General features: G+C 42.9%; 3 protein-coding genes across 9 annotated transcripts; 1 reads left to right on the forward strand and 2 right to left on the reverse strand.

Moving 5' to 3' along the window:
* Positions 1–5,058: 5,058 nt before the first annotated feature.
* SBNO1 (strawberry notch homolog 1) lies at positions 5,059–72,852 on the reverse strand. Of its 4 annotated transcripts, none has more exons than XM_072600652.1 (32): positions 72,580–72,693; positions 35,477–35,608; positions 34,690–34,794; positions 33,336–33,648; positions 29,004–29,104; positions 27,222–27,318; positions 26,295–26,455; positions 25,966–26,099; positions 25,718–25,808; positions 24,107–24,268; positions 23,399–23,534; positions 23,203–23,308; positions 22,938–23,091; positions 22,238–22,420; positions 21,814–21,911; positions 20,747–20,898; positions 19,085–19,282; positions 18,621–18,785; positions 18,348–18,520; positions 17,884–18,015; positions 16,556–16,691; positions 16,013–16,125; positions 15,835–15,906; positions 15,262–15,361; positions 12,552–12,626; positions 11,889–12,035; positions 11,709–11,803; positions 11,465–11,557; positions 9,261–9,402; positions 8,868–8,940; positions 7,115–7,308; positions 5,059–6,561 (listed from the first exon to the last, which is right to left on the reverse strand). In XM_072600652.1, exons 2-32 carry the CDS (start codon positions 35,606–35,608, stop codon positions 6,419–6,421), a joined length of 4,176 nt encoding a protein of 1,391 aa, XP_072456753.1. In that variant the 5' UTR covers positions 72,580–72,693; the 3' UTR covers positions 5,059–6,418. The 4 variants fall into 4 exon arrangements, with proteins under 4 accessions (XP_072456753.1, XP_072456752.1, XP_072456755.1 ...); XM_072600651.1 differs by lacking the exon at positions 72,580–72,693 and adding an exon at positions 45,326–45,460; XM_072600654.1 differs by lacking the exon at positions 34,690–34,794 and having other exon boundaries at positions 72,580–72,852.
* A 110-nt stretch (positions 72,853–72,962) lies between these two features.
* On the forward strand, positions 72,963–98,064 carry KMT5A (lysine methyltransferase 5A). 4 transcript variants are annotated; one of them, XM_072600655.1, is made up of 8 exons: positions 72,963–73,220; positions 79,119–79,243; positions 81,349–81,505; positions 85,967–86,186; positions 89,341–89,428; positions 91,901–91,960; positions 95,575–95,765; positions 96,265–98,064. In XM_072600655.1, exons 1-8 carry the CDS (start codon positions 73,211–73,213, stop codon positions 96,473–96,475), a joined length of 1,062 nt encoding a protein of 353 aa, XP_072456756.1. In that variant the 5' UTR covers positions 72,963–73,210; the 3' UTR covers positions 96,476–98,064. The 4 variants fall into 4 exon arrangements, with proteins under 4 accessions (XP_072456756.1, XP_072456758.1, XP_072456760.1 ...); XM_072600657.1 differs by lacking the exon at positions 72,963–73,220 and adding an exon at positions 78,442–78,653; XM_072600659.1 differs by lacking the exons at positions 72,963–73,220; positions 79,119–79,243 and adding an exon at positions 79,448–79,723.
* Positions 98,065–105,522: 7,458 nt separating this feature from the next.
* On the reverse strand, positions 105,523–120,119 carry RILPL2 (Rab interacting lysosomal protein like 2). Its single transcript, XM_072600660.1, has 4 exons — positions 119,328–120,119; positions 114,004–114,155; positions 108,573–108,686; positions 105,523–106,777 (listed from the first exon to the last, which is right to left on the reverse strand). Exons 1-4 carry the CDS (start codon positions 119,691–119,693, stop codon positions 106,747–106,749), a joined length of 663 nt encoding a protein of 220 aa, XP_072456761.1. The 5' UTR covers positions 119,694–120,119; the 3' UTR covers positions 105,523–106,746.
* Between the last annotated feature and the right edge of the window lie 8,332 nt (positions 120,120–128,451).

The raw sequence follows: 128,451 nt of genomic DNA on the forward strand, positions 1-128,451 counted from the left end.
TTAGCCAGTTTAATTTAATAATTTTACAAAAAAAACCCCAAAACAAAAAAAGCCCCCAACAAAAAACTAAATACAGATTTCCATAATGTCCCACTGTTGATCTTTTTCACTTTTACAAGTATAAACCCTGCTAAATGCATCCAGTACATTTTTTTTTTTATTGCATGAGATTCCAATTTTGTCAAGTTAAAAATCAAAATGGTGCAAACAGCATATTCTGGACACTCAGAGAACTGTTTCACCATGAGAAAGTTGTATGGAGCAGTGCAGCATCACCAAGACAGTGAGAATCTTTACATGACAGATTCCAAAAACAGAGTAGAAATATAAAAAGGGTGATTAAAAAAAAAAAAACAACCCAGTAACAACAAACCACCAAAACAAGTCAGCAAAATTCACAATCTGCCTTGGTCGGAAAGTCGTCTTTGGAATCCATTCCGCCATCTCAAGATGCACCATTTCAGAATCATAAGGAGGCTTTGTGTCTACATGAAAAGGATCCTTTGCTTGGAGGTAGAACCACAGCAAGTCTTATTGCAGAGATACAATGTACCTCTTCCCACTTCTCGTGGCTGATGGTAGATACAAGTGGTTACGAAGAAGTATCAGTAGTTTAGCCATTTCATTACAAACCAATAAGATGGATGGCTTTTCTCACAACAGACTGTGACGTACCTCATGAAAAGTTCTCTCAGCCCAGAAAAGCCAAGGTCAAAAAGATTAAATTATGGATAGTTCAAGCTTCTATCTTGTACAGTGCCAGAATACTATCAAAAGAAGTGCTGCCCCACCACTGCCCGAGGTGCATTTGGCTAGAAAGGCAAGCAAGCACTTCACACAGGCCCCAGAAGTCCGAGGTAGCAGAGACCCCTGAACTTGTGAGGACCACCAGGAGTCTGATTTCCTGCCCTTACCATGCTTCTCTATGACAACGCAAATGATGTCGCCTTTTCTCACTCTACAAGTCTCCTTGCTTGATCCTGCAATTAAGGTAGAGAGTGTGCTATAGGTTGTGGTGTCAGACGCTGCCACAAATGTGATTTATGATGCTACAAACACAAGATTTCAGCTTCATTGTGGGTGGTGGAAGGGAGTCAGGGAACAGGAAGATGGGTTCCAACAAGGTCAGGCACTGGAGGTATTTGTAAAAGCATTTTATCAAATAAAAGGAGTAGCCCAAACTTGTTACAAACAGATAGCTTTCCTAAATACCCCAAGAGTCAGGAGGAACTTGTGATATTTAGGAAAGCTACCCGTGACTCAATGCTGTGCTTCAGATCCAGCCATGAATGAAAGCCCTGGCTTAGCTACATGTTAACAACAGCTAAACTGATTTTCTTTCCAGGAAAAAATGTCATGTAGGTAACTGGGCTTGTTTTGCTTCCAAGATGGTGATTTCTTTACATCTCCTTCCTCCTAATTCCCCCAGCACAAGACCTAGATTAGTAGCTACACCAAGAGGGTTTCCTAGCTCACACTGCCTGAACCCACCCCTGTTCAGTGGTAGCTTTTGCTATGGAAGACCAAACAACAATACATTGCTTCTCTCTCTCTCGTGTGTGTGTGTGTGTGTGTGTGTGTGTGTGTGTATACAAGCACATGTACACACATGGAAAAACTCTTAAGGATTCCAAATTATCAAAAAACACCCAATTTTAGACTTTTTTTTGGTTGGTGATGCGAAATGCCTCCATTTCATTCTAAATGAAGTTATATATTTGTTCCTTGGTCCATTAGGTGAAATGCCTAAAAGCCTCAAACGGCTTACTAACCCATTCATTACACCAATCCACTTAAAATCATGAATTTAAGGCTTATCTCTAGTATGTACAGCTGTACAGCACAATAATATGCTACCACATACAACAGGACATGGCCCTTGGCCTCTCAAAAAACTCAAACTTTGTCAGCTCAACTCTTTAAAAAAATTAACAATTATGTCTACATACACAAGCAGATAAAAGGTGACCACAAATTTCTGCCCACTACTCACAGGGTTTAAAGTGTTGATTGTGGAGGCTGCCTAAAGAAATAACAGACGGTAATGACAAAGGGACCATGCATGGTTTTAAAATCAGCAATCTTTTCTTTCAATTACTGCATACTGGGGATATAAAAACTGAATCAAGAGTCTTTAAGTGGAAGGTTTGGAGGAATAAGCCTAATCTGTTTAGGAGTGAAGTCTGAACACTCCAAAAAATGTACCAAAGAAGGTAGAGGAGCTTAAAAGGAAGTCTGTGATAGAGTGAATCAAAGCTCATAATGGCATCAAAAGATCAACGTAAAGGAGCATCAACAGTCACACGATGACAGTATCAGAAATTGCACGAGTCCACCCCCACCCCCAATGCATTGCACAGTATAAATTTTGGAACAAAAATGCAAAACAGGCATGTTTAAAAATATTAAGACACAAAAACACCTGAAGTTCTATTGTAAGGATGCAGAACAGAAATCTTAAAAGTATATGGAGAAATTCAGCTAAGACTATCTCACATTTTTCTAGATTAAAAAAATTCCCATGCCCTGTAGTATAGCAAGTGAATAAATAGGACAAGGGGGGGGAGGGGAAGAGGGAGATCAAAACCAGGAGGGAAAAATGTCTCCATTTACAAAAAATATTTACATTCCTCAACTCAGTAACTTTCAACATGTCTATATACAGAGTTCTGTACATGTCTAGAAGAGGGTAGGATTGAAGGGTGGGGACTCAGGAAAGGCATTGCTAACTTGAGCTGCATGTTTATAGATACAAGTTTCCTTCATTTATGTGCCCTTAAAAAACACTGTATTGTGACCAGAGGACTGGTAGCTTTTTCAAGTTTTAGCTATTATAGCATTTGGCCCTGAGGGCCTCAGGTGACCAGAGGGTAGAGGATCAAGGTAGATATTTAACACTCCAGTGGCATAATAGTAATTGCTTTTCTACTATGGGAACATAAAATACCTTAAATTCACAGAATCTCCAACTTTTTACTCATATTTATACAATCTTCATCTTCCTAGCAAAGAAGACACAAGACAAGCAGAAATGAAGTACTTATCTGCAAGGTTCTTGGGGTTCTGGGCTCTCCCCTTCCCAAGCTCTTTGCCTGTACCTTTCACCTCCATAAGGATGGGCTCTCTGCTCCTTACTAGGGTGGCAGCTCTCCAGCTGCCCAAAGATCAAAATATCAAGGCTGGAGAACACTTGTCCTCTCACTGCCCCCGAACCCATCTGGATACATGTTCTGCTTGCTCTTCATCTGACCGGAAGATGGTTGTGGGGATGGAAAGCCTGTTTCTGTCTACTGGCAACTGCGCTCCATCACCTCCAATTGTACAATCGAAAGGTAGTGACTTATTTTGTCCCAAAGTTACTAGCCTCTAACAGAAGCTGGGAAGTGATGCTGAGTCTTGAGAGCTTATCCCTGGAGCTGGATAACTAGAAATTATTTGGAAAACTAAACAATTTATGATGGCTAAGGTTGTAAAGGGGAAAACGAAGTTGTGTTTTGGTTAGAGATGTTTTGCTAATAACCTTATAAATATAAATCATTGGTTGGCATATTTTGATATTCTAACTACTAAATTACAAAAACCTCTCTGGCAATGAGGAAATTTACGGAAAAGCCTTTAAAAAATATTTTTGCACAGGGCTATGGTCTGGAATTCAAAAATGTGGATCAGTGACTTTCCAACACACCCTGAACCACAATTCTTTTTTCTTTCTTAAAAAAAAAAAAAAAAAACCTAACAAAAAAACCCAAAAATCCAAAACCAAAAACACCAAACACAAACACTTCAAAGCTCAGTAACATACTGGTAAAAAGGTCAATCAGATTAAAAATCAAGTCTTTAGTTAAAAAATGTGAGACTAAAATGACTGACCCTCGGCTGAGCTTCTTTGGTTAAGGCCTCAAATACATTAACTTCATGGGTTTGGAAATCAAATCTTCTTAGCAAGGGGACTTTTAAACTCTAGGATTCTACCTCTTCACCTCTTGTAAGTTGACTTCCCTGAAAAGCTTACCATTACAGTATAATATAAAGGTTATCAGGTGTCCAAACCAAGGTTTTCTGTTTTGCATGCTTCCACACTGAGAACAGGTCCAATAAAGAACCTCCAGCATCACTCAGTGATAGGACATCTTAGACCTACTACCTCTGACATTTTCAGGGACAATTTTGGTCATTTAAAATATGTGTGTATACACACATAAAGACACTATAAATACATATACACACATGTATATGTATATGCACACGCCCCATTCTACAGAGAAATCAAAACACCGTCACAAATCATGTCCCCTTTCAGCAACTAACTACTCCAAGAGTAAACCAGAAGACATCAACGATAGTGTCATTAACTGCATACTGAAGGACTATCCTAGTGCTTCTTTAAAGTAAAACATGATCCGCTTACAAACCACCATCAAAAATCAAGTCTGGGAATTGGGCCAGAATCCAACAGAGACCTATTTTCTCACAATGTCTTTCCACTGGAAGGGTTGTTTTATTTCAGAATCTCTATCTCCGATCATCCTGTGGCCCACCGTATGCCCTGTATGGCGATCTTGCTCTCTGCTGTCTAACCAGAGGCAGAAGCAAGTTCCTTGTACTCTAAGAGGAGATCACTTGAGTACAAAGACTCCTTCAACCAGATAAGTGAACAAAAAGGAGAGGACAGATTCTTCTTCTCAATTTAATACCATTAGGAGGCATATTAAGTAAACTCAGATGAAATGTCCAAGTTACCAAGTATGTGCTTAAAGAAAATATACCAGGCACCATGAGAGATGGCTGCACTCAGTTTCCACCAGGAAGCATCTAACTGTAATGAGACAGAATTATTCACCTCCAGGTCAATGCCAGAAGACTAAAAAGAAACTGTGGAAACTGACCTTGTCCAAGTATGGGTCAGTGCCACCACCTATCACTGTCTTATGACAGGAAGAGCTTACTTACACTGGAATAGAAAGCTACACGGAGTGCTGAGGCAACACGCATTTCTGGAGGAAGCCCAGAGTGAAACTGTTGCTAAAGAGGATGACTGCCTAAGCAAGAGTCCACTTCTTGTTAGTACAATAACTTTTATTTGACATCTACAAGATTTTGGTGTCTTGCAGCTTTCTGGACAGGTTTATACAATCTCAAAAGTTTTCAATAGTGCAACCTGTGCAAGCAAAAAAAAAAAAAAAAAAAAAAAAAAGACAAACATTGTCCCTCACTTGTTATAAACATTTACTATTATAGGCAAAACAAAACTTACCCATATTATAGATAAGTGACTATTCACATTTGTACATTACCATTTTAAACAGCTCCAGATAAACTCTACAAATGTCTTACAACATATTAAACAGTATTCAAGTTACTGGGTAACAAAGAGCACATACAGCAGAAGCCTCAAGTGTTTTCCCCATTGTCTAGTTTACAGCTCAAGTAAGGTTTCATCTTACAAGTGACAAATTAAATTACATTAATGAAGTAAAAAATAAGAGGATTGTTTTGCAAGATAGAGGTCAATTTGCACTTAGTTTCCATAACCATCTCCAATTAAGGAAAAATGCCATCTTAAGAAAAACAGGCTTTGAGCTGTTTTTTTGCAGCACGTTAGGAATATTATTAATACATTAAAATGAACTAATTTTTAATTTAAGAATTTTATCACAAAGAAGGGCATACGTGTGGTGGACTCACTGCCTCAGAGAAGGAGGGGAGAAAAGCAACACTTGGGTATAAACCCTATAAAAACGCACTGAGCAGAGCTATCTGTACAGTTGTGTTCCTCTCCGCCCCCTGACTTTGGTGGGATCTTACTCACGGCGTGCTTTCAAAGACATGCACTGTCAGAACAAAAACTGGGAAAGAACCCGAATGCATGATATGCAACCATTTCCATTTCATGCTTAGTTCTAAACCTGTTTTACATATTGAAAAGAAAAATCAATATAGATTTTCTCTTATTTATAGACTCAAAGACATGCATCCTGGGAGGTCTTGCCCAGCCATGGCATGGATGTCCTGCGTAAACCCTGAGTGCTGAAGGGCAAAATTAAGGTAAAGCCAGTTTGGGAAATTCCACACATTTTTGCACAAATTATGGTCTCAGTTAAGAAATAAAAACAAACAAAACAAAAAAGCCCATGAATTAAAAAAAAAAAAAAAAGACACCCCTGCTTGCCCAAAGTCAAAGCAAATGGGAAGTTAAGTACTACAGGAAAAGCCTATGTAGGGAAGGACATTTGCACCACCATCAGCTTTGCTGAGTCTCAGTTTGGCCATCTTTTCCAGGTACCTCCTCATTCCCAAAATATTACCAGAGAGAGCGCAACTGAAAAAATTCTTTGGAATCTGTCCCTGATTTTTATGCAAATGATATGCTTGGATAGCTTTTCCAGAAACACCCATGTCAAAACCTGCAGTCTGTCTTTTACAAGTTGTTCAAATTGGTGATGCTCTGTGGGTGATGCTGCTGCCATATCTGCTTCTGCTGGACAGCCAGCTGCTGGGACTGGTCAGATGTCGACAGAAGATTTACAAGGGGAGAGACACAATTTGCAGGAATGATCAAACCTGTAATTAGAAAGAAACCAGAGATTGGTTTTGAAAAATTCTTAGGGTTTGTCTAGTCATGGGAAAAGCAAAAGCCATACTTCAGAACTGAGACAAGTTAGTGACTGAGGTCACATTTGAACTCAGGATTTTGTGATTTCAAGTCCATTGTTTCACCACCTAGTTGGAAATAAAAGTACATTTTGGGGGCCTTTTTTATAGTGGCTTGGACTACATCACCGTGGGAAATTGCAACAGGGAATTCCTTCCCCAACTTCTAGCAGTGAGTAGGGGAGTGGGGAGGGAGAATATGGTGAGGGGCGAGAGGCAGAGAGAGGTCAGGTGTCTTGCCCAGGGTCTTTGCTCAGTCAATGTGTGTTAGAGGTGAGAAATGAAACATCTTTCTGATTCAGAGTCAAGTGCTCTCTCCAGTACCCCATGCTGCCTCTAGAGCATAGAATTTATCTTAAAAAAACAAAAAAACCAAAACCAGAAACAAAAGCTAGAAAGCAATGGGTTCTCTCTACACCTTATAGACTAGCACTGGTGACTAAGCAATATGAACAAAACTTACCCACAATCCGCTGTCCATCCTCTGTTCGTAGCCGAACTATCTGCATCTTCACATTTGTGCCACTGACAGATGCTAGAACTCCCTCAACTTTTGTCCAAACACTCAGTACCGAACCACATAAAACATAATAGGTACGGCATCGAAGACCTATTTCACAAACTAATCCCAAGCTTGCTTTTTTGCAATTGCCTCTCCTGGTGGGAGGGGAGGAAGAAAGAGGGAAACGGATTAACAGACAGAACTTTCTGATTCTTCAATGTCAAAGACTCATTCACAATCTCTACCTACCCCACACTCAGTTGGCTCTATTCTCCCTTCCTTACACTTCACATGTATAACTTTATCCTGGGATCAGTAAATCTTTTTCTCATTAATTCTGTCATTTTAGATTCTCTATCCAAACTTAGTAAATAACCACTATTTTGTCTTGGTTCCTTGAAAAGGAGCTAACAAGTTTTTAGTTAACTACTTTAGTTATCTACTCATTTTAATTTTACATTACTCCAAATGTTAACTCTGCCAAACAAATGCTACTTTCCAATTTCAACTATTACTATAATAAGCCAGTGCTATACTATTTAAAACATTAGTTATTGACAAGACTAAAGCAGAAAGGAACAAGACAACTGCAGTCTCCAGTGAAAGATGATGTATATTTCATCAAATTATCAAAGACAAAAAGTTATCTACTAGTGCAGCAACAAGTTTAGAACTGAATGCTTCTATGGCAAAACACTAGTGTGTCTTCAGAGGATATCGAGACGCTAGGACTGAGAGATTAATAACACGTGATAAGCTTACTGGTAGAAAGGGTGTCTAGTGTTCTAAATAGCATTTTAATGGCAAATAGTAGATTAAAAGAGTAGGCTGGTTCAAAGACTAGGATCTTCTAGCCCAATGCACAAGAAATCAGAAAATGCTGGTTTTTATATCCACAATGAAAAAATTTCAGATCCCTAAAATGCACTAAAGTCAAACTAGATATAGCATTGTTTATTCACAAATGCAGAAGTTATTACCAGAAGGCTTATTTAATGTAAAATCTGGAGGCTTTTCATAACACTCAATACAGTACCATTTCCCCCAAAAAATGTATTGCTTACTGCAAGTCAACGTTACTTATCTGCCCAATAATGGGTATATAAAAAATTAAGCTTATTTTTTTCTATCACTTTTCACAAAATGGGCCACATTGTATCAAGTAGGCAAGTAATTTTAGGGCATACAAAACGCCTAGATAGAAAAGATATGCTAAGACAACCGGAATATTAGAAGACACATCTTATGTAGTAGCCTAGGAGTTACTAGGAGGAACTAGTAGTTCCTCACCTCCATTACAAAATGCAATTCAATTAGCAAAATATAGTTCAATATATAATAGCTTATAAACTTCTGATGCTTTATTCCTATTTAATTCAATTTGCTTACTCAAGCACTAAATAATAAAATTCAGTTCTGTGAGGGCTGTATCTGAGAAGTTTTGGTTTAAAGCCTAAGAGTGCGCTAAACAAAAGGGAAATCTGGAAAATGAGGATGCATTTACTCTCTGTGACCAGTGAGCATAGGGTACAAAAATCTATGAGAAACAGAGGGAATGTACAAACAGAAAGAAGTAAAAAATCTGCCTTTGTAAAAATCACTAATACTTCAAACTATTTAACAAAGACAACAGTATTTTTTTAAAAAAAGTAAATGGAGTCATGTTATTAAATCTTCATTACATTGTCAAATATTCTGAAAATCAAATACTAACCAATATGCATGAGTACATGTATCCGCAGATGAAGTATACTGATCTAGCCAGTGAGCCAGGGCATCATCGGAAGCTACCTGTAAAAGTAAGGCAAAATTCAAGTTACGAAACAGTAATAGCAACTACAATCTATTTTCCTTGAAAACAGCTCAAATGCTACTTTCTACTTGAAGCCTTCCCTAATTTCCCCATGTATTAGTGCCTTTTTCTCTCCCACTCAAAAATGAACATCCCTGGAGGGACTGAGTTGTCCCTTTCTAACTCTAAAATCTCCAACACTGTGATAATCATCTTATGCATTTTTAATAAAATCAATTACCATCTAAAAAATAAATTACATAAGGAAATTTCACAAAGTCCATAAACAAATGGACATACACATAAGAAAAGTACCTACCTTCTTATACTTCTTTTTCAGATCAGCCAAAGTCTCTAATTTAAGCTGTTTCCCAGTATTTGGTCTGTAAACTAAGAAAAGCTTCTTTTTGGGATTCACTTCTTTCACCAAGATGGCAGTTTTCTTATTATTTCTTATCTAAAAAAAGGTCAAGTGACATCATTCTAATAAAATATTTTAAAGAGATAACAGAACGACTTGGTCTACCATAGATCTTTGAAGGCAGCTTAAGCGTATGTAGCCAAATTTGAAGAGCCATTATATTTAAACTTCACTGATATAAAACGTGCACCTACACCTAACTTTCACACACAAGAAAGTTACTTCTGCCTTTAGTTTCTTACACTTCAATCACCCTCAATTACTTAGCTACTCCCACACTCTGATTAGGGAAATCAGTACAAAACCAACTACGCCAGGTGGCACATGGGACCTGGGTCTGCTCTCCACCTGCTTTCCTTTCGAGGACCAGAACTGTTGCTGTCATTAATCTAGGACAGGAAGCATCTCAGTATTGGTTGTGTTTATGCGCATCCCAGGCAACCAACAGTAGACTACAGTCACAAAACGTCCCTACATTTATGTTCTTCTCAAGAGTCGCTAGGTCACACGCAACAATTATCTTCCTGCACATCATCAGAATAGCACAAGGGGGTGACCTAATGGCCCATTTGATAATATTTCTTGAAGCTTTTGGACATACAATGAATCTAGCTCCTTTCTTTGCTTCTCCAAAGGGAACCTGTGAATCACCTTCCACACAACTACAACTTCCCTCCTTCTTCTGGTTTCACATCTATCAAGAATTACAAGGTTAATAGGATTTAGCTCCTCTAGCATTATGGCCACCTGCTAGTCACTGGACAAAGCTCTTACATGTAGAGAATCAAAAGCCAAAGGAAACTTTGGCAGCCTGAAAGGGATTCTGAACATTTGTTGCTCCTATCCTGCCACTGTGACTACAAAGTAAGTAGGTACCGACTAAGGACCATTTCTTCTACTTATTTCAGGGGTTACCCTGGCCCAGGTTTCATCACCAGGTAGCCAGGCTCCTGGTGACAACAAGCTCATGTTATCTAACCTCAGTTTGTAAAGAACACCATATAGAACGTGTACATAAACTTCTACTCTTTACATGTTTGTTGAGAACCTAAGAAGAGAGCCTTTTGAAAGTAGGGTCTGTTTTTGCCCTTTTTTATATTTCAGGTGCTTAGCACAACTGTCACATAAACCTTTTAATAAATTCTGACTGACTTGGTAAGAGCTATAAGCAAAATTAAAAGCAATTATCAACTTGACTCCTAACTTTCACCACCATTTGCCAGTTTATTATAAGTCTGATTCTTTCTAGGAGGCCACCTGACACTTTCATGAAATTGTATCCATTGACCTGAACTCACTTCTAACACTAAGTGGATGTCACTGTAGAGGGTACAGTTGGCAGGTATTCATCAATTCTGGAAAGAGTCAAGACTGGATCCTTCCCAGGCCCTCATCTCCTCCCTGGGGGGAATGTGGGAGAGGAAGGAGAAGGAGGAGGAGGTCTCATAGGTGTAATTAGCCAGCCAGTTAGAACAATGAGCTCCCTTCTTAGCCTAGGGACAATGGCCCCTCTCTTCTGTTCTTTCAGAAGAGAAGCCCCAACTAATCAGCTTCCAGGTCCTGTCACTTTAGTGTCATTTTTATGCCCCTTCAGCTTCTACAGAATAGAATCTTTTCACTAAGTTACTTTTAAGATAAAAGAGAAAAAAACAGAAGCACCTACAAAATGATGGAATCTTGTTTTCCATTTTAACATTTCATGTGGTTAAGAATACAGTGGTCTTCGCTTTGGGGCCTCAATGCTGTCTGTGCCCCACCTGTCCTCTTACACTGCCCTCTTCTCCCACTGATGAGGCAGACCCTCTAGAGGACTATTTAGAGGAGCCCAGGGCCGCCAGGACCCCCCCACCTGTAGAGACTCATGTCTTATATTTATATCCCTAGTACTCACTCAGTAAAGTGCTTGACACACAGTGATCACTTAATAAATATTTTGCCTTGCCACAGAATGCTAAATAAAGAAGGTAAAAGTTTCATAAAAGCATCTTACAATGCGTTTTTAAAAACCTTAAAGAAACCAATAAAAACTATACTGCTGGAAAATAAACTGGCCCTATCTCAAATCTCCAAGTCATTCACACTTAGCAGAGGTTCCTACTTGCAACGATAGATAAAAGCCATCATCTGGTCCTGTCTGTTCAGCCCAAATCTTGGTCGCTTCTTCCCAAGACATTCCTCTCTCTACGCTGATCTGTAAGAGAAATGGGGTAAAAACCAGTGAAGGCACCATGGTGAGACACCTGACTTGAGGTTTTAAATAAATTAAAAATAAACGAAATCTTCAATGGTATTCATCTAAGTTATCATATCTGACCTTAGATAAACATACACATTAAACTTACTGTGTACAGCTCAACGTGGCCTGAGGTTGAATATCCTGGTGTTAGAAATTTCTTAGCATCTGTTTTCCTCACCTTCTCATCTCCAGAACCAAGATCTTTAAAGAATGACAAAGTTAATGTAAGAAAAAATTAATAATAAATGACTATATTTAATTATTTCATTTTGAATTTATTACTTACCTAAAATACCCATATCATATCTACCATTCTTTTTGGCATTTTGTATGACTGCATTAAGTGTATCTGAAAAATACTGAAACAAGGCATTCTGCTGGTGGACCTCCATACCCAAAATACGATTTAGGAATTTTCCTATGTTATTGTAATCTGAAAGGGAAATCACAATAAATCCCCAATTAATTTAAGTGACAATGAACAAAAATATACATTTAATCATCATCTTTCAAGGACCATCAGAAGGCTTGCTCCTTTCTCATATATAGTTCTCTGACTTATACAATCCTTTTCTCATGTAAGATTGCCCATATGAAAAGGACCATACAATTCAACACTTCAACATTTTTCTGCTACTATTTCATATATACGTATGCATTGTCTTCTTATGTTCCAATATGTATTATCAATTACTAAATGCAAGTTTTGTTCGCTGCCCTGGAGGACACAAAGACAATGAATAATATGATCCCCATATATGAGAAAACTGTAATTTTAACTAGGGATATAAAGACACCCCTAAGTGTATAGAGAATACAAAGAGTTCGTTTTTGGTTTCTCCCATAGCCTTTGTGAAATGCACATTTTTTTATGTCCAGAGATACTCATTAACTTAAAATACTGAATTCTAATTTACAAATTAAATATAAATGAAGTCAGGAGGAATACCTTTATCAAGTGTCAGAATCCCAGAGCGGTCTTCCACGTTTATAAGGCCCACACCTATCAATCCTTGTCGGACATCTACAAGAAAATATATAAATGTCTCTGGAGCTGCCACCTCCTTGATAAGTCATTACCTAACCACCATGGCCATCCATATACTACTGCTCTAAAATCCCAGAGAAAAGGGAGCTCTATTGTGTGTTTCAATTTCACACAATGGACAAAGTGGTGGTGGGAGAAACAGGGGTGAGGGTGAAGGGCTGGCTTAATAACATCTGCTAATAAAGGCTAGATGCCAAATAGAAAAATGATCACAAAGTTTACAAAGGTCTGTTCTTCTGTACTCTGATAGCTCTAGGGTAAAATCTGGACACAGAATGTCGTCCACATAGCACCCTGTTTAAATATGTTAATATTTTGGTTTGAAAACATAACCTTAAATGAAGCCACTGAAAACAAGTATACATGCCAAAATCTTTACAGCAGTACCCACTGTTTGTAATAGCAAAGAACTGGAAACAAAGCAGATGCTCACTGAATAGGAAACGGCTAAAGAACTTGTGGTACAAGAATGCAATGGAATATTAATTACTGTTCTGTAAGTAATAATGAATACAGAACCATGGAAAGGGCTACATGAAATGATGTAGAACTAAGAAAATATACACAGTGACTACATTGGAAAGATAACAGAACATTCACAGACATTAATGCTGAAAAATTCTGATCATGTGCACTCCACATCTGTTCAGTTTTGGTGACTTTTTTGGCCTTTTTGTATTTAAAAATACTTTTTGTAACATGAGAATAAAACATGGCTATATATGGGAGGGAAAGAAAGGAGAAAATTTAAATATTAACAAAAGTCTTCGACAAAAAAAATTATCTGAAAGTACACTTAACATTTGTGTTTTAAAATTGTCATTAATACTTCCTCAACATAATCTTCTATTCTCCACCTACTTGTTTGGATGATATGTTTGAGCTAAAATAGTACGATTTTCAATTAAGAAATATAATCACATTAGCCCCATATTTGGCCTTCTGCAACTTGGGTTTTAATGTTGGTTCTCCAATGTGGCACACACCCAATAATTCAGGAGTCTTTCCATGGGTTTCTTCATTTACAAACCAAGGGATAGACTAGAACTGCATTTACTTTGGAGATTAAAACGTGCCCATGTACTTAAGGAGAGGCAGTTCAATGGGTATAGAGAATGGATGACTGAAAAAGAGGGTGGCATGAAACTAAGCCAATTATTGTGCTCTAAGAAAAGATTAATATGAAGAATTTAATGAAACTCACAAAGCTGAGTCTAAGTGATGCAGAATAAGCATAGACAAGAGTTCAGCTTACATGAAGACCACAATAATGTAATGGCGACTGAAAGACTTATTGTGGCCAATGCAGTGACCAGTGGTGGTGACTTCAGATGGCAGTGAAGTATGTTTTTTATCTCTCAGGAAAAAAGGATTTTGTGCAAAATGAGAATGATTTGCAGACATAGCAAATGTGCTGGTTTATTTTGACTGTCCACTGGGACATGAGTGAAGTGAGGAAAAAACTGTAGCAATGGATCCAAAAAAGTTTATTTAGGGAATTTCAAAACAGTAAAATGAACTGAGAAGTGTTACAATTTTATTCAATTCATAACTGTACTATTTCAGTAAAAACAATCACTGTTACATGTTTAAGTTTCATAGTTATGTCAAAATAAAATAATTTAGGCAACGTTCAACTAGTACTAACATTTGACAACTGCTAGGTGTTCTTTAAAATACCTAGAACCATAAATAAACCTATTTAGAGAGGAGGTAATTCAGAAAAGATTCTTTTATAGAAAATACAAAATGTTACTAGAGTTGACTTTCCACAAATACTGTTTATAGTACTGCTGTCTAGCTTAAAATATGAGGCTACGGATGGAGGCAGGAAGAAGTCCAAGGGCAGGTTTCAAAATGAAGAGAAAGGGGAAGGAAGAAAATTTCTCCATCAGGTTTGATATGAGTGGATACAATGAAGGAACATTAACAACAGACACATGGTGATTCGAAAGAGAAAAAAGATGCAAGAAAAAAGTGAATAACAAAATCTATGGTCTCACATAACCATGCTTTCTACTTCTGCACACGAGAAATAACCAAGATGCTAATGAAATGGAGGTAAATTTGACCTCACAGAGATCACTCAAAATTCATGACATGAGACCTAATGACTGAAATTTTAAACATACACATACATACACACGGACATAGATAGACAGATACAGATGCACATAGAAACATACAGAAAAACACACATGAGCAACACTAGATTAAGCAGATTATGCATGTGTGGAAATTTAGGAATCGGGGGAGGTAGCTGTGTGGGTAAAGACAGGTCAAACTATATGAGAATGGATTAACTAGGGGAAATTTTTTGTTTTAATTTATTTTTTTATCTAAATATTTTCTTTCTTTCTTTGCGGGGGAGGCAATTGGGGTTAAGTGACTTGTCCAGGGTCACACAGCTAGCAAGTGTCTAAGGTTTGATCTGAACTACTTTTCTTCATTTTAAGGTAGGGGAAAGTTTTTTATTTAAGTATAGTTTGAACGACCTACCATCAGAGAGCCTTCAAACCTGCAATTTCTGTGCTGGTACTTTAAAGAAGTTTTATTCATTTGAACTTGAATAGTTCTATTTCTGTATCTATATTTTGCTCTAAAATTTTACCTTTGAAGAATTCTCCTGGATAGTCAGGAGGTGGTGAGACCATTGGAGAATCTAGATTCACAATGGATTTCATAACAATTTCCAAAGCATTTCTACCATACTGGAAAGAGATGAAAAAAAAACAACCTTTAAGTATAACATCCCGTATCAAGTCAGTACCTGGCTGTCGGATACTGAATCTCTCAGTCAGATATATAGCATGGTACAACTGATTAATTTCCAAGTGATTTTGAAAGCAATGTTATTCTGGGCTCTCAATCAGAAATGTTTGAGAATTTCATATGGCATACATAAAGAAGAATTTTAATACTATATTTAGACTCTTACACTACCCAAAGGACAAAGAATTCAAAGAACTGAATGAACACAAAATTCTTACCACTTATCCTAGTTTGAATGGCATGTTTATCAATGTGTTCTCTTGGCATACTTATTTTAATTAAATATTCTTCTCACACTAAACAGGCTTCACTAATTTTCTGTGAGAGAAACCTTTTGGGATTCATGACAATACTATTTCAAAATGGAGACAAAAATCTTTAAATACTGAGACTACAGGCAAAACATACACACCTTGTTATCAAAATTGAACCTGCTCAAATCTCGAGATTCTGTGGCTCTTCGGTCACCATGTGTGAGCGCCCCCTACCAAAAACACAATTTCAAAATCAGAGCATAGTAGCTCTTATTACTGGAAGACAGCCACAGAAACACTATAATTACACCAGAAACGGACTTTCCAGCAGCTTACCAAACTCTCCAGTCTTTTAGCAACTATAGATGCAAATCTCTGCTCTCCAGCCAATTCAGATATTAGAAATACATATTCTGGAGCAGTAACTTGGTTCGATCTATGAGTTCTTCCTGCATCAAAAGAAAAAAAAAAGTGATCTTGTTCTTAGCTTCCAGGGGAGTTGGTCTTCAGCAGGAAGTTTCAGCACTTGTTTCTGACCTAATCAACCCAGGGATTGGGAGGGGGGGGGGGGGGTGTGTGTGACCCGGAGTGGGATGCTGGTGCACATGCTCACAGTGCAGCACAGGAAGAGTACCACTCTGTCACTGGGAACAAATTATTCAAATAAATAAAAATGCAGCCTCTGCTTGCATCCCCTTTCTCACTGGGAATCTAAAATGAGCTGAAGTGGTAGGATAGTGGTGGCAATCAGCTGAGAGAGTGAGGGTAAAATGAGGCTCTATTATCAATCTATCAAGGAACCGTAAACCAAGATGTGGCTAACACTACATTCTTTCAAAATTAAGGGTATCAAGTTAATCGTGCTACAGTCTAACTCACCAAACTGCTGAATTGCTCTATCAGCACTCCAAGGCAATTCCAAAGTCATATGCACTCGCCGCCTCTGATTTTTAGCTCGACGATCTGCTTGTAATGAAATACCTGAGCTGGCAGCTTCTGAGATAATGGCAATATTCTAGATCAAATGAACACAAAATATAAATGACCTCTGTAAACAAAAGGAGGATGGTAGCAGTCCAAATTCCTAATGAGGAAATATCATGCTCAAAATCTCCAAAAGAATTTTGGCTGTATTTATGAAACTTTTGCTTGAAATTACATTTGGCAACATACATAAGACCCATGTTCAGGAAAAAAAATATTAAAGGTAACTGCCACAGTTACTTTAAAATAAAAATAAAAATAAAAATTTAGTTTTAAAAGTAATAGAAAAGCAGTTATTTTCTCTTATCTAAATTACACAAGAATTAACAAATACCCCCCCACACCCCAAAAAGCCACGAAATTTTCACCATCTTTGTCCATATCATACTTGTTATGTAAGTTTCTCCAATTTAGTGTGAGAAGCAGGAACTTTGGCACTTTGGAACTTTCTTGTAAGCAATCGTGTCTAACTATTAGAGTAACAATCAGTTAGAAAAGAAATCTATTCTTAACTACCTTAAATTTTTAAAAAAAAGTTGCCATGATTTAAGATCTCCCCATGCATAGTCTAGTAGCCATCTAAATGTATAAGGTGGCCTTATCGCTCAGTTATAACATTGTAGAAATCACTTCATAGCAAATGGTATTTGGATATAATATACTGATGTAAATAAAATAAGTCAAAAAACACAGTGCTTTAAGGTTTGCAAAGCACTCTACCTTTATTATGCCAATTGACCCAAACAAAGTCCAATTGCAAATCTTCACTTTATACATAAGGAAACTGATGTTCAGAGTTAAAGAGTCTTGCTTAGGATCACAAGAGTTATTTAGCACATTATCTGAAGCAGGATCCAAACCCAGGTCCTTCTGACATGGTCTGTATTTTAAGTGGCAAAGGTGAACAGCCAACCTGCTTTTAGGTGGCTTGGGAGAAATCAGCCCTGGATTCTATCTGGCTTAAAAGGGAAGGAACAGTTCCAAGATTTCCTGTAACGCCCCATGAAAATATGTCAAAGGGCATAAAAAGTACTAAAACAAAATGATTTTAAGGGATTTTATGAAAAATGTTCCATTACAGTATTATCTGAAAAATGTATAACTATCAAGGTTATATTTATGTAACTACCAAGCCAGAGTTAAAACATCAAAGTTTGTCCAGTTGAGATTTAAGTAATGTGCCTTGTGCACATCAAGTACTTTAAACGTTCTTTACAACTTGCCTTATTCCCATCCATGAATCTCTGTTTTTCTGTGATGTTTAGAATTTCCACAGGCACATCAGCTTCAGACCTGGACTCATAAGATATGCTTCCGTCATCATTGCTTACTACTCTCCCCTTTCGGCCAGTCATCTGGAGAAGTACAAAGCGGTTACTTCTCAATCGAGGCATTAGAGCACAATGTAAAAGTTTCTTAAACACGGGGAACAATACTTTTAATGATCAACTTAGAGGGAGCTCATGGTGCATTTATGATATGACCAAGAGATGAAGAGATAAGATGGAAAGGCGATGGGGGTCCTCAGAGATAGAAATCACCACTCATCCCACATCACAGAAGCAGGAATCCCATCCACTTCACTCTAGACCCAGTGCTCTTCCTACTACTAAAGCCCCAAGACTTTCAAAGCACAAATCACAATACACAAAATAACAAAGCCTTCATTTGAGAGCTGTTTAGTTACCTCAGCCACGTTTTCTGGGCCACCCAGCTCATCAATAAGTTCATCCAGTGTATTAGGAGGAAGATCTTCAGCTAATTTTTCCAATTTGTCTAACAGATCTTTCTTCATCTGCTGGGCTCGTTCAACAGCGTCCTGACTTGTTACAAGGCTGCTGCTGTTACTATTACTATTAGCTTTATGAGAAAGTCAATAAATAAAACCAGTATTAAGCTTTTAAAAAAGTATCCTTAAAATACTATATATACTTCCTCTGTAAAGAAATCATAATCTTACCTTGTGTATTATTAGGAGTAGTGACAAGAGATGTAGAAGAAAAACTTGGTCGTTTTGATCCCAGACCTGACGCTAATAAGGCACTTTGAATAGAATCTGGATCAATACTTTTTTTCTTTTTTTTCTCTTTGCTTTTCTTGTGGTCTTTTCTGATTAACCAAGGATCTGAATATAAGAGAAGAAATCAATTCAACATGAAATGAAATTAAATTTGTCCCCATCATGTAAGTTTGTGGTTATGCTAGATGGTGAAGGGGTTACTTACACATTGCCACAGGTAAAAACTCTATTTTTGAAACACTTGGGTCAAACAGTACTTTAGGGTCAACTTTTACTCCCAATTTCATTACTACTCTAGGAATACTACTTCCTAGTATAAAGGAAATTACATTTTAAAAAAAGTTCCAACAACATGACAATATTATTTTTAAATGTATTAAGGAATTAAGAAAATGTAAACTTGCCATCTTCATCATCTTCACTAGATTCATCTCGAAATGGGTTGAAATCATCATCATCTCCAGAACTCATGTTTTTTGAGCTTTCATAGTCAGTTTCTTCATTATCAGAGGCATCAGATTCACTTCCACTATCATCAGAACTGCTTCCAGCAAGGCCACCAACTTTCCGTGCTTTTTTGGCTTCTCTGCTAATTTCTTCCCCTATATACATCATAAACCAAAATGAGTTGGCAAGAATATTTTTTAAATTTCCAAATACCAGATTTGGCATTTAATCCTAAGAAACTGTTATTTTAAAAAATTTTTCCATAACAAATAAAACTTTGGGAGGTTTTCCCCAAATCAAGTCAGAATACAATAATCCACATGTACTTACTACATATTATATACCTAGCATGACCCTAGCTCTGTGTCAGGGATACAAATACTCAAGCATAACAGCTTGTACGCTAACACCACTCCTATGTGTGCTGGTACAGAAATGGAAATCTTGATAATTTCCTTGCTGAAATATTTTTAAAGAGGCCTCTAATGGCAGCTACATTAAATGCACTTAAGAAGTCAAACACTTATTCATCTTAAGGCTAGGAACAGTAAATTCTAAATTAATGACCAACAAGTCATTTTGAGAAGAACCAACAACATCATTATCAATTGTCCAACAAACTAGATTAGTTTAAAATGACAAAAATTTGGAACTATATTTTTAACAAAAGCAAGTTCTATAAAAATAAAGACATTTTCATTTCCCAATGAACATGCAGAAGAATACTTTTGCTAGTCCAGGTGGCAATAAGATTTTTAGAGAAAATCTCCTATTTATCTCCTGAGATCAATCAAAGGTACCTGTTGATGCAGGTAGCTCCCCTTGGGTGAGGGAAGTATGGGAATGATGAGATGTGTCACTTTGAGTTTACCCTCAAGAGATGGAGATGACATTATCTACAACCTAAAAAGTTGCTGGAAGCAGCTAGAGGTTGTGATTTGTGCAAAATCCCACAAGCCAGTATCTAGCAGAAGGAAAACTTGAACCCATATGTTCATGAGTGCAAAGCTAACACTCAGCTGTCACTACTGCCATGTATTAGTATGTGACACTCAGAAATCGAGCACTTTGGGAGGACCTTCCATTGCTTTAGTGCTTGGTGAAGTTTGCTTCCTGTCTGGTGACTGGACTATCAGGATCTATCAAACACTACAGAAGCCCTGCCAAGAGTGATGCAATACAAGACAACAGAAGATAGCTGGACACATGATTTCATTTTTTCCCCATACTCTTCAGCTAGTTTGATCGTCTAAGTTCTGAAGGTTCCACCAGGCCAGGCCCTTTACATTGTAGAGCTCCCACCAGTTTCTCTACCAAACAAGTTCGGAGGTAAGGTCGGTCTCCTGGAATCCTGGAAAATGTTCTTGATATCAACGTACTAAAAATCAGTAAATAAATCTGAATTTTTACTGGCAGGTGCCTGACACTGGTTCAGGTCAACTTTTTAGCCAAATTTTAGAAAGCTGTAGTTAGTATATGATTAAAAGGTTTAGGACTGACATCTGTGAAGGATGCTTTAGGAACAGTTCCAATTTTAAGGACTACCTTGTTCTACAGTCTATTTATTACTTCCCAATGCTCAAATTACTATCAACATTTAGAGGAGAGCACAATCTTACCTTTCCGTTTCTTTATTTTATTCTCCTTGCAAGGACTATCTCTGGGTGAGCTGTTGTTACTCTGAGCAGTCAAATCAATTCCAAGCAAACTAAAGAGTTTCTTTCTGTCTGGAGCTGGAAAGTGTTTTTCAATGAGTGACTGTAATACCCCTCTGTTTAAGGAATAGAAAAAAAAATTTAAAAGCTGGCACTCTACCTATACTTCGTATGTTACTTACCACGTGGAAAAAAACATGTATTTAGGATTTTCTTAAAAATTAATTCAATTATTCTGATCCTTTATATTCAAATAGTTTAAATGAAGCTACAGGGAAATATATCATGATAATCACTGAAAATATGTAAAAATATACCAGGGAAATCATATTCTCTTCCCAAGCGATATTAATTGTTATCAAGCAATGTTCTCCCTTAAAAGCACACCAGTTCTAATAAATAAAATTAGTATCACTAAAAGTACTTCTACAACATTCATCCAAGGTAAGAGAGGCTATGTAGGGAAGCCTGAAAAGACGATTTCATTAATTTTGATACTGGAGTCGTCCCCAGGAGAAATGAGAGTTGTGGTCACTAAGTTTTTTTGTTCTGTTTTTAAGGAAAAAAAAAAGGCTTTCAAGAGAAACAACAAGCGGAGACTCAGTGTTCACGCAGCATTCCGATGGATATCTGTGCATGATCTCGGGGGGCTTTGTAGGCTATGCACCTGCCCAGGCGGGGAGGGAGCACCTCTGCCCCACAAACCTTTCAGCATCCACACAGACTCTAGTCATAGGCAGCTGCCCTGCAGCTCCAAAATCATTAGGCTGTGAGCACTGCTGGTACCAAAAATAATCTCAGACTGCAGGATAACTAAGCAACCTCTTTAAGTCTCCAAAATGTAGAAGTCTAACATACTAAGTCACAAAATAATACTAATACCCTGAGTTATGATTTCACAGCGAAGTCAGATTTAAACATGAGTTTTCTAACATGCTAAATTGAAAAAATTTTAATTACTGAAAAATTCCTGCATTTTAGAGTAAATATACTAGTGTAGATAAAAAGTTCAAAAATTAAAAAAACATTACTTGGCTGTTGACACAAAGTCATTTAATTCTCCTCCACCCTCTTCCAAGGCTTCTAAAGTTCGAGCTTCTCCTGTTGACTGCAGACCAATGACAACACACTAGAGAGAGGAGGAAACAGATTAAGCAAAATATAAAAGGCTAAAAAAACTAGGAAATTTATGGTTAAACTTTGGATATAGAGACATCTTTTCTTATAAAAACTATTATACAATAACAAGAAACTTATCTACATTTTTAAAGAAAATTCCCAGAACACAAATGAATCAAGCCCTACAACACCACCCAGAATCTTAAGAAATGAGAGGAATCCTTCCAGACTGTTTAGTCCTGGGTCTTCATTTTATAGATGATGACAATGAAGCTTCTCCACAAACTCTGCCATACAAATCAAGGTCTTTTAGTTCAAAGTCTTTCAATTACTCACTTTTCCATTCTTGATTTCTTCTCGCGCTAACTGCACAACTCGCTTGACTTTGGATGCTATACACAGGTATTTGAAAAACCTCTGATGAGCGGACCAGAATTGCCCCCACATAGATTTCTTCATTCGTTGCTCTGCATCTATAAGATCAGCAGCTTGCTGAAATCTCTCTCTAGCATTTACCCACTAAATAAGAGGAAATATCAACAGTTTACACACTGCACAGTTACACAGAAATTGTTCTTCAAATAAAGATCCTCGAAGATTTCCCAGTTACATCTGAATGCATGACCAAGGAATCAATGACAAAGTAGAGTCAACTTTTCCTCTATGTTCCTCTAGTATCTTGCTTACATAGAGTTAATACATTTAATTTTGTAAAACACTATTACATGTGTGTATTTTTACTGGGAAAAGTACTCTAAGCTGTGGACAATTATAAGGCTGAAGGGTGTGAACAGGCTTTAAAATGTTAACTGAGTAAGTGAAAATTTAAAAGCTTCTAAAAAAAAAACCAAACCAGAAAAGGTACAGGTTCAGTAACTAGTTATCCAATAAGTACTTTTCTTTATTTCACGTTTGGGAAAAAAAAATTTACTTAATTTTAGTGATCATGTGGGTGGACAGACTTTTACCACACTAAGCAGAATGACCGAAACAGCCAACATGAATTTTAAAAAATACGAGGAAAAGCCAAGCTCACCAGTTTTACTGCTTTATTATACATTCTAACGTAGCTCTGGGAGAGAAGAACTTCTTCAATCTTGAAGGTCACACCAGTAAAGCTCAACTGCCTGGCAATGTACATGCCCCTCAGCTTCATATCCATAGCAACTATTTCCATGGCACCGACACCTCTGAAAAACACCAATACAGAGTAACCCAGTAACATCATTAAAAGAGTAAAAACTTAATAGAAAATGGTTTTTATTTTGCAAAGTGACAAAGTAGAATCTCTACACATCTACCTTCGTTCTACAGCTTGGATGAAATCGCTGAATTCTCTAAATGGGGTTCCTTCACCCCATATTCCAAGCCGGTTCATATAAGCCATGTTCCTTGGTTCAGAAGCACCTTTAGGAAAGAGAAAAATACGAATGTCCAACCATTAGGTGTAGGGAAAAAGAGAAAAAGCATACTGGGGGTAAATCGATGCACCCATACCTGTGGCACTGGCATAAACCACTCTGGCTCGTGGTAGCTTGTTCTGCAGTTCTAGTACAGCTAAGCCTGTCTTGGTTGGCTTGGAAGAACCAACAGGACATAAATTCTTAGCTTTGTGGCATTCATCAAATACTATCTATAAGAAATGAGTCAAGAAGTGAACCTTATGAACATGGATCAGATCTCCAGGCTTAGGGGAAGGGGAGAGCTCTATTTTCCAAACCTCTGAAACCTCCACATCCTTGCCTAGGGAAGGAATACAAAGGCTGGGGTGGGCACTGAAATGAAGGTTTCTCTACCTGCCTCGGGGCCTAAGCAAAAATGAAAATAGGGGATTATGCCTGTAGATGTCTTGGAGACATACCAATTAACTTTTCAAAATCTCAATAGGACTAAAAGTACAAGGTGAAGATCTCTGAAATACAGCTTAGCAAATCTCATTTTACTTGGAGAATACACCTGGGAGTCAAATTAACTACTTTTCTTTAGATGATCAGGTTGCCCTAAAGATATGATCATCTTCATATTTACAGAAAGCATATTTTTATTTTCAGAGAAAAATATACCATTTCTTCACTTCTACAACCAATGAAATTTCTCCTTACATATCATTTTACTTGAGAATACCATTTTTAAGGTTTCTCCTCACATAAATAACCTCTCTGTTTACACCCCACCCCAGCTCTTTTTCCCACATGGAAAGGATACCACTCCATCAAAGTCATCACTGCACCAATGCAGAAGCTGCTTTAATCTTGTCTTGTATTTGCCACCAGATTGACTTTCACCAATGAGAGAAGAATAGGTGGCAAAAATAACTCCCTTTTTTACACTCCCATTATGTTTGGAAGAAATTTTTCCATATTTAAACTAGAAAAGAAAGGATAATTATTCACAATTAGCTTTACAAATCAAAAAATATTTTAACATCCAGCATCTCATTGGATCCTCACAGCCAACTCAGAGATGAAGACAGTGTTGATATTAAGCACATTTTACACATCTTGCCTAAAGCCATACCAAGTGACCAGGGTGAAACTAGAACAGGGGCCTTCTGACTTTCAGTGTAGTTCACTTTAGCACACTGAACCAGCACAGTCACTACTTTGTCTAAGTGGGCTATTTTCTTTCAACTTTATGTAAGTTCTGCAGGGTATTAGAGAACAAGAACTACAAACAGGATTTTCTTTTCCAATTATAGGGGTTCTGTAGTCAAACAATACTTTTAGACAACAGCCACCCATTTGGTGCTTGTAAAAGTAATTCGTCTTTAAAGCTTCTGTTGACACTCCCAGACCCATTCAATATACCAAATTATCTAAAAGTATATGAAAATGCTTAAGTAAACATTGCCAGAACTAGATGATGAAGATAAAAAGGGGTTATACAGTTAAAGGTCAATCACAACCAAATTTGCAAGACATCCCAATTGTTCATTATGGGAATTTCAGTATACTAGGGCTGATACTACAAAGTCAAGCCTTGATAGTAAGAAAGTAAAACAATTTTAGTATAATCTAATAGTGGAGCAAATGAGAGACAGAACACATATTACAGCCCCAAGCGCTGGCATTTGACACTGGGCAAGGTATTTAACCTTAATGTGCCACAGGTTTCCTCATCTCTAAAACACCTGTTTACTGGGTGTGCAAGGTTAAAAGTTTTATGTATAAGTCAGTGTTTCTTCCCTCAAAGCAGCAGGATATTTGTGCTGCTGTTTGGTCTGGGCTATGGATAAGGAGCATTTTCTTGTGGTGACAGGGTTGTCAGAATAAGCCTTAAAAGAGCTCCCTTCATCCAATGCAGTTTTCATTGGCCACCTGTTAACCACAGCCTCAGCACAGACAGACTTCTAGATACTTTTATCAGAGTAACAGTTACAGAATAGAGCAACAAGCAGCATCTATTGCTAAGATGAAGAATTCATACTAATCAGTAGCTTGGGGCAAGGTACTACGTATCAAGACATGAAAACTCTTCTGCTATATGCAATATACAGCACACTTCTTTCTGTATTAGTCACTATCACGAGATTAGACATATAAGTAAAAGCTACACATATGCCACATCATTCAGTGGATATTGAAAGTACACACACAAAATTTCTATCATGACAAATCTAAGCTTTGAGGAAAACAGTATTCAAAATTACTCAAGTACTCTACCTACAGCAGTTAATCTGCTTGAAATTTAAAGTATTTTACAATAACTGATACTTGGTCAATAACAACACAAACACATACAGCATGCATTTTAGTCTCCTCACACAAGCATACCTAAAGTTTTGCCTCAATCGTACATAGTAAAAAGTTTCCACACCTTGTTTAATGAATGAACTGAAATGTTTTTTGCTCCAATGTCCCTCAAATCTCTTTCAGCATCATATTTTAAATCATTTGAGACACTAAACCTGTCAAAGGGAAAGGAAAACACCAAGTTAAATAGAGATCACATTATTCTAAAAGATTTCTGAATGAAATAGCACATTGTCTTAAACTCCCCAACTCAAACAAAGTCCACAGCTCAAACATTTCCTCATCACACACTGGGACTATCATTAAACTTACCATAATGCTCTTTTTCTACTCAACAGATAATTCTCATAAATTATTCCAGCTATAGTTCTCCCTTTTCCTACACCTGCACCATCACCTATCAAGAATCCAGCTCGATCTCCATTAGGTAGAAATGTTTCATGTTGCTGAAAGAGAATAGGCATTTAATGAATCATTTCATTATCTAAAATGAATCAAAAGTGAATATATCTTAAGACAATGTGAGATCCGCAACAATTTCCCTAAAAAGTATCAATTATTTTTAGTTCAAAAAAAAAACCACATTGTATAAAAAGTCTTACAAAAACAAGCCTTTAGATATTACTAGTACTACATCATACCTGGGCTGCATATGTGATAGCTTCAAGTTGCAATGCTGATAACCAGCCATTATCAATACTTTCTTCTGATATAGATGTTTTATACCAAACATCAGGGGGTGTGACACTGGATAAAGAGCTCGTTTCCACTACGGCATCAGGATGCCTGAGGCCAATTTTTACTGTGAAAAAATAATTAGTATTAATTTTAAATACAACTGTGACCAATTTTATCAAAGGACATTTCAGTTTGTTAGCTGTTAATAAACATCTTCAGAAACACAGAGCATAATCCATAAATGTTTGCTGCTTCTACTGTGAAGTGACATTTAAATAGGACAAACCCCCTAAAATGAATGCAATAATGGAAAATGGGTGGAAAAGCATCTTAGGGGGATAAAATGACCACAATCTGCTAACCTGCTACGATGACGTGGACCAATGACAAACAACAAGCTATGTTACTCTTTCTGTTATAAACTAGCTTAAGAAAGCTCTGGAAGATAAAGACCAGAATACTGTTTGCTCTACAATGTTCTATTAGCCACATAACTATCAGTTCCATGGCAAAACAAGACAATGTTATCATTCAAAATGTCTTAGCCTTAATTTTTAAAAGCTCTAAGAGACAAGCTTTAAAAACACTTACAATACACTTATGGTCAATGTAAAGTCTGACATAGTAAATGTATATCTAGATACACAGGAATAACCTAAAACTCTATGATACTTTATGGACTCATGATTTCATCAACGTATGCATAACTTTCATAGATGCATAACAAAAAACTAAAAAACAAAACAAAACACAACAGCCCCCCAAAACCAAAAAATATCAAGTGGCCAAGTTAAAATCTGAGAGTTGATCACTAATGAAAAATTCAAACTAATTCTAATTCATTTGGCAAAAACCCCCCCACAATTCTGTGGCAAGCCAGTAAGACATACACTTTATTGGCATGTACTCTGCATAGGTTTCCGCATGGCCCATTTCTTCTTCATCTTCTTCCTCTGGTTCTTCTTCATCTTTAACCACTGGTACTTTCTATAACACAAAAAGTTTGTTAATCAAAGAGTAGCTTTCATTTCCTGAACTACTAATAATATTTAAGAATATAGGTTCTCATTCATGGAAACATCAAGTCCCAACTACACCACCACCAGAATCTTTGCCAGCATGATGAAACTTCTCCCAAATCCTGTACATTCTCCTCTTTCTCTCCAACAATCTAAATTCAAATCCTCAAACCTCATATAGTATATGGAGACTCCCTGGCTGGATGATTCCAGGTGTTCCTTATCCCCTTCCCATCCATTCCAGGAGTTAGAGCCTGAAGAGACCATTACCAATCACTTAACCTATTTAGTCCAGCAGGTTGAGTGATGTGCCAAAAGGTAGCAGAGAGAGGAGTTCTCCACAATATCCAGCTGCCTCTCCTCTGCAATGGATGGCTTTTGTCTGAGATCTCGACTATATTCCAGGTCCTTCACCCTCACTCCCAAGAGCAGGCCCAGGGTTGGCAAGGTAGGAAGGGCAGTAGGGCTAAGCCCATTCTTCCTCTGCTTGAACCAGTTCACAGGCAATTCCTTCTATCCCACAGAGATGAATGTTACTGCTATTCCTCATAAAAGCATTGTCATATGAAGTGATAAAATGATATTATACTTCAGATACATCCTGAATTGAAATTCACAATAGGTTTTTTCCTAGGATTTTGATCATTTACCTGTTTTGAGAAGAAATCACTTTACAAATTCTCAATCATTAATTTACAAAATCAAATAGCTCCCTTTAAAAGATGAGACTGCTTTTGATTAACTAAAGAAGGGCAGCTGGGTGGCACCGTACATAGAATACTAGGGCTGGAGTCAAGAAGACCTGAGTTCAAATCCAGCCTCAGACACTTTCTAGCTGTGTGACCCTAGGCAAGTCACTTAACCTTGTTTCACTTTCCTCCTGTAAAATGAACTGGAGAAAGAATTGGTAAAGCATTCCAGCATCATGACCCCAGTAGGGTAACAAGGAGTAGGACACGACTGAAATGACTCAACAACAAAATGAAAGAAGTCCTTTCAATTCTTATTTTTTTCCCTAATGTTTCCTTCCACATCATTGTCCAAACTCTAGTTCTGGCCCATTACACATTTTGTCTACATTACAGCAATAGCCAAACCTCATCCCTGTTTTTGTCCACTAGTCTTTTCCCCCTCCAAACTCCCAGTTTTATTTCACTAAAACACCCACAGTGGAGCTCTTTTGTTTGTTTCTGATCAAGAGACAGCAGTGTAGTGAACAAAGCTCAGGCTTTAGCTAACAAATGTACTGGCTCTGTAAGAACTAGGCAAGTCACTGCTCCTTTTAGTCCCCCTCGGGGGCATTCTGTGACTAAGACTTGTAAAAGTGCTGCTCTGCATTGGGAGGAGGAGATTCCTTATACTGGGAGCCATGAAATAAATCACAGGTCTGGCCAAAAACAGAAACTCCAATCACATTCTCTTGCCAAGGTTCTCTACTCACAGCATCAAGTCCAAGTCGCCCCTCAGTCTGCCAATCAAGGTGCTGGAACAAACCTCTCACTTCCCTTTTCTCAATATTTGTCTATTCTAGCAAACCTTACCTCCGTCTATTCAATGGCTGAACAGCTCAAAACAACGGATTCTATTACATTTTTGAAGTTTGCTGGGAACAAATCATTACTGAATATATTTTCTTATTCCCTGAAAACTCACCATAGTGGGCGAAAAACTTCTCATTTTGATGTCATTGATCCATATTCGTGCAACCTCTTTATTAGAAGCTTCTTTCTTGACTGCTCCATTGCTGACATCAGCTTTAGAAAAAGAAAAGCCACTGCGTGTTTTAAAGAGTGATTTTCAATACCTGTCTCCTCCTCCACGGTTTTACTATAACATTTACCCACCCCCAACAAAGGTTTGCACAACTACCAGTTTCTCAATCTTTTATATTTTACAGAAATTACGCCCTAGAATTTTAATACTATGATTTATTGAACCAAAAAATACTTTAATGACAATCTGAACCTCAATTAAGCAATGTCTCGCTAGAAAAACGTGGACACGAGTTTATGAACCAAGGGTCAAAACAAAACAAAACTACAAAAAAACCCTGAATTTAATATACATATAAAAGGAGAGTTTTTATTTTGAGATACCTAAGTGGTTGAATAGAAACCCACAAACCCAGTGTTATCACCAAAGTGGAATTATTCTTACCTGAGCTGATGGTACTTATTACCTTTGGAGGCAAAACAATTATTTCTGGAAGAAAAAAATCAATTTGGGAACTTTTTTCTCCTTCTCCCCTTCCCAGAGGTAAGACTCAAAAACAATTCGGTGTCTGATGCTAAAGGGTACTCTTGCTGCCTTTTCACTCTATATTAAGAATACCCTTACATAAATAGATGAGATGCAGAAATCATGTACTAATGATCATGAGGCTAAGGCAGCATGGACAGGGAGGCGGGCCTCGAAGCCAGGAAAACACACACACCTTGACCCTGGGCAAGTCATTCAACTTGTCAGTGTTCTACTCCAGTAGTATCAAAGTCGAAATAGAAACAGGGACCATACAGAGTATGTAGAAGGAACCCTGTGGACTAAATGCTGACAGTTTTAAAATGTAGTGTTATCTATGTTTCACCGTATTTTTAAAACTTTGTTATATATTTTCCAATTACATTTTAATCTGATCTGAGTCAGTAAGGTGCTTTGCAAACCTTGTGTGAAAGCACAATGTAAGTGATGGCTGTTGCTCTTATTATTTCTATAACAATGAAACCACAGGTCTAACTTCCTGTGTGTGTTCGTCCTTCAATTGCTGAAGAAGACCATGCCATCAGAGAAATAATGACATGACTTGCACTTGACCTTGCTCCTATCATAAGGCCAAACGACATGTTAAGTTAGAAGTAATGACGATCAGGAGGATTGTTTCTCTACCCTTTCTCTTACAATTCCCCATGGAAACATCAGGGACCCCATGAGACTCAGAGAGTTTGGCAGCAGGAAAGTCTTATTTCTCTTTTGTACCAGAGGCAAATCATAGAAACAGTGCAAAGTTCAATACCACTTAACAACACGTAAAAGGGTTAAATGCTCCGAATGTCCAAGTCTACAGGTCACACTTCATAGAGTTTCTTTTACTAACCCCAGGATCTTGAAATCAGGAGACTCATCAAAGGGCAGTGTGGTTGTTTAGCTACTGTTTAGTCATGCCTGATTCTTCCTGACCCCATTTGGGGTTTTCTTGGCAATTTCTTTCTCCAGCTTATGTTACAGATGAGAAAACCGAGGCAAACAGTTAAGTGACTTGCCTAGGGTCACAGAGGTATTAACTGTCTGAGGTCAGATTTAAACTCAGAAAGATAAGTCTCCTGACTTCATGCTGGGTAAACTATCCACTTTGCCATCTATCTGTCCTACCAAAGGACGGTGCAGTGACTTGCTTAACTGCTAAGAAAAAAAGGCAAAATGCTGAAATACCCCAAAGGTACATATATTAATGCTGCTTGGGGTGTTTGATTGGGCTGCTACTTAACATTCTGGTCATCTGCAAAGTAGGTAAAAAATGAAGGGATGCATTGTGTAGGGATGTTTTACTCAGAGTTAGGATTTATACTGGCTCTATTGGAAAGTTTGGAGCTCATAACAACTCATCAAAAGGATTACTTTATCTCTAATCTGATGTCAAAGTACATTATTTACCAATTAATCTAAACCAACAATGACGGCAACATTCTACTCCTACTTTTGATTCCTACTACGCTAAGCACTTAGTGTTGGGAAGTGGGTATGTAAACACAGCTTCTGCCCCATAGAGGCTTGCTACTTTGAGGACAAAAGAGACAAGGAGGAAATGATTATAAGAAAACTTATGATGTCTTACATGATGTGATGGTAAGTATTGGAAGGCAGATTCATCCATGGTGGCTGATATATCTATGGAAGGAGAAGGTGATAACTGAACTATGTCCTGAAGAACAGGCAGAATGTAAACAGATGAAAAGGAAAGAAGGGTACAGGGCATTCCTGGCAGAAAGAACAACATACACAAATAAAAATGGCCTGTTTAGAAGACAAATAGTGGGCAGAACACCCTGACTGAAACTGAGGGTTTATGTCATAAAGTAGTGACAGAGGCTGACATCTGAATTCTGTTACTTCCAAATTGTGTAACCTACGACAAGTGCAGGAGTCACCCTGGAACCTGCTTCATCATCTGTAAAACAAGGAGATTGGACTGGATGGCCTCAAAATTCTCTATCTATGATCCTATGAACAAGCCTCGCTGAATGACAAAATATATATGGAATTGGGTAAGGGGCAAAGTCAAACATAACACCTAAGTGACTGAATGGTAGTATCTTAACAGAAAATGAGAATGTGGAAGCCTTAAGCTAGTTCTGTACATACTGACCTTGAGATGGTATACATATAAATGGAGATGTCCTACTAGAAACTGACAGTATGGCCAGCATAGAAAAGACAGCTGAAGTCATAAAACAGAAAAGCAATTCACTGAAAGAATATAATGAGAGAAAAAGAGGGGAAAAGAAAAGAATCTCAGAGAATGCCCAGTTAGGAGGCAAGAGGAGTCGGCAGAATCATTGCTTTGTTCAGTTTTCAACTTGTGATTCAGAGTTTTCCCACTTTAGTAAAAATGAGAAGAGCTCCTGGTACTTATGTGATCACACCACTCTGACAGGCTTCTCAGGCCTATTCCTTACCCTTCTCTTTTCTTCCAAAACTGCTTCAGTGACTCTCAGCTTTCCAAACTCAATGCTTTCAGATCTATGCTCTGCGCTTCTCAGCACAGTCCAACAAGTAGAAAGTCTCTACTCTCGTAAAATGAAAAAGTCTGAACACAGATCCACTCCCCCCAACAAGGTCCCCACAAAACCAAAGAACAGTTACAATCAATGCCGATTATCCACAAGTGGGGTCATAACATATACACCCGAGGAATCATTCTCTTGTCCTGCCTCCTCTGCTCTGTGTCCTAAATCAGTCAGGCCCATGACCCTACCTTCATGGAAGGGAAGTTTATTACGTATTCAGTGGGAAGCACACCTAAAGACTGTCCAATTGGCACTCAGCAACCATTACAATGGCCCCTAATTAACGGCTGTAATTCTAAAAGGCAAATATCCCTTAAGCATAGAACAGCTTCATAGTGAGTTTCTGTAGCGCTTTTAAGATGGAATTCAAGATCAGTGGTATTCAAATAGAGAATGAAAGTCTTTGGAAGGTAACAAGTTCCTTGTCACGATATGTCTTCAAGAAAAGGTGTTATAGTAACCACTTGCTCTCAAGGGATTGGATTTAAGTTTGGGTACAAGTTAGACTAAATTATCTCATGGTCCCTTTCAACTAAGTTCTAGAAAACACTATTTTCCTCATGAAAAACAACTACTTACACTAACACAGGAAACCATGTTGGATGGGTATTCCAAGTATTATTAACTCCATTTGGCAGTTAAAGAAACCGAGGTCCAAAAAGGTCAAAGGAGTTGTCACAAAGCTGGTCAGCTGCAGAGCTGGTATTAGAACATGGGCTCTTTGACTCCAAATCTGTACTCTCCTTCTGTCCCCATGCTGCTCCTCAAATGAAAGGTTTCCCAATTTTCCCAGGCATGAGTACTCTCTCCCTGTGAATGGTACTTTGTAGCTTTCTTACTGTATGATCATATTATACCTTTCATCACAGTTAAACATGTACCTCTCTCCCCACTAAACAGGAAGCTCCATGAGGACAGAGACCAGGTTGTTGGGCTGTGGGTTTGTTGTTAAATTTCTCAAAGTAAGTGTGCACAGGGCCTCAATGAAAGGTTGCTGATATTTTAAAGCTTTAAATCTTTCAATCATATATCCTGTATACAACATACCAATTCACGTAGATAATACTTTCCCCAAATACAATTCTGTTAATATTTGGTCATATAATACAACCCCCCCCCCCCCCCCCCCCCCACGGCAGACATTCTTAATTTCTCTTTCTCCTGAAGACATCAGAACAGTATCAGTGAACATGAGAAAACTTACTGGCTGCTGTTGCCACTGGCTGCGCAATGTTAGCAGGCGGCTTCAGTTTCATGAGTTCATTAAGACTGTTATTTTTCAGCAGATCTTTCAGCTGGATCTGGTCCTTCGAAGGTGTGGTGGTCAAGGCATTACGGACTGCTGGTGCCGAAACCGAAGGCCTTGTGTTTGTGCTAGTCTGGATAATTTTTGTTAAAGTTATGGTTTGTCTTGTAGTTGTTACTGGTGTGGTTTTAGTCATAACAATTGTGGTTCCCAAAGTTGGAAGCTGATTTATCTGATTCAGCACAAAAGTTGTAGTAGATGGCGGTTGTGGCTATGAAGAAACAATACCAATGACAACATCAGGGACCATGGACAGCAGAGCTCGGTTTAATGTGTCTCTAAGATAAATATCAAACGATCTGAAATTCTGCAGACTGTTTGAACTGCCAGGTCCCTGACAACTTTTGGTTCATTTTCCTTAATTTCTGCAACCCTCACTTTGCCTCAAAGTCAACTGGGACTGTACAACTTCCTACACTAACTACCCCCCTTCCCCAGGCACCATCAGGGTCTCTCCAAGTCTACAATTCTATTTTAACACTGAATTTGATTCTATATATAACTGCTTAGTGTGCAGAACCTGGGAAATTGAAAAGAAAACCACACATCCCAAGAATATGAATTATTCTGGCAAATAAAAGCATCTCATGAACAAATTACTACTACATCTGAGTTTATCATGAAACCACGTGGTCATGGAGTTTGGAGAAGAGAGGAAACAATGAGTGTAGATAAAGAGTTAAGAGTTTACAACCTGACTATCTCTCAAGTTGATGGGATTCAATAGGCACTTTCATGCAAATAATAATAGCAACAACTTTTTGTCTGTTACCATCTCTTTTACAACAAAATGACAGGAAGGTTCTCCAATGATTTACCATGACAAATGAAAATTTAGTATTTTCATTTATCAGAACACATCTATAACTTCACCCCCCCTCCAACAAAGTATACCTCATCTTTGGTTAATGCACACTCCAAGAATTTTTAGGGTGTCAGAATAAGTTTAAAGCAAACTCTTAAGTACTTCAAGTTTAAATAATGCAGGCAGTTTCTCTTCTTGCATTGTCTTAATGTGGTAACTGCCCCAAGAAATGAGATTTCTGAGTGGAACCACAGGTATGACATACACTGATAAGCATAGCTTTGGGGACCTAACTGAGGTTTTAGACAAAAGCTGTGTTTCTGTGAGGGAATACGACACTTGAAAAATGAGAGGGATTCCAATCGAACTGAATTTAACACCAGGACCCCTTTCTTTCTGGAACTCTACACCCTAGTATTACCATACACAATTCTAAATCATTCTTACCCTAACATTTAATAGTGCTGGAGTAGATACAGTCTCTGGTTCTTGCTTAACAGGAACTGTTGCCTCAGTGTCCAAGCCTAGTTCTAATGCACTAAGTGGCACTGACTGGAGAGAGAGACAGAGAGAGAGAAGAGAGAAGAAAATGTGTGTGCAGTGGACAAAAGATACAGAAAGAATGAGAGCAAGCAAGTTTTGGTATTTTTGAGGTTGCTTATAAAATTTCAAAATTAAAATATCTTATATTTAAACTGAAAACAAAGTCCTTTAATATAAAGACATCACAAAGGAAATATAAATTCACTACCTTACAATAAAACCCTTTATTTTAATGCAAATGGGATCTTCAATGAAATCCTAGATCAGCATGTAAAACATAATAAACTAAAGGTATAATCTTTCTAATTAGCTCCTTTGAATATCAATTTTGTAGTCTAGTTTTGCTTAGAGAAGATGCACACATGAATCTAATAAATCTAATTTCCTAAAAATGTACATATGCAAAGATGTTATAGGGACCAACTTTATCCATTAAATAGATATTATTAAGGTCTAAACAATTTCTTATTCTTCAGTGTGTAGAAACATATGCAATAAAATAACCAACAGAAACATTAGAAGAGTTCTAGAAAAAATGAAGATACTTAGAAATAAATTCATATGCAGCTTAAAACTTGGAAGTTCTACATCTATGCATTCCTTCTGTCCATAAATCTCCAAAATCATGTCTTAAAGTAAGGAAAGGAAGCATTAACAAGAAAATTCAAGAGATTCTGGAGAATGTTCTTACCTGCTGAACAGGTGGAGTGGTTGTTGGACTTGCAAGGCCTGGGTCTCCACTATCAATGTCAAAAAGATCATTTGGACTAATTCCACTCTCACTTAAAGCAGCAAGCAACAGATCTTGTCCCGGCTCCACCATCTTTAGGATGAAACAGTGAACATCATTAACACGTCACTTTGATGTTACATTACACTTCACTATTCTCTTTACCAAAACAGACTTTTGTGAAGATGTATTTCTACAGGAATCCTCAAAGTTGATGACCTTTACAGTGTACTACCGAATATCGCACATGCTGGGGAAACAAGAAGAAATAGATCTGTCTGTGGGACTGAGTAGTCAGATAAGGATGTCTGTCGGCTCGGGAGGGAGAAAAGACAAATAGGTCCAAGGGTTCCCTCTCATTAACCAACAGTGATAACGGTTCCTAAAAATATAAACAAACAAACAACAACAACCACAAAAATCACACACAACTTGAGGGAGAGGATAAGAGAAGCCAAGTGTCAGGACCTCACTGCACAAATTTTATTGAGAACCATCACAACTCAATGTTCTCAGTCCCTCTTTCTGCCCTCTCAGACCCAGGAGTACCCATTGGGCTTCTTGATCTACATACCCCACTGGTAGGCCCAGAACCACCCAGTCATATTGGCACAGGTAATCATACTGAAATACCTGTCAGGAAGAAGAATTAGACTTGATCTGCTTGGCAGCAACAGGCAAAACCACGAACAATTAGGCTAACTATAAGGAAAATTTCCAAACAATTAGAGCTATTTAAACAAGTAGAGTTTCCCTCTCAGCAGAGGTTTTCAGGCCAACACTACATGACCCAATGGTCAGTTATGTCAATCACATAAGCCTTTTTGCTAATCTTCACTGGATATCCCACCCCATCTTCCCTACCTTTGTATAGGCAGTCCTCCATGCCTAGGACAGGTTGCAATTTATAGTTCTGAAGCATGCAATGTAACAGTAGTAACAGGAAAATCATAAAAGGCTTATTGTGTGAAGGCCAAGGATTATGCAGTTTAGTGGCAGGCATTTTCCTTAGGACACAGAGACTCAGAAACGGCTAAAGCATTAAAGAAGATGGGTGAATATAATTACCTGGGTCTCAAAGGTTGAGCTATGCACTGGCCTCTAAAGAAAAGAAGTAGGAAGGAGTCAACAAAACACTACAGATAAACAGGAGGGAAAAAGAATGCATTCTACCTCTGAGAATCCTTGGACTCCTTCAAAGCTCAAGGCAATCAGCTATAGGAGGGAGGCCTTTCCTGATCATACCCAGCTGTTTGTGTCTTCCCTGCTCCCCCAATCTTATATTTATTCTACATATCTACGTAAATACACTGCCTCCCCTGGTAATACTAGAAGCAAGATTTGGTGCCTCTAGAGCCCAGCACAATGCCTGACACATAAAAATCTCCTATGAAATCACTGTCATGGCACAAGGGGGCTTTGTGTTCAGATGCACATTGGCTGGATCAAGAATCTTAAACTGGGGCATATATACATCTTTCACTAACCTATAACTGAAATTTACTATTTCCTAAAGTAATTTCCTTTAGTATTTTCCTTTCTAGGCTTCTAGCCTTTGGTCTTCCTTAAAGTTTACATCTAGGGAGCTCACCCAACGTTCAAGGAAGGTAGAAGGACAGCTCTCCTTTCTCCAAAACTTGCTTTCCAACATGTAACCAGCCTATGTCTCCTACCAGTCACGAGTTTCTTGAAAGTCATTGTTGGTAATAAGCTTCATCCTGCTTATATCTTCTTTTCCACTACTTAAAAACTGCCTAAATTCATGGGGGCAGCTAGGTGGCACAGGGAGTAAAATGCAGGCCTGCACTCAAGAAGACTCATCTTTCCTGAGTTCAAACGTGGCCTCTGACACTTACCCAGCTAGGAAACCCTGGGTAAGTCAACACTGTTGGCCTCAATTTCCTCATCTCCAAAAATGAGCTAGCAGAAGGAAATGGCAAACCACTCCAGTATCTTTGGCAAAAAATCCTTAACGGGGTCACAAAGAGTCCAACACAAGTTAAAAACAACTGAAGACTAACAACAAAATCTAAATTCATTACCTAACTTTTACCTAATAATATTGTCCTGGAGACAATGGTATTCAGATTTGTAGCCAATAGAGTGTGACCAAAAGAATACAGGTCTGAAAAACCCATTGTCCCTTTCAACTCTCAGATGTAAACCCATCAGCCAAGAAAAAAACCCTTTGCCTCGACCCTCTTTTACCATTGTAGACTTGTTTTCATCCCACAAATCTATTTCATTGCAACATCTCTTCTCCTTGCCAGTGTCCACATGGAACACAAGCTTTCACTTAGGTCATCCCCACTTTGAATCTTTTCTTCATCCTCTATCAACCTATGCCATTATTTTAAGAAATAGCTTAATTTACTATTCCTTCAAGAAGTATTTTTCTGATTTAAGATCATTTTTTTGGTCTACATTCTCTTAGTTATTTTGTTTCCAACTTATTATAGGCTGTGGGTAGGTCATAAAGGTTAAAGGCTCACAACTTATGCCGAAGGGAGTTTAGAGACTTAGTCTAATCATCTGATTTACAAAAGAGGAAACTGGTCCAGAGAGGGTGACTTGCCCAAGGCTACGCAGATGATAAGTGACAGCACCAGGTCTTCTGAATCAAGTGCTCTTTCCACTACATCAGAATGACCCTCAGCAAACACGTACTGAGTGAAAGGAGATGGCAACTCATGCAGAGAGAGGCAGCTTACTGTGTGTCCTGAACTTGTAGTCTGAGTGGATCTGGCTCTGAACCCTGCTTCTGACAATGACTAGTTCTTTGTCCCCGTGCTAATATCTAAACCTCAGTTTACTCATCTGTAAAACAGAAAAGGTAGCTATAGTACTTACCTCAGAGAGCTATTTTGGGAGACTAAATAGGCACTACTGTGACAAGGTAGTCCAAGGTATTTAGTAGTGTTTCTTGTAAAAATGTTTTCTGTCTTAACCAGTTTGTTTTTTCCAACCAAAAATGTTACCTACCATTCCTAATTAGATCACATATTGACTGATGGAGGTGCTCTGTAAAATGTTCAAATCTGGGAAATACTTCACTGTCAAAATGAGGAAGGAGTGAAGTGACAGTTAGGCAAAAGAGTGTCAATTTGACCAAGGAAAGGCAAGGACATAGTGGTGTATCTAGAATTCCAAGAGGATCGGAACAATTTCAAAGAATATTTCTCATACATCATTTTCTTGATCAAGGACAGAGCACACAAGTTGTCTACTCGTCTTTTCAACTACAACAACATATTTTAATTCAAAGGCAGGGTGTATGATGTGTGAATCTACCTACCTATGTTTTAATATGTTGAACATGCAAATATGCACCACTCTTTTGGACCACACAACATCTTAACACTTCTACAAACATGGAGAAATAATCTGCAAAGTCTCCATTTATAATTTCCCTTTGAGACAGAAGTGGCAGCTTTCTTTGCCAAATACAGGTCTGAGGGTGGGAGTGAAAAGATATGAATAAAGAATGGTCATACCTTATCAGAAGTGTAGGTGACTCACATGAAAAAGATTGGAAAAAAGGGGCTAGGTGGGAAATGCCAGCAGCCTGCTAACTATTCACTCTGGAATGGATGGAAAAATCTGTATAGGAAGATCTCATGTCTTAATTAAAACTGTCATGCAAAAATATTAACTGCTACAGAACTGAAAATGTGACAGGTACATTATGTATGGCTTAATGAAATTTGTGTATGTAATCCAAAGGAACACATTTGTTTGTGTTATACTGTACCTCACAGAATCACTGTCTGAATTGGCACCAAAGAGATCACCTAATTCAGAGGCTCTTATCCTTTTTTGTGTCAGGGACATCCCTTCTTTCTGCCTCTTCTCCTGCCTCACTTTCCTCTTTGGCAGTCTTATGAAACTTATGGCCCACTTCCTCCTCAGAATGTTTGTTTTAAAAATCATAACTAAAGGTGGAAAGGAAGAAAATCAGAGTCTGTCCATGGGAAGTTAGAAACCTTTTTAGATGGTTTCACTGGACTGATGAGAAAATACAAAAATGAAGGGAGTGGTAAGGATATAGTATGCTACAGGAAGAGACCATCTATTCTGAATTTTTTAAAATGCGGGAGAAAAATATGATGGTTGTTGTAAAGCACAGCCAAGATTCATCCAAGTTCCTTTATTTCCCTCCAGTATAAAGAAAATTTTATCTTAACGGGCAGATCCCCACATTCAGGTTTTGTGGAGATTTAAGCCAGAGGTAGCTCAAAGAACCTGTCCAATATACAAACTACTTCATCAATGCCAAGGACCACCATAGACCATCAACTACTCATTATGCTACCCCCCCATCCCAAAAACCTCACTATAATTAACAAATACACATTGATGGCATTATAGTTGTTTTTATTAGGTATTAGAAATTAGAAATTTGGCAAACACAAAAGCAGGGACATTGTACCTTATACTTACTACTATACTAAGAGACAGGCCGGCAAGGATGGGGTTACAAGTATCACTGCAGGAGTACCCACATTAATTAGATCCTAGATCATCCATTCATCTGAGTAAGAAGAGCTCAAAAACTACAGATGGTTTTCAGCCCCTACTCTCTGACAGCCACTGAGTTCATTCAGATCCTCAAATGTTAAGAATTATTATGCGAATTCTTCATTACATATACACGATGAAATCCAGGCATTCTTTCCCTTCTAAAAATTCTTTTCAACTGTACTTTTTGCTAAAGTTTTCTGTTCATACACTTGTTAACAAATAATCAAGGTGAAAAAAGGTACAAACAACCTGTATGATATACATTATGCTAAGTGCATAAGAATACAGACTGTTAGGTCAGATGAAGCAGGAACCCTCAGTCCAGATCCTTGGCGGGAAGCTGCAGGCACCAAGCCATCAAATTAATTCTTGACACTAAACTGACAGAAATACATTCCTACCTATTCAGAAACCATTTCAAAATCTATGGTCCAAAGGGGACCTTACAGATGTAATCCCAATACTTTAAAGATGCAGCAAGTAAGGGTTTCCCAAGATGACGATGATATTTAATGAAGCAGCAAAATTTGTTTCTTGTTTATTCAAAGGTCCAGTCTTTTTACAGTTATTACTTCTTATTCTTTTACAAGTAAACTTATCAGAATAGGATACAGTTAAGAGGAGGCTGGTGAAAAAAAGGCTAGCAATTAATCTACAACTTAAATACCAGCCATTCACCTCTCCCTACTTGAATAAAGTAAAACAGGTATAACCTTAGAATCTATTTCTTCCAGATTGCAAATAAAAAAAGTTTATGAACAGAAGCCACACAACACATCATTCAACATAATCGTAATATATATCCTAAATAATGCCAACTGAAAGAGAACTGTCCCAGTGTGCAAGCAAAGGGATATGTAGATTTTCATATTTCATGATTATGAGTACTCTATAAAAAGATGACCAAGATGGTTCAGCTTTTAGTGCGACTGCCAGCTCCTAACCCCAACCTCTAAAAAGTTACATTATTACCATGAACGTCTTCTGTCTTTAGAACTAATTATATAATCTTATATATAGCAACCCAATACAATAAACTCAAGTCCTTTAAGATCCTGATTATTGATATTCTTGAAAGGCTATCTGTCAAATTCACCAAGAATGATCATCAAAATAACAAGAATTTTTAGAAGACAATTTGTCTGAATTTCACAGGTCCCTATTATTTTGCTATGAAATGTAGTATTTATAAATTCTGGGTCTCACTAAGATTCAGGCAGGGATATTTGACAATGGGAAAGAGGAAAAATGATGTTATTTTCAGCAAAGGCAATAGGCCTTTTTGAACACCATGTTTTTACTTGCTTCTCACACATCAAGGAACCTGGCAAAAAAAATAAAACCCATTAGCATAAAAATTCCCCAAACTTATCATTTTACAACTACTGTACACTAAAGCATTTGTTCCAAAATAATTTTTGAAACATCTCTTTACATTGATGTGGTAAGTTTAAACAATTCAACTGAATGAATTTTGATGCCCTGAAGTCTGTTTTAACTACAAAAGAATATTTTTTATTTACAAAGTTATTATTGCTTTGTTCACCAAGAGATATACCAAAACAGGAAACTTAAACACATATAAGTGGTCTTAGCCTACAAGCAAAACACCAAATACCTGAGATACAAGAAAAGTTTTTAAATAATTTGAGGATTATTGACCAAATTTGATCAACTAACCAATTAAGGACCAATTTTCAATTACCTATGGTTAATAGGGCAACGCAATGATTCTCCATCCACAAGGAATACAACAACCTCACTCATTTTAGTCACTAATTGCAGTCTCTCCCCATGAACATCTATTACCAAAATGAACAAGTAGATAAAACTGAGCAATTTTTAGTTTTGCCTCTCCCTACTATCTTTATTTCCTTCAGTAAAGATGTTATAAAGCAGTAAAAGGAAACTTAAAAAAAGAAAAAAAAGGAATAAAAGAAATAGAGGACAGTGATGGCCCACCACCTGATTAAGAGTCCCTCAGTATTGAAGAGTTGGGTACACTAAGCACTAAAGTCTTTCATTAGAAACAAACTAACAATGCTGCTCTAAAACAGCACAGAAGCAGAGAAAAAAAGGAAGAAAGAAAAAGATGAAGAAAAAGAGAAAATAGAAAAACTTAAGAATCACCCTCTGTAACTGAAAATGGAAAATCATTATTATACAAGAAGCTGAACAACATCATTCCTATTCTTAAAAAATGAGAAAATATAGGTAAAGTGCTTTGAAAACCTTTAAGTCACATAAATATTAGCTATTTATTATCATCTACACTGAAATGTGTTCAAAGAACAAGGTTATGGTTCTCTTTGCAGTGATCCACCATATCTTTATATTTTTGGATAGGCACAGTAGTGTCTATTGTGCTGCAAGCTTATGTAGCCTGTTATCTGCCTTGTGACACAAAAATTATAATCATAAAAATTATGATTTTTAATCTTCTCCCTTCCATATTACTGATAAAAATTTAATTTTGCAGACTACAAATTGTAATGTGTACCATCTGCTGGTAACCCAGAATAAACTTTAATCTACATTCTATACAATGTACCCATTCACTTAATGTCTAAAATGATGAATCAAGTGAGTTTCAATGAAGTATCCAATTTGTCATTAATCATTAGGGTCCAAGGAAAATTGATGCAGAAATCCTTAAATATGCAGGAATCTTATCCTTAATCAAGCACCCAAGCAAAAAACTTCCCTAACCAACAATACCATACACTAAAAAACTTTAAAAAAGCAAGCATGTTTTGCTCTTGCACAGACACAGGAAAATATATCAGCGTGGTTAAGAATCCTATGAAGGACTCATCATGGTATCATTTTATATGCTTATAATTCAGTTAATTTACCAAGTTATTAAACACTTACTGTGTGCCAGGCAGCTCACAGAGGCAGAAGAAAGTAAATAAAAGTATTTATCTGTTCTTTTCCTAAAATGGCACCCTAAGCAATTCTCTGTTAGTTTCTCAATTTTTAACTATCTAAAAAGTATAGATATATACTTATAAATCGTTCTCACACGTGAAGTGTGTGTCTTTGGCAAAATTTATATAAAAAAGTGAATCCATGTATGTGCAGTTCCAGAATTTTAAGTACTATAATCACTAATTTAAAAAAATTTACCAACAGCTCAAACACCAATTACTCTAAAACAGGTAACAGGAATTAAACAAGGTTTAAAATATACTCAAAAGTTGGAACCTACGACACCGATCTTTCTCGATCGCACATTCAAACTTCATTGGCTCACTAACCAAGAAATTATACTGAAAAAGAACTTTAAATCTGACACGCAAAAATGTAATAAGTATTCACAATGTAGTGTTACCTCCCCACCCCACTTGTTTCTTCCTATATGAAAACCTGTATCCAAAAATACACTCCTGGAACCAAATTAGCAGGGGTGTTTAGAACATTTTAAATGTACTCAAACACCATCCAAATAAAGGCTTTAAGGGTTCTAGTTTAAGGTGCAATATGACGATTACTTTTTAAGCTGTTTTAAGTATAAGTAGTAGCAAAGAAATCAAATTTAAAAAGTGTGTAAGTAGTAACAAAGCAACTTCCCCTGAAACATCTGCGCTCATTTAGGGGAAGGAGAACACTTTCCCCCAAATGTGAATCCAGGAGTCACGCTAGTCTTTTTAATTATGTCCTTTTTTCGCACAGAACTACCAACTGAAGCAGTCATTTCTGTACTCTTAGCAAGAACATCACAATGGAACGACAGAGCGGTTAAGAGAACGGGCCTCCCCCAGCTGCGTCCGCTTGCCAGGAGTCCTTCAGCGGGCACGGCCCCTGTGTCGAAGCCCCTCGGACTCGGTCCGTTCTGCCTTTCCAGCGTCTTCCACTCCAGTGACCCCGGCCTCCTCCCGGTCCTTCTCCACTCCAGGCGTGGTCGCTGGCCCTGGACCCCGGCTTCCTCGATCCCCCTCGGTTCCAGGGACCTACACCTCGTCCGTGCACGGCCTGCCCGGTGAGAGGACGAGCCCCCGGGGGTCAGGGCCCGGGGCTCCACGCGGCCGACCTCTCCCGACCCCACGCTTCGGTAACTCTCCTTCCGTGCTCTGCTCCAGCGGAGCTGTGGGGAAGCGCGGGGCGAGGAGACGTTTTCTCCCAGGGCTACGGGGCAGAAAACTACGACCGCGGAGCGACACCTCCCCAAGAAAACACACCCCCAGCAGAGCCTCGGGGCGACGCGGGGACGGCCTCACCTTCGGCCACTGCGGAGAAGCCTCCCGGCCCGCTCGGCCCGCGCCCTCCAGGCCCCCTCGGGCCGGGCCGAACCCGCTCCGGCCCGGCCCGGCCCGTTGGAAACGCCGGGGGCTAAGCAACTTTAAAGGTCAGAGGGGCTGCTCCCACCTCCCCCACAACACGTGTTCAGCACAAACTTCCGGGTGCAGTTACAATTGGCTGCGGAACTCAACGGCCAAAGCCCGGGCTTCCTCTGACCCCGTTTTCTTTCCCTTTCATTCTGCCGAGTTTTGTGTTTTGTAACAAGCGCGCCCCAAAACAGCCGGGGCAGGCGGCGACCGGAGGGGCCCGGCGGGCGCCCGCGGACCGGCCGAGGGCAGCACGAAGCAGGGCCGGGGCAGGAGCCGCACGCCGGGCTCCCCAGAGAGACAGTCGGGCTCCAGACCCCGGAGCCCGGGCCGTGCAGCCCGGCCACTCCCCCCGGCCCAGGAGCCAGTCCATTTGGGGAAGTTTCGGGGCCGACGGCCCCCGCGGCTGTTCCCCACCCCTGGGGGAGGGGGTAAGAAAGAAGGGGTGCCCCTGAGCTCGCCAAGCCCCCCGGGCGTAAGAGAGCCCCCCACGTGCCGAGGCTCCCCCCCGTCTGACAGTCATCCCGGAGAGGCAGAAAGGAATCTCCGGCCCCGGAAAGCGAGCCCTCCGAGCCTTCCCCGAGGCAGGGGGTGTCTCCGACGACGCCCCTCCACCCTTCCCCCGGGCCCGAGCGGGGACAAGACCGCAAACGCGGGGTCAGGGGGAGGTCAAGCCCACACCCTCCTGCCAGCGCTGGGCCTGGGCTCCCCCGGCTGTGCCTCAGTTTCCTCTCGTGCACGGCCGCTCCCTCAAGCCGGAGACCCGGCACCTCGCGGCGGGGCCGGCCGGGGCCCCGGAGGGAGGAGGGACGGGCGGCCGAGGCCGAGGCGGGGGCTCGCCGCTCGGGTCCCGGCGTCAGGCCGGGGGCCCCTCAAGAACCGCAGCCGCCGTCGAGGGCTGGGGGAGGGGAAGGCGGCGGAGGCTGCCCGGGCAGGAGGCCGGGGCCTGGAGCGCACTCACCTTCTCCTCGGGATCCGGCGAGCCGGCGGCGTCGCGGAGGCTGCGAGGGCTCGAGGGCGGCGAGGCTGCAGGAGCGGAGGCGGCGGCGGCGGCTGCGTCCGGGTCTGCCTACCTCCCCGCCGCCATCTTGACGCCCCTCCTCCTCCTCCTCCCCCTCCCCCTAGCACCACTGCCCCCCCTTCCCGTCCCGCCCGCCCCGCGAGGGGTGGGGAGGGGCAGGAAGGGGGCGCTCGCGCCGACGCCATTCCACGTGACTTCCGACCGGGCCTCCGCCCACCCTCCTCGCCCCGCCTTTCACCGCTAGGAAAGGGGAAGGTGCCCCCCCCCATCTCCGAGAAGCCCCCCCCCCCTCCCCCGCAGTCCCCCAAATCCCACCGGCCTGGAACCAGTGGCTGGATCCGAGCGAACTCCAGAACCAGATGGGTCCATCTCTTCGGCTTAAAGATGGGCGAACGGTAAGGGGGGGGCGCGTTTTCGAGAAGGGGGAGGGGGGCAAGCGAAGGCCGTCTCGGATAGTCACGTGGCTACCGCTTCCTACGACGCAGCAGCAGATCTCGCGAGGATCCCCTACACCCTCCTCCCCTTCCCAGCTTCACCACGCTCTTACCATGCACTGGCTCCCCCCACCCCCGAAAGTGTTGCCGGGAAGAAGGTCTCGAACACCTCGCGGCGCCATGAGGAGGTCTGCCTGCGCGCAGGCGCACTCCGGCCTCAAGCTCCCAAATCAGCTGTTCCAGATCTGTTACACTTCAAAAGCCTGAGGAGCGAGTCGTTCTGTTCCCACGCTTCCCAGGCCTACTGGCGGGAACTTGTGCCCCGCTGGGAGCGCACCCTGCTGTGACCACGCCGGGCTGTGCGGCACACTGGGCAGTTTATTTGGGGAGAGGGGGGAAGACGACACGTCTCCCCACCCCCACCTCTCCTAGGCAGAAGAGACCCGGGTGAGGGGGTCGGATCCCACCTCGAGCCGCGGGCCAGAATGAATGGAAGCTTCCCAAGGGCTGTGCCGGTCCAGCCTTCGTGCCCATCTAGTGTATCAAAAGTGGCGCCCTAAGCAGGGGTTGGAAGACCTGCGTGTGAATTCAGACTTTGAAACCCCTTCAGAGTTTCAGTTTCTTTATTCCAAAAAAAACCAAGAACGAAACCAGCCTAGAATCTAAGTTGTTAGGGACCTAGTACAACTAATGCCTAAAGGAAAATTTCCTCTACAACACAATCCATGGACTTTAAATATATCATGCAATTTACAGTAATCCACTATCATCGATTTCCTTTGTCATCCTATGTATTTTATGCATTTAAAAACATTCTGAGAAAAGGTCCCTGGCTTCCCGTGCAAGACATTATACAAATTCTAGCTTGCTGGGATTACAGCAGATACTACTTGGAAACATTGTAGCTTGGAGTGACTAGTGCGAGGGAAGGAGAGGGGCACCCCAGCCTATATGGCTGGGAGACTTCTGAACAGCTGTGATTGTGGATAGAGCCCCTTTATCTAGAGGTAAGTATTACAGGTTTTTGAAGAGCAGTGATAAAATTGGGTCCCAGAGGTAGACCATCCAGTTTGAATAACATGGGAAAGAGCAGAAGCTGAGAGGTGAGGGCAACCGGGACAGTTCTGTGCTAAGGAGATGAAAATGGAGGGGTATTGTGCTGAAGGAAAAAAGGCAAAGGACAAAGTCTCAATTCTATAGGCCTGTAGGTGTAACCAACATTTGGGAAAAATTCTACTACATTATCGGATGGATGCTTTGTGATTATATAAAGAAACAATGACCACTAAGAGCTGCATGATTTCCCCAAGTCATTACGGATTACCTTATTTGTTTTTGATGGGATTAGTGGCAGATCCGTGGAATGCTATCAAAATATCAATCTTTTCCTGAAATCCAAATATTATTTTTGAGGATAAGATGGAGAGCTATGAGGTAGAGTAAGTTTAGGTGAATTCAAAACTAGTTTAACAATAGGACCCAAAAAGCCATAGTTAATGGAATAACATCAGTGCCGATGGCCTTTGGTTGACAGCATCAATGGTCTGAATATTTTTTGGTCTTATGATGTATCTTGGATGAAGACACAAGGAATGCTAAGCAAATGTACAAAAGAAACAAAACGGGCAGGGGTGAGAGACAGTAAAGATCCTAAGAGAGGGCAGTATGGGGAATATAAAGACCCAGCCTAGTTGGATTAACTATAATAGAAATAACCATAAGCTAGAAAGCAGTTTATGTGAAAAAGCTCTGGGGGGCTTTAGTGTCCTGCAAGCTGAATGAGGCAATATTGTGGCATACTAGTCAAAACCTAAACTGCTGTAAATCTTAGGTTGTCTTAAGTCAAACAGTTTACAGCACAAGAGAGTCAGTCACTGGTTTCATTACACTCTACCCTCGGTCAGATATCTGGAGTATTGTGTATTTAGTTCTGGGTGCTCCATGTTGGTAAAGACATAGACAACAACCAGCATTCAGAAGGGAGCTGGAGGTTTACAGATAAGGATTAGTTGGAAGAAATGGGGGTATTCAGCCTGGGGAAGGAAAGACTTGGGGGCAGGGGACATAGATAGCTTCTAGTCTTGAAGGTTCATAAGTTTGGCATTACTCTCTACTATTATTGAGAGCTGGTGAAACAGTGGAGAGAGGGCTGAGACCTGGAGTCAGGAAGACCTGAGTTCATATTTGGCCTTGGACATTTACTAGCTGTGTGACCTTGGGCAAGTCTGCCTCAGTTTTTTCATCTGTAAAATGGAGTTCATAACAGCATCTTACCTCCCAGAGCTGTGAGGATCAAATGAGATATTTGTAAAGAGCTTAGCACATAATAGGTGCTACACAAAATGTGTATTCCCTTCCCCCCCTCACTGTTCCTCACTTCATATTTCCAAATCAACTGCCAGAGCTTGGCATTTCTACCTCCATGACATCTCTCCCATCCCCAATCCCTTTGTCACTCTCCATGTAGGCCCCTCCTCTCTCTCCAGGACCTTTCCTGTGGCCTCCTGATCTGTCTCTACACTTCTCTCATCTACTGTCCACATGGCGGCTCAAGATCTTCCTTAAGTACAAACTTCTGTGGCTTTCCATTTCCCATATAGAAGGAATATATAAACTCTTTTGTTAGGCATTTTAAACCCTTCACAACCATCCCCTCAATCTACCTCGTAAGATGAAGCCAGTTAAACTCTGCTTACAGCCCCCCCTCCTCACACCCAGTACTTGGGCTACACTGGCTTCTTGTCTTTCTCACCCACCCATGGAGATGCTCTGTCTTTCACGGAATGCACTCCTTCTCCCCTCTGCCTTACAGCATCCCTCTCTTCCTTCAAGACTCAGCTGAAGCACCATCTTCTACATAAAGCCTTCTACTGCTAGTGTCCCTGTCTCCTACCTGGGACCTAGCATATAGAAGGCATTTAACAAATGCTTGTTAAAACTTTGAAAGACTTAAGAATACCCATCAACAGAATGATCAGCCCACAATTTCTGAAGACTCATGATGAAACATGCTCCCCACTCCTGATAAAGAGAGAGAAGACTGAGACATTTTTTGGACATGGCCAAAGTGGAAATTTGTTTGCTTGACTCTACAAATTTGTAATAGGACTGGGTTTTTTCCCTCTCTTAGTGGAGGGTGGAGGGAGGCAGAGGGTTACCATTTGGGAGGGTGAGAGAAGGCAGATCATCATGAAAATAAAATTTAATTTTAACAAATAGCTCTCTTAGGCTTGTTCTATGTGGTATGAGGGCAAAACTAGGAACAATGAGAAGTTTACGAAAAAAACAAACAAATCCAGGCTTGATGTCAGGAAAAGACTTCTGATAGTTGAAGCCATCCAAACAAACATGGGAACGGATTGTCCCTGGTGGTAACACATTACCTTCGCTAGGGTTCAAGTAGAGGGAGGTGAAACCACCATTAGTCTGGCACATTAAAAGACATAATTCCTGCTCAGCTTGAGTTTGGACTGCATGGTATTGAGGTCCCTTCCACCTTGGAATCTACAATAATAAACCAAATTTTACAATGTCATAGTTCATAAACACTTATTAAGCACCTACTTCATTCCAGGCACCGTGCTAAGCATTAGAGATACAAAAAGGAAAGAAAAAAGACAGTTCTTGCCCTCCAGGAGCTTCCAATAGAATTGGAGAAGCATAAAAGAAAGGTAAAAGAAGGAGGGGGAAGGCCCACGTTATGAAGAAGCCAGGTAGGAAATGAGACGTCTGTTCTGCCCCTCATCCTTAAAATGAAGTTGAGAAATTCTACTCCACCAGTTAGTTGGAGAGGAAGAGGGCACTGATGAGTTGTGATTACCAAGGCTGAATAAATCTTTCAAGCTGACAAGCTTTCCCAATGATGGGTTTACTGAGAGGCAGTAGAGAAAGACGTCAAAGAAGACCAAAATGGGTGGAAAAGAAGATTTCCTATTGTCATATAAATTCACCTCTCCAGTTGACTTCTGACCACAGCCCAAGATCCTGGCCTATTCCTGCCTCCCTCCTATTGCTGGGAAAGGGAAGGGTCCATCCCCCGCTCCTTGCACACTACACCCAAATCTCACTGGCCTAGAACCAGTGCTAAGGAGGAATTCCCATTTACTTAGCCTCTTCAAGGCACTTTCCTTACTGGATTTGGACCTCTTTGCTCCTCATCATTAATTGTGTGCTTTCAGTTTACACAGCAAAGCTTGATACTCCCCCAAAGGTGCAGAGTCTTCTTTGTCTTTGCTTGAGAGGCATATTTAGATAGACTCAATAGCTTGCTCCCAGAGAATGCCAAGTTTCCAAAGTTATGAGTAAACCAATGGTATGTAATATAGGTGTGTGTAAATATATTTTACCAAAAAGTTTGTTCCTGGGATTCTAAGCATAGATGGCTTGCATTGTTGACCTTCAATCAGGCTTCACATGAAGCCCAGCTGAGTGTTGCCATTGGCTAGACGTTCCACTGTCACCATCACTGAAGCTTCTCCTTCGGTTACCTTTCTCTATATTTCCCTTTCGCTTTCCACCATTTGGCCGACAGTGAATTCAGAGTTCCCTGAGCTCAGCGTGGCTTTCCACAGAAAGTCAGGACAATAGAGAATTCAGAATCACATAACACCAAGCCTAAGAGCTCCAAGAGCATCTGCAGAGACAGCAGTAGCACACAATGAGACAGCCAGAGGAATGAGCTTTCACTTAGGCTTACCCTAAGGCTCCTTTAACCTTTGGTAAGGATGACTGAGAAACAAGGGCATAAATTATAAAAAGAAACCCACAGTGATCATGGGAAGTAGGGCATAGCCTTGGCACATTTATCTAGTCTACCTCTGTGGTCTCTCCATTAGGCTGTGAGCTCCTTGAGGGCAGGGACCATACATTTGCTTTTTGTTGTATCCCCAGCACACAGTATCTGGCACACAGTAGGCACTTAATAAATGCTTGCTGACTTGATGAGTCTGTCCTATTCCCCCCCCCAACCCTCAAATTTTTCTGCAGTGAGATCTGCACGTTACAAGAGATGGCAACAGCAGGGTCTGAGTCACATTTCTGTGCAAAGCTTATCATGAATGAATGCCTTCAGTGTTCACAAACCAGCAAACGAATTTCCCCCTCCATGTTTGCTTAAATTTTATGTCTACCTTTTAACCAATCAAGTTCAATTATGTTTCTGATTCCATGAGATTTTATTAAATACCCTCTAGTTGTAGGTTCCCAAAGTGGGCACGATAGGGACGGTGGTAGTGGTAGTAATTTGAAATGACAAAAATTACGAAAATAAAACCCAAACCATTAAAAGGTTAAAGAAAGTAGATTTCCAGGGGGATGCTGAATAATTTTTTTTTAAAAGGGCACTGTAGGCCAAGTAAGATTGGGAATCTCTGTTAGAAGCTTCCCTTCACATGATAATTATGGCACAAAAAATCTTAAAGTAGCCCATGGTGGTCTTTCACATAAGACTTAAAAATGGTGAATTATTTTTCCTGAATGCTAATAGTCATAATAAGAATGGCTAACATTTGAAGTTAGCAAAATGCTTTACATATGCTGTCTCATTTGATACTGATAACAACCAAGTGGAATAGGTGCTGTTATCATTCCTACTTTACAGATGAGTAAACTGAGGCTGTTAAGCAACTTGCCCGTACTGATATGAAGTCTACCTGAGTTCAGACTTTCTGTGAGGCCAGGCAAGAAAAATCACCTTACCTCCCACCCTGTGGAGAAGGGCTGGGACCCTGAGTCTAAGAATCCTAAGAATAACAGTGAACCCCCAGCTGCTATTCCTGGCTTCCAACCTGGCCCCGGGAGTTAGCGTCCAAGGAAACAACTCTGGTGGAGATGTTACCTGGCAACCCTGCTGAGCTCCAGGAAAAGAAAGTTTTCAAAGTCCTCAGTACTGGCAAATGGTTCAACATCATCAGTAACGAAGATATTGTTATTAATGGAAATTATGGTCAAAAGGATGCATTACCATCTGCCTTGCCACTGCCTCCTCAAGACTATGGGGCTCATCCATTGAGCTTGGGCCTTGAACAGCCCATATGTGCTGTCCTTCCTAGTTAGCATGGGAGCTCCCTGAGAGCCCTGGCTGCCTTAGCTTCTCTGTTCCCAGGACTCTGCAGAGTAAATACTTAACGCTCCTCCTTTCTTCTACCCATCCTTTCCTTCTATCCATCCATCCTTCGTTCTTTCCTTTCAAACCAGCACTTAGTCCACTAGTCCAAGCTGCCTCTCTTAACTGGTGCTCCAAGATTATACATATGATGACTTAAGTTTTTGGCACAACCTGTCACTTCTTGATAGCCCTCTGTCTTCTTCCATCACCCCCAGAGAGTGCTGGCCATTCATATTATTTATTCATTCATCCATCCATCTAATAAACATGTATTTTGTGCCTACTATGTGCCAGGCACTGTGCTGAGTGCTGCGGATACAAAAAGAGGCAAGAGGGCGTGCTCATTCTGATCACATTCAACTACTTTTCTCTTGGGCTTTATGAGTATTTTACTATTGCTAACCAACCCTTCCTTATGTCCCACAAAGCTGGGTCAGTGGTCTCCATTTAAAAAAATCAAGCTGCTGCACTCAACATTTTCCACCAGATATAATACTTGGTTTGGATTTTACGCAAACACCACTTTTCTTTTTTTTTTTTTTTTTTTACAATACTACAACAAAATAAAATTATTATACAGGTGTTTGTGGAGGAAATGATGCTGATTGTTGGTGGAGTTGTGAACTAATTCAACCATTCTGGAGAGCAATTTGGAACTATGCCCAAAGGGCTATAAAACTGTGCATACCCTTTGACTCAGCAATACCACTTCTAGGTCTGTGTCCCAAAGAGATCATAAAAATGGGAAAAGGACCCACATGTACAAATATGTTTATAGCAACTCTTTTTGTGTGGCAAAGAATTGGAAATTGAGGGGATATCCGTCAATTGGGGAATGTTGTGGTATATGAATGTAATGGAATACTGTTGTTTCTTCTTTCTCATGGTTCCTCACATTACTTCTAATTACTTTTTACATTACAACTAATGTGAAAATATGCTTAATGTGAATGTGTAAGTAGAGCTCTTATCAGATTGCACACCATCTTGGGGAAGGGGAGAAGAAGAAGGGGGAGAAAATTTAAAGCTTAAAATCTTAGGGAAATGAATGTTGAAAGTTAAAACTTAATTATAAAAAAGAATAGAAAAAAAGAGAAAATAATGCTGAACAATTTCAGCGTAAGCCTGTTTTAAACAAAGGTTACGAACAGAAATAAAACTCACATTCCCCAGAGAGCTCTTGTCCCAAGCCCAAGATTTCAAATGCTTGTTTTGATGTAATGTCACTAGACAAAATCTATTAAACTAATCTTGTTCCAATTAAGCAAGAGCAAACAGACCACCTGTCTGGTTCCACATCCACTCATATTTTAGAAGTAGCTGGGCCTTTAAAATAAAAGCTTTAACTTAGTCTTAGGTGCTTAATAACAAGCTCTTGCGTAAGGCAAGTGTCTTTTTAAATTGGAAAATACTAAGTGGAAGACTTTAAATTAAGAGCAATCAGATTTCCAAAATTATCCAATAAAAAGGCAAGTTTCAGGAGGAAGTGTATTATAAATGAATTTACTTCACCTTTATTATTCATGAAAGGCAACATTGAATGAGAGAGAGCTGATCTTCAAGCCAAAAAGCCTGGGTCCCAGAACCATCTCTCTCTCTCTCTCTCTCTCTCTCTCTCTCTCTCTCTCTCTCTCTCACACACACACACACACACACACACACACACACACACACACACACACACTCTCACATATACATACATTCACACACACACTAGTTGTGATGACAGTTGAATACGTCACTTCTCAAAGCTCTAGGCAACTCTAAGACTACATCACAGAGAGGATGCTGCTCTTAATTTCTAGGAGTTGTCCATATCACAGAACTCAGTCCCTAGTCATTGTTATCCATTCTGGTTTTGGGTTCAAACACCTTTTCTTACGTATTTTAGCATGAGAAGCTCAGCATCTTTCAAAATAATATGGATGTGCTTTATTGTTGTTCAGTCATGCTGCTCTATCTGAAACATCATGGCCCCCTAGACCACAGCACACCAGTGCAGTCCATGGAGGTTTTCTTGGCAAAGACACTGGAGTGGTTTTGCCATTTCCTTCGCTAGTGGATTAAGGCAAACAGAGATCACACAGCTAGTGAGCATCTGAGGATGGGTTTGATGGAATCTTCCTGACTCCAGGCCTACTGCCACCTAACTTCGTTTTAGGATGTGCTTTATAATCAGCTCCTACAACAAACCATTTTTGCAAAGAGCCTTCTTTTTGATGCACTGATGTTACTTAAGCTGACTCTTGTAATGATTTGGAAACACTCTACAGCTCCTCCCATATTGTCTGATGTGAGGAATTGATGGTCTGTGAAACACTTCTGTGTCCAAACTGTAAAAGGGGCCACCTTTTTAACTAGTACTTGAGGACCAGTATTTCATTATGAAACCACATTTCCCTCTGTCAGTTCAGAGTACAACACATCTCTCCCACACTATCACTTTCTGTTAATTTGTCAGTTATGTGACTGTGAGTATCTTTAATTGTATCTGTGTTTTCATCTACTTGTAACATAAATACTCAGAGATCTTGGATCTTCTCTAGTTGCACCAATGTTAATCCTATCAAATGAGATTAAAAAAATACTTCACAATTCTGGAAAGCAAGCTTGTAAAAGAAGCAATACATTTGATATCAGAGACTTGGATTTTTTTTTTTTTGAAGAATTTTGGTTTTGTTTATTGAAATCATCTAATATTCTCTAGAAACTTCTGTCTTGCCAACATATTCTACCTTTATGCTTTCAAGGCATTTCCAGGTAACCCATTCAAATGCACTGAGTAGTGCTGTGGCCAACCACCTGTGCCATGAGCCCAGGGTGATCGATGGTGGTGGCAGCTGGGAATCACCATGGGCCAACGTAGGTTGCTTCCAATTTGATCTTTCACATGGACTGTGTTAAACAATCTCTGGGCTGCATTTGCTGTCAAGTAGAACAAACTTGTGTTAGGCTCCTTTCTATTGAATTTAATTTGAAACTTTTCATTTGAAAAGAATAGATGTATGTATAGGAGTTGTACTCAAAAATAGCCAATAACTGACCATTGCTCTGTGCTCTGCATCCTTCTCCAATACCCCTCTCCCCTCACTTCCAGTTGGGCGAGTCCCAGTTTGGAAAACAGTAAACAAGATCAATGAGTTTAGTTGTTGGCAGGTGTTCATGGTTAAAACTGCTAACTTTATCAGTGTTGAAGGACAGATAGAAAGCTACTACTCTCCCAATCCTCAAGATCTGGGATCCAAGGTCATCTACTCTTAACCTTTCTTATGTCCTGGATCCCTTGGGCAGCCTGATGAATCCTATGGATTCCTTTTCAGAATTGTCTTAAAATGCATAAAATAAAATACATAGTATTACAAAGGAAACCAATTATACTGAAAGACAACCAAAAATATTTTTATAAATATTTTTATAGCAAGTTTTTCTGATAAAGGTCTCATTTCTCAAATATATAGGGAACTGAGCCAAATTTATAAAAATAAGAGCCATTCCCCAATTGGTAAATTGTTATGAAGGTTATGAACAGGCAGTATTCAGAAGAAATGAAAGCTTTCAATAGTCATATGAAAAAATGCTCAAAATCAGTGATAATGAGAGAAATGCAAATGAAAATAACTCTGAGGTATCACCACATATCCATCAAATTGGCTAAGATGACAGAAAAGTCATAAATGACAAATGCTGGAAGGCATGTGGAAATATAGGTACACTAATGCACTGCTGGTAGATTTATGAACTGGTGCAATCCATTCTGGAGAAAGTTTGGAATTATGCATATCCTTTGAACTAGCAATAACACTACTAGGTTTGTATCCCAAAGAGATCAAGAAAAAAGGAAAGGATCCACATATATATAAAGTGTGTGTGTGTGTGTGTGTGTGTGTGTGTGTGTGTGTGTGTGTGTGTGTGTGTGTGTGTGGAGAGAGAGAGAGACACAGACAGAGGGCACAGGGTGAGCTTAATGTGAAGGGAGAATACTTAAGAAAAATAAAATTTACTGTTCAATGGAATGTATTAGGAGTAAGAGAAAGGGAGAGGTAGAATAAAGAAGGATGAAAGGGCTTTTACAATGCGGGGGAAGAAGGGAGAGATGAAAAGAAATAAGTGAGCCTTACTCTCATGGGATTTGGCTTAAGGAGGAATAACACACTCAGCTGGATATGGAAATCTGTTTTATCCTGCAGGAAGACAAGAGGGAAGGGAATTGGAGAGGGAAGATGATAGAAGGGACAGCAAACTGGGGAAAGGGATAACCAGAAGCAAACACTATTGTGGGAGGACAGGTCAAGGGAGAGAATGGAATAAATGGAGGGCAGGATAGGACAGAGGGAAATGTGGTTAGTCTTTTACAACATAACTATTATGGAGGTGCTTTGCATTGTTACACATGTATGACCTATATTGAATTGCTTGTTTTCTCAATGAGGGTGGGGAGGGAGGGAGAGAATATGGAACTTAAAGCTTTAAAAATAAATGTTAAAAATTGTTTTAGCATGCAACTGGAAATTAAGATGTGCAGGCAATGTAGTATAGAAATCTATTTTGCTCTACAGGAAAATAGAGGGGAAGGGGGGGTAATAGAAGGGAGGATAGACTGGAAGAAGGGGTGGATGGGGTGCATGCTGTACTGGGGTGCAGGGGGAGAGATGGGGAGAAAATGCTGAATTCAAATTCTTGTGGAAGTGAATGTTGAGAACTGAAAAATAAATAAATTCTATATTTAAAAAAAAACTTTCATTGGGAGTATTTACTCCTCAGAGATCAGTGAATGCTACAAATTAAGGCTTCATATTATTGTTTTGTGGATTGTCTACACTAGACTTTAGAAAGCAATGGGAAAAATGCTAAACTTAAAAGTGGAGGAAAATACTTTTTCTAAACTAAGTTCTGGATGCCAGGTTAAGGATCTCTGTTCATCCAACCTGGTCTTTGCACATTTTTGCATCTGTACAGATAAGGAAACAGTTTGTCTAGATGACAAAAGCAGCCCTTTGGCCAGATGAACAAACCTTTCCTCATTCTGTCCCTACGGCTCCTCACTTCCAGATCTCAGCTTTTGATTGGGTTTGTTTTCACCTGAGGAAGAGCCAGTGCTGGCTTCTGTTGTTTACGTGATCAGCCTGATGGGGTGTCTTGGCCCTCTCGAATGGACGAAGAATGATAGAGGCTGTTTTATAGAAAAGCAGTGCCACAACATGATGCAAGGATGAGCTGGACTGTGGGCAGTTTTATAGTTTGAATACATATCTGGGATGGCAAAGGGATTATTTTATTATTAGAAGCTGCAAATTGATAGCCCTGGACTTGAAATCGCCCCAGGGTTCAAATCCAGCCTCAGACACTTATTGGCTATGTGACCCTGGGCCAGTCACTTAACCTCTCTCAGGCTCAGGTTCCAAATATATAAAATGTGGATTGATAAATAAGCTCCAACTACATGCCAGGTACCTTACTAAGCTCTAAAGACACAAAAACAAAAAACAGTCTCTGCTCATATATTCTTTTGAGTCTACATTCTTTGGGAAGAGATGGTATGGGGAAGAAGGACACAACCCATAAATAAGTCTCAGTAGACAAGTTACAAATAAATATTACGTCATTTGGGAGATAAAAGTGCCTGTAACACATACTTCAAAGGCAGGTGAGGTCAAGCCCATATGAGAAAATGTATGCGAAGTAGGTGTCAGTTACAATAAGAATGCCTGTTTTATTATTCTGGCCTCCCAAAGCATTACAGATCTCACCTCTAGACTAGAGACAAGAAGCATTGCTTGAAAATTGGTATGGGGAGCAAACAATTCAAAGTTAGTGATTTACTTAGCTTGCCTCAGTTTCCTCAACTGTAAATTAGGGAGAATAATATCACTTATCTCTCAGCGTTGTTGTGAGGATCAAATGAGAGGATTTTTTGAAAAGCATTTATTTAACACACATCCTGGCACACAGTAGGTATTTAATAAAGGCTTGTTCCCCTTGCTTCTTCCCCAACAAGAAATTACCATACCATCATAGCTCTAGGGCTGGAAGAGACTGCATAGTAGTCATCTAGTTCTAGGCCATACAAGTAGTAACTGATGGAGGCAAGATATGAACTCTGCTTTTTCTGTTGTACCACAATAGCTCCCTACTTGAGCATGGAGTAGTAAGGAAAACAGGATAACCTATGACTACTGATGTTAAGTCAATCAAGGAGAACCAGGTCATTAACTCACTGACCACAATAATTTAGGAAAGGAAAACACCTTTGCAAGACTTACACACTCTGAAACAAAGTGACCATTTGGAACTCTGGGAGAACTGGGATGAATCCCACACACTTCCTAAGCCAAGAACAGAGGGTTTGACAATGCCGAATCAGACTGGACAACTAGGGGAATTGTTCTGCTTGGCTAAACTTGTTGGTTACATGGGAGGGCATGCTCATGGGCAATGAAAGTAATGTTTTTAAAAAAGGAAACAGAAAAAGAAGAAACATCCACAAAGAAAAAGAAGAAATGTCAACCTGTTACAAAGAAACATCAAATATAAAAAAAAAAAAAGTTCAGCATGGATACAAGTTGGACATTTTTGTTCCTACTTTGCTAAACTTAAAATATAGGTTAAAAAACTAACAAGTTCACAGTCTCATAAAATTCTTTTCTGTTCTTATATGTATATTCCTTTGGGGGATGCTTAAAAAAGTTATTATAAATGTAACTTCTCATTATAAAGAATATCCACTGAACACATATTTAAATTAAAACCTAGCTTAACATAAAAATAACACCTTTTCATTTTCTTCCTCTGTATTACCTTCTCATCTCCTTGACCAGTCACATGTCTAAATGTATTTCTAATAGTCTTAGTCCATGTCAGTTAGATTTCTAGTTTTTCTTTCCTTGCTTTCCATTATTTCACATGACTTCCCATATTTCCCTGTAATTGTCACATTTGTCACTTTTAAGGACAGCATGGTATTGCATTGCATTGCATTGACGCGATAGTTTGTTTAACTGGTCCCTAACCGTTGGACATTCAAGTGGTTAGATATATAGATATTACAGATATCATCCTGGGCCATCTCCAGTCATCCTGATGAATACCTGGTCACTGGATCCAGATGGCTCAGGAAGAGAAAGAGAGGCTGGTGACCTTGCACAGCCCTCCCTCACTCAAAACAAAGTCTAGTGCAAGTCATGTCATCATTTCTCTGATGTCACGATCTTCTTCAAAAACAAAGGATGAATGAACACACACACACACACACGGATATAGATCTAAAGCTAGACTAGAGGCCCCAAGGGGAAACTGATACCCACAGAAGTTAAGTGACTTGCCCAAGATTATACAGCTAGTATAAGTGGCAGGGCTGGGCACTGAACTCCAGATATATCACATCATATGGAAATGTCAGATGTCTTGCTAAGGTTTAAGTTCTGATAAAAAAATAAAATTAAAAATGATAATTTAGGATACAGCAGGAACACAGCACTGTGCTCCTTGAAGTCCGTTTCCAAAGGAAGCATTCCCTAAATGCCCGAGGATGATAAAGAAGAAACTAAAAGCTCATGTTAACCCCAGTCATTTAGAAGTGATCCAGACACAAATCCCTGCCTGCCAGTTGCTTTTTGGATGGTCTGTGTTCTCTAGAGAAGGAACAGCAGCACCCAAAGAGGACTAGCCCAAGGCTTTGGGCTGGAATGCCAACTTGGATGCTTGTTACCACTGTGACCTTGACCACTCGTTCATTCCATGAGTACTCCAGTGTCTAATGTGTGAGATACTAGGAAGTCAGAGAAAAAAAGGCAACAGTGCCTTGCCCTCAAAGAGATTACATTGTATAGAGAAAAACAGTATGTTTCCATTTAATGCAAAATATACAAGATAAACACAAAACAATGGGGGGAGAGGCCTATCAAACATGAGGATGGGTCTCATTTGGTATTAAGCTGAGCTTTGAAGAAAGCAGATTTTCAGGAGTGGAGACTGAGGAGTACCTTATGGGTATGGGCATCAGACTACGTGAAGTCATGGAGATAGAAGATCTCATGGATGGGAAGTGAGGAGTGAATGGAATGCAAGAGTGATGAAATAAAGTCACATGGAGAGGTAAGACCAAAGATGTGGATTGGAAAGTACGACAACACTCGACAAAGGAACCTGTCTTTTATCCACCTGGAGGAAAGAGGGTGCCATTTCAACAAGTGAGTCAGATCTGATGCTGGAGGAAGATTCCGTTGGAAGCCACAGAGAGGATGAAGCGAAGAGGGGAGAGAAAGACTATAGGCATGACCAGGGGATGACTAATTAAGAGAACCCCAAATGAGGATGGTCACTGAATGAGTGGAAAGGGACAATTGCAAGAGTAAATGTAGAAGCAATTTTACCAGGACTTGGCAACTACCTGGTTTTAGTCAAGGGAGAGAAGAGAAGCCAGACCTGTGTGACTGGAAAGATGGTGGTGCCCTGGCCAGAAACAGTGAAGTTCAAAAGCAAGGTGGGTTCAGTGGACAGATGACAATTCTGCTTTGGATGTGATGAGTTTGAAATGTCTGAAACACAAGTGAAAGTGTTCGACAGGAGCTGCAGGAGAAAAGACTAAATATATAGATCTTGTTATCAGCTGGATAAAAGTAATAGCCAAACCTGAGAGAAAAGACGAGAGCCCTGTAGGACCAAGCCTTAGAACTTGTCTTTGGACCTCCCCAGGCCTTGGCTTTCTTCATCTGGAAAATGAGAGGGTCCCCTAGTCCCTTTTAGCTCTAGAGTTAGGGTCAAAGATGCTAGGCATATCAATGAAGCTGTAGCTCCCTCAGTTAGTAAGTACATGAGATCTTTCTGTGTACTCAGCACCTTGCAAGGTGCAGGGGCTGGGGGGTGGGGGAGAATAAGGAAAACAAAAGCGATACAGAGCCTCTACTTGCAAGCTGCTTATGTCTGTCAACCAATAAGCATTTATTAAATTTCTACAATGTGCCAGACACTGTGATAAGTGCTATGCTAAGTTTAGTTGGGAAGATAGAAGTATCACACTTCGAAGTATTAAGTAATCGACTATGAATTCAGTATTTCACTACCACACTCCCCCCCCTTTTTAAGGCTATACATGTATGGTCATATTAAACATATTTCCATGTTGGTCATGTTGTGAAAGGAGAATCAGAACAAAAGGGAAAAACCATGAGAAAGAAAAAAATAAAAAACAACAAAAGAGAGAAAATGGTCTGCTTCGATCTGCATTCAGACTCCATAGGTGTTCTCTGGGGGTGGATGGCATCTTCCATCATGAGTCCTTTAGCACTGTCTTACATCACTGCACAGCTCAGAAGAGCTAAGTCTAACATGTCGGCCATCCGATAACGTTGCTGGTGCTCGTACTCCCTTTTCTAAGACTGTCAAAAATAGGGATGGGTCCTTAAACTGAGAAGTGGAGAATGACAAAAACTTGGAGAATCAGAAGAATCACTGACTTAGAGCTGGGGTGAATTGTTAAGAGGTCACCAGTCATTTTACAGATGAGGAAACTACAGTACAAAAAACATTAAGATTTGCCAGTAATGTCCAAAGTTGAATTCAATCAGTCAACATTTATTAAGCACCTGTGGGGGCTAAGCTATATGCTAAGTGATGTATCTGCAAAAAGAGATCAGTCCCTGCCCTCAAGGAGCTTACAACATGCAAACAGATCTATAGGAAGCAAGCTATATACAAGAAAAAGAGGAAATAATTAAAAGAGGGAAGAACTAGAATCACAGGTGTCAATCTCATCACCCTTTGCGCCTATAAAACTCCCAAGTACTGAGGAACCAGATTAAAATGTAATTGGGGAAAGTTTTACAAAAGAAATATATACAATGTAGATAACTGGAGAATAAGGTGTAAGAAGCCTGGAAAGGTAAGAGGGGACTGGATTATGAAGGGCTTTGAATGCCAGATGGAGCATTTTGTATTTGATCCTGGAGGTGATAGGGAGCCACTGGAGTTTACTGAGTAGGCGACTGCATGATTAGCCCTGTAGGTCATCTGGTCTTGTAGTACTAATCATAAGTACTATCAAAAGACCATGAAAATAATCCTGGCTTATGCAGCCACTTTGGTTGCTGAGGGCAGTGGCAGAGAAACTACTCTAAGAACTTAATAAATCTCGCCCCCACTTCTAACCCCTGGCTCAAATATCATTCTACACTCTAATACTTAGTGACTTCAATCCAGAGGTGGGAAAAGTGATGATGGGGAGAAACATATGAGACAACAGAGTTTAGGAGAAAGAGATGAAGGAGACCAAAGACCTGGAGATTACAGAAAATTCTCATACCTCCATATGTTAAACACTTTCCTCCAAAGAAGACTTGGTAGGTGCTGCACACAGCAAACACCCAATCAGACCATCCACATTGTAATGTAGGAAAAGAATTACTATAGATATGAGCTGTTCCCAAGTCAGCTGTCTGTGCACGACCTGTCAGCTTGTTGGAGTTCAGATTACAATTTATGACAAACAAGAAAAAACAGTTAACGGGAAAAAAAGATGGTGTGCATTTAAGATTTGTCAGAAATGGTAAATGGACAACTGAAGTGACATCTATACCAACCATAATAATTTCAGCCAGAAGTCGAACCAACACAGATTAATTGCTACAAGGAAACCAAAAGGGGCCAGATAGCACCTTAGTCAATAAATATCTGCCTTAACTTGCTGAAAGCATGCTACATCACACTGTCCAGCAGTCACCTGACCTTGGGAGACTAAGAGAACTGCTCCTGGAAGATCAGCTCCCGACAGCCAGTTGGGCCCTTCCTGCTCCTCAGCCAACAGGTGCCCAAGGCAACACTGGGTTAAACTATAAACTACTCTGTAAATCTCACAAAGGATGAATTATGAGCAATATGGGCTCAAAACACAGAGAAGAACTGGAGGGTAAAACTAGTCGAAAGAAAGCTTTACAAGATCTCTAAGCAAAGTCACCCTAAGGTCATTCAAAGATGAAATCAGAAAAAACACCCCAAAAGAAGAAAAATGGAAAGATTTGCAAAAGCTATTATCACAAATTATTTTTTTCCATCAAGTATGGTAGACCCCTAACATCACAGCTTCTGGGATGCTTCTAGAAGAAGTAGAAATGCCATTGAAGAAAATAAAGCTGGGAAAAGCAGCCAACCTGGAGAGAGTGTCTATAGAGGAGACCTGGGGGAGGCAATACAAATACAAGTGAGAAGGCATGAAGAGAATAAATTACAAGGCGTGTGAGGAAAGGGAAGCCCCCAAAGGGCAGAAAATAGTGTAAACCTTGATTAAAAAAAAAGGCAACCATGCAAATAGTGATAACCACCTATAATCCCTCACTCTCTTCTGGACTGTTCCACAAACAGACACTCCATCTCCCAACATTTTCTCTGGCCATCTACCATGCTAGAATGCTCTCCCTCTGCTTGGACTACTGACAGCTCTAACTTCCTTTAAGTCCCAGCTAAAATCCCACCCTCTACAGGAAGCTTTGCCCAGTCTCTCTTAATTCTAGAGCTTTCCTTCTGTTAATTATCTCCACTTCATCCAGCTTCTAGTTTGCTTTGATCTGATACTTTAGATTGTGAACTCCTTGAGGGCAGGTACTGTCTTTGACATTTTTTAGTATCCCCAGAGCTTAGCACAGTGCCTGGCACATAGCAGATGCATAATGAATATTGATTAACTAGTAACAATTGTTTAGGATTAGCTACACACACAGATTGAGGGCTTGTTCACTGAGGGTATTAGCAGGAAACAAGCAGGTTTTTCCAGATGATACACAATGGACCATATCTTTACCATCTCACGACTACCTAAAAGATGTAGAGAAGAGGCTCCCACTGTGCTGTTTATTGATGTGATTTGGTTGTTTTTTACAACCAGGTATCTCCTGTCCATATTTCACATTCCTTCAAGATTTCTTAGAAGGTCTAACTACTAAAAACAACTATATCCAATGACCCTCTGATAACAGTCGGGGAAGGCACACAACAGAGAAATGAATGGTCACCAGGTGTTGGCCTCTGGGACAGTCCAAGTTGAGGAGAGATCCCCTGAGGATGGGGAAATCCTTCAGATGTTCTGTCCCTCCTAGAAAGGCGCCATAAGCATTCAAAGGATGAGGGCAAATTCAAGTAGAAAGAGATGCCTGGGGCACATGTTGCTTTATGTTATCTACATGTGCGTAATTCTTTTGTAAAACTTTTCCCAATTACATTTTAATCTGGTTCCTCAGTACTTGGGAGTTTTACAGCCACAACGAGTGATGAGATTGACACCTCTGATTCTAAGGAAAGCCCAAAAGGACTTCACCCTGATCTGCAGGTACCCCCACAGAGACTGGCCAATAGCATGTCCATCCAGTATAGATTATATGAATGGATCTAGAGTTGAAAAGTAAGAGCAGGGCAGGATGAATGGCTTTGGGGAAATTTTAAAGCACTTTTACCAACACTGAAGTTCCTAAAACAGCAAAAAATCATCTTTTAACTCCCAACATTTTGTGGGCATAACTGTATAACAGCAAGATCTGGAACAATAGGACCTCTAAAGAACTAAAGATGGGGGTGCATGGTGGGCATAAAGGATGTCATTAAAGAAAGAAAAAGAAGATGAGCTGGGCATGGGACAAGAGCCTGGGTGCTACCCTGGTGTCCCAGGTAGGGGGAGTTTGGAGATTCACTGGGAAGACCTCTGGAGAAGATGGGCAGGCTGGGCTTGATGCCTCTCTGAGGGGAGCTGAGAGTTCTGCCCCAGCTTTGCTGGAGGCCATGAGCAGTACTGGGCAAACCAATGTGTGGGCATGCTGGGATCTGCCAGTGCCTGGCTTACCTTTGCTTGGCATCCATTCCCAGCACTTGGCACAAGAAAGTACTTGATAAATCCTAACTGATGAACCCTTTGTGCCACTTGTTGTAACCTGTGGTACTGACCAGTTAAGGATGTGCCCAGGGTCACACTTCCAGTCACACGGTTCAGGAAAAGAAGTCGACCCCTGCCATACGCGCAGCACATTAGTGTTATACATATAGCACTTTACAGGGGTTTTATTGTTTTTCACTTGAAGGGATAAAAATACTTGTAGGACTTCATTTTGTAGAGTTATAGGTGAAATATGACTTGTTCAGGGTCACTCACCTAGTATCAGGGGTGGAATTAGAACCCCACTCTTCCTGAGTCCAAGATGAAAACTCCATTGGACCAAGCCGCCACTCGGCATTCAGGAGAGGGGACAGAGTTTGTACGTAACCAATCTAGTAAAGAATAAGTAAGATATCCATTGTCTGTGCCTTGGGCCACAGTGCTTGATAAATATTTGGTGAACTGAATCCTTTGTAAGGGATAAGGAGGCTGCATGAGAGAGTAGACAGAATGCAGGCTGGGAGCTTTCATGAAGACCTGGATTTAAGTCATACTTCTAACACTAGCAGTGTGACTGTGGGTAAGTCTCTTGATCCCTCTGGGCTTCAGACAACTCCTGACTATGGGCTGTGAGGAGTAAGTTTAGCCAAAAAACAGAGATTGATGAAAGGGTAAACTGAACCCAGGCAGCTTTTACATTCATCTTTCCTTACTGTGAGGGTGGCCAAGTAAAATCCATGCAACTCTCTCCCCTAGAGTTATCCTTAGCCTACACACCTAGCTAAGGCTGTAGAAACCTCCATTATTTTGCTTTTGGTAGAACAGCTGAAATCAAGTATCAAGCTTCCTGCTGGCTCAGGGACAGGGCCACCTGGCTTTGGGGGCAGCTCTCCTGACAGCTGCCTTGGTAGAAAGGTGCTCCTGTTAGCTCTAAGGTTGAGTGACCTTCCTTTGCAGCTCAGTATGATATAGACAGAAAAGGACTGGACTTGGCTCAGAAAGCCCTGGGTTCAAATCCAATCTTGAAGCAAGTTCCTTCACCCAGAAGTTCCTCGGTTAACTTACCTGTAAAATGGGGACCACAATATGCATGGTACTCATGGCATAGGGTTGTTGTGAGGCTCAGATGAAATCTAGGATCACAGATCTAGAGTCAAAAGGGATCTAGAGGACAACACTTTCATTTTATAAATGAGGAAACTGAGGCTGAGGGATGTGAAGTGACTTGGTCCTGGTCACATGGAGTGTCCAGTGAAATTTGAACCCAGGGCCTCTGACTCCATAGCTCTCTCTGTTGCGCCCAGGTTCTTCCAAAACTCTTAGTGTACTTATGAGCCTTTAGTTGGCACTAATGTTGTTATAAAAGGACCTAAATGAATGTAGTTTTTCCTAGGAGGCCACACAGTGCCAAGCAGAGTCAGAGATCTGGTTTAGACCAGATGACACTGCCATGTATTTTTGTAATGACAGTTTGCTTTTTACAGAGGGTTTAAGGCTTGCAAAGGGTTTTACGTTATTTGATTCTTAAAAAAAAATCCTAGGAAGTGGGTGCTATTATGATCCTCATTTTACAGATAAACAAATCAAGGCAGCCAGAGATAAAGTGACTTGCCCAGGGTCCCACAGCTAGCAGGTGTTGTGGGTGGATCTGAGTTTTGGGCAGCCACAGGTGACCTGCCCCAGGAAACCTGGCTTAGGGAAAGCTGACCTGAGAATTCCTTTAAGTGTCCCCCTACCACTGCTGGCCAAATTTCCTCTCTTCAGTCCTCCTGGCCAACAGGCTCCCTACCTTGTCTAATCTTCCAGTGGGACCCTAACTTACCATGCACTCCATTTGCTAAAGCTCTAGAAATACTAGCTTGGGCAGTGAGAAAAAGAAAACTGAAGGAATGAGTGAGGGCAGAGAGAAGGAAGAAATGGTTGCTTTCTGCAGAGGTGATCATCTACTTCAAGAATTCCAGAGAGTCAACTAAAAAACGAATTCAAAAAACCGGTAACTTCTGCAGAATTAATTCCAGAATATAAAATAAATCTACCCCAATCTCCAGCACGACCTTGTATGACTGTGACAACGTCCAGTAGGAGAACAGAAAGGGAGGGGAGAAGGGGGGTCCTTTGCCTTCCAGCTTACCTGTGACTCCAGACTGTAATTCAAACAGAATTCCTCAAGAGAAATGGAGTAGTTTATTTGTAACCAACAAGTAAGAAAATGTTCTCATTTTGGGGCTGGGGTGGGGTTCAACTTCTAATATCATTGGTTTGGAGAGTTCCCAGGGAGGAAGCTCCTGGAGGCAAAAAATATCAGCAGCTTTTCATCTTAGCCAAGAGAGGTATGGAGAGGTTGGGTCTCTTTCCCAGGGTCCCAGAGCCAAGGTGGAGCAGAGGCAAGTAGGAGAAAGGAACCATAGGAAAAATGACTGCGAATATGCACAGTGCTGAACTGACCACTGCTCCCAGAGTTAGGGGAAGGGCAGGATCAAGCAGTCATTAAGCTCCTGCTGTATGCCAGGCACTACTAAGCGATTTATAAATATGACCTCATTGGACGATGTTAGGGTGAGAGGCAGGAGAGTGGATGGAGCACAGGAAGGCAATAAGAATCCTGCCTCAGACACTTTTCATCTATGTGAATCTGGGTGAGTCATTGAATCTGCTTCCTCATCTAGAAAATGGGCATAATAACTACCACCTACCTGCCTATGGAAAGCCCAGTGCAAACCTTAAAGCGCCTTAGAAATGCCAGCTACTACTGTTAGCATTACAGTCACCGTGGTTAGGTGGGCAGCAGCTCTAGGAAGCAGAGGTGTGGTGGGCCCCAGGTGAATGCTCTTCCATCAGACCTTGGCCCCAACCCCAGAAGGAGGTGGAAGCTGCGGAGCTGGCCTTCAGGGCTCCATCCCCCAAGGCCTCAGCTGGCATTTCAAGGCCCTCTGGCCCTGTCCAGCTTGACCTTTGCACCCTTATCTCAAATGAATTCCCTTTATGCACTCCGTGTTCTAATCCAACCCAACTACTGGCCCGGCTCCCAAACTGGCCGTTCCATTCTTCATCTCAGCACATGCTATCTCCCCCTCAGATCTCAATGTTCTCCCTCCTCACCTCACTCCAGAGACTCTTAGTGTCCCAGCTTCTTTCCAGGGCCTCCCCCTCCTATTTCAAGTATTCCAAAGGACTTCTTCCCCTTCTTCTAGACATGTCTTTCTTTTCTTTCCCCCAAATTCTCCTTTCATTTGTGCATCATTCCATCTCCCCTGAGGGCAGAGAAGGTTTTCATTTTAGGGCACACAGTAGGAGGTGTGCAGAATCTTTTCCCAGCTCTTTAACATTAGGAAAACATTTTCACACTGATCCTTTTTAGGTTACTTCAAAGTTAAGCTCAAATACTACTACCTACAAGAGGACTTTCTGCCACCGCTAGTGCTGGACTTTAACTACCAAGCCATGTGGCTTCTCCCAAGTGATTTCAAAATTAGAATCCATTTTAAAGAACAAACAATTTCCAATCATCAACCGTCTGATTTGTTCCCTGAAATGGTAAACAATGGCAGTCTTCTCAGAACTTGTCTGTACCCTGAGATGTAGCAACAGCAACCAAAAACCCCCTCTCTAGGTTTCAGTGTTTAGAAGAAGGATGCAGGACTGTTTTTCAACTCAAACCAAACCAGACTGAGCCAGGTGGTTCCTTAAAAGAGCAGTCTTCATCATAAAAGAGTTTGCAATAAGAATTTTCTAAGAAGTAACACTTCTATGGACAGAATCATCTTGGAGGAAAGAAAGTTTTTCCCATGGAGGTGCCTTCTTCTCAGGTCACCTGGGTAGTTTATCTGGTCCTTCCAAAATTCTTACTACTTTAGACTCTAAAGTGATTAACTGTCCTCTGACTCTAGGGCTGGGGCATCAAGGTCAGAGATCCTGAATACTCTGCATTCACTTTTCTGCTGTCACTGAAATAAATGGATGGATCGAGCTCTCTGCAAGTCTCAAGCACTACATCCAACTCTGGAATACTACCTGTGCGACCTAAAGTAATTTACACCCTCCCTGGGCCTCAGTTTCCTCACCTGTCAAATTCAGGAGTTATGTCGAATGACCTCCAAGGTCCCTTCCAGCTCCAGAGCTAAGACTGTGACACAAGAGGCCTTGCTAGATTTCCTCTAGCCTTTAATGCCTGTCTGTCTCTGTCACACACACACACACACACACACACACACACACACACACACACAGCAGCTAGGTGGTGCAGTGGATAGAGCATCAAAGCAGGAGTCAGGAGGACCTGAGTTCAAATCTCAACTCATACACTTGACACTCACAAGCTGTGTGACCTTGAGCAAGTCACTCAACCCCAATTGCCTCATCCTGGGTCATCTCCAGTCATCCTGATGAATATCTGGTCACTGGATTCAGATGGCTCTGGAGGAGAAGTGAGGCTGGTGACCTGCACAGCCCTCCCTCACTCAAAACAAAGTCAAGTGCAAGTCATGTCATTATTTCTCTGATGGCATGGTCTTCTTCGGCAGTGAAGGACGAACACACACACACACACACACACACACACACACACACACACACACTCTCTCTCTCTCTCTCTCTCTCTCTCTCTCTCTCATTCTCTCCCACACCCATAGCAGTAATGGCCCTTGGGTCTGACATAAGAAATGACTTGCCCAGGGTCACATTGGTTGATAATGGTCTGAGGTCAATAGGAACCTAGCTGTGCTTCATTCATTCCACCAAGTTGTAGCCTTATTTATTTATGTATCCCAAGGGCCTGACACATAGTGGGTTCAAAACTCAGGCCAGATGATCCAGGCCAGCAAGTCCTAGGGGACAGTGTCTTCCCGCCAGGGAATGCCAGCCCAGACATCATTCTGGTGAGGTATCTCAGATCTTTTCCTTCTGTGCTGCCTCCTCTGAGGGCACCAAAGAGAGAAAGGGAAAGGAATAAGCCATTCTTGATTCCAGCCCTAAGTGTTATGTTCTGTTTCTGTTAAGACTGTCATTTGTCTCCAGTGGAGAACTTGGAGATATGTCTGTCAAGACAGGTGATGTACTTGTTAGGACTCCACATACAGATGGCACTTCCTACTCTCCCCCATGATGGTGGACCTGGACCCCAGCCTGGCAAGATCCAAGTACCTGAAATGCTCCCATTCAGGAGTCTTTTAAGTCAGGCAAGAGTCAGTCTCTAAGCATTTATTAAGCTCCTGCTGAGTACTAGGCACTGTGCCAAGTCCTGAGGATACTAATAAAGAAATAGTCCCTGACCTCAAGGAGCTTACGTGGCAAGTGGTCAACTAGCATTTATTAAGCTCCTACTCTGTGGCAGGCATATAAAGAAAGGCAGCCTCTGCCCTCAAGAAGCTCACTTCTAAAGGGGGTGACAATTATGTAAAAACAAAGTAGAGACAAAGGAAATTAGAAGTAAGGAAGACAAGGAACAGGAGCATTCAGGGGGCCCCTGCAGCTTCTTCCTGGCTCCTCCCCAGCCCCAAAGGTGAGGGTAGAATTTTCTTCAGTGGTTTTGCCAATGAGCAGACACCCCCCTCCTCTAGCACAGAGAAGAGAAGCTCTGTAAGAGTGCCTGGGACATGGCTGTGATGCATTTCAACGGTGGGACAAACCAGTCTTCCTACTCCTACAATACACTGGAGATCCCACAGATCCCTGGGGGTTGGCCCCCACTTCCAAGACCAAGGCTACCGGTAACGAGGGGTTAACTGAGTCAACAAATGAGTGCCTTCTGTAAGCAGATATCAACTAGAACAAGAGGAAAGGCTGTCACTGCCCTGGAAACAGAGAGCCTAGGGTCACAGGCAGGTAGCATGACAGCAGGGTGTGGAATGAATCTGGAGGGATTTGGTGGAAAAAAGCTCTGGACTTGTCAAGAGCGGGTTGTGATTAAGGACAAGCCATTTCCCCTCTCAGAGCCTCACTTTTCTCATCTGTAAGATGGGGATAATAATGCCAAGAGACATTAATTCACAAGGTTGTTATCAGCATCAAACATGGGAGGGAACATAATATATATGAGAATTTTGCAAACCTTTGCCAATTTTTGGTCACTATTTGAGAGGGAAAGAAACTCAAGACAGACAGGTGACTTTGGAAACTATTTCTATAGTCCATAGGACAGCAAATGAAAGAAGGCTTGAACTTTAAATGTGTTTAGTGCCCCCAAATTAGAAGAAACTGACAGAAGCCCTCTAATCCAAGCCTCTCATTTTACTGAGTAAAAAACTGAGATTTCCCTCTGGTCTTCACCACCTCCCCACCCCAAGCTGTGGAAAGTCAGCAGAGTCCATAGACACATTGTAACACCTCCTGAGGACAGAGCACAAAGAAGTGCCCCAGCTCCTAAAGGAATGGACAAGTTCAGACTGAAAACACCATCCCAAGAAGACAACCCCAAGATAAGAGGACTTCTGAGGCTTCCAGGCATCAGGATGGCTACTTATTCCACTGTACCTGCAAGTGGGTGCCACAGTGCAGAGAGCACAGGGCCTGGAGTCAGAAAAGCCCAGAGTTCAAATCCAGCCTCAAATCCTAGCTGTGTGACCCGGGACACTTAGTTTGCCTCAGTTTCCTTAACTGTAAAATGGGGATCCTAATAATACCTACTTTGCAGGGTTGTTGTGAGGATCGTATGAAATAACATTTATAAAACACTTAGTGTCTGGCATACAAAAGGCATTTCATAAGTGCTTGTTCCTTTCCTTCCTTCCGGTCAATCCCACACCAGCTTTAGAAACTGGGCACTGGGCTGGAGACACAAAACTAAGCCAGCCCTGGCTTACATTCTAAGAAGAAACAGACCAGCACTGGCATGAACCAAAGACAGGCTTAGTTGCCCCGAGCAGAGAGAGGATAAGGGACGTGCCCAAAGTGACATGGCCAGCATGTATCAAAGGCTACCAGATATATATAGACAGAAGGTGTGCCAAAAATTTAAGTTTAACACTGCACCCAGACATTTGGAACACCCTTTGTATACCAAATAAATATAGTCTGAGGAGCTGGTAGTATGTGGGGTAGCAGAGAATCAGGAAAAGTTATGAAAAGGTTGAGTTTGTTGAGTGCCTAAGGAAACCAGGGGATTCCAAGGAGAGGTGAGAAAGGAGAGCATTCTGGGGGTGGGGGGCAGCCACGGGAGCCTTCCTCGGCACCTGGGCAAGCCTGGGTGGAGGACACTAACGTATGAGACCAGAAAGCAAGAAAGGGGCGTAAAGGGATACAAATGTCTGAGTATGTAATTTTATTCTGGAGCTAAGAGGAAGCCTTTGGAGTTTCTGGCAGCAACCTACCTAATGGGTGGCAGAAACCAAATCACACATGAAAAGGAATCTCCCCAACGTATTAAGAAAAAAGTCACTGAAAGTTCTGAAGTCGGAAGATGTGGATCCAAAAATCCCACCGCTGGCATTATCTGGCTTGGTAAAATTTGGGCAAGTCACACAATCATCCTGTACCTCAGTTTCAATACCTGTAAAACTTCCTCGGAAGCCTCTTTCAGCGCTAGGTCTCTGATCCCTTCAGTGATGAGGGGCAGCCCGGAGGCAAGTTCCGATCCACTTTTGGGGCAAGCGTTATCGCCCAATAACTTTTTCTCCTTACACACACCCCAAGTTCGCCTCGATGCAACTTCTACGCTTTGCTCTGTCCGATTCCCTGTAGACCAACTCGTTCGGTCTCCGGGGATGGGGGGGGGGGGGGAGGGGGGAAGAGAGAAACTGCCCCAAACCCTGCCCACAACAGGCGCACGATCCGGTGGTGCTCGGGAACTGGTTGATGAATGCGTGCTTACCTTGCACAAGATCCCGGAGGGACAACAAAAAACGAGCCAGGCTCCGGGTCGCGAAGATCGACCGGCCAAGGGTTAAGGGGTCAAAGGGCAGCCTCCGGCCAGAAGGGCAAAGACCCCGCAAGAGCTCCCACGCTCATTCGCTCGCCCCGCGGCGGAGGCGGAGACGACTAGGCGCTCACGAGCTCCCGGCCGCACTCCTCTCCAGCGCCGTCTGGGTCTGCCGCTGCTGCAGCAGAGCGTCTATAAACATCCCCACTGCGAGCAACTTGTCACGGGGTGGGCGGAGCCTAGCTTCTTCCAATCGCAGCTCGCGCTGCACTCCTCCCCGGCCAATCGGCGCGCGGGAAAGGTAAATTTAAACCCCCCCCTCCCCCCCTTCAACTGGGATACGAGGCGAGGAAGCGTTTGTAAGAAAGTACAGTCCCTCCAGGAGGTTGGGGGCGGGATTTTCCTCCAGCTGCAGCCTATCAGAGTGCAGTCTCTCCAGAAAGACAGCCCCAGGCTCCAATTGGGAGCAGCTTATGTTTCGGTTTCGGAGAGCAGTTGGCTACAGCGTTACTGCAAACTTTTTTTTTTCTGAAAGCTTCGGTTTCCCGGGAGATCCCAGACGGTGCCGTCGAGTCTCAGGGCCATGGCCAGAGGTAGCTTCCCGGGTGTCCGGCCAGCTGGCCCGGCGACTGGGGCGTGGGGAGCGGGGGCCGGGGTATGGAGAAGAGGGGGAGGCTTCGCATGGTCGCTCTTGCAGAACAAAGTTCCCTCACCCCACCCCATCTCGTCCCTTCCCCACGCTTCTTCCCCGCGCCTGAAGCTTGGGGTGGGGGGGTCGGCTGGAGGCCCCCTCTTAAAAGTTTCTTTCCCCTTACAGTATCCTTCGGGTCCAGGAAGAGACCTGTCTTCTTCCCGCAGCTGGGGGTGGGGGGCTGGGAATGAGTTTTGGGGAGTGGGGCATTTGGTGGGAATGATAATAATTAGCGCTTTGGGAGTGCTTTTCTGACAATTACCCTTAGAGTTAAGGGTGGGAAGCGTTGTTATCCCCATTGTACAAGTGAGGAAACTGAGGCTGGAGGAGAGAGCTCATGGCAGGGAGGGACCTGAGAGAGTTCTTTAGTTACAACCCTCCTTCCTTTGACACAGGAAACTGACCCTGGAAGAGGAAAGTAACTTGTCTGACCCAGATCATCAGGCTCTCAGGCTAAGGAGGGAATCCCCGGGTTCCCCATTTAAAAGGCAGATGCTATTTCTGCCACAAAACTTAAAGAGTTTTTTCCCTTACCCTCTTCCACTTTTCTCCCATGAAAACACCCAGCTCAGCTCAGGAGGTCAGTTGGAGACAGTTCTGAGTTGGAGGGAGCTGCTGGGGATATTTTATATACATACATCCACAAATGTGTGTGTGTAAGCGTAAGTGATAGCCTTGGTGAAGCCAAATTAGCAGTACTGTGTGAGAGGTCTGTCTTCTTTCCTCTTGCTTGTTGGGGAATGATCGTAAATAACTAAGTTCTTTTTTATTAGAGACACTGTAGGATTTCTCTAGTCTTTTGTGAGGAGTCTTTTGTTTTAGAGTTGGAAAGTATCTTAAGAGATCATTTGTACCAAATCACTCATTTTAGAGAAAAGTAAACTGAGGTAACCAGGGGCAACAAGTTGCTGGATAGAGTGCAGGGCCTGAAGTCAGGAAGACTCATTTTCCTGAGTTCAAATCTCACCTCAGCACTGACTAGCTGTGTGACCTTAGGCAAGTCACTTTACCCTGCTTGCCTCAGTTTCTTCATCTGTAAAATGAGCTGGAAAAGGAAATGGCAAACCACTCCAGCATCTCTGCCAAGAAAACCCCAGTTGGGGTCATAAATAGTCAGACGTAACTGAAACTAATGAACAACAACAACCAAAAAAAAACCCTGAAGTCCAGGGAAGTCCAATTCAGTCTTACATGCCCTGCCTCTCTAGTACACCCCCTACTCATAAACTTGTTGAAAGAACAAATGAATGAATGGTATGACCTGTCCAAGGTCATTCAGCTAGTAACCAACAGATCCAGGTTAAGAATGAGAGTGAGATTCAGTTCAACTCAAAGAGCGTTTCCCACCTACTATGTGCCTAGCATTGTGAAGGGAGGATTGTCAAATTATCATGACAGCTTACAGACATACTGGAGTCCTAAACGAGTAACTTTGTTAGTACTGTTTGTGTCATACCACTGAAACTTACATCAGGAAACAAACTATAACCGAAGGCAGACTTATGACATTTGAGGCAGTTGCAAGTGTACACCTTCTCAAACTGTTCGGTTGTGGCATTCTTCTAAACATTCCAAAGCACTGCATTATTGTTAATTTAATAATTGATAGTCCTGTGATACTCAGCATGGTACAGTGTGAAAAGCTCTGGACCTGAACTCCAAGGACCTCAATTTGAATCTCAACTCCGTTGCTTGCTATCAACATGATCTTGGGAAAGTTATGTAATCTCCCCATGCCTCAGTTTCTCCATCTGTAAAATGAACAAACTGGACTAGCTACTAACTCTAAATCTGAGTTACTTGAAGTACTCAAGAGCAAATCATCCCAGTTCTGCTCCCAAGGAAGCAGTAGTCTCATGGAAAGAGCATAGGTCTTGGAGTCAGAAGACTTACATCAAATCTCAGCATTTAGTTGTGGTATTTGAGGCTCTGTAAGTCATATAACTGCTAGGAAGCTGTTTGCTTTCTCATTAAATTGGAATAACATTTGATTCATCGGCTTCATAGAGTAATGTTGTGAACAGGGTATTTTGTAAATGTTAAGGAGCAAGATCGACATACAAGTTGTTATTTAAATATCTTTCGGCTTTGTTATTTTCCCAGATTTCCCTTAGAAGGATATGTTCAAATGAGACATACCTACTTTGCAGATGGAAAAATGAGGCATAAAATATTTGAGATTATAGGACTTTATGACAAAATACTCAGAGAAAATTATAGTTAAAACACCCTCAGATGTTCAGTATTTTAAAGTATATTTGCCATTTAAAAGGTTTAGTCTGCTTAGACTTTTTATTTTAGCAGTAGGGGGGGGTCAGATGAATAATTGAAATTAATTTAATTACACAGAAAAGTCACCTTGCCATTTACAAATATCTGTAAGTACTCAAAGAGATGCTAAGTATGTGTTCCCTGTATATCTATCCTGTATATGGTACTGACGCTTACTCTTAATTCAACAACTCAATAACAGTAATCCTCGCCCCATTTTCATACCAAGATCTAATCTGAGGCATAGTGAAGTAGAGGGAGCACTGGACCAAGTAGAAGGGAGACTGTCCCCTTTTCTGGCTGTCATAACTCTCTGTGACCATGGGCTACTTCCTATACCTCTGTGAACAACTAAATGGCCCTAAGGATTGAGGGGTGGGTCAGGAGCCACAAAGACCTGAATTTATTTCTGGCCTCAGACTTAGTAACTTATCAGCTGTGTGATACTGGGCAAGTCATTTAACCTGTCTGCCTCAGTTTCCTCATCTATAAAATGGGAATAAATAATAGTATACCCCTCCCAGGGTTTTTCTATGGATCAAGTAAGATAATATTTGTAAGGGATAATAACTGAGATATTTGTAATATTAGCACGGTGTCCAGTACATAGTAAGTGAATAATATATTCTTGTCTCCTTTCTTTCTTAAAGCCCTGTTTCTTCTTCTGTAAAATGGGGACAATTCTAGGATTACTGCTTTCACACGGTTATTTGGAGGGAAGTGCTCTGTAAATGCAGACTAAATGAAAAACCATGGCAGTCACTTCACTTCATTCTTTCCACCAAAGAGAATCTTATGCAGATGTGCCAGACTTGAACTGGGATTACGATATTACAATATTATTACTGACCATGGAGATTTCTGAGGTCCTTTCTAGGATCTATGATCTCACAAATTTTTCTAATGATACTAAAATTGATTCCTGCTTCTTCAAGTGAAGTTATTGCGTGAGTTTTTTTAGATTTGATCGATATCTTATTTTTATATTGCCTAGAATCTCCTTTGTTACCCCCTGCATCCTCTCCCAGAAAGCCATCCCTTCTAACAAAGAATTTAAAAAAAAGAAAAAGGGGAAAGAAAAAATTCCCATAGACCTCTCACTTTTGCAAAGGAGGGGGTGTGGGGGAAGTATGTTCTTATATCTCTTCTTTCACATTATGCTTGTTCTTTTTAACTTCACAAGAGCAGAGTCATTTTTTAAAACACATCCCAGGAAAGGTTCTACCTCCCCCCTTCCCCCATTGTTTACATTTATACCTGCCCTGTTAGTACACTTTGGCCACCTTTAGTACAGAATTCTTATATGTTAATTCAACAAATATTTATTAAAGTAAGTGCCTTCCCTATGCATTGTGTTGTGCTAGGAATAAGGCAGTAGGAGGAGGAGACACGTATGAAAAAGTCCTTTGTCCTCATATAGTCCAAGGGGGAATGAAACCCTGTAGTAGGTAGATAAAACATAATCCCCCTTGGTGGCTAGGGTAGAAAACTCCTTCTCCCAATTAAGATTCTCACCTGCTGTAACATTTTTAGTCCTAGAGTTGCCTAGAGACTGATAGGTTAAAGGGACTTTCCCAGGGTCACAATGCCACTCTGTCCAATCCTCCTGACTCTGAGATAGGGCTCTTTGTATCCACCAGCTACCCACAATGATACTTAGTACCTAAATTGCACACAGTGTGCTGAATACAAAGTGACAAAAGATGGGGGGAGGAGGGAGAACCTGTGTGCCCAGCATCATATATGTGTTTGTGGCTCCTTGGCCCTACGCCATTAACCTGCTATCACAGAGGCACAGTGTGTCCATCCCTTGCAAGATAGGCTGACATATCTAACCAGTGACCAAAGGAATACTTGAATTTTTCTTCGGAGCTATCAAAAAACAAGCTGCTACTCAAATAACCTGAGGCCCTCCTTTGTGACTTTGGGTGAGGCCTTTGGCCCTGGCAGGGATGGGAAACCTATAGCCTCAAGGTCACATGGGGCCCTCTAGGTCTTCAAGTCTAGCCCTCCGACTGAATCCAAACTTCTCAGAAAAAATCCCTGTGATAAAAGGATTTGTTCTGTAAAACTTGGACTCAGTTAAGAGGCTGCACTCGAGGACCTAGAAGGCCACATGTGGTCTGGAGGCTGCAGGTTCCCCACCCCTGCTAGTGCCTCAGTTCCCTAATTGAAAACTTGGAAGTTAATAACAGCCTGAGGCAGCTAGGTGGCGCAGTAGACTTGGAATCAGGAAGCCGGCGCTTCTTGAGTTCAAATCTGGCCTCAGACTCTTACTAGCTGTATGACCCTGAGCAATTCATTTCACCCTGTTTGCCTCCGTTTCCTCATCTGCAAAATGAGATGGAAAAAGAAATGCAAAGCACTCCAGTATTTTTGACAAGAAAACCCAAAGTTGGGTCTGGAGGAGTCGAACTTGACCCAACAAGGGCAGCCACCCCCATCCTTAGAGCAGCTCTAAGCCAAACCTAAATCCTTTTCCTCCCTCAGTCAGGGGATTCAGCAAAAGTTAGGAAGGAAGGGCTGCTGGGGAAAGCTCCCGAGACATGAAAAAGATCCCTCAAGAGTTCTTGTGTTTATTATCCTATTCTGGTGGGTCCTCAGACCCTAGTCTGAGAAAAAACGGCCTTAGGGGAGTTTTGTCTTTTCACAGTTATCCTGGTTTTGACATTTGTACTGTCAACAAACGTTTATTATCTCTTTCCCTCTCCCCTCCTTCCTTCATTTGCTCATTTCATTTCTCCTTTGGAAAGGTTAGTTTAAGGATGATCCGAAGGTATTTAACTGCCTTCCTCCCCCCTCCCCCCCCGCCAGCCCCCCCTTCATGGGCTAGATGGGGAGGAGCTGATGCTGCCCTAATAGCACGAGCTGGAGCCAGATTGGGGTCGGTCCCCGATTCTCCGCTCTGCCCCAGGCCACAAAAGAATATCCTGGAATGTCAGAGCCGGAAGGATCCCTCCGAGATCATCTAGTTCAACCTCCTCATTTCGGAGATGATGACTCTGAGTCCGGGGGAGTGTTAACGACTTACCCAGGGTCACGCATAGCTGGGTCTAGAACCCCGGTTAGTTGAGCTGGGCTCTTTCCAAAGACCCCTCCCCCCTTGGGTGGGATGGGTGTGGAAGGGGATGGATGGGATGAAGGGTGCCGGTCCAAGGGCGCAGTTTGGCGGGAGGAGGTGGGCGGCCCAGGCCGGGCGTGGGGAGGGGACAGAGATGGGGGGGCAGGGTGCGGAGGGGGGGGAGGAGGGGGCGGCAGGCTGGGGCGGCGCTCCGAGGCGGGAGCGCGCGGGGCCGCGGGGGCGCAGCGCGGCATGCCCGGGGGGTGGGCTCCAGGGGTGCCCGGGCGCACGGCTAGGCGCCCGCCCTCACTCGCCGCAGCCGGCCGGCTTCGGTGGCTCCGGTTCCACCGCTCGCTGGCGGGGCCGGGGCCCTTTAAACATGGCTGCGGTGGGAGGCGCCGCGCCGGGCCCGCTTGGCCCCGCAGCCCGCCCCGCTGCGCCCTGAGCCTCTGCCATCCTTCTCCCCAGGCAAGAAGATGTCGAAAACGCGGCCAGAGGAGGCGGCGGCGGCCCCGACGGGAGGAGCAGCGGCCCCCGCCCCGGGCCCGGACACGGTGGACAGAAGGGCCCCGGCGCGGCCCAGGACCAACGGGGTAAGCCGAGCCCCGGCGCTGCGGACCACTAAGGGTTAATGGGGGCCCGCGCCGGCCGGGCCGCCGGGGCCGCGAGGGGTTAATGGGGACGGGCTGCGGGCACGAAGGGGTTAAGGGAGGGCAGCCGCCCAGACCCGGGGGAACTCGGCCCGGCTCCGTACGCCTGCGCAGGATGGCACCCCCGCCCCCACCCCCCAGAAAGTCCACTCGGAACAACGCCCCGCTGCCCCAGGCCGGGGGAGCCGGCGCCCCCGGCTCCCAGCTGGGCCCGCGGTGACCACGTGGGCGCCCCCGCCCTGCTCCCCGCCCTCCGCTAGGACGTGCGGGCCGGCCACCCTATCCCGGCTGACCTTTCAGCCCCTGCTCCCCGCACCCCTCCGGGAAGCCTCCAGCCCCGCCGGGAGTTTCTCGTGGGCTCTGTGGCTGCTGCTGTGGCCGAGGGGCTGCCTAGTTGTTTCTGAACAAACCCGCTCCGTGCTGGTAAGCCCACGGCAGCACCCAGAAAGCCCAGCTCGGGATCCCCTCCGCTCGTCGGCCCGGGGTGGGGGTGGGGGAGCCGAGCGTTCGCCCGGGAGGTCCCGGACGGGCGCCTGTTGGGCCGGCCAGCTTGGCCTTGCTCTTCCTCCCGGAAGAGCTGACCCAGCTCCTCGGCGGGGACTCTTAGCCCTCCGTCACTTGCCTTGAGCTTTTCGCAGGGAAAAGTTAAGGACGGTCTTTGTGTCACTCCCCAACCCCCATGCTCCCTTCCTACTTCTCTCCCCTCCCCCCCACCAAGAGAAAAAGCTGCTTGGAAGAGGCCGAAGTAGAAAATGTCCCTTTTTAAAAGGCCCACATTGACTTCCTGCCTGGCAATCATTGCCCTATTATCATCCATATAAATTCCTCCCATTGTTCCTGGCCTAGAAAAGTATTCTTATCTTTCATCGCTCTGCCTTAACTCCTTACACACTGAAAATTTCTGCACACTGGAATTTTTTGCTTTGCTTTCGGTATTAGCTCCACCAACAGCAGACTCTGTTCAGCCTCCTCCACTTCACCCCACCCCTTTTTTTCTATGAAGGCAGAGGATGGGGTGCCCGTGTTTCACAAGTTCTCAAGTCCCTTTCCCAAGGTTGGCTTAAAGAAATTTTCCCCACAATGGTCAGTTTTGCTCTCCCAGTGTAAAGCATTGTTAGTTGGTCAGAGCTGCTTAACTCAGGGAGTTTGTTGTAAGCAATGCTTACTGGGCCAGGGGCTCTTAGTAAACATGGACTCACCAGCTGGACCAGACCGATTGGCTAAGTTTGCCAAGGCCTTTCTCAGTACCATGGAAATCAGGCCCAGAGGGTCCATGTCCAGCTCCCAGGTAAACAGCCCAAGCTGGTTCTCTGGTATTGGAGCTTCATCTTTATTTCTGGCAGATGGATGATATGTGATGACCCCCAAGTATTTGGTCCAGGTACTGTGCTCGGCAGCCTGTTCTTTTTAGGATTATCTTCAAAGACCTTCCTTCACTTCAGTCTTCCTCCCAGACTTAGAAGTGACTGACCTCAGGTCCCTGGAGTCCCAGACTGTACCAGGAGAAGGCTAGCCCTGTCAGGTCTTAGCTAAACTGGAATAAATAGGTTCTTAATAAGACCCACATCTGAAATAGTCCATCGACTATGGACCAACCTGGAGAATAGATTCATCAGCAGAAGGCTGAGCACTAAATAATGAATTTTGTCAGTCACAGCAACTGTGGACAAAACATTTATTAAGGATCTGGGAAGAAGTTGTTATCTGTGTAAGTGCAGGGAAATTCTCCTACCAATTAGAGCATGGGTTTTTGAAGTCCATACAGACCTTGTTATTCTGCTGTTCAGAGATATCTTTAATCCATCATACTTAGTCTAGTTACTTAAAAGCCTTCAAAGAGTATTTATGATGTGAAACTGGGTAATTCTGAGCAGCTAAAAGTGCAAAGAGTTGAGGCCTTTCTTACTTGGGGGTGCTCACTGTAACATGCCATGCTCCCCCTCCCACAAACCGTTTGAGAGGTATGTTGGCTTTTGTGAAGTATCCCAGATGTTACTGACTCTGATTCCTGGGGTTTTCTTTTTGACTATGGATTTGTGTCTTTTTAGGAGAATGTATTTATGGGCCAGTCAAAGATCTATTCCTACATGAGCCCCCACAGATCCTCTGGAACTCGTCCTCCACTCCAGGAGGAAAACTCTGTTGCACATCATGATGTCAAATGCCAGGGGAAAGCCTTAACCGAATTGCACAAGAAAGGAGAGGGTAAGACTCTGAAGGTATTTCTAGTCTGGTACCTAGCTAGACATTACACCAGCTGCATTTATGAGAAAGCTCTTCCTAGTACTTACTCCCCAGTCCTGAGGCTGATCAGTTTGCCACCCTACAGTTCCATCTCAAAGAGATAATGGGCCACCTGCTTTTTCATGGCCTTTCCAAACAGACCAACTTTACTTGGCTTATTTGGGTAGCAGTATGTGTGTGTGTGTGTGTGTGTGTGTGTGTGTGAGATATTAGATAGTATTGATGGACGCTTACTGTCCAGAACAAGGGACATGATGATCTTTAGCCTAGTCATACTACCGTCACAGTATGGGGTTCAAACGTGGATACTGTGTTTTAGGAGGGACATTGTCAGATGTCTTCTGGAGCACGTCCAGGAAAAATAAAGGGGATAATGAGAAGATTCAAACAAAGCCACCTGAGATTTAGACATAATTGAAGAGCTGTTTTGTAGAAAGGAGGATTAGGCTTATTGGCCTAGAGAACCAAACCTAACACCAATAGGTTGATTTCTGAGAAGAACTTCTGAAGAATCAGAACCAGTCAGAATTAGAATGGACTGCCTCAGAATGTAGTGAGCTCCCCATCACTGGGAGAGAGATCAGAAGAGCACTTGCCATGGATCTTCATGCTTTGGGCAGAGGGAGGATTCAATGGCCTCTAGGTTACTGTGATTCTCTATGGCCTACCTTTTCATTCTTGGAATTCTGCAACTCGATGGACTGACATGCAATTAAAAGGACAGTTGAGTCCAAAAGTATGGAAGTAGTAGTTCCAAGTTAGAGAAATCTGTATGCGGTAGGGTCAGAGATTTGGACATATGGTCTGATTAGGATCCTCAAAAGCAAGGGAAAGTTCTCCCAGAAATCTTAGTCCACTACAAAGACTTGATATATACACATGTTTCCATAAGGATAGAAATCAGGCCCAGGCCTCAGGCAGACACCTGCCTCTCAGAGAGGGAGTGGCCCCATTGCCTTCTTCCTAGGAGATGCCAGCAGCCACTACTGTCATAGACAGAGTATAGGGCTTCAATCTTCAAGGTCTTGGGGATCTAATCAGAATCCAGTGCTGCTTCTTGTCCTCTGAAGGATTAGCAAACACCACAATTCCAGGGCAATTTAGGCTTAAGAAGCAAATTCTCTAAAGGACAGACTCACTCCGAGTGATGTGGTTTAAAGGGTTCAGGGACACCCCCCTCCCCCACCAAGACCAGAAGATTGGACAGTGTCATCTGGAAGGAACTCACGGACTCACGCATTCTTTAAGTCAAGGGGGCAAAGGTTTATTGTAATGCCAATATGGTAGGCAGAGCTCCTTAGGGAACTTGCCCCTTAACAGGAATGATGCTAAAGCTTACATAGAAAAAGCAGTGGATTATCTGGCAGATACACTAATTAGGTGATAAAGTGCAACCTTGGTCACAGGCTTCATTCACTACTGGAAACCGGGGGAAGGGGTTTCTCAGGAGTGTATTTTTTGTCTGTTATATCTGTAGCAAGATAGCTTTGAGAGTTGATGTCCATAGGTTGACCTCTGGATTGAATATGATAATTTGGGAATCAATACATGATAATTCTGTGGTTACAAGATAGTCCTGTTTTGACAAGAGAATTTCTTCAGAAGCCAGCTTGTTCTTGTGATGGGGAAAGGTAGTTTGTTTTACTGGGGCCCACTCATGACTTATTGCTAGGCATGGTGTCTTTGGGCTGGGAAGAAAACTGCCAGGGATCGTGTTTTGAGGGTAGGGAGAGATGTGATCTTGGAATTAGCATGCAAGCACCTCCCATTCCAGGCTTGTCTAAGTTATGTTTCATAATGCAGAAGTTTTCTTCTTCCTGAGTTTTAAGGGCTCAACAAGAATATTGATAATGGGTTTTCCATGTGGGAGAATCCCCTCCTCCTGAGAATCCAGGCATTCCTATTCACTGCTCCTCAGTTATAATTCAAACAAGTGCCATGGCAGTGAGTTGATTCCTAGGACCTCTGCTGTTCATTTCTGAGAACAGTTTCAAGCCAGCATCATTCAAAACTAGTGGGTCTGGAATGTTAGCCCTCATTTCATCCCCACAGAAGTAACAGCCACATGGGAAAGTAGCTACTGGGGCAGAGTTTGTTACCAGTTTTGCAGAATGTCAGCTGGGAGGGGCACAGAGACCCCCAAGTGGCAGAGCTGGGAGGGCTTCAGACCCGGGAACGGGCATACTGAGCCTAGGGACCCAAAGACCCCAGAATGGCAGAGCTGGGAGAACCTTAGAACAGAGAGTGACCAGACTGGGCCTAGAAGCCTAAAGACCCCAGAATGGCAGAGCTAGGAGAACCTTAGAACAGAGAGTGACCAGACTGGGCCTACAGGCTCTAAGATCCCAGAATGGCAGAGCTGGGAGGGCTTCAGACCAGGGAATGGCCATACTGGGCCTAGGGACCCAAAGACCCCAGAAGTGTAGAACTGGGACGATTTTAGAAGAGAGTGACCAGACTGGGCCTAGAGGCTCATAGATCCTAGAATGGCAGAGCTGGGAGGGCTTCAGAACAGAGAGTTACCAGACTGGGCCTAGGGGCTCAAAAATCCCAGAATGGCAGAGCTGGGAGGGCTTCAGACCAGGGAATGGCCATACTGGGCCTAGGGACCCAAAGACCCCAGAATGGCAGAGCTAGGAGAACCTTAGAATAGAGAGTGACCAGACTGGGCCTAGGGGCTCAAAGATCCCAGAATGGCAGAGCTAGGAGAACCTTAGAACAGAGAGTGACCAGACTGGGCCTACAGGCTCTAAGATCCCAGAATGGCAGAGCTGGGAGGGCTTCAGACCAGGGAATGGCCATACTGGGCCTAGGGACCCAAAGACCCCAGAAGTGTAGAACTGGGACGATTTTAGAAGAGAGTGACCAGACTGGGCCTAGGGACCTAAAGACCCCAGAATGGCAGAGCTAGGAGAACCTTAGAACAGAGAGTGACCAGACTGGGCCTCGGGGCTTAAAGATCCCAGAATGGCAGAGCTGGGAGGGCTTCAGACCAGGGAATGGCCATACTGGGCCTAGGGACCCAAAGACCCCAGAAGTGTAGAACTGGGACGATTTTAGAAGAGAGTGACCAGACTGGGCCTAGGGACCTAAAGACCCCAGAATGGCAGAGCTAGGAGAACCTTAGAACAGAGAGTGACCAGACTGAGCCTAGGGGCCTAAAGACCCCAGAATGGGAGAACTGGCAGCCAATTTAGAATACAGAATGTCAGAGCTAGGTAAGGTCACCAAGACCCTTTTAGGGTATCTGGCAGGTGAAAACTATTTTCATAATACTTAAATGTTTTCATTTCTAACACTGTAAATATTGAGAGATAAAACCCATATAAACAAAAGCTTGTTGAGGCAAGGGTCCTCAGTTTTTAAGAGTGTAAAGGGGTCCTGAGGCCAAAAGGTTGAGAACTATGGATCTAATCTATAGAATTCCTTTTACGGATGAAGAGACTGAGGGGGCAGAGTGACCTCCTGGGAGAAGAGAGATAGTGACTTGCCTTCATTCCCAAAGAGAGCTAAAGGACCTCTCCTGCCACATTCCCTTTTCTTTTCCCTATAGAAATGAAGTTACTGACGGTGATCAGATTCACAGACCTGTTCACAAAAGCCTAGTTAACTCATAATGGAGCATGAACAGTAATGTTAGTATTATGGAGTAATGGAGGTACTTGGGGGAGAGGCTGTTGGGGGTGGGGTGTCCAAATAACCATTTTATAAGAAAAACATGTTTAGCATTCCAGACAAACTGACTTGTAAATGAGCTTTTGAACCACTGCTTGTTTATAAATTGGAGACATCCTGTTGCTGCAAGTAGACATGATCTTCAGCCATGGCAAAGGGGAGGGGGCAGTTCCTGTTGTCTGCATGCCCTGGGTCCCATCCCTAATATCCCCCCCCGCCCCATCATCTTCCGTCCTCCACCCTCTGAGGCCCTATGCTTTGTTCTCTAAGCCATAGCCCTCGAATTGGCATTATGCAGCTCTGGTATGTGTATAGGACAGAACCCTGGGCTCCAATCCTGGCTCAGTAATTTCTGAACTGTGTGACCCTGAGCAAGTAACTAAGCTTACCTGAGCTTCTGTTTCCTCACCTGTAAGATGGAGATTATGACTCTGGCCCAAGTACATCTTCCCCAGGGGAAGGTTGGAGACTTTTGTGATTGTGAGCTGGCAGTTTGCTGAAGGGTGGCCCCCGATCATCTGATGCCCAGGCCAGCTGCTCAGAGCTTGAGCTGTACCCTGACTGGCACAGTCCCTTCTCCTGCATTGGTGCAGACCCTGTGGTGTCTCTCATTGCTCACTTACAGTAGGTTTATGTGGCTGCCACAGAGGGCAGGCATCCTCCTTCCCTGGCACTCTTTTTGAAGTTAGTCTGAAGCAGGAGGACACTGGGGGTAAGTTGGTGTCTTTGTCCTCCCTTCCTCTGCAGAGAAAAGAATTGGCGGCAACGCCCCGGCAAGCTCTATGAAATCAGAAGAACAGAGAGGCAAAGAGCTAAGGAGGGATTCTCTGGAGCCCCTTCCAAACCACAAATCCACAGCTGCAGGAAACCCCAAAGCCATGGCGCTGCCCGCCAATGCTGCTGATGCCGCTAGTGCGAAGCACGCCCCGAAGAAACCCCCCAAAACCAAGCAGGCCTCCAGGAGAAAGTAAGTGATGTCATCTCCCTTGGGAAGACCCCAGAGCTCAAGGGGCCCTCAGCAGATTGTTCTCCCAGAGGATCATGACTAAAAAGGCGACTCTGCGCTGTTCATAGGTGGTGGGGGCAGTCAGGGCCTGGAGGGATCTTCTGCTTCATCTGTCCTCAGCCTCTCCCAGGACAGCAACCCTTTTTGATCATAAACTTTCACAGGCCTTCGATACAGTAATGGTTATGCTCATCAATGTGTGGTTAGAAAGTCCATGATAGCAATGCCTGGTGTACAGACGAAGTCATAAGCCCTCGCAATCCCTTGGTAGTACCCCCACTCCACCACACTCCCCACCCTAGTCCATCCACGATTCACACTGGGAACCACTGTTCTATCCCGCCTTGCTGGCCCAGAAAGTCGAGAGACCTTGGCCAAGGTCACATAGGAAGTCATAGAGCAGATTGAATTCGAACCCAGGCCCTTGGACTCTAGAACTACTCCTTTTTTGACTGCATCACTTTGTTGGGGCAGTTGGTTTTTCTGCCTGTAATCCCTGGTACTTTTAGTTGGCCTGCAGTTGGTCCTTAGAGGATGGGAGGGAGGGGGAGGAGGATCTGTGATGCTTTTCTTGGCACCACCAACAAATGGTTTCTCACATCTGTGAGATTTATGGATTGCCATTGCTGGATTGGGCAGGACTTTCCAACCCCAGCAGCTGGGCAAGGGGGCAACTTTTTCTTATAAAATAATTCTTTCTTATTTTATTTCTTATGGCCTCTGCACAGTACAGTCTTCCACTGATGTCCTGTTGGATGGGGGTGCCAGAATATTTACTGAGAGTCAGGGGGGTGAGGGGAATAAAGAGTCGGGAGCTTGACATGTAGGTCCCTCGGCTCATTTCATGTACAAGGAATCTGATGGAGTTTCAGAAATTATTGCTGGCTTGCCTGCTGTGTGCAGGACACTATCCTGGAAGCTTGAGATCTAAAGGGGAATTCATCTCTTGCCCTCGGAGAGACCACAGCTTTGTAGGCGGGTGAGACACACACAGATATCCGTACTGCACATTAGAACATGACTAGGCACAGGGAAAGCCAAGACAGAGTGGTGTGTGGCATATGAAGAGGGAAGAATCACTTGTAGGTGGGGAATCAGGAAGTCCTTACTGTTTGTAAAGACCTGGGGGACCCTGAGCAAAGCATTTACCATCTCTTGACCTCAGTGTTCTCATCAAATGGCACCTCCTTTGTGGGGTTGTGAGATAAGTCAGCAAGCATTTATGAAGCTCCTATTGTATACCAGGAAAAACCAGTCTGCTCTTAAGGGACTCACAGGCTTATGGGGGAAACAGTGTGCAAATGATTACATACAAACGAAATACAGACAGAGTCAGTGAGGACTGATCCACAAGGGCCTGGGGTGCTTGGGAGGGAGCTCAAAAAGGCTTCTGGGAGGTGAGATTTCAGCTGAGACTGGAAGGAAGGAAGCCAGGAGGAGAATGTGAGGAGGAAGAGCATTCCAGGTGTGGGGGACAGCCAGTGCAAGTACTTGGAGTCTGGAAATGACAGGCCACCAAGGAAGCCAGGATCACTAGAGGGGAAATTATTGTAAGGAGACAGCTTGGGTGCAGTCCTAATGCCCCACAGGGATGTGAGCTAGGGCTCTTATTAGGAAGGCATGTAAGCGCAAAGAGCATGGGAAGTGTTCCAGGTCTGCTCTAGAACAAAGTGTTTGAGGGGGAGAACCATGAAGTAGAGATGCTTTCAAAGGGTGCAGAGACTTTGCCAGGAGAGGGTTTTGCTCAGCAGCCAGAGATGGCACACCATTCCATATGCAGGGGATGGCAGTGCAATTGATCAGCAAGCATTTAGGAGGAACCTACAGAGTAGGTACAGGTGTTGTACCTACTATGTGCCAGGTGCCTTAGTACTAGGGATATAAGTACAGAAAGAAGACATGTCCTGGATCCAAGGAACTGTTCTAATAGGAAGCAACAGGTATAATATCTCTAGGATTATGGGAGATGCATGCCACGCAGACTCGAGGTAACCTTAGAAGAGGCAGCCTCAGCAGCTGGCAGACTCAGGAAAGGCCTGTCCAAGAGCCAGCTCAGAGGAGGGGGTCCTAGAGCACAGAGCAGCAGCAGCAGTGCATGGAGGAAGCCACAAGGGGAGCAGGGAGGGGAGGAATGTGGAGCCAGACCAGACTGGCAGGAAGAGAGGCCTGGCCTGGAAGAAAGGACAAGGCGAGACTTGGGGGTTGGGTGCAGGTCAGTTGAAGTATTGGGCCCTCAGATGAATTCAGTGAACACAAAAGCCTTTATTAAATGCTTCCTGCATGCTAAGCATTGGGATTGCACACAGATAAGATGATCCTTGTTGGGCAGCAGCAGCAGCAATTGGGAGGCGGGGGGTGCTGCAGATGTCAGTGTTGCTGCATTTTCATATGAAGTCACTATATTAGTAGTTTTGCTTAATTTTTATTTTATTACAAGAGACCTCTCACAAAGTGGGAATAAGCTGTAAATGTTTTTGATGCCCAAAACACACACCAACAAAGCTTTTTTTAAAGGAAAGAGCTATTGGGTGTGGTGGCCTCCACCTGTAATCCCTGCTCCAGGCAGCCTTAGGGGCTCTCATCTACCACAGGGCTGAAGCCAATGGGGTGTCTGCACTAGGGTTGACCCTAATATGATGAGCCCCTGAGACCACAAGGCTGTCAGGCCACCTCAGGAGGGGTGAGCTGCCCACTTCCAAACCTCTGTGCTGCTCAGGAGTGTGATTGGGCCTGGGAGTGCTCCTCCAGCCTGGGGAAGACCCCGTCTCCAAAAGAAAAAGAGAGAATGATTTAATTATCACATTTCCATAAACAATAAGACGCACAAAGCTCTTGTACATCATTCTACTACAGCTCTGTAAGGCAGACACTCTAAGGATCATCCCCTTTACTCAAATAAAGAGACTGAAACTCAGAGAGGTTAGCCTAGCCACAGGTACGAGGTACTGGCTCTGACTGGCAGGTGTAGTGCTTAGTGGGAGCTGCACTCCCCTGCCACTCTAATAAGGAGGTTTCCACTTTGTGAGCTCATTTTCCAAAGGTGTTTGCATCTGCTTTCTCTGATTAAGATGATTTTTTTCGTGTACTGACCCCAACATCCTCTTCCTCCTCACAGAGCTCAGGGAAAAACTCAACAGAATCGCAAAGTCACTGACTATTATCCCGTGAGACGGAGCTCCCGCAAAAGCAAAGCTGAGCTACAGGTAAGCAGGTAGGCGGGCGTACAGACTTGGGGCCTCCTTCTGGGGCTGGGGGGAAGCCAAAAGCTACCCAGGGCCTGCCTAGTCTGGACCTACTGGGCCAGTCTAGCTCAGAGCTCCAAGGCCATATAATCTAGCCCAGGGCAAACCTGCCTCCCTGCCAACTTCCAGCCCTGATTGTTCATAGAGAAGTTTTCCTAATAGCTCCAGATTTCACCAGATCTCAGGAATAGAAGGCACCTCAGCAGTCCTGTTGTGCCTGCAGTACCTGGCCAAGAGTACCCTCCATCATATCCCTAAGGAGTGAGGATCCAGCCTCTACTTGAAGCCCCCAATGGGATGGGAGGGAGGGGGTCTCTGTAGCCCATAGACCAGGTCTCTAAAAATGGGAACAGAAACAGACATTCTCTGTGTGTCCATGTGCTTCTGTGATGTCCTTGATCTGGCTCCAACAGCCAGCCTTTCCAACATTCTCTTCCTAGTATGTGCCAGGCACTGGTCTAAGCAGTGGGATCAGTCCAGCAGATGTTTAGCGCCTACTTAGCGCAGGGCACAGTTGGGATGAGTTCCCTGAGGACCAAGACTGTGGGTGCCTGCCTCTAAGGTGAAGATGCTCAAACCCTGATAGCCTGAGGCCCAGGAGTACATACTCAGTGCCAGGTTCAGTCCTCATCAACTAGAGGGGAACTTGGAAGACTTCCTGGAAAAGGCAGCATCCTGATTAGACACTAAAGGATGCATAGGATTCCAGCAAGCAAAGAAAGAGGGAGGGCCCAGAGCAAAGGAAGGCACAGAGTGGAAAAGCACCATCTGTGTTGAGGGGCAGAGAACAGTCCATTGTGGTGAGAAGTTGGTCACCTGGGGTCAGTGAATGGCAGTTTGTTTGAGGTTGTTTTTTCATATTTTGATAATAGGATTTCAGTATAATTGGTTGCTGTTGTAATCCCATGTGTTTTGTTGTATGCATTTAAAACCCCACTGAGAATGCTTCCAGGGCCTTCAACAGAGTGAAGTCCAAGGGTCCAGGACAAAAGAAGGGGCCAGAGCACAGAGCATTAGGAGGGGAGTTGGGTGAGATGGAGCAAGACTGTAGCAAGCTTTCAGTGCCAGGTGAAGAAACTTGAACTGTATCGATGATGTATGGGGAACCACAGAAGGTACCCTATGCTCCCGGAAAACTGGATTCTCCCCTGTTCCTGGAAGCCAACCCGTGCTTTCCACCTCTCCTCCTTCCCTGAAGGAACCTTAACCCCAAATCTTGAATACTCCAGGCTTCCAGGTGGGCCTCTCTCTGTATTATGAGGGGTGAAGGTGTTCTCCAGCTGTGAAGATTTTAAAGCTAGGGCCTGTGTGGAAAGGACAGCCATGTGGCTAGTGGCCCGGACAGGATGGGAACCTCTGACCTCCAGAGAGGAAGACTGACCCTTGTAAATGATGAAGGGAAGGGAGAGGAGGACACTAGCCCTGACTGTATGTCTGGGAGCCTAGCAGGCTTCAGGGAAGGAGCCCCATGGAATGGAAGCGTTCCCATATTATGGAGGAGGAAGCTGGAGGCCAGACCTGTTCAGGGACACAGTTAGAAGATGTCAAAAGCAGAATTGGGACCCCATTGATTTCTCCATCAGTTCACCTTCCTGAATCATGATTTTACAGAATGGCTGGGGTGCTCACAGTTAACCCGTCAGAAGTGCTGAGTAAAAGCTTGACATGGGCCAATGCCCAGAAAGTAACTCAGTCTAAAAGCCTCAGTAATCATATCACCAAGGGCTCTGAGAGACTTACAGGAGAAGGCATTGAGCGACAGCAGGCTTGTCTGGGATCATCCCAACCTCTTGAAGTGCAAATCCAGGTGGACAGCCCTGGCTTCCCCCAAACCATCCCTGCCATCCACATCAGGGCATCATGGGAGGAGCCATATGGTCCAGGAGGTGCTTAGAGCAGGAGCTAACCTGACAGAGCTCCTCGTACGCTGCCTGGGTGACCTGGTACACATTGCCCCTATAGACCCCAGCTTCCTCCTCTAAAGAAAGGAGAGGCTTGGATAAGGCAATGGTACCTTCTGGCTCCAGGCCCATAAACTACTATAGAGGCAGGTGGGCGACCCAGCAGATAGAGCACAAGGTCTTGAATCGGGAATGCCTGACTTTAAATCCAGCCTCAGGCACTTACTGCCAGTATAACCTTGGACAAGTCACTTGACCGCCGTCTGCCCCAGTTTCTTCAACTGTAAAATGGGGATAATAATAGCACCTATCTTCCAGAGCTGCTATGAGGCTCAGCCGAGGTAATATTTGTAACGTGCTTAGCCTAGTGCCTGGTACACAGGAGGTGCTTAATAAAAGCTTGTTCCCTTTCCCCTTGCAGGAAAAATCCTTTATACCATGGGCTCAGCTCAGGAAACTTTGGCTTCCTTTCACCCCATACTAGGGAATGGCCAGAAAGTACTCATGTGCTTTTCCTTCTGTCTCTATCTAGTCAGAAGAAAAGAGAAAACTAGACGAATTAATTGAAAGCGGGAAGGAGGAAGGCATGAAGGTAAGGCGGATGTTAAGCACTGGGATGTAGCAGATGCCCAGGGTGGGCTGCCAGGTCTCGCCCAGGACATGTTTCCTATTGTCTATGGCAGTCAGGGACCATCAGACCCCAGCTTATTTGTTCCTAGAGACTCAACTACCAAAAGTCTTTCCCATAGACACAGCTTTACTCTCAGACCAGGAAGAAGCAGTGGGGTCTGAATATCTGAATGAATCCTGTAGGAAACGCTCAGGTGGGAAACCTTAAAGGCCTTCTTGTGGAGGCCATGCCTGCAGAATTCTCTGATTGTCACTTAGGACGTTGGCCCAGTGTCTGCTCAGGAAAAAGGTGATAACGAATTCTGCCATCTGGGTCAAGCGGCTCCCCGTTCTTGCCAAGATCCCATAGAAAGTCCTGTCCCTTCCCACCATCCCCAGCTGCCTTCTCTTCCCTTCTGTGGTGTTGTCCTTTGCTAACCCTTGAAACACACAGTGCCCTATCTCGCCTCCCTGGGCTTCCCCCCCCCCCTCCCCCCTGGATGTTCCCCTTCCCTAGCTTCCCTCCTGGATTCCATTAAGACCCTGCTCAGATAATTTTCCCTCCTACCTCCCACCCACCCCCAGCCAGGATACTTTCCTGCCTTAGTGCCCTCTCTCTGAGATGATTTGTGATTGTATAGCACATTGGCTATGTTGTTGTGTGTACAAAGGTATTACAGATGTGTCCCTCTTAGATTGTGAGCTCCTTGGGGGCAGGAACCATTTCTTGTGTGTTTGATTGGCTTTTTTGGAGGGAGTGGGGGTCAGCTTTCTTGGTATCCCAAGTACTGAACACAGACATTAATAAACTCTTGTCAACTGACTGGCTAAGAGGGTACAGCAGCAAGGGCTGCGTTAGAACCATTGAGTTTGCAACCCAACTCTTGGGCCACCTGTATATAAATTCAGTGTGTCCAAGGTGAACTTTAAGCTGCCAATAAACAGGTTGCTCAGAAAATGCAGAGGAACCTATTTAGGGGTGGCCACCCCTGTATCTTTCTCAGAGCAAGGCCCTGGCCTGTCATGCTCAGTCTTCCCCAGGCTGAGAATCTCCCATAGGCCTACACAAAGTGTGGCAGGATCTCAGGATGGGAAAGGACCTCAGAGACCACTGGGTGCTCCTGACCACAGTAGTTATTCTTCTTCCACTTGGAGACATGCAGTGAGGACCCTGGGCAAAGTAGGGTGTGGACTAGGCTTGGAGCCAAAAGACTGCAGTGCAAATCCTGCCCCAGATGCTTAGTAGCTGTCTAAGAGTCTTAGACAAGTCTCTTAGCCTTCCATAGCCCCAGTTTCTTTCTGTATAGGGATAATCAGAACACCTTTCTCCACAGGTTGGTGAGACCCAAATAAGATCATGGATGCAAAGCACTCTTTGAAGCATCCTAGAAACGTGCACTATTCTTCACAGATCTTGTGTGACCGTGGATAAGTCATTTCCCCTTTTGTTCCTGAAGACATCTTTCTTAAACGCTTGACTTGCACGTTAAGTGCAGCTCCACAAGAGTAGAGAGAGTTTTACCCTGGGAGTTCTCCAGACCAATGGAATTATGGGTGTTGAGGTTTTTAAAAAGCTCTCAGCTCCCAAGATGATCTCTTTATTCCTTACATAAAGCCTTGATGGACCACTTTGGTTCATTCATCAAGCACTTACTGAGTGCTGGGGGTAAGAAAAGAGGAGTCTGTCTTGGTGGTTGGAGAGCTGGCCTCCAAGGCAGGAATGGGAGCTCCTGGGGGCAGAGGCTGTTTTTGCCTTTCTTATGGGCTAGACACATCCTAAATGCTATATTAATGCTGGCCAGCAACCTGGGTTCAAGTCTCCCCTCAGGGCACTCTGACATTGGTCAAATGACTTGACTTTCTAGGGCTCTAGGCAGCGCTGAAAGACTGCTAGGTGCAGAAAAGGTGCCAGCCTCCACTGGAAGAGTGAGTTTTCTCATCCAGGAATTCTTTCCACTAATGGACTTAGTGCCTATAGGTCAAGTACTAGTCATAGGAGGACAAATGGTTGATATTCTATTGGGGAAATACAACCCATACACAATTAAATGAAAACTACATACAAAGTTTTTTGTGGAGGAGAGGAGGCACCAGTAACCAGGAGAGTGAGGAGAAACCTCAGGCAGGGGGTGACTCTAGAGTTAGGCTGGAAAGGAATCTAGGTCTTCTGCTGGGGAAGGTAAGAAGGGACTCCATTCCAGGCATTGGGAACAGACTGTACAGAAGGAAGGAGAGAGGAGATAGAAAGTCATCCATTGGCAGGTCTTTGAGCAGGCAGCCAACTTGGCCTGTAGCCAGTATGCATGAAGAAGGCAAGAAATATGCCGCAGGCCTGGCAGTGCCTACAGCCAGCCACTGGAGGGCTTTGGGTGGAATAGGAGTGTGTTCAAAGAGGAAGTCATTGAGCTTTTGGAGTAGGTGAAGGAATCCCCAGAGGGACTGGAGGCATTTAGGAAGTGATTGAACTAATCCAGGCAAGAGGTGATGAGGAGGTGGTGCAGTTGGAGAGAAGGGGACAGAGGTGAGGACAACAAGCCACCAAGATCTGGCAACTCCTTAGATATGAAGGGGTAAGGGAGAGAGAAAAGTTAGGGATGACTCCAAGGTTTCAGACCTGGATGATGAGACGAATGGTGTCCTGGGCAGAAATGGAGTTGCTAAGGAGAGGAGAGTTTGGTGTTTTGGGAATGAGTTCTGTTTTGGACAAGTTGAGTTTAAAATAGGAACTAGGCCGTTAGCGATGTCTGACCCTGCTCAGGAGAGGGCTCAGGGAGCATAGATATGGGAATCATTGGCATGGAGACTTCTGCCCTCTACTCCTCAAATTCATCACCTGAAGGCTTACTAAATACTTTATGTTGAGCATTTCTGTTTTGGGAGCACAGGGGTCAAGCTCTTTTAGGAGATAGCCCCTCAGCTACTTGAATGCAGCTTTCATGTTCCATCTCTTCTGCTGGGTGAATCAGCTAGCCTGAGGGTGGTGTGATTTCTGGGCCCTTTTTCATGCTTGTTCACCTGTCCCCTGGTGCTCTCCAGCTTATTTTTGTAGCATGTCCTTCCTAAAACTGCAACTGTTCTAGATGTGGTCTGAAGACTCAGCACTCCCATCTCCCTTAGTTGCAGACACTGCCTCTCTCAGTGGTAGTAGCTGTTAGTCTGCAGTCCATTAAAACCCCCAGGCTGTTCAGAGTAAGGACTGTGGTTACATGTGCCCATCATCACCCCCCAGTTTGCCCTCATGGAGTTGATTGTTTGGAAACCAAATATAAGACTGGACACAGATCCCTGTGGGTTATCTTTCATCAGATTAACACACAAGGTGATGAGACACATGAACCTAGAGGAGAATATTGTTAGGAAGCCCCTTTGCCAAGGAGAGTGGTCATCCCCTTCCCCAATACCAGCCCCATAGCAGAACTCTCAATAACACTCGGTCTTGTCTACCAATGGAGCACGTCTGAATACTTTGCTCTCATTCAGCTCATTCAAGATGCCAGCCATTAGCTTGTGTCGTTGGTGGGTTTTTTCCCCCTGGGGAAGGACAGGCCTTTTAACTTGTCTTGACAATGACCCGTTTTTCTCATCACTTCCCACCAGATCGATATCATTGATGGCAAAGGCAGAGGCGTGATTGCCACCAAGCAGTTTACAAGAGGGGAGTTTGTGGTAGAGTATCACGGGGACCTCATTGAGATCACTGATGCCAAGAAGCGCGAGGCTCTCTATGCTCAGGATCCTTCAACAGGCTGCTACATGTACTATTTTCAGTACCTGAGCAAAACCTACTGGTAAGTCAGTCCTTGGAGCACCTCAGGTCATTTCCTATTAGGCTGACTACCAGGCAGACCAAGGCACCCACCAGCCGCCGCAGCATCCTCGTCGTCCCCAGGCGAAGACTCCTCCTTTTGAATGATGAGGTAGAGGTGTACTTTCTCTTTTCTCTAGGATGCAGACTGTTCCAGACAGACCTCACCTCACCTGTGGAATGATGGGCTTCGGACTAGTCCAATAGAAACAGTTTAGCCAATTGACCTTGCCTTTCAACAGGGCCACCTCAATGAGGAATTCTTCTGGAGTCCCCCGGACTTGCCCGGGGCAATCTTTTTTTGTTTTTTGGTTTTTTTTTTGTTTGTGTTGATTCTAAAACAAATCCCAGTTTTTCGAGCCTGTGTTGAGTGAGGAAGGATTCTTCCTTGGCTGAAAAAAAAACCCCTCCCTTTTAAAAAAATCATTTTAATTTATTCCTCTATTCTTTCCTCTTTCCCCTTGCCCTCACTGCCATGCCAGTGTGGATGCCACTCGAGAAACCGATCGTCTCGGGAGACTGATCAATCACAGCAAGTGTGGTAACTGCCAAACCAAACTCCACGACATTGATGGCGTGCCTCACCTCATCCTCATCGCCTCGAGGGACATCAAAGCTGGCGAGGAGCTGCTGTATGACTATGGTGACCGCAGCAAAGCCTCCCTGGAGGCCCACCCGTGGCTCAAACACTGATCTGTGCTTCACTGGACAAAGTCCCCTCGAAGGGAATTAGTTTTTTTGGGGGGTTTTTTACACCTAATCTTAGTGGATTACTTCTGATGTTTTTAAATCTATTAAAATGCCTTTTCACTGTAGTATTTAAAAAAAAATCTGCTGCAGGTTCCCTCCCCAGCAGGCTTGCGCAGATGGCCTTAGGTTACCAAAACCTTTTCTATTTCTAGTTATTTTGTACATTTTTGCAAACAGACAAATCTGGGCTTCCCATGCATGCAGTCAAAGACTTGGTGCAGGTTTTATAGGGAGATGAGAATCTGAATTGTGGACTTAAGCAGTCCCACTGCCTCCAACTACATCGCAGTGACTTTCCACATCCCATTTTAGGGAGCACGTCAGGACAGAACATGCCTAACTTCTCTCCTGTTCTCCAACTTCTTGTCCTAATAATGACTTGACAGGTGTACATATATATATATAATATATATTTTTAATGTTTCATAATAGGCCAGTCCCTTTCCCTTCCCAACCTTTTGCTTTTGAAAACTTCCTGTCCCCGCACCACTACCACCTCTCATCACATTTGTCACTGCTCTTCTCTGAGGCTGCCCCATTCAGGGTACTGGTAAAGCTCCCTTATCCACCAGCTGCTCATCCAATCAGACACGGACAGGAAAAAGTCTCTGAATTTCCTCCCCACTTCCCTTCCCAGAGCAGGGCTTCCTATACCGGGGCTTAATCCTCTGTAGAAATGTGAACACTGAATTTATTCAACAATAGCTACTTAGATGTATATAAGTCGTTGCGGGAGTCAAGTTGCTGAGTTCTCATAGAAGAAATCCACGATGGTATTTTATTCTGTTTGGAACCAGACTTCTCTAGTGGGACCAGAACTCTTCCCATCTTCCTCTTTGCCATCACTCCCTACATACCTGGTTTTTGTTTGTTGGATTTTTGTGTTTTTGTTTTTGGTTGGTTTGTTTGGGCTTTGTTTTGTTTTGTTTAATTTGCTGGGTAGAATCAGCAAGATATGCTTCCACGTTATATCAGGCAGCCTGGTGGTTTTCCTGAGTACACAGCTATGAACTAAAGCAGAAGTCTCTTTGAAAGAGAAAAGTAGGAGCCCAGCCTCTGATGGTCACAGGTGTCCTAGGCACTCGAGCAAGGGGGCAAGGGCTTCAGGCTCAGGGCCAAAAGAGGAGACGGGATTTGGGGCATCAGCTGAAATGAAGGAGGTGACTTATCTCTCTCACAGAACAGAGCTGATCAGTCATTTCAGTCAACAGCCAGGGGACTGGAGTGACCTAGTAATGACCTTGGCACTATGCCCCCCTGGCTGCAGGGAAACCTGAAACAGGCTCTCCCTTCCTCCTTTCTGTTCCCCTGGGGTTGTTATGGTGCTACCTAAGAAAGTCTTCCCCTCACCTTCCCTGGTCATCAGGGAGTTGGAGAATCAATCAGGTGGGCGTATCAATGTGAGCTTATATGTCTTGGTTGTACCTATTTGTGGTTTAGCCTTGAATTTTAAAAGCAGACTTGAAGAGTATTTGTCTCTGTAAAAAAACAAAACAAAAAAAGGATAAAAAATTAAAAATATTTATTGCCAACTGCCTCCTATATTTTGTTTTGTTTTTCCAACTCTTGTAAGACCATGGGTAGGAATGACTGAAACTCCAGTCTAATATCTTTTTTCCTCTAGCTTTCATAGAAACTTTGGGGGTGGTATCTATTGAAAATTAATGGATTTGGTATTTAGAAAGTTATCTTACACCTGTTAGTTCTTTAACCAAACCTTGAAAGCTTTAGGATTCACAAGATCCTAGAATGTCAGAGCTGGCAGGGGGGGTGAATGTTGGTAGTCAGTGGCTCCTTTAAGCTCATTAGAATTAGAGCAGGAAGAAATCTGGTTTGTCATTTCATCCATCCTACCCATTTTCAGGTGAGGAAAGTGAGTCTCAAAGGAAAATGACTTACACCAGGTGAGTAGCCAAGGTGATTCTCAGACATGGGTCCTTAGATTCCAAACCTGATGATGCCTTTCTGAGTCTTTCTCTTTTTAGTTTTACTTCAGAGTTATTTATGACTATGCTGTACTCCGCTCTCTTGCATCTCTCTTATTACTAAGCTCTTGTATAAAAGCAATATGTGGGCAGCATTAAACTAGCACTCAGTTTGGAGTCAGAAGGACTTAGATTTAAATCATGGCTCGTAGGACACATTTCCTCAGTTTCTTCAAATTGCTTCCAAGTTCCCTTCCAGCTAGGATCCTATGAAAAGGGGCAGTATATTCCCAGCATCCTTGTGTGCCCTTCCCTCTGCTGAGAGGAGATAGATTTGTTTTGTTATTTGCCAACACTAATAGTGGCTTGGGTTTGGTTATTGGGTTTTTTCCCCCACAATTACCCAGAATTCAGCTGCCTTTTAGGTTTCTTTTTATTGTTATTGTTAATGTGTACATTCTTGTGGTTCTGCTTCTTTTTCATTCTGCTGTTTTGTAGAAGTTTTCCCATATTTGTCTCATTTTTTATATTTTTTGGGAAGGGGGTCTGGACTTGGCTGTAGACTCCAGCCAATACATGACCACAATACAAACTTCCTGGGAATAGGCAGTATCTTGCTTTATTTGTACCCCCAACACCTAACACTGATCTTGACACATAGTAGGCACTTTAAAAAATGCTTTTTTTGGGGGGGGGGTCATTCATTCCCAGATGAGGTTCCCTTTTGTGGGATATACCACAGTCTTCCCCATTTCTGGCCCCACTTGTAACCCACAGGGCCTATAGCCCAGGTGTGGGGGCCTGCATCAGGGCCCCTGACCTGTGGCAGCCCCTGCAGCTGCTGCTTTCCTAAGGGTTTGACTCCCACTTGTCTTCATGGTTACCCTGGAGGAAGCAGGGAGCCATTTTTAACTTTCTCAATATAAGAAAATCACAGTCCTTCCCTAATGAGACAGAAACATGCTTGTGCCTTTGGAGGACCACAGGTGGCTCAGAGAACTTTTGCCTGGGGCTAAGTAGCTATGTGCTAATCTTACCTGTTTATATTAACACTGCTGCTTTCCTCTAGTCTCCAGCTCCCAGTGAGGACAGACGACATAGCTGTGTATGACAGTCATCCTCATAACAAGCTACACAGCACAATGAACAGACAGTTGGCCTTGTATCCACAAAGATTTAAGTTTGAGTCTGGCCTCTGGGTGACCTGGCTAACTTCCCAATTCTTTAGGCGCCTCTCTAGGACCATAAGCTTCTGAAAAGGGGCTGAGCTGTATTGTAGAAGACTAGCCTTATCCAGGAGTTCCCTTTGCCAGTAAAATCACAACTCCCGGTCACATCCTCTTCCCTATTTCTACCCCTAATAATAACTTCTTTAAGGAGTTACACCATTCCCGGGCACATACCCCAAGGACATCAGTGTGGAAGGAAAGGTCTTGTGTACAAAACTATTCATAATAAAAGCATTCTGTGGTAGCTAAGAACTGGACACGACAAGGGTACCCCTCTACCGGGAAATGACTGAACAACTTGTCGTAAATGAATGTAATAAAATGTTGTTGCACTATTAGAAATGATACACCCAAGGAACTCAGAAACTTGGGAAAATGTAGGTGAAGTGATACAGAAGGAAGAAAATTGAAGCCAGAGATCCACATACCAAACTTGCAATGATATTTAATGAAAGTAAAATTAAAATGCTACCAAACAGAATAATTGCAATGATCAATCTTGTTCCAGAAAAAAAGAGGAACTCACTATCAGGAAAATGCCCCAGGGCAGGAATTCCAAAAATTCATTCAAACGTCCAAGTACCATGATAATCATAGGGCTGGCCCAGAAGATCTCTTTTTCTAGGTATTTATCAGGGATTTGTTGTTAATAATTGTCCTAATTTCTATAGTCATTATGCACATTTTTAAAAATAAGCATTTCTCTCATTGATACCTCCTCCCCACCCCCAATGGACAATTTTTAAAAGTCTCTTGAGAGATAGGAGAGTCTGAGAGTAGAATGTTGCATATGCTACCAGTTCTTTTGCTGCTTTGTTGACTGGGTTTTGTTGAGTTTTTTTTCTTTGTTACAAGGGAGGATTCAATGTGGGGCAAGGAATTTTGGGAAATGATTCTGATATCTAAAAAAAAGCATAAATAAAAGTCAGTGGTTGGTAATGTTATATTATTGTGCTATGTGAAATGAGTACGAGGAGTTCAGAGAATCATTGGAAGACGTATATTAACTGATGTTTGCCCTTCGTTCTCAAAGAGGTCCATGAAATCAGAGGTGCTGCCATGACGTGCAAGTGAATTGGATTTAAGTGAGGGAGAGCTGATATTGATATGAAGTAAAGAGAACTAGGAAGGCAATATGCACAATAACGTAAATGGAAAGAACAAAAAAAAAATAAAGGTGAATGTGGTATAATTTTAAAGACTAAACAGGCCCAGAGGACGATGAGGAAAAAGTACGTCCTTTCTTTCTTGGAAAAGTCGAGGGGAATGTCAGTGTGGGATATTGCATATATCATATAGCATCAACTTTGGTTGATGTGTTGGTCAGTTTTGTCAAACTTTCCTTTTCTCCTTTATTTCAAGATATATCTATGTATTTGAAAATGAAAGTGATAGCAAAACAAAAGATAGTGAATTTTAAAAGATCAAATAAAAGTGATTTGGGGAAAAGAAGAATTTTGGAAAGGCAGGTGGAGGCTAGATCGTATGAGGTCAACTGCCAGCCTGCGATGTTTGTATTTTATCTTAGAGATAACAAGGAATGCATCAAAGTTTTTTAAGCAGGGATATGACATTCTCAATAACTGGAATGATTGAGCAGATTATGGCACGGAAAAGGTATAAGAAATAAAAAAAATTCAAAAATAGGAGAAGACTTTAATAAATGTACAGATGAAAATAACTTTGAAAGACTTTAGAACTTTGATTAGTGCAACCAGAATCCAGAAGATTGTACGTTAGTCACACTGCTCACATCCTGCAACGATGAACCTAAAATGTAGACTGAGTCATGTGTTTTTGGCTATGGCCAGTGTGGAAATTTGTTTTGATGGACTATGGGTATTTCTTATGAAAGGTTTTTTAATTGTTTATTTAAGAATGTACATACTGACTTTGTAACTTAGGAGCCATTAGGAGCCAAGCCATTTACATATCCCTTTCAGCCATCTGGGTTTGACATCTTGCCATCCACATATAGTACCTTCCCCTTTCTCCCTTCACCATTTTCTACTCCTTGCTTTGGGAATAGCTTCTGTTGATGCAAGTGTTTACAGATCAAATTTTTCTACTAAGGACTGCTTTGCATCCCAAGAATTTTCATATGTTGTGTCATAATTGTCCTTTTCTCTGATTAAATTATTTATTGTTGCTATAACTTGTTTCACCTACACATTTTTTTTAAAAAGACTAATATTTAGTCTCCACTTGGGACTGAATTCCTTCTTCAAATTCATTTTATTGATTATAATTTATATTGCATTGTGTTCAGTAGAGAATGTGTTCTTTCTGCTCTAGCACACGGTCAGTTTTTTAAAGGTATGGTGCAAGACCAAGAACTATGTATGCTTCTGTTGATTCCCATTCCTTAGTGGCCAGAGGTCTATCTAACTTTTCTAAAATTCTATTCAGATCCTTAACTTCATTCTTATTTATACTTTTATTGGATTTGTCCAGGTCTGCTCTTGTTTCTGTAAAGGATCTGTCAACCAGTTACTCTATGGATCCATTCATCACGCTTTCTAAACCAAAACAGGCTTCCTTGGCCACTTAGATGTGTTTTCTCTTATTATTAGAATATATTGTTAGAATATTATTAGAATATAAACTCCTTGAGGGTAGGGACTTGTCTTGATTGTGTATTTGTATCCTCAATGCTTAGTACATAAGTACTTAATAAATGCTTTTTTATTCATTCAACTCACTGGTGTGGGTATAGCTTCTAATGACTCAAATTGCAACCTTCTTATCCTGTATAATTCTTGTACCTACCCACGTCTTGTATATATCCTCTTATAAATCTTCACTGGTACCTACCTGACATGCTAGAGATTTCCCCTAGCTCTCTGGATGTTACATGTATGCCAGTGTCTACTCTATGTGTGCTCTGTCATCCCTAAGTGGGACATAAGGAGGAAGATGAGGGGTGGGAAGGAAGGATGCTGGATTCAATCAATCAGTCATTCCTTATCCTAATGAAATAATTAACAAAATGCTCTAGGATCACCTTTGTGGGGTGAGATCATCTCTACTGAATTAATTACCTTGAGGGTAATTGTTGTGGGTGTTTGTCCTTTTCGAAGAAGACCATGACAGAGAAATGATGACATGACTTGCACTTGACTTTGTTTTGAGTTGGAGAAGGCTGGGCAAGGTCACCAGCCTCACTTCTCCTCCTGAGCCATCTGGATCCAGTGACCAGATATTTATCAGGATGACTGGAGATGGCCCAGGATGCAATGGGAGACCTTGGGTCTTTTTAGGCTAAGAACTTTTCAGGTACTCACTTAGAGGGAGGTAAGAAGTAGTCAGGGAATGGCCCCTTTAATAAGGAAAAGAAAAAAATAAAACTGGAAGGATAATTGAATTAGCTTGGAACAATCAAGTTGGGAAAGAGTAGACAATGAATGAGATTCTCATGAATGAGGAGGAACTGAGTACAAATTATGGGAACTTGTGAAGAAATGACCACCGTCCACAATAGAAGAAATGAAAGCCTAGAATACAATCTAAATTTGGGGAGAGCAGATTTCAGAGGATTCAGAGAAAACACAGGCTCCCGCAGACTAAAATGGTATAGAGGAAGTCAGCCCTGACAGAAGAGGAAGTATGCAAGAATGAAATTCTCAAAACACAAAAAGAAAACAAATTCTGATAAAGAGAAATAGGAGGAGTTTGTCTAAAGAGATTGAGGTGAATTTAAAGAGAATTCACCAACCAAACTAGATTTTTTCTAAAAGAAGATAAACAATAAATTATAGGATGTTTTGAAATAGAAGATAGAAGCAAGGGCAGATAGCAGAGGAAGGCTATAAAAGCATGGCATGGCCCTCTAAAATTGGTGCCAGGAGGTGGATTCAAATGCTTCCTCATAGTCCTCCGGAGACATGGTTGGTCATCCTTTGATGAGAGTTCCTATAACTTTCAGAATTGTTTTTCTTATATTACAATGTTATTGTCCTTGTATAAGTTACTCTCCTGGTTCTGCTTGTATGCCTGCATCATTTCTTACTTCCCAGCATTCTCCACGATCATCTCTTTCATCTGTCTGGATGAGGTTGGCTCTGGTGTGTTGACTGGGGAGAACACTTTCCAATTGAATTAGTCAGAACTAAATATGAATAGGGTCTGTGTATGTGCTAGGATCAATCAAAGGGTAATTTGTACACATAGAAGAAGCCATCTCAGAACTGGGGGACAAGATTATAGATGGATTCAAAAGGTTGGGACAAGTATGGGGATTCCCAGCATACCTTTGAGGGACAAACTGAGGACTGAGCTATGGCAAAGATGGGAGATACCAAGAATGATCTTTGGTTTGGAGCAGAGAACCCAGGCTCAGGAAATGCCCAGGAGCTCATTCTCAGAAAAATGTTTTTCAGTTCAAAAACTAAAATTCAAAGGAAATCAATTATATTAAAATACAGTGTTTGAATTTTTTTTTTTAAATAAACTCCCCAGGTTCAGAATCCCTGCAACAGTCTGTCTTCAAAAGTTAAAAAATTCACCATGCTGTGGTCTGCCCAAGGGATGACTCTCTCTGACTTCAGCTAGGCTGGTCCCCATGACAGTTTGGCAAGCCACAAACATTTATTAAGCTTCACTGGGCTAAGTGCTGGGGAGACAGGTACAGTCAGAGAGACAGACATCCAGAGAGACAGACACCCCCTGCCTTCAGGAAACTTCCATTCTAATGGGGTAGACAGGACATAGACAAGGGAGCTGAAAAGGGTGGGGGAGGGGAAGAGGTAGAGAAGGTACCAGCCAGTAAGGGGGGATGCCCGGGCCCCATCGCCAAAATAGTGACTCTGGAGGGAATTCACCAATGGCAGAAGTGTATAGTCAGTATTGTGGAAGGACACTCAGGGGTTGGAAGGCTCAGGCACATAGGCCACAAATACACAGTCAGTCCATCATCAAGCCTGTATACTAGGCTTGGCAGGAAGTGGCATAGCCTCCACTTTGCTGGTAGAGCCTCTGATAAACACAGGGTCATCACCATGCCACAATGAGTCGTCAGCATCATCATCATAGGAAGACTTATAGGGAAAAAAACTCGCCTAAACATACTCTGTCCATTAAAATGAGACTTGTATAATACATATGGAGACAGGAGGAAGGGAATACAAGCCCTAGCTGAGTATGCCCTCAGGATTCTGGAGCAAGATGTAAAAAAAGAAAAAAAATGTGTGAGGATGTATCAGTAATAATAAAAAATCTTTCGTGAGGATTTATCGATAATAATGTCTCACATTTCCATATTATCACTTTCAGAGCACTTCCTGGTCACATACAAGTTTTCTGGTGAGGTGGTTAATATAAATATGGGTTATGCCCATTTCAAAGATAAATAAACTGATGTTTGGAGAGCTTCACCAGCTTGCCTAGGCTCCCACAGCTAGCGTAGACCAGAACTGTGACCCGAGCTGGGGGGCTTATAATCTTATAGAGGGGAGGACATCTTCTTCACTCTCATCAAGGCGATTAAGAAACATCTAAGGGGAGGTAAATTAGCTAGGTGGCTCAGTGGATAGAGCACCAGGCCCAGAGTTAGGAAGACTTTGAGTTCAAATAAGACCTCAGACACTTACTAGTTATGTGACCTTAGGCAAGTTATTTCACTGGAGGAGGAAGTGGTAAGCCAGTCCAGCATCTTTGCTGAGAAAACCTGAGCTGTATGAGGCTGGATAAGAGGTATCTGTGCAAAATGCAGGCGTCATATGGAGTCTAGGAGAGAAGACTCTCCCTCCTGATGTCTCTGAATATACAGGCTACTGTACTCACTTATCCACCCACTTTCCACCCTCACACTCAACACAAATGCCACCTTTAAAATGAGTTACAGAAGGTAGAAAAGTAATTTTATTTATCTCAGTACAAAACCTTACAAAGAAAGTTATAAGAGTAGTCAATATTTTGGTGATGAAGAGGAAAAGAGCACAGGTTCTCAAGTCCAATGTGCTGGGTTCAAATCCTTGCTCTAACACTTACTGCCTGTGTAACCTTCGGTGAGTCATTTCAACATTTTGGGTTTCAGTTTTCGCATCTATAAAAATCAGTGGGCTGGACAAGATGACTTCCGTGGTTCTTTCCAGCCTGAAGTACTATGAGGTTATAACTCGTGAAACGCACAGGAAAGCATTTATTTATACTTTTCACATGGACTTTTTGTCTTTTCCTTTTAGCTGACAATTTTCACTGCTGGCACCACGAGGGCATGGCCCATTGTCTTTTCTACAGTTTTTCTTTCTCCTAATGCCCATCATAGGCCTCTCTGCACACTCTAGGAGTTTAATAAGAATCTGCTGATTTCAGTTCGCTTCTATATTAAAAGTGGAAGTGATCAGTTCTGGGGTGATGTTATTGGACCACTATCTACCCCACTGTGGAACCTCTGAAGTTTTGGTCACAGCACCCAAAAACCTGTCAGCAGCACTTCAGCACACCTGTAGAGACAAAATGGGCCCGGGGGCTCTAAGGAAAGTAAGTGACCCACCCAAGATCAAGCAGGTAGGAAGCATCAGAGAGCGGGGTTTTAACTCATGTCCTCAAGATGGGATCTGAATCCAGGTTCTCTACTTCCAGAGTTAGCTCCTGTCCATCATTCTAAACTGCCTTCTCATGCCCATGGGTTTAATGGGACAATTTTAACTACTCTGACCTGCCCTTCTGGGCGTGGGGCCTCCAAGAGTCAGATGACAGAGAGGGTTTTAGGACTTTAAAATGAAAAGGGACCATAATGATCACTTAACCCCAGTCCCTTACCCTACAGTTGGAGAAACTGGGGTCCAGAGAAGGGAACTGACTTGCCCGCAGTCACTGAGGTAAAATTCGAACCCAGGTCCTCTGACTCAAAATCCAGCACTATTTCTTTCCACTAGTCTCTCTTAACTGAGAGTCAAGGGGAAATTAAGCAGAGGGAAAAACAACATTGTATATTTCCTTCTCAATTTTTTTAGGAGAAAATAAATCAGCAAATCTGATTATCTACACATGGTACAATAAAGCCATTCCAGGTCTTCAGGGCTGGCCACAGGACCCACACAGGTCTGGGGGCTCAGGATCAGGTCCGCTTCCCTGACCTGAAAAAAAAGCTGGGACAGAAGAGCAATGGTCAGGGTGACTGTGCCCAAAGTGGGGCCCTGCACAGAAGGGCCTCCCAATACTGAGCCAAGCAAGCCTGGCCTCAGTTTCTCAGAAATTCTCTCCAGTCCAAGAAGAGCCCAATGCCTCTCTCCTTCACCAGGAAGTCCAGGTGACTTCTCTCCAGGCCTTTGCCCTAAGTATCACACTGAATGTGGTTACTCTGTCTGCCAAGCTGCAGAGCTCCCTCCCCAAGCTGCTCTCCTAGGGAGAGGGGGCAGGACCAGTCATCTCAGCATACAGTGCTCCAGGAGGAGGAGACTCTGCTGATGCAGGCTGGCACTCTCAGCTTCTAGACCAAGAGAGCATGTGACTTCCCCAGGATTACCAGAGCTAGGATATGTCAGAAGTAGGAACTGAATCCAGGTCTTGTGGCCCTGAAGCCAGCTCTCCATCCACTACACCGCACTGCCTGCCTCCCTGTGTGTCCATCCTCTCCCTCAGCCTTCTTCCATTCCCCTCTCCCTTCCTCACCCTTTCTGTCTTCTCCACCTCTCTTTATCTTTTCTTTCCTCTCTCCTCTCTCCCCCTCTCCTCCATATCTCTCCCCTTTCTTATTTCTTCTCCTCTCTTCTCTCTCTCTCTCTTCTCTCCCTCTCTTCTTTCTCTCTCCTCTCCTCTCTCTTCTCCTTCTTTCTTCTCCCTCTTCTCTCTCTCTCTCCTCTTTCTCTTTCTCTGACTTTCTCGTAGCATTTTATATTCTTCTTATGTATATGTTACAACATTTATTCAACAGCATTTATGAAGCACCTACTATGTTCCAGATGCTGTACATGTCTTATTAACTCTACTGGTCAGTCAGTCACCAAGAACTGATTAAACACCTACTATGTTCCAGGCACCATGCTAAGTGCCAACCATACAAAGAAAGGTCAGAGCACTGTTCCTGCCCTCAAGGGGGTCACATTGTATTGGAGGAGACCATGTGCAAATAACTATATACACCCAGGATCTAGTCAGTGTCTCCTTCTTAAGGAGAAGGCAAGCTCAGAGGAAGGCATTAGCATTAAGGGAAAGCCTTCTTGCTGAAGGTAAGATTGAACAGAGTCTTGAAGGAAGCCAGGGGGAGCCAGGGAGGAGCCAGGGAGAGCTGGGGGGAGCCGGGGGGAGCCAGGGAGGAGCCAGGGAGAGCCGGAGGGAGCCGGGGGGAGCCAGGGAGGAGCCAGGGAGGAGCCAGGGGGAGCCAGGGGAGGAGGGAGAGAAGGCCCACATATGAGGGCAGCCTGGAGTCAGCAGATGCAGTGTTGTGCTTGAAAGAACAGCAAAAAGTCCGTACTGGGGGGTCACAGTGTACAGAGGAGAGAAAAGTATAAGAAGCCCAGACAACCCCCCAGCTCTGAAACTACAAAATCCTTCCCATTCGAGTGCTGAGAAAATGACCCTTTGGAATGAGCTCTTTCTTCAGCGAGGCTGTGGGGTGTCGTGGATGAAATCAGAGACCTAGGTTGAAGTCCACATCTCTCTAAGCCTATACATTGCAGATGAGAGGCTGTCGATCTGCCTGGTGAAGGGAGCTCCCACCCCAATGCATCACAGGGCCAGCCTCCAAAGAGGCCTCCATCCAGTGGGGGAGCATCTGTTCCCCAGATTCAGTTCTGAATCTAGAGGAATTCAACAGATGGTCCCTGCCAAGCTTCCCTGTGCAAGCAGGAAAAGCCCCGGTCATTTGTTCTCTGCTGGCTGGCCCTTGGACCCCACTGCTTCCCCACAGTGCCCCGGGGGTCAGGTGGGCAGTAGGTCACTCACAGCTTCCTAATGATTGTTTTCTCCTGTTTGCCTCCTTTTGAGTTGGAAGGGTTGGTGACAGGAGCTTGGGGGTCTCTTCTTGGCGCCTGGCTGTTATTCGGTGGGATGAGCCCGCTAGATGAAGGGGAGAAAAGAAATGGGTGACTTTTCATTTAGTCTCTCAACTCCAATGAGGCACCTGGGTGATAGAGCTTCAGAACTAGATTGGAAAAGACCTGCCTCAGATACTTATTAGACACGTGACTGGGAACTCTCAGCATTCCAGGGAAATCACCCAAACCACACAGACACACACACACACACACACACACACACACACACACACACACAGACCCACCCACCCACACACACACACACACACACACACACACACACAGACCCACACACACACACACACACACACACACACACTCAGCAGAGCTATTTATTACTCAGTAACCCAACTTCAAAGGCAGTTCCAAGCCCAGTGTCCAGCCCACCTCCAGCCATGAACTAAGGACACTTCTCTGTGAAGAATGTTCTCCTCAACAAACCAAACCCAGCTAAAAAATGTGGGCGGTGTGGAGGAAAATATTTCTCCCATCTCTTTTTCTGCCCCTTCCATACACTCTCTTCTCCCCTCAGTTTTGTCCAGGCACCCTGCAGCCTCTTTGGCCTGGCATGACCACCTGCTTTATCACTCTCTCACAGACACAACCACAAGGAAGTTAACGTCCCTCTCTCACACCTTCAGGGTTCAGTCTCCAAAATGACGAGAATCTGGGGCCTGAATCCTAGGGTGACTGGCTCTGCTCTGTCTGTGAAGACACAACCCCATTCCCACCAAACGCATTTCTCTATAGTATGACAAACTTGAATAACTAATTGATCTTCAGACTTCACATCATCTCCCACCTCTGGGTGTTTGTCCATTCCCTCTTCATCTCTATCTTTAAGAATCTTTTTTTATCCCTTCAAGGTTCAGCTCAGGTGAAGGTATATGACCCTTTAGTGACCCAGATCTCTTCTCAAATTTCTTCTCTTCTCAAATTTTTCAAGAGTACTTTGTGTTGATTTCTCTACTGCCCTCACCTTGTACCCTTTCTCCCCCAACCCTGGCAGTCAAGGGTTTCAGTTGAGGTCCCCTTCTTATCTCAAATCCCTCAGATGCCTCACTCCACCATCTTGTCCTTCACCCCTATCTCATAAGATGTCCCCATATCCTTGACAAGACAAACCCTATTAGAATTAGAAGGAGCCATTCTAACCAGCAAAATGTGCCTCTCGTTCTCACCCTCACTTATCTTCAGCCTTTTCCCATCTACTGGCTCCTTCCCTACTACCTATAAACATACCCATGTTTTCCCCCCACCCTTAAAAAGCTCTTCACATGATTTGACCACTAGTTTCCTAGATCTCTCCTCCCCTTCATAGCTAAACTCCTGGAGAAAGCCAGTTGTAATCACTTCTTCAGCTTCCTCTCCTATGCCTTGCTTTGCCCACTAAAGCCTCTGTTGGGCCATTCAAGGAAACTTCGCTCTCCAGTTACCAATGATCTGGTAGGGGTCAAATCCACAGGCCCTCTCTCCATCCTCTTCCTCAATCACCATTTCCATTTGGAGATTCTCTCCTCTTCTGACTCGTCTTCCTCCTGTCTCACCCCTCCTCTTCCCTTTGCTGGTTTTCTTACTTAGACTTTTACTGGACTTGGCTAGGTCTGACCTTGAATGTTTCTGAGGCTCTGTGGGCTCTTCTCCCCTTTAAGCTTCCTCATTTAGTGATCTCATCAACTCGCCAGGTTCCACTACTATTTCTATTCCGATACTTCCCAGAGCTCTATCTCTAGCCTTAGTCCCCTAGTCTCTTTGCTAGGTTACAGTAACATACCCCCAACTGCTTCTTGGACATATCAATACATTCAAAATCAGTTCATTTGGGTTTTTGGTTATATAAATGGTATTTTATTTTTCCAATTACATATAAAGATAGTTTTTAACACTCACTTTTATAAGACTTTGAGTCCCAAATTTTTCTCCCTCCCCCCCTTCCCAAGCCAGCAAGCAATTTGATCTAGGTTATACATGTGTAACCATGTTAAATATATTTCCACATTAGTCATCAACATGTCCAAAATAGAACTCATTATCTTTCCCCCAAACTACCCCCATCCCACCCCTTTCCCTCCCATCCTTCCAGACTCTCCCATTACTGCTGGGAGCACCACCATCCTACAAGCCACCCAAGCCTGAAAACTTTTTTTTTTTTTTAGAGACATTCGAGATTTAGTGACTTACCCACAGTCACACAGCTAGTAAGTGTCTGAGGTCACATTTGAACTCAGGTACTACTGATTCCAGGGCCAGTGCTCTATCTACTGTGCCACCTAGCTGCCCCACAGGTCTAAAATCTTAATGTCATCCTTAATTCCTCATTCTCTCTCATTTCACATATCAGAATCCGTTGCCAAATCTCATTCTTCTATCTTTACAATGCCTTTCTCCTCACCCAGTCACTGCCCTAGCTCAGACCCCTCCCATGTAGCCTCCTAACTCCCTCCCTGTCTCTAGTTCATCTTTCACAGCTGCCAAGGTCATTTTTTAAGGCATAGATCTGATCATGTCATGCCCCCATTTTAACGAACCCCAATGATTGTCTGTCACCTCCAGGATGAAATATAAACTCCTCTCTTTGGTATTTAAAATTTCATAACCTGGTGCCTCTCTAGCTTTCTATCCTTCTTACCCTTATTCCGTTCCATCAACCCTATGGTCCAAAGTGCAGTCAAACTGACACAACACTGCACCAGCCATCCCTTCCTCCTCAGCTCAAATTCCCCCTTCTGTAGTAGGCTGTCCCCAGTCCTTCTAGCTGCTAATGACTTTCCCTAGGTAAGCAGCGAGGAGGTGGTGTGGTGGACAGAGGGGACGGAGGGAGGTGCCCTGAAGTCAGGGAGGCCTAAGTTTGAATCCTGTCTCAGACACCTACAAACTGTGTGACCCTGGTCAGGCACCTAAATGTCTCCCAGCCTTGGTTTCCCCATCTCTAAAATGGGCATGATACTACCAGCCACTTCCCAGGGTGCTTGTGGGGATCAAATAAGGTAACACACATAAGGCACTAACGAAATTCTAGATATTATTGTTTCAGATTGTCTTTATTTTGGTAACAGCCAAATCCATTGGCCCTCTCTCCATCCTCCTCCTCATTGATCACCATTTCCATCTGGAGACTCTCTCCTTTTGTGACACTCTTTCTCTCTCTGACCTCTCCAATTCTTTTTACTGTATCTTCATCCCAGCTAGAAAGTATATTCCTTGAGGGCAGGGACTGGCTTTTGACTTCCTTTCTATCCCTAGCACTTAGCATTCTACCTTAATCAATGCAGCTAAGTGGCACAGAGTGCCCAGCCTGGAGTCAGGAAGACTCATCTTACTGAGTTCAAATCCAGCCTCAGACTCTTAGTAGCTGTGTGACCCTGGGCAAGTCACTTCACCTTGTTTGCCTCAGTTTCGTCCTCTGAAAAATGAACTGGAGAAGGAAATGGCAAATTACTCCAATATCTCTACCATGAAAACCCCAAGTGGGGTCACTGAAAGTCAGACACAACTGAAAAATGACTGAACAACCATGGTTGACTCACAGGGTTACAGACTTACAGATGGAAGGCACTCTAAAGGTGATCCAGTCCAATGCCCTTCATTTACAGATAAAGAAACTAAAACTCAGAAAGGTTACTGACTACTCAAAGTCACTTAGCCAATTCCTGCAGAGTTTGGATTCAAGTCAATGCCCTCTGACTGTAAATGCAGCTGTCTTCCCACTGAGGTGTTATGGAGGCAAAGGGAAAGGGGTCTAGCCTCTTCCTTCAACATGCATGAGTCACTCCATTGAATTCAGTGAAAATGGGCAGTCATGTCCACATAGTTATTCCACTATGCCTGTCGTACAGTAAAACAAAATCACCTGGCCCTGCTCGCCCAAGGTCAATTAGAGATTAGTAAGCCCCCATGTCTAAGATCCCCTCAGTTGACTGATCTCCAATTTTTTGGTTTCCAACATGAGATTTATTGATAGGAGAGTATTTGTATTCAGGGTTGGCTCAGCTGGCAGAGAAAAGCAGCTGTCAATCAACTGACCTCTCTCCGTCATGATTTGTAACAACAATCAGGCTTCTCTCTCTGTTGATATGAATTCAGATTTGTGAACTGTGGTCTTGTTACCTCAACGATACTTAAGAAGTCACAGAACCTTAGAGTTGGAAGGCACCCCTGCAATCCTCTGACCCAAACTACAGTTATCCTTTCCACATCATGGGGGTTAGGGGCATGATGCCCCCGCATTCTGGAAAATCCACATAAAATTCTTACCAGAGAAGTCTCTGTTTTTTTTTCTTTTTCTGTTATGGGGTGTTTAGAGTACCTTACAGTCAAATTTGGATTGAGTGTTTGATCACAGGCTTATGTCATCTGCTGGTCGCCATGTGTCATATGTGGCTTCCTCAAAACTCCCCCAAAATTCCCATTTCATTTCTTAGGCTGGCCGGTGATATGTTGAAACCATGGTGGGGGAAGTCTCAGTGTGGAAGGGATAACTATACCTAAACAGGAAATTCCTCTATTCTATCCCCAACAAGTAATGGGAAACTCACTGCCTCTCAAGCCAATACTTTCTCCTTCCTAACTTCGTTAGCAAGTTTTTCCTCATGTGGAAACTGAACCTCCTTAACCTCCACTCACAGTTTCCTGGGGAAGGACCCAGGCTGGTCAACCATGCCTCCCTTCCCAACTGTGCTTCTGACTTTCTGGACTTCAATATCGTATTCTTCCATGGAGACCTTCTTCTCTCCCTTTTCTCCCTAGCTTTTCAGATCCCCTTTAGAGCTCCTTGAGGACAGGAACTGTCCTTTTTGCTTGTATTTGTACTTCCAATACTTAGCACAGTGATTAGTACACAGTAAGAGTTTAATAAATGTTTATAATTGCTTGTTTCCAATTCTAGAGCTGAGCAGATCCAATCTAGTCCCTCTTCCTTCCATACGACAGCCCTTCAAATATTTTAAGACATAGTTGTGTCTGTGGTTAGTGATACTAAATATGCGGGCAATTCGCTCTGGGGTGGAGTCAGAGGAGAGCAGAATTAGAATTAGGGAGGTCCTCACTTTGGAGACAACTGCTGGAGAAGGGCATGGAGCAGGTAGGGAGAGAGCTCATAGTTTTCTATTTTAACTAAAAATTCTTGCTAACTAGGTGCTATAATTATTCCTATACTGCTGAAAGACTGAAGCAGCTACCAGTATCTCCTCTAAATTTAAGTGCCCTAGGCCTTACCCCCAGTCACAGGACCCTAGTTCCAGCTCTGCGTAAGGGTGTGGGAGAAGTTCCTAGTCCAGGAGGAGGAGGGATCCCTGGTAAACCTTGGCCCCCTGACCCCACCCACCCTGAGCTGCCCCTACCTCTTATAGCACTGGAGTTCTTCCTGAGCCACCAGCAGCTGGGATTTGAGCTTGTTCCTCTCATGAAGCACATCCCGAAGTTCCTGCATCGTAAATCGGGGGCGATTGGGATCTGTCAGATCCACCACCACTTTGTTGGTCCCTGGGTTCACCTGTAAAACAAGAAACAAATGGTTTGGCTTCTTCTTATTGGAGAAGGGGGAAGAGGGGAAAGAGAGAGAGGAAAGGAAGAAGGGAAAAGGGGAAGGGGAGGGCAGGGAGGAACCCTGTTTTTTTGAGACCCTGAAAGACATCTTCATTCATTCTGTGGTTTCAGGGATTCTGGGAGCCCTAAATCTGCAAACTTTACAGAAATGAAGGGCAAAAGGCTCTTTAAAGTATTATTTTAACTGTACTTTGATACCAGAACAAAACATTCTCTGCATTTGATATAGCAGAATAGACCAATCTACAAGCGTTTATTAAGCTCATTTATTAGGCACTAAGATGCTAGACACTGGGGATATAAAGACAGAAATGAAACATCTTTCTTCAAGGGAGATTACATTCTAATGGGAGTAATAACAATTTTTGGACTGCTGGGGGGCGCCAGAGTGCATAGAGTGCAGGACCTGGAGTCAGGAAGACTCATATCCCTGAGTTCAAATCCCATCTCAGATGCTCACCAGTTGGTGACTTCACCCTGTTTGCCTCAGTGTCTTCATCTGTCAAAAAAGTTTTATTCTAAAAATGTTTGCCTGTTTAAGTAAAGCCTGAATAATCCACAAGTTTAATGACTCCCAGGACAAATGTTCTCTGAGAACTAGGAAAGGCCTAAAGAGTCAGTGAAGTACAGTGAATGGCCTGCTAGACTTGGAGTTACAAGAGTCGGATTCAAATCCTGCCTCTTAGACATATTAGCGATGAGCTCTGGACAGGTAAGGTATTTAACATCATCTGTAAAATGGGGATAATATTGACACAGAAAGTTGGAAAATTACACTGAGCAAGCTTGACCCCAAAGAAGAGCAATGAGAAGGCTTCCCTCCTCCTTCTTTGTTGAGGTGGGGGAGGAAGGACAATGAATACAGAACACAGAACATAACATCAGAATGTTTTGATATATTGGTTTTGCTGAAAAATTTCCTCCTCTTTTTGATTCTTTATCATAAGGAGTGGTTCTTGGTGAGGAAAAGGGTATGCTGGAGCCAGCTTGGATGGCTCCTGACAGCTGATTGCTAAATTTTCAGTGTAAGCATTTATGCCTCAGAAATGGCAAATGTTACAAAACAGGACTTGATTTCTTGCTTTTGTGAGTTATCTAGAATTAGAAGGTGATGAAGAAAATGTTCAATAAAGGAGATGGAATTCTTTCTTTTTGGAGGACAATCAGGGCTAAGTGACTTGCCCGAGGTCACACAGCTAGTAAGTATTTAAAGTCTATTTGAACTCAGGTCCTCCAGACTCTAAGGATGGTACTCTATCCTCTGTACTACCTAGCTACCCAACAGAGTAAATGTGTGTCCTGTATACATTTTTTCCCATGAAAGCTTATTGTTAAACATTTACCAGAACACTACCAGAAGAGGATAATCTTGGGAAATGCAAATGGTATCAAAACAAAAATATCAATAAAAATTTAGATAGAAGCTACCTAGTAAAGCTATTGTGAAGATCAAGTTGGATCATGTATGTAAAACATTTTGCAGATCTTAAGCAGCTATGAAAATGTTAGCTATGTTTTTTCCTGCGTGGGATCAATTTATTGTCTCTTCAGTGTAACTCAAAACCCAGAGAATAGATTTCACCTTCCAAGGGAAGCAAGAAGAAGGCAGTATTGGATACTGCCAAGAGGGCTGACCTTGGGTTCATCAGACCCGAATCAAATCTTGACTTATGGGACCCTAGGCAAGTCCCTAATTATATTACAATTAGGAAAGAAGTGAAAGGAACAAGCATTTATTAAGCATCTACTGCATGCCAGGCACTTATGCTAAGTGCTTTACAGTTATCAAGTCATTTGATCCTTACAACAACTCTGTGAAGTCATTGCTATTTTTACTCCCTTATTTTACATTTGAAGAAACTGAGACAAACAGGGTTAAGTGACTTGCCCAGGGTCAAACAGCTGGTAAATGTAGGAGGCTGGCTTTGAACTCAGGTCTTCCTGACTCCAGGCCCATCACTCTGCCCACCGTTCCACAAGTGAAGGATACTAGAGACCTACCTACACGATGGCAACCAGAATGGCAAAGGTCACAAGTCTATACCATAAGATCATCAGTTGAAATCTGCCTTGGTACTCTATATGTACCTTATATTATAGAAGCGCTTTTTGTGGTGACAAAGAACTGGAAATTGAGGAGAATGCCTATCAGTTGGGGAACAGCTGAAGAAGCTGTGGTATATAAATGTAATGGAATACTATTATGCTATAAGAAATAATGTGATATCATTTTTGCTTATCTCCTCAGTAGGGGTGGAAGGACCTGGGAGGGAGGGAGATAATTTGGAACTAAAAATTGAAAAAGAAAAGAATGTTTAGAAAAACAATAAATTTAAATGTTAAAAAAAGAAAGGAAGAATGATCAGGTGGATTTCAGAAAAACCTGGAAAGACTTACATGAACTGATACAAAATGAACTAAGCAGAACCAGGAGTACAATGTACAAAATAACAGCAACATTGTGTGATGATCAACTCTGAATAACTTAGCTCCTCTCAGCAATCCAATGATCTAAGACAATTTCAACGGACTCATAATGGAAAATGCTATCCAAATCCAGAGAAAGAACTGATGTATCCACAACACTTAGGACAGTGTCTGGAACATAGTGGACACTTAATAAATCCTTGTAAATTGATCAGCTGAAGAGACTGGACATGTTTCACTTTGAATGATTGAAGAATTTCCTTAGGGCTTATTTGTATGCAGAGCAATGCGCTAAATACTCGCTATATAAATGGAAAAATTGGACAGTCTCTGTTTTCAAAGAGCTCACAGTTTTTTAAATTGTGTTTTATTTTTCCCCAGTTGCATGTAAAAATTAATTTTTAACCTTCTATTTAAAACTTTGAGTTCGAAATTCTCTCCCCACATCCCCTCATTGAGAAGTCAAGCTACTCGATATAGGTTATACACATGTAGTCATGCAAAACATTTCCATAATAGTCATGTTGTGAAATAAAACGCAGATCAAAAAACTCAATAAAAATAAAGTTTTAAAAAGTATGCTTCAGTCTGTATGCAGACACCATCAGTTCTCTCTCAGGAGGACAGCATTTTTCATCCTAAGTCCTTCAGAGCTGTCTTGGATCATCGTATTGCTGAGCTGATCATCTTACAATCGTGCTGTTATTTTGTATACAGTACATTCACTTTGTATCAGTTCATGTAAGTCTTTCCTGATTTTTCTGAGAGCATCCTAAGAGCTCACATTCTAATGGGGGAGACTTGGAGTTACTTTGGGGGACAGGATAGCTGCTTTCAACTATCTGAAAGTCTGTCCTGTGTGAAATGGATTGGATTTTCTCTCCTTGGTCCCAGAGGGCAGAACAGAGGGCTATAGTAAATTGAGGTTTGATGTTAGAAAAAAATCTTTCTAAGAATTGGAGCTCCCCTAAAATGGAATGGGCTATCTGTGGGGGAGGTAGTGGGTCCCCCTTCTTTAAGGGACTTTGAGCAGATGACCTGTCTAGCTCAGGTACATTCAGGAGTTACAAGCCTGCCCATGAAGGCTCTAAAGTCTGCACCTTAAGACTCTTCTAAGCAAAGACGACCAAAGGCCTCTTTGATGTGCTGGCCAAAAAGCTCAGATAAATAGAGCTACTCTCTCTGACATTACTTTCCTTCTGATACGTGACCGGCAGCCTCATATGCACATTACAGAACGTGCATCTCATCTGCTGTATCATGGGGGTGCCCAGCTTGATCCACACAGGAAACTGGTAGAGTGGATATTTAAGGCCCCATCACTGTGCTGGCTATATAGCTAGCACAGTTCTCCTTCGTAGATAAACTGCCCCAACTCAGGTCTTCCCCCACAGAAGGGTAGGGAAATCAGGGCTTTCTTCAGGGCTCTGAAAGTAAGAGGTTCCTAGGTCCTTCAGTTCATGAAAACAACTGAGCTTGGCGCCTAATCAGTGATGAATGGATGAATGGAAAAGCATTTATTAAGTGTTTACTATGTGATAGGCACCATGTATGGTACTGAAGATACAAAAACAAAAGCCAGACAGTCCTTGCTCTAATAAAAAATTTTAATAAAAAAGAATAAACACCAAAGCTTAAGTGGGCTCCTTCCCTTCCTAGCAGTGTTAGAGGGAAGCCTGGGCCTCCCTGCCCGGGATATCAAAATGACTAGTTAGAAGTCTGCTTAGATATACGCACACCCTTCAAGGTCCTCGGTGTTTCTTGATAGAAGATGATTAGGGCTGGATGAGACCTACAATCACACGTACAATCAGAACACCTATAGGGTGCTGGGCTCAATTCTGGACACTGTATTTTCAGAAGGACACTGGCAAACCGGGAAGGGCTATTGAATGTAATCAGGGGCCTGGAGATCCTCCCTGCTGAGCAAAGAGGAGTGAAAGGAATGGGCAGGGGGAAGAAGCATGCTGGCTGCACAGGTAGCCCAAAACCTTCATTTTGCAGATGAAAGCACCGAGGTCCTGGAGAAGGGAAATGAACTGCCCAAGATCACCCAGGTAGTAAGTGATTGTCCAAGCTCTGTTTGAGGACCTCCAGTACATCAGACTCTACACCACCATTTTAGATAGCTCTAAGGAAGCTCTCTCTCATATTGAATCAAAATCTCCCTCCCTGTAATTTCCCCTCTAAACTGCTAGCTCTGCCCTCTGAGGCCAAGCAGAAAAAGCTCTCTTCTCATCTTCTCATCCCATCTATCCATCTATCCATCCCAGCACCAGCACTGAATGATCCTTGCTGTACCTTATTTCCTATGAACTGTAGATCCATCCATACTAACATTGCTTCTGGAAAGGCATTGCTAATAGACTGCCCTATGTCCACTCACCCATCCCTAAATTTTCTCCAGTCTGAGCATGCTCAGTTTCTTCAATGGATCTTTGTGTGATCTGGTCTCCAGTCCCCATGCCAGTTGCCCTACTTGTGCCTCAAACATTGTACATGTTAAAAATTCAGTGGGTGGGGGCAGTTAGATAGCATGGATACACTCTCACTGGCCCTGGAGTCAGGAGGATCTGAGTTCAAATTCAACCCCAGACATTTAGTAGCTGTGTGACCCTGGGCAAGGCTCTTAGCTCGATTGCCTCCCGAAAAAAAACCATATAAACAGGATAACTCAATGGTATGTACATACCTCTTCCGTGTTTGGGGGCTGCCCCTTGCTTCTGAGCCCCTCCACCTCCTTTCGAAGGCTGTCCCTCTCCATCCTGAGCTCCTCTACTGTCAAATTGCAGTCATTTACTAGGGACTCCAGCATCTCCAGGATTCGCACGATTTTAAACTGGAGCTGGGTCACCCTGGTGGCCACATCCTTGGAGTCCCCAGTGATGGCCATTAGGTCCCTTCCCACTACGTAGGAGATGTCATAGACATCCTCGGCTGTCAGCTGGAATGGGTTCTTCCCCAGAGCTCCTTCGGGACCAGTCTCCTCCTCTTCCTCCTCTTCCTCTTCCTCTTCTCCTTCTCCTTCCTCTTTCCCTGGAGAAGGCTTTTTTTCCATGGCGGTCCAGTTGTTGCTTCTCCGGGTCCTCCAGGCCTCCGGACCTGGGCCTCTCGGAGACAGACTTTATTGGTGACAACCCCGGCCTTTTAGTCAATTACACACAACTTCCTTCCTCTGACTTTAGAATCTTGCAACAATGCAAGAGTTGGGGGGGGGGCGGGGGGAATGGGATGTCTGAGGAGTGACCAATCAGGGCAGGTCGGAGAGGTGGGACTAGAGGGAGACAGGAGCAAAGTTAAATGGGCCAAAATAACTGTCCGGGACGGAAAGGCGGGCCAAGGCTGAGCCCTGGAGTTAGCGAGATAAGAGACCTGACAATGGTACCAGGCAGATGGAGGAGGGGATTCTGAGACAGCCCCACCCCCACCCCAATCTCCCCAGTTGGAAAGGAAGTCTGGAGGATGCGGGTGTTTGGAGGCCTAAAGGAAATGAGACCCGGGCTAAGGACGCCTCTGCCAGTCCAGAAGCCGTCTGTAAGGGGTGGAGGGTTGTTGCAGACGGGGAGGAGCTATTCCTTGCCTAGTAACCAGGACGCGGCCCCTGGGTTCCTATGGTGAGGGAGTGGAGGAGGACGCATAGTTTTTTCCTTCCCAGACTCGGCCTGATCAGGCATAGAATTATTATTTTCAAATATGAGTGGTGATCTGGGTTTCTGCGGGGGAGAGGAGGTTATTTTCATCTTCTGGGGTCATCAAGGGACACCAGGTGCAGTGGAAAAATGTGCCGTATTTGGAAAGTGAACATCTTGCTCTATTTTTTATTAGCTGTGTGACTAAGCAAGTCAGTGGATGTCTGGATCTCAGTTTTCTCATCTGTCAAACAGGAGGGTTGGGCTAGATGGCCTCTAAGATTACTTCCAGCTCGGGGTCTTGCCACCAGATTTCCCTCCAGCCCTCCTGGACCAGGAATTCTAGTCTCCCCTTCTCTGATGGGAAGGCAGTCCTACAGGTACCTCTCAGAATATGAGGAGCTGGAGATAGTGAGTGAAAAAACTTTAATTAAGGCTTTACCATATAAAAAGCCTTGTGATACAAAGAAAGGCAAAACAAAATGAGGGCTGTCCAGAGTTCATCAAGAAGCTGAGTCTTTAACCTTCTTGTGTGTCCTGTACCCCTTGGTCCAGGTGAAGCCTGAGGGCCCTTTTATTTGAAGGAAATGCTAAATTCCAGTTAGAGGTTAATGAAAATAAAGATGTATTTTCCCCACCCAATTCAGAGATCCCCTGAAATATATCATTAAGTCTCTTGAAGGTTGGGGGTGTCTCCAGGGTAGGATCCCCTGGTCTAGACTAAAGCCCAGTGGAGTCTGTTTCCCAGAATCTCTGAATTGTGTAAGGGCTCTCCCAGGACATGGAGTCCAACCCATACTGGACACAGGGATTCTCTGATATGCCAAAGGGTAGATGCTTTGGGGGCAAGGCTTGGACTAGAGACAGGGAATGTCTGAAGAGTGATCAATCAAGGCAGTCTCATTTTTAAAGCAAGACAATTGGATCAGATAATTTTTAGGGTCTTTTCTAACTTTAGAATGAATGAAAGTAAAAAATATTAAAGGCTTACTGTGTGTCAAGTAATGTGCTAAGTGCTGGGGATGTAAGTACAGGAGGGAAATAGTCCCTGACCTCCAGAAACTTCCATTCTAAAGGATTATTCCAAAAATGTAATTATGTCAGTTTGGTGTTTTGGTTTGTAGAAACACAGGGATGGTGAGCAGAATCATAACTAACTTAGCTTTATCAGTGAAAATGGCATTAAAGAAAAAGCAATGCCATCTGCTTTGCTGCTGCATGCCTGGTCTAAGGACCACGGGACCTTTCCATCTGATGTGGAACCCTCCACATGGTCATCTCCCCCATTAAAATGTCAGTTCCTTGAGAGCAAGGACTGTTTGTTTCTTTTTGTATCCCCAACACTTAATGAATGCTTTTTTCATTTATTCATTCATTTCATTCATTCATTCATAAAGCAAATTCTTAACAAATACTCTACCTACCTACCTATCCATAAAGGAAGTTGACATATCTGTTTCAGCTGGAGAGGCATATACGTCCCATGTGGAAGGACTGATGAGGGGTGTGGCCAGAGCCATCCTACCTGTAGGATGTGGGAGACATTCACTAATCAGAGAAACATGGGCTCAAGGGATAGAGTTCCAGAGCTCAAAGCTGTAAGTCCTTCAGGGCATGGTCTGGATCTAATAATAATTAACAATTATGATAATTATTAGCATTTATATAGCACTCTAAAGTTTTCCAAATGATTTGCAAATTACCTCATTTGATCCCCACACCAACCTTGGAAGGTAGGTGCTATTATTATCCCCATTTTACTCATGAGGAAACTGAGGCAGACAGGTTTAGTAGCTTGCCACAGCCAATAAGTTTCTGAGGCTGGATTTGCCTTCAGGTCTTCCAGACTCCAAGTCCAGCGCTCTGTCCCCTGAGTCATCCTGTAAGTAAAGTGGATTTTAGTATGTGTAAAGTGGATTTTTGTTATTCTTTCTTAGAGTTCAGTTTCCCAGGATCCATAGTCATAACAATCTCTTGTTCCCAGGTATTAGATATAAGTTCTCACAATTATGGTTCAAAATATCTCATGATGTTTGTGCAACTTTATATAATGATAAATAATTTAAACATTTGTGCTTAAATTATAAACATCTACTGTGACTGCACAGTGAGATACAGGGATGAGGTGATGTAAACTTGTGAGGCTTTTGCTGGCAATATGCATCCTTTGTCTGTTGCCCTATAAAGCAGGTGGGCGCTGGTCAGTGAATGGGGAACCCTTAGGGTTGAATGGACAAACTAGAATTCTCTGTGTGCCTTGACTGGCCCCCATTGAAGCTTTTGGGGATTGAGGGGAGTGCACAAGCTGTGTCTGTCTTGATTGACCCAATCAAGACCTAGGGGTCTTCAAGAAGGGTGATTAGGTAATGCTATAGGAGTTGTGCTCCCATTATTGACAACCTTCTTGTGAGAAGACTAGACTGGAATACAGTAAGATTATTAACCCCTTCAAAGCTGTCTTAGTGTCTTTTCTGTCTGACCAGATCAAGAGTGAACCTGTGCTAGCAGCCCTCCTGTGTGCTATGTTACTTGCCTTAACACCACAGTGCCTAGATGCCACTCAGATCCTTCTATTACATATCCAATTAAGTGCTCTTTTATCCTGCGTTTGAAGACAGCTTGCAGCCTCAGTTTCCTCATCTGTAAAATGGAATTAATGAAGGATACCTGGAGTAGCTACCTCACAGGGTTGTTGAGAGGATCAAGGAGGTAACAGATGGGGAAACCTTTGAAATGCATGAAGCTGCTGGAGACTGTTCTGCTTGGCCCTGGGGTAGAATGGAAAGAGCTCTTCTGAAGACGTGGGTCCATATGTGCCACCTCCTATTTATGTAATGTGCTCTATCTTCTGTGCCAACCTAGCTACCCAGGCAGTGTTATTATTATTTCTTTTTTTTACAGTGGGGAAACTGAGGCTGAGAGAGGGCAAGTGATTTGCCTAGGGTCAAAGAACTAGCAAGGATCTTAGGTAGGATTGACACGTAGGTCTTCCTGACCCTAAGTCCAGTGCTCTGGACATAAAGCAGTGGGCCTAACACCTAGCAGTTTCTAAATACCCAAAAGTACCTTCCTAGGTTAACTAGAGGCAACTTGGTGGTTCAGTGGTTAGAACACTGGTCTGGAGTCAGGAAGACCTGAGTTCAAAATCTGACCTCAGTTACTTATTATCTGTGTGACCCTGGGCAAATCACTTAACCCTGTTTGCATCAGTTTCTTCACCAGGAAAATGAGCTGGAGAAGGAAATACAAACCACTCCAGTATCTTTTCCAAGAAAACCCTATAGACAGCATTGGCATGCTATAGTATATGGGATTGTGGTTAATCTACTCAGCCTTGGCACTCTGCCTTGAGGAGTTTGCTATAAATTCCTTGAGGATTGAGATTATTTTTTCTTTTTTCCTCTGTGTCTCCCAGTTCTTAGCATAGTATCTAGCATATATTAGGGACTTAATAAAGGCTTGTTGACTGTTTGTTTGATTGGGACTTTGATCAGGATTGGTGAAGGAGAGTAAACTCAACTGATTCACTGTATCCAGTCCACTAAAAGACTGTGCTTCCCATCCCATCCATCCATCTGTCCATCTACCTGAATCAGCTCTGATTGATCATTGCTGTACATTGTTCCCTTTCCACCTCTTGGTCTGTGAACAGAAAAGGGATCTCTTCTGGAAAAGGGATGATAATGGATTGCCCTATGGTTGCACTCCCCCTTCCTTGTGACCCTCCAAACCACAACTCCCTTCCCTAGCTGCCATTTCACTATGGAGGCTGGCTTCCTCATTAAAATGTTCAGTTCTTGAGGGCAAGAACTATCTCGTTTGTGTATTTTTATCTCTAGCCTGTGACACAGTGCCTGATATGTTGTAGCTGTTTAATAAATGCTTTCTCTATCCATCCAGCCATCCAGACATTCTCACACATTTGTGTGCAATTAGATGGCATAGCTAATAGAGAGTGAGACACAGAGACAGGAAGTCCTGAGCTCAACTCCTGCCATAGAAACTTACTGTGTGACCCTGACAAGTCACCTAACTTCTGTGTGCCTCATTTTCCACCTCTAAATAAATCAGTCATACCACAGCACATGACAGCTCAAAGCACACTATAGATCATCTTGTCCCATTCTATTATTTTCTGGTGGAAGAATAAGCCGATATCCATAGCGAGCACTAGCTTGCCCAATTCCAAAAGATCAAATTTGTAACAGGCATTTTCTAACCCTTCTTCTAGGAGTCTAGCTCCATTCAATTTAACAAGCATTTATTAAAACACAGTGCCTTGCCAGGAAACTGAATCACTTCCATTTGAAATGTCTTAGGAAGATTTTGAGGATCACCTGGCAGGATAAGGTACCAGACACTGAAATCCTTGCTCGAACTGAACTGCCAGGCATTCAAACTCTGCTTCAGAGAGCGCAACTCCGATGGACTGACCACATTGTTCAAATGCAAAATGTACACTTGCCAAAAAGACTATTTAATGGAGAACTCGTATGGGGCAGGTGATCTCATGGTGGTCAGAAGAAGCGATACAAGGACACTCTCCAGGTCTCTCTCAAGAACTTTGGACTTTGACTATACAACATGGGAGACACTGACACAGAACCACTCAGCATGGCGTGCCCACATCAGAAAGGGTGCTGTGCTCTATGAGTAAAGTAGAATTGAGCCAGCACAAAGGAAACGTAGGATGCACAGATTTGGAGTAACCACCCCAAATGTTCACAGGAACTATCTGTGCCCAACCTCTGGTAGAGCCTTTTGAGCTCATATTGGTCTGATCAGCCACAGTTGTACACTTTAAAACTTAACTTTATCATGGTGATGCCATTTTGGTCCTCTTCGAAAACAAAGTACAATAATGAACCAACCAACTGTGTTAGGTGCTAGGGACACCAAGATAAAAATAAAAGGAGCTTATTATGTTTTATAGATTTGAGACACAGTGTGTGAGTAAAATTCATAGGTGTGACTCTGGAAAAAAATATTTGTGTTTTGACCTTCAATCAAGTTATATTCATATGAACTCAGAATCTGAATCACCTAAAATTAAGGAGGTTAGAGATATTTAGGAGACAGATAGGAGAGACTGATTTTTGATCATTAAGACTAATAAAACTTCAGTTGAATGACAAATACAATAAGGATTCATTCATCAACCTATTTACACTTCATTACCTCCCTTTTAATACAAAGGGTAGCAAGTTTCACATCCTTTGACCACATCTCTGGTCCTGATTTATCAAACTCCAGTGGTCTTCAGACTTTATCCTTTAATCAAAACTTTTCTCTGCAAAGTAAGAAATGACTCAATGATCAGATCTGACCGACCTTGTTTTCAATCCCCCCAATCCCTCATCTATCTTGATCAGCCTCTCCTTGATACTCTCTCCTCTCTAGGTTTTCATGATCTCTCTCTCTCTGTCTCTCTCCTCTCTCTCTGTCTCTCTGTCTCTCTCTCTGTCTCTGTCTCTCTCCCTCTCTCCCCCCCCCTTCCCTTTAGTTCCCTTCCTCTCTCTCTCTCTCACCACTGTGACTAAGTCTCCTTCCTAAATCATTATCCATGTCATGTGCCCTAACTTTGGTTTACTCCAAGTTTCTCTTTTCTCTACCCTGTCTCTTTTGCTGATCTCATCAGCACTCACTCATAGGTTTCAATGGCAGCTCCATGAAGGTGATCCTCCCATCTAGATAACTGACCCTGTTCTGTGTCTTGAATTTCAGTCCCATATCACCAGCTTCCTATTGGCTTCTCAAGCTCAATATGTCCAAAATGCAATGCTAAGAATTGCAAAGCGCTTTACAGACATTTGATTTGATCTCACAACACCCTTGAGGTTGGTCCTATCATTATCCCCATTTTTATTGATAAGGAAGCGGAGGCTGGGAAAACCCACTGGACTAAGGGATACACAGACTCCTTAGTTTATGCCCTTAACTTAGTAAACATTCATTCACACGTTCATTTATTTATACCTGGGTGAGCGTGAGGAAAAACAAAAGCTTCCGAGCACCTAACACTGAATAGTAAGTAGGGGAGATAAAAGCACACGTATAGGAAGGTTCCGGTCCAGGGAGAATGGAAAAACCCAGAAGGGTCACCATGGTGGAGCTGGCATTTAAAAACAAGCCCTCTTTTTCCCCTCATGACACCATACACTAATTCTGACTGCCCCATTCATCATGGCAGGTTCCATGGTTTTAGAGCAGCCTCAGTGCCCTGCTAAGCCAGGCATACAGAAGTATTTGACTATGCGTTATCTCCATGCCTTCTGTGTAGAATCCTCTGAATGCTGTTGATCACGTCACGGAAAAAGGGGAAGTCTTAGTGACCGAGGCAGGACTGAGCCAGTGAATGGGTGATGACATCAGAAGGCAACAAAACTGCCCAGCAAGCCCTGAGCACAGCCTAAGAGGGGGTCTTGCTGGGATCAGAAGCCAAGTCCTACAGATTTGGAGTACAACACTATCTGCTGTGCTCCACTCTCTCTCAAGGGACTGACCAAGTTCACAGAGCTATTTAGTTTTCTAAGAAGGAGTCATGAGGTTGCTTCTAGGGTCCTAATTTTAGAAGTATAAGGAGCCTGACTTATTGTTAGTTCTTCTTTCTCTTTTTATGGATAAACAGTGACTGGGGACATTGTAAATTCATGTAATCTCATCTCAACTAGGTCCTCACTTCACCAAGGCCTACTGGGTCCAATTCCATGTACTCAGCCTCAATCAGTTCACTGTCTCTCTCTCCACAACTGCTATTTTGAATCTTCTCTTTCCTCTTCAAATCTCCTGTGACACTCTCTACAATTTTCCCTTCTCTGCTGACAACCTTTATTTGTACTTTCATTTTTGTTTCACAGGAAGAGTTGACCCTTCTCCTTGCCAAGGAGACCCCTCTGTAATACACTTATAATCCCCTTCCCTACCATCTTCTCCAGCAGATTGTCCCCACTATCATCTCCACTTCTCTAATCTTCAATCTCTTGCTGTCTACTGGTTGCTAGATGTTGCCTTCAAATGCTTCAATGTCTCTACCATCTTCAAAAGACCCTCTCTTGATCTGACTGTCCCTGTGGGCTATTGTTCTACATCTCTCTTCCCCTTCTAGGACATCTAGATAGAATTGTGGTTAAGAGGGCTGGATTTCGAGTCAGGAAGATCTGAATTCAAATTCTGCCTCAGACACTTTAATTATGTGACCTTGGGCAAGTCACTTAACCTCAGTTTTCTCATCTGTAAAATGGAGGAGACAATAGCACCCACCTCCCAAGATTGCTGTCAGGATCAAGTGGGATAACACACACAGGACTTTACAAACCTTCAAGCATTATATGTAAGTGGCAATAACCTCCAATGATGCTAAACTTTAAAAGGCTGTCATCGTCATTGTTGCGGTGGTTCTTTGTCCTTCATTCTCGAAGAGGACCATGACATCAGGGAGGTGATGCCATGACATGTAAGTGAACTGGGTTGAAGTGAAGGAGGGTTGTCTATATTTAGTCCAGGAACACTGGGTGTCCTCCAGGGCTCTCTGAGCCCTCTTCTGTTCTTCCTTTACACTCTTGTACTTGTGGATCCCATCAGTTCCCACAGATTCAATGATCATCTCTATGAAAATGATCCTCAGATCTACTTATCCAACCCTAATCTTTCCCCTGAATTCTCTAACTTCCTACTGGGCATCTTAACCTGGATATTTCATCAACATCTCAAACTCATCATGTCCTAAACTGAATTCATTATCCTTTCCCCCAAGCCCTCCTCTCTCCCTAATTTCCCTATTACTGTTGAGGGCATCATCATCCTCCCAGGCCCTCTGGCTCACAAACTAGGTGTCATCCTGGATTCCTCACTCTCTCACACCACTCCTCATTTCCAATCTATTGCCAAGTTCTATCAATTCTACCTTCAGAACATCTTTTGTATAGATCCCCTTCCCTTCTCAGACCTACCCCACTCTCCCAGTGAAGGCTCTCATCACCCCATGCCTGGATTACTGTCACAGCTGGTTTACCAGCCTGCCTCAGGTCTCTCCTGGCTCCAGTTCATCCTTCATTCAGATGCCAAAGTGATCTTCCTAAACCATAGGCCTGGCCAGATCACTTGTCTACACACACACTCAGTCCACTCCATGGGCTCCCTAGAATTCCCAGGATCACATATGAAATCTTCTGTTTGGCTCTTTAAAGC

This window comes from Notamacropus eugenii, chromosome 4 (assembly GCF_028372415.1).
Source record: "Notamacropus eugenii isolate mMacEug1 chromosome 4, mMacEug1.pri_v2, whole genome shotgun sequence".
Taxonomy (NCBI): Eukaryota; Metazoa; Chordata; class Mammalia; order Diprotodontia; family Macropodidae; genus Notamacropus; species Notamacropus eugenii.

What these genes read in the sequence shown, in the direction of transcription:
- SBNO1 (XM_072600652.1), bottom strand. Translation starts at nt 35,608, where the DNA reads ATGGTGGAGCCGGGACAAGATCTGTTGCTTGCTGCTTTAAGTGAGAGT. An exon ending in AGTAGAAAAAGAGCATTATG is followed by an intron (nt 25,809 to 25,965) that starts GTAAGTTTAATG and finishes TCCCTTTGACAG; the next exon opens with GTTTAGTGTCTCAAATGATT. An exon ending in GCCACGTTGAGCTGTACACA is followed by an intron (nt 11,558 to 11,708) that starts GTAAGTTTAATG and finishes TTTCTCTTACAG; the next exon opens with ATCAGCGTAGAGAGAGGAAT.
- KMT5A (XM_072600655.1), top strand. An exon ending in CGCGGCCCAGGACCAACGGG is followed by an intron (nt 79,244 to 81,348) that starts GTAAGCCGAGCC and finishes GTGTCTTTTTAG; the next exon opens with GAGAATGTATTTATGGGCCA. An exon ending in AAAGCAAAGCTGAGCTACAG is followed by an intron (nt 89,429 to 91,900) that starts GTAAGCAGGTAG and finishes GTCTCTATCTAG; the next exon opens with TCAGAAGAAAAGAGAAAACT.
- RILPL2 (XM_072600660.1), bottom strand. Translation starts at nt 119,693, where the DNA reads ATGGAAAAAAAGCCTTCTCCAGGGAAAGAGGAAGGAGAAGGAGAAGAG. An exon ending in AGCCCCCAAACACGGAAGAG is followed by an intron (nt 114,156 to 119,327) that starts GTATGTACATAC and finishes CTTGTTTTACAG; the next exon opens with GTGAACCCAGGGACCAACAA. An exon ending in AAAACAATCATTAGGAAGCT is followed by an intron (nt 106,778 to 108,572) that starts GTGAGTGACCTA and finishes CTTCTGTCCCAG; the next exon opens with CTTTTTTTTCAGGTCAGGGA.